The sequence below is a fragment of the Polyodon spathula genome, chromosome 13 (genome assembly GCF_017654505.1).
Source record: "Polyodon spathula isolate WHYD16114869_AA chromosome 13, ASM1765450v1, whole genome shotgun sequence".
Classification (NCBI taxonomy): domain Eukaryota; kingdom Metazoa; phylum Chordata; class Actinopteri; order Acipenseriformes; family Polyodontidae; genus Polyodon; species Polyodon spathula.
This window is the reverse complement of record NC_054546.1, coordinates 13,323,858-13,468,036: the sequence shown is the minus strand read 5'-3', so window position 1 is coordinate 13,468,036 and position 144,179 is coordinate 13,323,858. Positions and strand designations below refer to the sequence as shown.

Genomic DNA, 144,179 nt, shown 5'->3' with positions numbered 1-144,179 from the left:
TGCAAACCAAAAGTCGTACTATAGCTTAAACTCTAAATAAGTATAATGGAACTGGGACACTGCAATTTTAAAACAAATGGTATTTTAAAATGTAGTTTCCACTTAACATGGCCCCATTCAGCCATGTACTTTGCATGAATTAAAAAACAAACAAACATATACATTGTTTAATTTTCATCTAGTTTGTGCATTCCTTCTTAATATGACTTCTGGTGTTGCCTTTGACAACTTGGAGTTGGCAGTTTCAATTAGCCAATTGCCAGTATACTTTTTGTTTAATAAAAACACTGAAGCTTAATTCAGTATTTACACAAAATGTTTATTACATGGTACACTTTCCTTACACAAGTCTGCAATATTTTTTCCACCTCTCTTGTGGCACAGAACATATCGTATTAGCAACATTAAAGTATCTGGGAGATCATTGGGTTCATTTTGAAGTATAACAAATTTTAATAATCCAAAGTAGGCTATGTAAACATGCAGCAAGTTTTCTGTATTTTGGGGGTTTATTCTAGTCATTTGTGATTATTATTTGTTGGCACAGGATTTTACAGAACAGATAATACAGCAGAGATTTGCATAAACAGAAAAAAAAAAAAAATATTGAACCAGGATCACCAAGTACTTCCATCCTTCATCCATTCATACCAAGTACTATTTGAGGGATTCGTTTACAAGACAGCATGGCAGACATTAGTCACCCTGTTCCTGTAATAACCCAACTGCACAGTCCCTCAGTGTAACGTTAGAGTATATTCAAGAGGAAGCCACATTTCAAATCAATACAGTCTGCCTTATATACCTGGATTACATTCCGCTGAGTAATGCCCACTGGGAAACATTGCAGTGTAAGATGCCAGCATGTTTCCTTCCATTTAATTCCCAGATGCACCTTCCAGGTGTGCATAGTAATAATAAAAAAGAATAGACATGGGTCTATTGATCACGCACAGCAGTCTGTGCCCTTACTAGTCAGATGCTTAATTTGTCAATGCTGCTGATTCATACCTTGATTTAGTTTTTTTCATATATTGCATTTTTTTTTGGTCTGTTCACAAAGCTGTAACAGGATTATTTATGCTCTAGATGTCCAATTACTTGGGGGATCAAATACTGACTTTTAATTATTTTTTTTTGTATCTGTTCCCCAGTGCCTTAATTTAGGATGTGTACACAAAGACAGATTTCATTCTTTCAGCTCTTTCAATGAGAAACTACAGATTGTAAGGCCTTATGCAAGTAAACTGAAGTAGCTCCAGATACATGCAAATATTGAGCTAAATTGTACAACGTTCCACAGTATGTGTTTAGGTAACCACCTCTCTAAAGATGGCACTTGAAGATACTAAATGTGTCTCTGTAGCATCTTTCATCAAGGAGGCAGTGTGGTCCACTGGTTAAATTCCAGGGCTTGTAATCAGAAGGTCATCGGTTCAAATCCTATTGTTTGACCTTGAGCAAGTCATTTAACCTCCTGGTGCTCCATCCTATGAGTCAGATGTTAAATCAATGTCCTATTGTAAGTGACTCTGCATTTAATGCACAGTTCACAGCCTACCTCTCTAAAGTGCTTTGTGATGGTGGTCCACTATGAAAGGTGCAATTTAAAAATAACAACATTATTATCTGCACATGCAAGACTGCTTTGCCATTAATAATATGTTTTAAGGCATTGCATTTGGTAAAATAAAGTTGTAAAAATTTTAAAAATATACAAATAAGGGAAGAAAACTATTGAAAATGTGCCAGAGGAAGCACAGTTTCAGTAAGATTAACAGTGCCTGATCTTTTTTTAAAATTTAATTAAAATAGCATTCCTGACATTTATTCTAAAATATCTGAAAGGCTCCATGATAATTTGAGGGATCAAATACTGATCGTAGGCAACTGGTTAGCAGGAGCATGTGAAGAAGGCTCAGAAGCGATGACTCTGGAGAATAGACTTTGGTGCACATCCCTTCCCTAACCCCTCCACTTCTCTGAAGGAATTAGATTTATTGCACACTGAGAAATACAGAAATGTCAACGATTTGCTGCCAAATCAAATCTGTGCTGTTCTGGCTGCCCCATACCCAATACTAAACAGTTATGGCAGCTGTTTCAAATTATTTGCCCAATCCCTGTAGATAGTATGCATAATATTGTTTGTAGACAGGACAGAATATCCATTCACCTGCTTTTTCAATTTCTTGAATGGATTTGTCTCTAACCCCAGGCTCCTAGCCTTTTATGACACTGCATACATAGACAGGTTTCCAGATGTTCATTGCTAGCAGACTGGTCAGCTGAATGACTCAGTATAAAAAGCAGAGGACAGATAAAAATAACCTTACTTCACCTATCAGGACCCAGCTACTGAAAACAACGATCGTGGGTGTAAACTAGAGACACACACTTCACTCTTCAAGTTTCAAGTTGAAAACCTGGTAAGTCAGAGACATAATGATTTATTACTTAATGTTTCTCTTGAAGAGAAGCACAAATACAACTCACATGCACCGTTGTCTAACATAGAGAAAACATACAACAATGCATGGGAAATTCAAAGAAGCAGCCATTCTAATGCAGAATATCTCAAAGAATTTCCTTATAGCTAAATTTTAGCAAAAGAGACTAGACCCAGATTGCATACTATACTGCATTATTGTTTAACCAGAAGGAATTTGCTATGTCAAATGGGTAGGATCATTATCCCTGAAAAAGACCTCACACTCAAAATTCATTTTATTCTGTACAAAGTGCATAACAAGCACCTTATTTTTGCTGTAGATCCTTTTTTCACTTGCGTGAAACCCATTTATCCTGCCACTATACTGCGAGATTAGGAACCCACCTCACTCCACATACAATCCCCATATGCAGTACAAGAAGAAAATGTACATACAGTATATCTAATATGTACATCTTTTAATTCTGCTAACTTGAGCATACTTTTTTGTTTAGTCCAATACAGACAGCTAAGGAATACCATTTAGTGTAAAAGTAGATATCCAGAGACCATTCTGCAAAGAAGAAAGCCGCAGTAAACAACATTGTATTTTTCTACAACATGTAGAGAAATTGGTTGTGTTTGTGCAAGGATCTATGGTAACTGTAAATGCAAGAATAAAAAAAGAGAGATACAATAATTTACATGATTGCCAAGATTTTTGCAAAACAGTGTAATAAAGACGTATGAAGAAAAGCACTGTCAAACTGCAGTGGGCCACCACACTGGGAAGTTGGACAAGATGTAACATAATACTGAATGCTTTAATAAAAACAAGTGCTTTTTGTTCTTCATATTCTGACAATATTCTGATTTGCAATGCCAATGAAGTCATTCATAAATAAATGTTCATGTTTTCAAAAGAAACAAAAAAAGGTTGAACTCGGTCTACATACTTGACGTGGTTTGACAGCTCTTAAAAGCTACTCTTCTTTGCCTCAACATATTAGAACATTTGATTTGTTGATCTGTGTGTAAAGCAAAAATAAATCTGACCTTGCTACAGGCTTTGTATTTACCTTGGCCGCGCATAATCAACACATTTTCCGTTCTTGAAAACACAAATAGTGCGTTGCTGTTTTTAGTTTAACAATAGTGCGTTGCTAGTTGAAATAATCAAGACTGATTTCAGATGAAGTGTCTTCTATCAACATCTCCAACGGTTTTCAACAGTGTTGTGGTCATTTAAAGCCTCTTTCACCTCAAAGGAACAATAAAACTGTACACAAACCATATGACATCATCCTGAAATGTGTGTGTTTTAATTACAATGTGAGGGGATACAGAATTCCATACCTTCACAGCAGGTAATAACAAATAGATTACTAGCAGATGCAAACTGAATAATAATAATAATAAGAAGAATAAGAATAATAATAATAATAATCCTGAAAATCAAAATGCTGTATAAATCTTTGTTTAAACATCCCAAAATACCCAGTCCCCTAAAAATACATATTTTTAAATCCCCAAAATAACAGGAACAGAAAAAGCTTGGCCTCAGCTGTAAGGGTGATTCTTCAGAGATAATAGTCTTGCTGATCACAGTTTAGGAATGAAGATCCAACAGCAGGGCAAGGCGTACACAGTAATAACACTGCTGCATTGTAGTGTTTAAGTTGTTATTTATAGCTTTTTTGTATCTTTTCGTAAGATATACTGCCTGAACTACAATGGATTACAAACTTTACAAGCAGCTCCATTTCAAACAGTACGCTTCTGGCCAGGCTTACTGGTGCTAAAAATAAGAGACAGCAGGTGAAAAGCTTATTGACTCAAGTTATGGGGTATTTTATATAGATTGGCATAGTTATGCTCATTGCCCGAGATTCTCTGGGAATTATTGACAATGGGCGGTTAATGTCCGAAGTACTCTACATTTATATTAAGAAAATAACATCGCCCAAAATAAGTGGCTATTGACGTCGATGACAGGGCACTGTTGTCAGAGCCCAAGGCCAATGACAGCATTGGCCGATTTTCTGTCTTTGGTCGTCATACTGTGCATATAGATAGATAGATAGATAGATAGATAGATAGATAGATAGATAGATAGATAGATAGATAGATAGATAGATAGATAGTAGTGTGCATGGGGGAAAGCAGCAGGGCTGGTAGGTAACGTAATCACACACGAAGACATAAGCCCGATATTTGCTGCTTGCAACAGTGTTAGTGCGAGAGGTCTCGGGTTTGAGCCCGCCCTCCACACATTTGTTTACTCATCTTTGGAAATATATAGCAGTATATTTTATATAATTGTAGCTATAAAAATGTCCAACATTTTTGAAGTTGCAAGATAAAATCTGAATTAGTGTCTAACTGATTACTACTGCCATCTGTACAATCAAGGTTTTAGCTCAGGAAATATGGGATTGCATTTTGTCCTGCTTTCATGCAATGCTTCTACCGTAATGCTATCTTATTTTTGTAACTTCTGCTGTTGTCTAAATAAAATAATAAAGATGCCATCTTCATTGACACAACTTGTTTATACCATTCCTGGCAGGCACTCACGAATATCCATTCTATTAATTACACCTGAAAGGCTAGCAAGGTCATTTCAAATTGTACAGAAGAAGCATTAATATGAGTAATTGTTCCTTGAAACTAAAATAGAACTGCAGTACACATAGATCAATATGTAAAATAAAGCTGTTAAAACAAGGCAGACTATATACAATTTTGATCACTGCTGGAAAATGTTAGATGTGTTCATCGGTAAGTGGTAATCTACAAAAAAAAAAAGTTCTCTCACTGTCTCTCTCTCTCTAAATATATATATACACACACACACAGTGCACTCTGTTTATAAGAATCAGTGATATAAGAATAAACCGCAACTAACCATGCTAAAATACTCTGCTTGTAAGAATCAAACAATCCGCTTATAAGAATCATTTCAGGGCAAACTAACTACATGCAGTATGGTGTGTTCTCTCTCTCCAAAGATATGCAAAACGTTGGAAAATTAACAAGCAGAAGAACAAATCTGTATTGCAAAGCTCAATTATTTCTTCTTCTTCTTCTTCTTCTTCTTCTTCTTCTTCTTCTTCTTCTTCTTCTTCTTCTTCTTCTTCTTCATAATAATAATAATAATAATAATAATAAACAGTAAAGTCCACTAAAGACAACCTGTCAATATCAGAACACAAGCATGTATTAAGGTAGGCTAGCAGCACAATGAAAAAAATCAAACATGGTTTTATAATTAAGAAGAGCAATAAGTATCATCTTTAATCACACATACTATATTTATTATTCACCATCAAAATGTGTACATTGGTAAGCATGGACAATCGATGAAAAAATAACCAGCAACTAATCTTCATTGCAAAACAAATGCACAAAATACTGTGTGAAAAAAAAATGTAACCCTGTAAATATCAAAAAATAAAATCTTAGTGACTGAGATGAAAAAAAAAATAGATTTACCATATTTCCCACCAGCCCCGTTGCACATTAGAGACCGACGTAAATTACAGAACGGCAATTATTTCAAGTTATAAAATGGCTTGGATAAATTAAGTGCTGCAATTGGCTGAACAAGATCACATGACCGTGCGGTAATAATTGTCTTACCGCACAGCTATGACATCATAGACCAACTTACTTACCTGATCTATTAATATTACTATGCCTTAATAATAACCATTATCTAAACAGTGTTTCTGTAGGTAAAAATGTCAACTGCAACAACATTTAAACTACATAACAATATGGTTTTTTTTTTCCATCTCTGTCACTAAATTACAGGAAAAATTGGCAAATATACTGTGGTATTTATTTAGTCAGAGAAAAAAATAAAGAAAACTCAGAGGCAAGCAGGAGCAATAACACTATTCAAAATCCAGCAGAGAAATGACTGCCTAATTCTCAATCAGCATGTAATATACTGTATATGCAGCAGCTGCATCTACTTATTAAACTAAATAGTGCCTTATAAAACTGACTAGCGAGTATGCAATATTTAAACATGGCACAACAGATATATCTCTCCACTACCCTCCGATTTCAGAAACATATTTAAAACAAAATTAAAATCTCTGCTGCTCTCTGTTAATACAACCAGTGGACTTTTATACAAGGTCATGTTCAGCGTAGAATTCTATTGTGCTTGCTGCGGATGGGAAGGCCTGAAGCACTGTGCAAACTGACACAGAAGTCGTTTAGTCCACATATCATCTAATGCTGGTTTACAGTCTAGGGAAATTATGCCGGTTACTGGCATCGATGTGTAAAAACAGCCTCAGAAATTATTCGTCAGCTTCTCTTGAAGACCGCAAAGCCTGAATAGGACCATTTCTTACAAAAAAACAAAACAACAATAATAACAACAACAACAAAAACCACTCAGAAGCCCCTTCCTCGAGTGCCAGTGCAGTGTTTGGCTGTTCCATGAAATGTGGGAAATCAGTCTGCTTTCAATTCACAAATGTCATTTCATCTGGAAAAAGTTTACTATAAATTGCAATGTTCAATCTAATGTTTATGGCAAATAAAAAAAAAAGTACAAAATATATGTTACAATTAAACAGTCTTCAGTGACTATTTTTTCTCAGTGGAAGGATACATAATATATTTCTTATTTTTTCCCCTTAAAAAAGCCAGTTTGTGTAATTATTTAAACAAAAAATATATAGCCATTTTATAAGCAAAATAACCTACTCGACGGTGTGTGGTAAGACAGTTCTTACTGTACTTCCTGGATGGCCACAACGCACCCAGAGCGTGCAATAAGATTTGTCTTACAACACACCCTGTCGTGGGTTATTCCTTACTACAAGGTTCAAGTACAAATTTGTTTCTCCATTGTTATATATTTTTTTATACAGACATATAATTCAATTAATGTATTTTAAAATTATATGTTATGTAAATATTATAATTTAGATATTAAATATATAACACTTATATAAATATTTAGTAAGATACACATTAGCACAGTTAATTAAAATCTTACATAGAAATAATCTTATGGTTATAATTAGTTTGACTGAAACAATATTGAAACTGTTTTTTCCATATAACTGTTTTTTTTTTTTTTTTAATTCACAAATTAACTTTAAAAATATTTAAATCTCATAATTTAGAAGCATACTATAACCTAGAGTAAATAATTAGAATTTAGAATTGTTAATAATTGATATAAATGAAAATTGATTAGCAGATTAATAATTATTAATAAAGTCCCCACTTGGATAGTGCAAAAAGGCGTTCACACACTGCTGTGTGTGTTTGTGCAACATAAGTACACTATGCCAGTACATTGTAGGTAACTGGTATAAATAGTTATAATAATTAGGCTGCTAACTGTGCTTTCAATTTTCTATCAATATAAAACATCACCCGGTTCATAATTCTTTATATAAATACCCCCCACATTATAGTCTCCACTTAGTAGAGCCGATGGGTGTCAATGTTGCCCCAATTGTTTTTATTAACTTGGCTTGTGTTTTTCAGACACAATAACAGCGGATCAAACACATGAAAAACACAAGCCAGCCTTGGTTTTACAGTTGTGCCTATTTGCTTTATGCTGGGCAAGGTTGCTCCAATGGTTTCTTGAAACTTGTCTTGTGTTTTTGATATCTGCACTTTAAATGGCTGGGCACTTTTGATGGTGGTGAAGTTTCAAACAGCTACCATAGTCAGTATTAATATTGGAAATTCGACTCTTAGCAGGACAGAATGGATTCCGCTGCTGATAAAATTGTTAATTTAATAATGTCCAGATGTTATTAAAGCAACTGCAATGTAATATCATGACTCCCTCTGAGACATGGTATTTGTACATATCCGAGGGACCCCTGGAGCCAATTCAATGGGATATGACCTCATAGGGGCCACACCCATTCTATACAGTAATATGGTGGTATTTACTGTAGATACTTTTCACAAGACGATTATTGGAAGTCAGTTTACACTTATGGAACACAGATACAGTAAGTATGTCTGAGATCATTCTACATGTATTGTGTCAAATCGGCTTGCTTAAAGCATAGTAAGTTAAATGAATTCTATATTAAATAAATATTTAGTAATTAGATGGAAATATACAGACAAACACCTTTTTTTTTCCCCATACACATTATGGCACCACATATCTCCAATGCACAAACAAAGTAAATTAATGTGGTACTGGGGCAAAGTGGTTAACAGTGTGCAGGTGCAGGACTGCAGCAGTGATCAATGAAGAGGCAGACAATGATAATCTAGGTGCAGTGATATTATATTTGTAAATCCAATGGTCTGATGACACAAAACACAATAAATAATAATGATACAGCGGCGTGTATTGCTTCGTTGTAATCCACGAGTTGGTCCCGAAATAATAACAGTCACGATTTTTTTATAGCCACACTTAACACAAACACAATCACCAGTCCACAGTTTGTGTTCTAGTGCTCATGGTGCTAATACAGTTTATCATGAAGCAAAGTGCAGTGTTGTCCGGTTTAGTGCTGGCTTTTAGTGACAGCTCCGGATCGTGTTAACAATCTAATAAACAAGTATTCGTTAGACACAACAAACAAAACACTCACAATTACAATACAGGTTCTCCTTCCAGTTCACCTATTAAGCATAACAAGCAACATATCACTTCGCAACGCCCCCTTTTGTACCGTCAACCATGACCCCTTGGTTTAACTAGTTCAACCGCTCCTCCAATCAGCAGCTACCACGTCATTTTCCTTTCGGTTCAATGATTTAGTGTATCGTTGCTCTGCCCCTTTCTAGATGACCGACTTCCTTCTAATTAATTGTCTGGCCATCCAGTCCACAGCACTCTGTTCCCTTTACACAGCGCCCTCACAGGTCAGGAGAGAGATTCATCACCAAGAATCATTCTGTCTCTGTCACAGGTACATTTTTCAGAAGCAATGATTATAAACTGCTTTCAAGAAACTCATTAAGAATAGGAAAAAAAACAGAATGTGCAGGACCAATTCTACAGAGTTTACATGTTATGCATTAGCAATTTGAAACATAGGCACTACTTGAACTAAGGGCGTGGGAGGCAAAATGGATTTGCCATGACATTTTCTCACTGGACCAGTTTTATTTAGTAGGGATTATTTTTTTTATGGATATATGGTTACAAGATGCTGACTTATTAAATTACCTTCATGTCCCCTCCCTCTTCCACAAGTGGGGCTCTGGGGACTGGGGTATGCTATAATGTTGCAAGGAGGCCAAGCAGATGCATTCTCAGGATAAAGATGTTTGGGATAAAACATGCATAAGACGCACACACCTACACAACTATATGAGCAACGCCACAAAAATATGCAGCTATTTTATTATTAAAAAGAGTAAAGCAGATGCAGACACCGATTAAATAAAAAAAAAAAAAAACAAGCAAACAGATCAACTTCCCAGCCATCTTTATTGCCTGTCACACTTATTGGATTGACGCAACTCTGCAATCCGATATTAGAATTGTCCTCATCCCTCAAATGAAACCAGCTGGTTTGTCATAACACAAGAAAGATGGACAGCCCAAATAAAACTGAATGGCTGAGCCTATGACCTACCTGTTATAAAGATGGACTGGAGGTCTATCCACTGCATTGCCTTTCTGTGTATCATTTGAGAATTTCTTGCACAGGCACAATACTTCACCAAGTACAATGCTTAGAAATATATGTATCCTTCTCTGGTTGTGCTGTTCCTATAGAAGGGCATTTTTCTCTTCTCAGAAATGGCTGAATAAAACACCAATGTTTTTTTTTTTGTTGTTGTTATTTTTATTTTATATATTTGATTAAAAGTGATACAAATTTAATTTGAGTAAATACCCAATTTGAACTCATTTCCTGTAGAATTGTAAAGAAAGTACTCTTCTACTTCATTTTCAGTGCATAAACCTTTCCTGCAGTACGTATCGAAATGCCCACTGGATTTTATTCAACAACAAAATCAATTAACTTAAGTGAACCTAGTTTTAGTATTGCCAATCAAAACTGTGATCAATTCAACATGTTTCCTTCACTGTCAGCCAACTTTATTAACAACGGAGGCAGACAGTTTTAAGATTAGGTTAGTAGACTGCAACATAACTGTCTTCTAGGAAAGATCTGTTTATATATTCCAGAGAACAACTAAATCCATATCTGCAACCTCGACTTTGGAAATCCATTCATAAATCAATAAAGCGACTAGCATTCATAAACTGAAATTATAGTTCATTATCCCCAGTGATGGAACCTTCATGTATGTACTGTTTGTCACACTTTGGAGAAATTAACTTCACCTCACATTGTGATGATACTTGCTCAGGACATTATTTAGGACAAGTTGATGAAGATATAAATGACTTCATATACGTTTTATGACACTTGATTTAATATCTTGTAATTTATAAGGCTGTGGCTGGAGGTGTGTGGTACCAGCATACTTGTTCCTTGTGTGCAGACTTGGACTACTGTTGTAGATGCCAATATGTTAAAAAGTACAGACTTTACAGATAAAACCCATAGCATTCTTAAGTAATTAAATGATGATTTTATTGAATTAGTAAGTAAAACTTCATAATTATGTAAATAATGACTTTGCAGTGTTGCCATAGCACCGGTTGTGGCCTACATGCTGTTTCCAATCTATAGCACAATACACCAAAGGAGGTTATCCAGGATAAAATGGCTGTCCCTTGGAGAATAGAATTTGTGAATGTCAACTGGAAAATTAGCCAAACCATGAAATACATTTCTGTTTGCAGTTTGCACATAAAAGGATTTGAGCTTCAGGAGTGTAATGGGATACTGTTTATAAGGAGACTTTTAGCAACGTACAATAAAGGACTGAAAAAAAGACACAATAGCAACTTACTGAATTGTAAACAGAGCATGACACTCTTTCTAAAGTCATCTGTATTTGCCTGTGTTTTTGCTCACTTTTGTTTCCACTTCCTTTTCATTTCACCACCTTACAACATCTCCGAAACATTGTTTCACAAATTTATGGCTCTGCCTCGGTTTGAAATGCTAACAAATTCTTGAAGCTATCCATTCTCAAAATGGGTTTAGTATACTGTGTTAGATATCTTGATGCATTATCGTATTTTAGGAAAACAAATAACAATATACAGATTAGTAACCAATTCAATGTAGGGAATTGTGGCAGAGCACAGCTCTGCCCTTTAGAAATTGGCTTAATTAACGATCAATCAGCACCCAGCCACCTGACTTAAAAGGAGGCCTCTGATTCCTATTAAGAGGAGGGAGTTGAGGAAGCAGGTTGGTGTTTTGTTGTTTGTGATTTTTGAATTTTTTTGAATCAAATGAAGGCATCGCCCAGCCTGGGAACCTTAATTTTGTAAGTTTTGCTTTTTATCTTTCTTTTTGTGTTTAAATCCCTTTATTTTGGCCCTTGTGCCCTTTTATTTTTGTGTTTATTTATAAACAAAGTATTTTTTTGAACTGCAGTCTGTCTCTGGGCCTCTATCCACTTGCCAGCCTGCCACAGGGATATAAACCATTAAAACAGACCCCCAAATAAGTAATTGATTTAAACAATGCCTTTATGTCAGGGGTTCAATTCACTCAGACTAAAATTATTTCCTGGAATGAAAAACATGCAGAAAACAGAAACTGTGCTATCTATTCAGTATAAAGTACAAAAAAAAAAAAAGCAAACCACATTTTAACTATTTAAATAAAAGAAAATGCTTTGCGATACATACTAAAGCCAACAGGGGGTTATCGAAAAAAGCAGGCATCAAATTAGTCCAATGAAATAAGAGTTGATATTCTTTAACAGAACACTAGGTGGCAAGGGGTACTCGCACATGTAAAAGCAGATTCTCTGCAACAAGCTTCTCTATATTACCGATTCAGAACAGTATATTTGCTGACTTGAGAGGACTTGTCTTTAACTTTGTCTGTTTTATCTCATTATAGGACTCATTTTTGCAATTTGCTAAATGTTGTTATGTGACATACACATCATTTACCAACAGTGCACACAGTCCCATTTCAAATAAAAACCTTACTATAGCCACAGTCTCCTCAACCACATTTTATCTGAAATGGTTCACTTTTTAATCAAAGTAGCAAGAAACTCCAAATAAACTTGAGTGCAGCTAAAAATAGTGAGACAGATTTCCTCTAATATGCAATTGAAATGTTGCTGTCTATAGAAACGGAGACTAGCATGTTCATTTATTTTAAAACAATCATGTAAACCTCTGGATTAATGCCTTCTGCATACCGAGTAAACTTGCTAAATAATTAACATCAACATCTAAAGGCATTATTTTGTATGTTGGGTGGAGAATTTATACTGCTAATAAAATAGCAAGGAAAAATTGCTTTGTCATTAAGCATGCAAGGTACTGTCACAGAGATGGCTGAAGTGGGCGGCGTGAATGAAGTGAAGGAATGAAATACACAAAGACAGAACAGATGAATGTGAAATGATGATGGCGCTTGCTTGCGCCGGTTTATTGAAAATGAAAGTGTTTAAACAAACAGAAAACAGGACACGGCACTGGTAGCCAAAATAAAAAGACAAACAAAAACTGACTAATACTAAACAAAAATACGGTGAGCAGATACTTTACGTTATTATAATTATTTCCTCCGTCTCCAATCCTGTTCTCCACTCACTGAACACAAAACCCCGAGTGGGTGAAAGTGCAGCTGTACCAAGACTCGATTGCTAATCAATCGTTCAGTTGGAGTCTGGGTACAACTGCATGTGAATTAATAAAGTGCAATTCCCTGTGCTCACATTACTTTTAACTTGCACGTGAAGTGCTGTGCAATCCTCGTGCCTAAATACTAATATAGATTTTAAACACTCGTGTTACACAGACCCATTTATATCCCGTGTACCAGTGACTATACACCAACATTAATACACAACATAACAAAATATACACAGGGGCGGGCATTTCGTCACAGGTACATAGGCTGCCAGTCTAAACAACTAAATACATATAAACACAGAAAACAAGAATAGATAAACACTGAAAAATTGAAGACCTTATTATATTACCAAAAGACAGAGAACACCTATAAGAATATATGATGAAATGTTTGAGCACACCTGCAAAATATGACCACAAGATCTGCTACACATTGAGGCCCCAGTTTAAAACAGAAAAGCTTTTGATGTCAAAGAGCCTATCTAAGGGCCCCCGAGTGGCGCATCCAGTAAAGGCGCTCCACAGGGAATGCAGAATGTGCCCTATAGCCTGGAGCTTGCAAGTTCAAATCCAGGCTCTGTCACAGCCGACCATGACTGGGAATTCCTAGGGGGAGGTGCACAATTGGCCAAGGACTACGTCGGCAGGGGAATCCACTGCACATCATTGACCCCTATGGTCAATAGAGCAACTGTGGTTCTGCAGTGGAGCCACCAGATCTGTGTTATCCTCTGGCACTATAGGTCAGGTGGCATCACTGTGGATCTGCAATACAAAAAAAATGACAGAGTGGCAGAAGCACGCTTCGGAGGATGCATGATGCAGCCACCATTTTCGGAGTCGGCTGGGGGGTTGCAAGCGGTGGATACAGATAATAATAGGGCATACTAAATTGGGGAGAAAACCAGGGTAAACTAAATTTATATTTTTTAAAAAAAGACTCAAGCACACACCAGACAACAAATATTAGAACACGGAAACAGGGTGCATGAACAAACAAACAAACGTGGTTACTGTACCTTAAAATTGCTTTTGTAAAACGGCATGTGGCAGGCTGGCGAGTGGATAGAGGCCCAGAGACAGACTGCAGTTCAAAAAAATAACTTTTATTATAAATAGACACAAAATGAAAGGGCACAAGGGCCAAAACAAAGCAATTTAAACACAAAAAAGATAAAAAGCAAAACTTACAAAAATAACAGTTTCCAGGCTGGGCAATGCCTTCACTGGATTCAAACTTTCTAAACAACCAAAAAAACCCAACCTGCTTCCTCAGCTCCCTCTCTCCAAATGAGAAGCAGAGGCCTCCTTTTATATCAGGTGGCTGGGCGCTGATTGATCGTTAATCAACCTAATCAACTAATCAACCCCAGCCACCTGAACATAATAAACCCAGGCAGGTAGGGGAAGTTAACCCCATCCCTGCCAATTTAAAGGGCAGAGCTTTGCTCTGCCACACGGCATCATATAAAAAAAAGAATAATGCAAAACAATAAACAAAAACGCAATTGATACAGTTTCACATCAGGTCAATGTAACAGTATTTTTGGCACTGCGTTCACTGGGGTAAAGAAATAGTAACGTATTACATGCATTTAGTATAGTTCAGAGCAGGGGTTCTCAAATAGTAACATCTTATTTGCATTCACTATAGTTTAGAGCATTTAAGTTTAATCTTGTGATAACGAGTTTATCACAGGGATTTACACCCGACAGCAAATTTGAGAATGAAAAATGAATGCAGTACTACAAAGAACTTTAAGTCATTTAATTACATTTTCAAGTTGTTTGTTACTAGTTTTGTAAAATGGTAAGATTTCCATTACATGAGAGTAGATGTTAAAACTTCATGCTGATTTGAACTTGGCTCTCTCCAAGATAAGCACCAACTAAGACATAGCTTTACAGTAAACTAATGTGATCAATCTGCATCTCCATCCATTTGCATTTCTTTCCATCTGTTGATGTGGATATCCTTCTGCCTGGTGTTGATGGCTGAAGTGTAATGCTGGCTCCAGGGATCAGCTTATTTTGCCTCCCCAGCGCATCAGCACACACAACGGCTGCGATGCTGGCCATCTGGATTGAGCTAAGTAGGGTACATCTCTGGGGTCTTCAAGTGGGCACCTTCCATACTCTGTGTTTCGTTGACTAGCCAACGACACCTCAAGAGGGCTCAACAGTGATTCTGGTGTCCCAGCATCACTCCCCTCCATCCCCCACTCAGTTCAGCCCAGCTTACTTACCTGTACATCAGCGTTGCTTTCTTTCTATTGTACTTCCAGAATCTTTCCGTCTCAACCACAGCCAGATGCTGCTCCTTTCTGCTGCTTCAGATAAGCTCTTCTCTGTGCGACGCAACTCTTGACCCACAGAACCCTGAGAAACCGGGTTGTAGAGTGGGCCACAAATCCTCGACAACCCACTTCCACTGGGTAAACTCAGACTCAGCTAGTTGAGCATATCGAAGTTTCTTCCTCTCATACGCCTCATCCACAGCATCCTGCCATGGCACTGTTAACTCTACCAGATGAACAAGGCGTGCTGATCCAGACCACAAGACAATGTCTGGTCGAAGATAAGTGGTGGCAATCTCAGGTGGAAAAGTAACCCGTTGACCAACATCTGCCAGCATCTTCAAGTCTCTAGCAGCTTCAAGTTGTCCTGAGCGAGGCATGGTTTTAACACCTTTTTTTCGGTGGTTGCTTTCCGGGACAGAGGAATATTGTCTTTTGTTTGTAAATACATAACAAGAGGAAGGCTTTGCTTGTTGGCTGAAGTGGTACCATATGTTTAAGCATGGAACAATATTTTCACATTTCACGTTTTAATCTTCTATTACATCAAAATTGTTTTATTAGGCTGCATCAACCCAGATTTTTTTTAAATAACATTAATAGAGGAGTTTCATTAGTTTAATGTGTGTCAATCAGTATTGAATTGTCTCCCCCATTTTTTTCTAACAGGTAGAAAGATCCCTGTTGTCTCTACAAAATGTGTAATCTACCAATCAAACATCTGATTATTGCCAGTTGCTATGGAAGCCACCATGTAAATGCTGATTTTATTTGAAAGATCAAGACTTTTCAATTTTCCAAAAGATGTGATTTTATTTACGTATCCTGTTCTTACATATCACTGTCCACTGTAAATCACACATTAAAAACACCTAGAACTTAGTTATTTAAAACAAAAAAAAATCTACAGTGTTACCCAGAAATTGAGAATATTGTATTTATTTATTTATTGAATTATGTATTTAAGTATTATCATGAATACAACAATACTGTTTGCAGGTGGAGTGCTGAATGGAGCGGAGAGATAGAGCTCAAGTTAAAATTTAACTAGCTGGGGTTGCAAACCAACCTCTGGACACTGAACCTTTGGAGTCTGATATGAGAATTGCAGAATAACCAAAGTGACACGTCGCCAAGCCACTAATCAAGGCAGGACTCTTCCGGGTGGTGATCTCTGAAATTGCTCAGGTAACTCATTTTTGTATGGAATTTACATTTGCATCTTTTAAGAATTTGCCCTTGCATTGTTGCGTCTTGCATTGAATGGGATTATCTTTATGAATTTGGATTTTAATGTTAACAGATTGTTAGTTTTTGCTCCAGAAAGTGATGCCTTATTCACCAGTGGTTAGTGGGAAGCACTGTGGATTTTGACTAAGCTCTGACTTTTGGCCAGCACAAGATGAGCAACTATAACCAGTCATTTTGCTTGTACTGTATAATGTAGAACCTGTGCATTATTTTTTTCTTTTACCATTATCTGTCTTTTTAGTTACAGCATTACCAATTTTCAACCACTGTTGTTTTAAAGGAAGCACATCATTAGTTTATTCCTTTGCATCATTTGAATGGTAATGTACCATATAATGTATTCTGTTCACATATTTTTACAGGACTTGTAAACATCTACCTGTTAGAAACATTTTATTTAATGCCTGGTTATTAATTCTGGTCAGTGATTTTAATTGTTATTATAAAGCCTAAATGAAAGGTGTGATTAATTATTCATTCATGAAGTTGGTAACTTTTTGTGCTGTGTAAGACGTGTATGGAAATGTTTAAGGATTTAACCCAGATAGCTGGCCTATTTAAATTGGACAGCTTTGTTTAACAAAAAGGAAAAGGTACAAGGAATTTGACAAAGAACGTACTTATGATTGTTTGAATTTTGCATGGTTACTTACTTGCAGCATTAACTCATTAACTACAACACATCAACCAGGCATTTCACTTTTTTTTCATACAGATGAATGAGGTACAGTTTTTGTACATTTTCTGCCTCAGGGCTTTCTTCTTTTATTGTTAGAATGACAGCAAACAGTACTTCCTCAGTCATTTGGAACACATGTTGTAATGTTATGGTTAAATACAAAATAGACTCCTGCATGAAATCAAACCATTTGTCCCAGTTTTAGAAGGTGTTGATAACAGGAAAAAGTGTTCATCTGGGAGAAAAAACACATTCTGTGGGTTTTATTAAATCGACAAAAACTGCCTTCTAAAAAAAAGTCATGCAGCTCCCACAGTCAAAGTCAAAAGAACTACTTGCTGTTACATGCTTGTTGGAGTTTCATTGCAGAAGGATATGAAAGTACATCTTTTTTCTATAAACCTTTTTTTTTTTTTCCGGGGCGGGGGGGTGTTGATATGCTACCATTTTAGAAAAGTGGTTTTCATTAAAAGAGGTATTATGTAAGTTTCTTTGGGGTTTTTTTGTTTTTTTTACAGAAATATAATACAAAAATTAGGGAATGTTGTTAAACAAAATCATGCACAAAACCAGCTGTAACATTATAACTTTACCTCTGCAAATGGCTACTTATCCTTTCAAAGTGCATTATTGGAGCTACATATATTTTAAAACTGTCAAGTATTAAATATCAACTCTTTTTTTTGTTTATCTTATTTAAGCCCTTACTTGATATTCAGAGTTTCAGCTCTGGTCTCCCCTACAGTGATTGCTGGATATACACAAGCAGACTTGCACAATGGCCTTCATCACCATATGTGTTTAGCTTAAGTCAACAAGCCTCAAAAAGCAGGTATTGATCTACACAAGATAAGCCCCCATCTAGTTATCTTGTTTATGCAAAAGGTAACCAGGTATTTCCAGAGAGAACCTAAGTCAGGCAGTGTGGGCTTAATGGAGCTCAAACAGTAGCTTGCCAGTGGAAGCAGAAAAAAGGCACATACACACACACACAATATGGGATCTGATTTTATGATTTTAAAGAGAATTCTAAGCCCTCTCCCCCACCTTTTTCTTGAGACAAGTTGCATGACAGATACCCCCCCCCCCCGTCGTTCTGATGGAGGAAGAGACATAACGAGAGTCTGTACGGAAATGCACAATGACTTACTAAAAAATAAATACAAATAAATAGTACTCGGTGAATGTGTTTTCTTGTTTTTGGGGGGGGGGGGGGGGGGGGGGTAATCTAAAATAAACATAGTGGACATAATTTTCTTATTTACACTTAAAGGGGAAAAAGACTATTGTATTATGTCTTTGTTTGACATTAGGAAGAGCACTGACATTTGCCCTGTAAATGTCCAGGAGCAAATTAAATTCGTCCTTGCTAATGGAAACAAGGTGTGACAATGCTTTGCCATTACTTCACTTACAATCTAAACACACTGCCAGAAAATATAAAAATTTTAAACACAGCCAGGCCTCTATCACTCTTGGATCCTGGGCTGTGTAATAAAATAAATAATATGACAGGTATTTTAATAAATTATGTTGTTTTGGAATAAGCAGATTTGATTCTTAATCACAAATTACTGTTCCACTGGTCTTTTCAGAGCTATAAGATTAAGGGTCTCACCAAATCAGAATATAATGCTTTGCATTTGTACAGGCTTTGATATGTTAAACTACAGACACTTGACTTGCAATTGAGGTTCTTTGTGCAGAATCTAATTAATATCTTACGTGCCACACAGGATTAAAGACACATGAGAAGAAACCAGATGCATTTTAATGCTGACAATTTAAAATTATTAATTAGTATAATATACACAAGGACTGTAACAGAAGTCAATTATGATCAAAACATGGCACAGAATTAACTTAAAAACAACAAACCCTATTCATACTAAATCAGGTACTGGGGGTATTTTTGTTGAACTATAAGTATCTACCTATATATATATATTGCTATATATATATATATATATATATATATATATATATATATATATATATATATATATATATATATATAGTTTTAAATGACTGATTAGTAAAAACTTTAAGATTAGTAAAATGTAATTCTAACAGTCAAAGGCAAAATCCTTGGTTTTAGGATCCATTATCTGAAGGATGGAGCTCCAAAAGTGCTGCTAGAAACAAATTGATTTTTAGAGTTTTTCTTTCTCTCTCAAAAAGTAATAAAAAAAACAGTCACTGTCATTTTTATCTGCAAGTCAGTCATACATTTAGGTGTTAAGATCCAATAACCTTGATTTGTAGAAAGAAATACTACCACGAAGGCAGGATTTAGGATTTGGTCACGCTTCACCACTGCGTTAAGCTTTTTAAAAAAATTTTTTCGCATATATATATATATATATATATAATATATATAATATATATAATATATATATATCAACCAACCAAAGTGACTGGGACAAGTAGTGATTAGGAGTGAGAGGTTCAATGAAATCCATTAGTCTCAGGGTCAGATTAGTGTTAATCGGGATCTGTGAAACCAGTTGTAAATGTTAGGCAGCATTTCAGCTAACAGTTCACAGACATTTAAACAACTGAACCAATACATTATGAATGTAAGTCAGTGTTTTTTATCAAAACATTTAAGGACAGGTTCATAATTCAAAACACACATGTGTGACAGACAGACTGGAATCCTAATGTTATCAGCATATTTAAAAGATAAGGAGACACCAGACATGCTATATAAGAGTTAACCCTTTACCATGCCCCAGAAATAAGCTCATACCAACCTATCCTTCAACTAAAGCGATGGTAGATAGTATACAAATCTAAATGATTTGTCCCATTGGCAGTGATAAATTCCATTAACTTTTGGCTGGGAAGTGTAAATTTAGGAAGATAATATACAGGGAACACCAAGTATCCAACAGAGAATATTATCACTGCAACAAACTTTGATGTGAAAATATTATACTCCATTAGAAAACTGTGTGTTCTTCCCATGTCATTAATTTGTTTTGAACTTTGATTTCAGTGAGCACCCCTAATTAAGCTGATTTATTGCTGTTAATCACTCACAATGGAATCAAATCAAAAATCCGGGGATGGACTGACAGGCACACAGAAAGAAGCAGCCCTGCGTACATTGATCCAGCGTACAGGATATGGTTTGCTTCAGGTAGGATTCTGTATCTATAGCAGCAATTGCAGTTGAATATGACTACAACATTTCAGTTTTGCAGGTTATTTTCCATTTGTATGTATAGTCACACAAATTCACTTGGGTTTTAAAAGGTTGCTTACTTATCCCGGGGCAAAAAGTTTATCAAATAATTAAGTAAACTAGGGGAAAAATTCACAAAGCATTTTACTCCAACCATTCTTTAACACCTTTTACAAAAGTAGAAAGAAACAACATAAGAATATCCAACAGCCTGTGAAATTGAATTCTTCTCTCAAGTACTGTAGCTTCAATAGGGTTTTCTACTTTCAGAAAACATGGTGACAATGGACATTTACATTGGGAACATATCTTAACTAAACAGTACAATAATGCCCCTGGACCACATACTGCACAGGTTTTTTTTTTAGTTCCCCCAATTTAACCCTAGCATAGCACTTAGGACAGTAAACATGAGGGGCCCACCACATATTATTTTTCAGATAAGCTGTGTTCATCACTTAAACTTTAATACAGCCATGTATTCAACCAATAGCTTTGGCAATGGTAGCAACATATAACACAGCAGTGCATGGACAAGTTTAACATTTTGTAAGTTTATCAAATCTACGTTAATTACACCCTGTACAGCAAAGCCATTTTCATGTAAGCTGTATTAAAAATGCATAAGGTGTTGTGATATGCAACTAAAGTCTCTTTCTCAATTTCGTGCATTACAAACCTATAACATGTAACAAGATTAGTCTATGATGCCATCTAGTGCCAACAGTTAACATTTTCTAATTTAAAATAAAAAGACTTGGTTGTGCAAGACCACAAAAGTTGTTATTGTTGTATTTTACTCATAAGTGCTAGTTTAAAAAAAAACATTAGACTTATTTTTTCACTGTATTTTCGCTTTATGCTTATTCTTTATTAAATGATTTATATAAGACAAGGTGTTGTTGGTTTAGCACATTTTACTTCTAACCAGAAACATTAAAATCATCTTTCTAAGTATTTAATATGCAGAGAAATGTAAATATTCAGTGCAGACCTATCAGATTTTTACAGTCCCTAAAGGTTGACCCAATCAATGCTCTAGGTCTTTTTATAACAAGGTTTTGTTTTTGTCCAAAGCAGAAACTATCTGATAACAACCTGGTAACATTCTGACAGTTTTATAGCAAGAGTTTCATGGTTTGTATATGGTTTTACAATAGCAAGACACACACAACTGTTTTAAAATAACAGCTTCTTAAAAATAAAATAAATAAATAAATAAAATAAATTTAACAAATGCAACAGGTTATTATAAATGACTTGTCAATTAGTTATTTCATCTTTTTGTGGTCTTAACTACTAAGACTAGTTTCAAAAGTAATACCATCAACATCTACTTCATATTTACTTTCTTACTTGTTTAATATCCTATCATGTCATTCTAAAAAAAAGATTGCTTTGTCATTAGTCATCCTACCCATCATTCTCATGAAATCTGGAGTATTGTATTTATTTATTTTCTCTCAGTACAGTTTTCAAAACATTGACCCGAAACAGAAAATATTAAATATTTGTTGATTAACAAAATGTAGATGGTATAAATTCATTAAAATAACATTAGACACAAAATCATTATGGGTTTCAGTGGTAACCTGAGACAGTACTGGAATATGAAGGGTGTTATTAATGTACAATGTAATCTGAACATTGTTTCCTTGCAGCGTTTGAAACCTTGAACATGCTCCTATACTTTGCACTCAGCGTTGGCTTATAGTGCCATGTGTAATTCCTCAATTACAGCCTTTAATAGCCTTCAAAATCCAAGCAAACATAGTTATAAATACATTGGGCATATTACCATCACAGATTCCCATCAATGGATTTCTGACCCGTTTGTTTGGCTTTCTTTGTAGAGTAATTGTTTTTCCAGGGACATTGTAATTTTAATGAAACTGTTTGCTTTTATTAATTATAATGTCCCTTCATGTGTTCTTACTTTTTGTTTGTTTTTTATAGGAAAATGGGCAGAGGAAATATGGCGGTCCCCCACCACATTGGGAGGGTTCACCCCCTGAGAGAGGCAGCGAGATCTTCATTGGAAAGTTACCCCGGGACCTGTTTGAGGATGAGCTGGTACCACTCTGTGAAAAAGTAAGGACAGGAGGGAATGCTGTGCCTGCGTTTTAGGAATATGAAACTAAAGCCTTAGAAACATGTTACTATCAATCCATCCTTTAATTCTATCTACAGTACTTTTCTGAGTGAGAAAGAAAGGTAGTAACTAAATTTGTTACAGCACAGCATGCTTTAGAAGTAGTTGAAAAAACATAACATTACATTTTTCATATTAAAAATCTGTAAAAAAATGCAATATAACAATATGTTTGTTTTATAAATTCAGTTTTTTGTTTTTTTTCTACTTTACAGTTTGGGAAAATCTATGAAGTACGAATGATGATGGACTTTAATGGAAATAATCGGGGTTATGCCTTTGTAACTTTCAGTAATAAACAAGAAGCCAAAAATGCAATGAAACAGCTCAATAATTATGAAATAAGGTAAGCCTGCTTTCCCATTTGCCAGTTTTAAGACATACTCATAAATATCAGTACCTATGTTTCAAATTACATAAAACTTATATACAGTACAAGCAGTACTATCCATTGTTTGTAAAAAAAGCAATATTTGATGTATTTTCTTACATATGATTACATTGCAGCAAGCAAATAAAGTGCCTTTGTTATGCTCTCACATCGAGTTCAGAGTTTGTATTCCCAGCAACAACAAAAAAAAAAAAATCACTCACTATTGAGCGAGACCTTCAATGTGGCACTGTTATTCTTGGTGAATTTGAGTAGTTTTCTTGTGCTTTGATATGTATTTACCTGACACAGTGAGGGGTATTGTTCTTCAGGAGTGGACGTCTTTTGGGTGTCTGTGCGAGCGTTGACAACTGTCGTCTGTTTGTGGGGGGCATCCCTAAAACAAAGAAAAGAGATGAGATCTTAGCAGAGATGAGCAAAGTGACAGACGGGGTAGTCAACTGCATTGTATATCCCAGCGCAGCAGACAAAGCCAAAAACAGAGGCTTTGCTTTTGTGGAGTATGAGAGCCACCGAGCTGCTGCCATGGCCAGGAGGAAACTGATGCCAGGTAAGAACTTCAGAGTATTCTATTCTATTGACCTGCTGCTGTTAGTGTTTTACACCAACTGAATAGACTCCATCAAAGTTTAAACATTTACAGTTTCTTTATTCCATCTGGAATCTCTGAAGGGTACTTAGTTATATGGAGTTTCCTAGCACTGCTTAGTGGCCCATATAACAGTTGAAATTAATTTATAAAGATTCAAGAGAAGGGAGGGGCTCCCGAGGGGCACATCCAGTAAAAGCACTCTGCCTAGAGAGTAGGATGCGCCTTATAGCTTGGAGATCACCAGTTCAAAACCGATTGCTGACAGTACACGTTTCAAGGTGCTCGTCTTCGTCTCTCCCGAGTTGGTGTGGGGGTTGCAGGGGTGAACCAGGTTGAATAATTGGCCATTCCAAATTGGGAGAAAATCAGGGTAAAATAATTGGCAATTCCAAAAAAAAAAAAGATTATATGGAAGGGTTGGTATATATCCCTCAAAGATATTGACTCTGAATAATTTAATGCCTGCCTCCAAAGCATGTATTTACATGACAATGACATTCCTCACCTCCCTTTTGTTCGGTTCTTGGTCTTTTTTTTTTTATAAAAATGTAGTTATCTCAGTTTTTTTACCCCAGTTTTCTCCCCAATTTAGTGTGCCCAATTGTTATCTGTATCCTCGGCTCACCGCTCGCAACCCCCCTGCTGACTCGGGGAACGGAGGCTGGAGCACGTGTCCTCCGAAACGTGCTCCTACCAATCCGTCATTTTTCGCACTGCGGATCCACAGCGAGGTCACCAGACCTATAGTGCCGGAGGACAACACAGATCTGGCGGCCCCACTGCAGAACCACAGGCGCCCTATCGGTCACAGGGATTACAGGGGTCACTGATGCGCGGTGAGCCATGGATTCCCCTGCCGACCCAGTTCTTGTTTTTTTTTTAAATAGAGATGAAGCCACCAAATTCATCTAATTTGTAACCAGAGCCTGAGCAGAAGTATATCACAACCACTGCACACCATAGCTCTAATTTCTGATCAAAACTACAATAGGGAGGATACAACTGTGGGGCCATGCCATTGCAGTGGACTGGGCAGAGCCAGAGGTGGAAGTTGATGAAGATACGATGGCGACAGTTAAAATCCTGTATGTGCGGAACTTAATGTTGTCAACCACAGAGGAGACCATTGAGAATGAATTCAACAGCATCAAACCAGGTGACTAATCAGAAGACCATGGAATAAAAGGTCAAATCTACTGTACGGTGCAAAACTGACATTCTAAACTAAATAGTAATCTGGAGATTATGCCTATGTATGTGAAAAACATAGCTTCCTATCACACAAACATTACGACTCTAAATAAAGTGGCACCCAGGACGGTTTTTGAGACTTTTGTTGCTGCTACAGCTGAAATCTCTTTTTCAATATTTCCATTTAAAGACAATTTCGAGAGACACATTTTCAATTACTTCCCAAACCAGGATATTTCTTTGATAGCTGATAATGTCATTTTACAAACAAAACAACACATTAAAGTAAGACGAGTAAATAAACAGATCATTTTCCTTTTACCCATTCATCATTTTATTAAAAATGAATGTCTAAAAGCAATATCAATAAAGCAACAATATGAACACCCGTATTGTAATCTGTTTAGTCAAAGAGGCTGTGAATGGCAGATCATTTATTTCTCTTCATGATCACTTCTTTCATGGACTTACCAGCAAGCTGTAGCCCTTGTCATTTGAATGTTTCTACAGCAGTGTGATTTATGGCCCATTTACTGAGCTGTGGCAAACAGTCATCATCAAATTATTTACATATCAGTAAAGACCATGAGAGAGTCAGTGATTTGATTGAAAATATATATTTTTAGGAGCTGTTGAAAGAGTGAAGAAGATAAGAGACTACGCTTTTGTGCACTTCACCAACAGAGAAGACGCAGTAAATGCCATGAACACATTGAATGGAAAGGTAATACAAACCGATTAGAAACTAAGGCTTCCTGCAAAAGTGTCAGCTTCACTTTTCTCCTGTTTCTATTGTTGTGTTAGTCAAGTAACTACAGACGCTGTCAAAAAATTGCACCTACAGTGACCTAGGTACAGTATGTCAATAGAGCAGAGTGTAAAGGTATTCCTAAAAAAGTAAAACATTCAGAGTATACAAGTCATACAAACAATTACACACTGTTTTAAATGATTAGGTAACTTACTGTAGGGTTTGGTATTCAAACTGTATGTAGACAATTTACATGGTCCATTCCATCGAAATGTAATATTTGCAACATTGGATAAGTCATCAATATTACAATACCATAAAATCCAGTCCTTTTTAAATTCTGTGTGTTAAGACCAATTTCATGGTAAACACTGCTAAACTGAACACACATCCATCAGGCCAGTGACCCTTTCTGTTGTGTACTCCAATGACCCCACTGCAAAAGATAGTGCTTCTAACCCGATACCTTGCCACATATGCCACTGCTGGACTTTTTAAAGAGCAGTTTACAGCATGAAAGAAACTCCATTAATGATAAGAAAAATCGGAACAGACATTATTTTTATGTGATTTTTTTCACCTCTGAGGACCATATTTCGTCTGCCGTTTGTAATAAGATATGTTGCTTCCTAGGCCACTACTACAAGGGGAACACATGGTTCCAAAAATATAAACCACACAAGGAAAAAACTAAAGAATAATTCTCAGATGCTGTTGCAAGGATATGTTTTAATAGTCAAGTTTTCTTTTCTTTTAAAAGCTGGTGGATGGATCTCCAATTGAGGTGACATTGGCCAAGCCTGTAGACAAGGACAGCTATGTTCGATACACAAGGGGGGCAGGGGGCCGAGGGTCCATGCTGCAAGGAGAATATGCTTATACACTAGGGCAGGTGTATGAGCCTTCAGCTGCATACATGGGAGCGCCTTTCTTCTATGCACCCCATGCCTACACAGCCATCCCAAACCCAATACGATTCCTTCCCAACAAGGGACATGTCAGCACCCAGGGTATGATGCGCACCTCTTCCATCAGAGGTAACTGGAATTGTCTATATTCAAATATCTTGCCTCTCTAAACTGGTTCCTTTATAATGCAGTCCTGTATGTTTGGTGCAATTTATAAAAATTACATATTGTACTGACACAAGATATATTACAGGAGCTAGTTTGAACAGTGAAGTGGTAATAAATTTGATAAATTCTGTAAATATTTTATTTCTCAATCTGTCTATAAAAGCTATAAATTCACTGAATCACTAATCTTAATTTTAATGTTGTTTATTATGCATAACAGCAAGGCGGTAGAGTTTGAGTTTAAAGTATGTACAAATCATAATAATCTATACTTACAATTTATGTTTGCCACACTTGCATTGTCTATAAAGTGAAAGATGGGATTTTGACTTCTACCAAGTCCACAGATCTGAAAATTGCCCAAAGCTTTGAATGTCAGCTTTTAATAAAATGCATTGTCATTTGCACAATTCTCAGAGTAAATTATATAGTATAATTGCTGAAGCGATTATGCCAACCTTTTTGTTGCACTAATATGAAGGCTGCAGAAACAATAGAATGTTTTTGCCGATAAGCCCTATTTCAAACCTCAGTTATATAAATATACCATCAACACTGTTGTACTGCGCAAGAGTGGCTAACAGTCAGGTGAATGTGATGAATCCAGGTGATTTCTGGTGATATGATTCGATTCAATTCCTTCTTGCATTCCTAGAAATTTACATGACTGTACCTGTAGGGGCTGCGGGGGTTCGAGGGCTGGGTGGACGTGGGTACCTGGCCTACGCTGGCTTTGGCCGTGGTTTTGCGGGATACCAACTGAAGGCAGACAAGCGAGGGGAGGACAAGCTTTATGACCTCTTGCCCGGAATGGAGCTCACGCCTATGAATCCTATAACCCTAAAAGCTCAAGGAATCAAATATGCTCCTCAGGTACATGATTGATGGATCCTGGTAAGACACAAAAATACTTTGCTTTAGGGAATCAGAGCAGCTCTTGCCTTTTAAATCTGTAGGCTAGTCTCATTTGCAAAAAACAATCCAAAACAGCCCAACTTAAAATCCGGACAGACTGGATTTATGTCTTTAATGATTTTTTTTTTGGACATAGATTGTGCTTGCAAGTAAAAACAGAATAAATACATCCAACACTTAAACTCTGCTTACTTGGAAAGGTCAGCTAATTTGGGTGTAGCTATTTCTCTGCATGACACAAACCTGTACTGTGAAGAGAAAGAAGGGTGTAATTGAACTAATTTAAACAAATGTGTCTTAAGCCACACAATCTTTTTGTTGATGGTTACAAAAAAAGTACTGAAGTAAATATTGACAAATACTTTAATACATATTAATTTATTAGGCTTCTAGATCATTCGGCAGTTTGTGTTTCATATAGAAAAACAGCCAGTATATATGAAATTGCAAGAACAGGCAGATTAAAAGCAGTCAATATAATACATTTCAGAATATTAAATATACAATGATGCAGTATCCAAAGGAAAAAGATGCTTTGCAGAGTATGAATGAAATATTGTGAAAAAAAAAAACATTGTCCCTGCAGATATTGGAAGATATTTGCCAGAAGAATAACTGGGGGCAGCCAGTTTACCAGCTTCATTCTGCCATTGGGACCGACCAGAGACAGCTTTTCATATACAAAATCACCATCCCTGCTCTTGCGACCCAGCATCCCAACATGTAAGTCACAATCTTTACCATCTATATTTTTTCAATTGTGAGTTCTATTAACACAAAATATAACTAGACTACACGACATACCTTTATAAACTTATGTAAACTAATGAGTTACTTACCTAGTTTAGGCAGAGAACACAACAGTTCAATATAAAAAAGATACAAAGGTCATTCAAGAATAAATCATTAAAGTCAGTTGAAAGGTTGTCTTTTCAAAGTTACATGACGCTACGTGTGCACGCACAGTATTTACAAACTAACCCTTTTTTCCCAATGTAATCATTTGATAGAACTTCAACAACCTTTTGAAAAGCTTTTATTTAGAATGAACTTGAGAGTCTGTTTTCAAACTCTAAAACACCCAACCACAAAACCAACACAATAAATCAATCCTGCATCCTTTAACTGTCCAAAAGTTAAGACTGGTTAAGATTTAAAAATATATATGTATCGTACCAGTGAACATTTAACTCCCTTAATTGGGACCAGTGTTGCCTTTTAATAGTACAATGTCACAGTATTAAAATTAACATTACAATTCTACTCGTGCATCTCCAAAGTTCAGTTAAAAAATTACAGACCATTTTTATTTGCTGTCTTACATTGTACTATAAACATGCATTAAACAACGATCAGTAAAAACATTTTATCCGCTTGGATTACAGGGCTGATGGTGTATATGCCGCTTTCAACCAAATTCAGGATTAGATCAAGTTTTAATGCAGCAACTTCTCCACCACTTTCAGAGAATGAAAATCTAATGAAACTTTTATATCTTCACAACACCTCCTTGCAGACATCCCTTCACACCTGCAAAGCTCTGTGCTTCAGTGGATGAAGCAAAGACCTACGCTGCTGAGCATGTCCTGCAGATCCTGGGTCTGCAGACAGAGGGGGCTGAGCCCCCAGCGACTGCAGCATTCCCAGGTATGTGAAGGTCTGTAACCGAGAGCTGATCCCACCATGTTGTTGGTTAATGCAGTCTTTTTGCAGCAGAATAATTTGCAAAGCCATAAAGTAAAATTATCCGCCATATTCAACTATTGAATGTTAATATCAGTTCAATGTGCTTTCTCCATATGAAAAACCATAAGCTTGCCACACTTAAGTGACTTGTGTGTTGTTTCTGAAAATGTCTCCAAAAGATTAGCATTTTTTTATATGTGGATATTCTGGTTTTAATAAGTTTTGAGAATATTATCCTTATTACTCCCTCAAAAGAAAGGAAAAATAGGCTTGAAAGGAAAAAAAGATTTGTATGTTAAAGATACAGTTTCTCTGAAACCGGTTAGTAAGGCTCATACATTACTATGATGAATGTTAAAGGTAGCTGCAGAGTTATTACCTATTGCATGGAGAAATCTTTTCTCCATCATCTCTATGTTTGCCTCCTGTTGCAGCGTATGCAATAACGAATACAGCCACCAGTGTAGCAGCAGCCCAGCTGAAGCAAGCAGTCACTCTAGGACAAGACATGACGGCCTATGCAGCGTATGAGACATACCCCACTTTCGCCATGGCAACACAGGGAGACGGCTATGGAGTTTATTGAGACAGCTCCCAAAAGGACCATTGACTTAGTTCACATTCATGATCTGTGGGTTATTGATTATATACCTGAGCGCATGTCAGATTTGCATTTGGAGGAGTACAAGTACCACAGTTTGTTTTTGTGTGTGATTGCCAATTATTTTAAGATTTATATGAATATAATGTAAATCCTCAGTTAGACAAACATTTTAGCCTGTGTCTTCATTAATGTAATTTCAATAATATAAGTGTGATACTAGTCCTGATATGTCTTGACTTGTCTCAGGAATAAGTAAGCTTGTGTGTTTACAAAAACATTATTCAGCATTTCTCTTTCAAAACTGCTTTTTGAATTAAACATAGTGGTGTGCACAGTCAATACATATTTAAGGCACATTTGTACAAAACAGTCCGTACTTTTTATGTGCTCTCAACAATCTCATGTTGCACCCGTAACATTGATACTCAGGTCAGGCTTCACAAAGCCAGATTGACATAACTGTGTCAAACTGACTCACAGTTCTTTATCCCAACTTTGGATTGTGCATTAACCTAAATATAACTGCAGTTCAGCTTCCAAATAGACACTGCCTTCCATTTGCTGTTTTGGTTTTCTCCTTGGAATGCATGGGAAATCTGAATGCAAGACTGCAACAATGAGCTGAAAGTGACACAAACCAAAAAAAAGGCTTCCCCAACAAATGTATGTGTAGCAACACTAAACTATAAGAGAATGAGTTCAATTTAAATATATTTAAACGTATTTATAAATGGTATGTTTTCTTTTCATCATGTGCCATAAAAAAACAGTTTGTATTATCTTCTTGTTTCTGTTGCTTTAACAGACTTAGCGATAGAAAACAGAACAAGCAAATCAACTCTATGGCTTTACTGTTCAAAGTTTCTGTTAAAGCAGCATCCCATAATGATAGTGAATACTTTCTGTATCCCTCCTGTAGAATAATATTCATGTCATCTGTTCAGAGAAGTATATATCTTATTAAATGTACAGATTGTTTTAGTTTCTACAGGTAGAATCCCTTTACCAATAAAATATAAGCTTGTCAATATGTTTTTCTTAAATAAAAGTTCACATTGTATACGATATTGTTCAATGGGGCTAATTTATATCACTTGTTGTACGGAAACCAATGTAAAGATGCCCGTTTACATTATGCATGCCAAGGTGTATTTTGCTGAAGAGCATTTCAGAACATGTACAGTGGGAAGAGATGTGTGAAATAAGCACTTAACAGAGGTATAATAAATGAATGTCATGTCATTTAGAATATGCCAAAGCAACAGGTAACAGTATTAAAGTGTGCATAGAGCACTTAAAATAACTTATTTTTGTACCACAAGTGCAACATTGTTTGTATAGAAATCTGTTCTTTTTGAATACCTAAAATGTTTCATATCAATTAGATGGGGGAATAAAAAACAAAAAAAAAAAAAAAAAACAAATGGAAATCGCCAATCGGGGTAAACATTGGAGTAAATTGGACACAATAATTACAAATAACTGCAGGGGTACAGCAAATTGAGTACTGCTTTGATAAATGTGATGTGGACAGTAATTTGTCTCTTAAATTCCAAATAAAAAAGTCAAAAAAAGTCTGTTTTCTGTTGAATAAAAAGGCTTTCAGTTTTCATTAGATACAATGGAGTTGTTACTTGAACAAATGCAACCCACCCTTACAAATGATATAAACAATAACAGTTTCACATATTTTATATGCACAACATTTGTGTTACAATTAGAGCAGTTATTTACATTATCCACAAACAAGAAGCAACATGTGCCGTGTATGCCCACAACTCCAGATGTAGTTTAGCAATGCTGTAATATAAACATACAACTGACCAGCACAATCTATTCACACCTGTAGTGGAATACATTTCTTTTTTTTTTTTTAACTTTCATTTTTACTGCCTGGTATTGTTCAATCTCTTGTATCAAGCCTCGAAGTTTCTCAAGTATGAGTAATTCACTCATCCTTTGGTTGCTTTTGATTTATTCGAAACTCAATTGTTTGGTTTCGATTTGCACCTGTAACATCACCTGTAATTACTGATTTTGTTTAGTTTACCATTAGTTTTTTGTGTACATTTTAATGTTATGGCATTATTGTTTTTCTTAATGTTTGCGTAATAAAATAGGCTAGTTAACACATATAGATCAAGACATGACCTACCCAAAATGCTGTTAAAATTAAAGAAATATAATACATAAATAAATGCATAGGCCTACATATTTTTTTTAACTAAGTCTACGTTGAAAACAATCTACTTGTTGCATATATGATATTGGTATAACAAAACCACAAAACCTTTTGAAAAAATTGTGTTTTTTTAAATTATTATTTTATTTCTATAGTGCTTGAATGAAATCATTATAACCTACTGCAGCTACTGTAGTAAAAATTTTAATTATGTTTAGTTTTTTTTTTTTTTAAAGTTAAAATCCTAAAATTCTAGGTAATGCAAAACTTTTGTCCAGAGCTGTACATTCAGCTGGGATGCAGGGGTTTGCATTTTACCTTAGTTGAAGGCATTTCTATTACATTTCATTCCAGCAATCGACTAAAACACAATGTGATGCAATGTACAATCTAATACAGTGCTGTAGAAACTGTAGAAAAACAGGATCTGTGTTTTAAACCAATGATCTTTTTATAGTTTGTATTTCCAAATAGAACTGACAATATGCTTTGCAGGATTTTACTTATTACTGTGCCATTATGTGTATGAATCCACTTAGATACAAAATGCAATCAGAAAGCATTGAAGAATGAATTACAGCACATGAGGGTTGTAGTACAACTTCATCAATCAAAGTCACTGACATAGACTACTCTAGGGTTTCAGTTGTAGATCTCAATTGTTGTTCCTTGTAATGACCAAAATGTTGTATCCTGTATGTGCCATGATGAGCAGAGCTGGGTATATGCTACTCAACTGAGAAGCTGCTCAAAGAAGTCCCTTCAATCCATTGGAATCTGTGAAGAACGCACACAATGAAATTTTCAAATAACGGATTTGGCATACACATTCAAATCAGGGAAACAGCACACTAATGTATGGCTAGACAGCTTTTTGCCAAAATCGAGGATAGCTGTGAACCTAGAATATGCTCCAATTCAATTGAAAAATTAAATAGAGCTCACCACAGCTCAGTCGTGTCTTCAGTTAACAGCAGCATGATTGTGTAGTACTAAAATAAATGTATTAAATTCAATAACAAAATGTTTCGGTAGTACGTCTTTCTTCAATGAACATGTTAGTTGCTTTGATGGCCTTCTAGTGGGTTTGTGTACTTTCCAGCCAAATGTTTTTGAGTCGGAAAACCAGAAAACTACTCGTTTTTCATTTTCCAATTTCTGAGTTTAAAATACAAAAATGGATTCTTGATTCTGGATTCAGGCTCCCCCCCAAAAAAAATGTTCATGTTGTTTGTTTTTTTAAATTGAATAATCTGCAGAAAAATGAAATCAATCTCCAAGAGTCAGTGATAAAGTAGTCTTTATTCAAGCATATATCTGGAGAGATAACATTTCACAGGAAATCTGTTAATGCTTCTCTAACAGGTACACACTTAAGCAATGATAGATATACTAATGTATGGGAAGATGGGCAGACCTATTCAACCAATAAAAGTGTGCCAGCCCTCTTTAGTGATCTTATGGCAAGCTCTGTAAGATGCTAACGTTTCCTCTCTCCCTGCAGTTTGCAGCTCTTACAAAAGAAGTAACTGCCATACTGCGATACTGTAAATAGAATTCACCCCCACCCTTCAGCATATTCTGTTACAAAAGAACCCCCCCCCCCCCCCCCCCCCCCCCACTGCAGCATGGAAACACTCCACAATAGTTAATATCTTAAAAATTATTTAGCTCCTTCAAGACGTTTAAAAAAAAAAAAAAAAAAAAAGTCAGAAACGGCCGAATCTGTGACCTGCTGTTATGACGATGCAATTTGTAGTCATGTCTTTTAAGCACACATACAATGTGGCTATTTGGCCAGTAGGAGTCACTCATTGCAACGCCTTTTTTTTTTTTAATGGTCCATTTAGTTTTTGTATTATAGATTATTCTATTTTGAATACTTTGTTGCAAAAAGCAATATGAAAAATAGGAAAACAAGCCTGAATCAGTTTTTGTATTTTAAACTCAGAAATTGGAAAATGAAAAATGGGTCGATTTTGGTTTTTATGAAAACTTGAAATAGAAAAACAAGTCGTTTTCTGGATTTCCGATTTAGAATGCAAAAACGATTGGCCGGAATGTACACGGACCCTAGTGTATTTAAAATGTCTAACAGAACAATACATTTAAAGGCTGAGTTCGATAAAGCCAAGGTATATTAGGTGGGAAAAAATGACATTAGGTAGAGCTGAGTGAAATGTTTTTTTTCTTTAGAAGATCTGGAGAATTATATTTTACTAATTAGAATGATTTGGACCTCTATTTGATAGCAACTGTACCGTCAAAGTGTTTTGGGTTTTATTTTTTTTTGTGCTCTGTGAATTGAAAAGCAATAATATTACAACTGAAGAGCAAAAATTACTTATTAAAATGATTAATTAATTTTAGAATTATGAAAGAAATGGAAGGAGCCTCTTCAATTATGTTTGCAAAATAACATTCTTCTCTCAGAGGTGTAAGACTGTCTCTGCCAGCTTCACTTTCTAAAGCAGGGATGGTTTCATAACAAGCCTTGTTTGCTGAACTTAGTTGACTTGTGGTTGTCTGGTCTGGTGAGAGGTTCAGTATTTGTATTCTTCTTTGACCTTCAACCTAAAGTGCATAAATGGGAGTGGATGGTCATTGAACTGATTGAACACACAGTACCAGAGAGGGACCGCCATGCTCCATTGCCAAACTGTGAATCAGGAACAGATGAACTTCAAACCCATTCTACCTGTACTTGGATGAAACCCTTTACCCTGTACAAACACACTGGGTTCAGGGAAAGCTGTTTACAAATGTGTGAGCTTTCACCTGTTTGAGATTCCAGTGCTAGTAGCAAACTGAGCAGTTTGTTGTACAGAAAATCGGCTTAAGAGAAGCTGAAGATGTTCACCGTGTGACCCTGCAGTTAAAGGTTATGACATAGTGTATGTAAATATAGTTTCTTTACACTGTATGCTGTTTTATTTAAAACCAGTTGGTAATCAGCAAGTACTATATATATATATATATATAATATATATATATATTATATATCTATAATATTATCTATATATATATATATATATTGAGGAAGGGGGACGAATACAGAGGTCTCAGAAATATTTTTCCTTTAAAGTCTCACTGTCTCACTGAACCAACACATTTCAATTGAAAGCCGGTTAAATTTTTAATCACACAATTAGGTTGTGCTGTGTGTATAACCTCCAAAGTGCTTTCAATTAAAAACAAATTGTCACCTTTTAATCTGTAGACAGATGAGTTCCACGTGGCCAATGCAGATCCACATTTTAAACACATAAGCATAACAATATTGTGCAACACCTTCATGTAGGGTTTGAAAAAAAAAAAAAAAAATGGAACTGACATTTAATTTGAACACGGTGACACTTTTAAATGATGTCATTAGGTTCTGCAAAGTGCTTTCGATTCAAAGTGAATTATTGGCTTTTAACTGGTCATTTATCATCATATATGTTTTGCCTCATCTCAGTTTAAAACCTCAACATCAATAGATCAAAGAATTTTAACAAGAGGGTTTTGTTTTGTTTTTTTCCTCCACCCCACACACACAGCACAACCTAACTGTGCGATTTAAAAGTTTAACTGGCTTTCAATTGAAATGTGTAGGTTCAGTGAGACCTTAAAGAAAAATTATTTGCAACTACTGTATTTGTCCCATCCCATCCCATGACTGTAAAGGACTGTATAGAAAGCTCAGTGTTACATGTGTATGTGTTGTATCTATACAGCATACACTGTACTGTATTTAAACTAAATCTGTATAGTTATGTTGTAAATGTTTCTGTGGCAGGGTGCAAGCCCTGAATGTAAATAGCGTGTGTGTGGAGGAATGTAAGGCTGGCAGGGATGGGGTTAAATCTGTCCCTGCCAACAATAACAAGCATGGCCATTCCACAATTAGTGATAATTGGGAAATGGCCACATGTATAAACAGAGCCAGAAATTCTTTGTTTGCTGGAGTTATAGGGTGAGGGCGAGTGCTGAGATTTTGTACCGTATTGCAACTTTAGAGTGAAGGCAAATGCCAAGCTTGTATTTTGCTTTGGTTTTTTTAACCTTTTATTTTGGCCCTCGTGCCCTGTTTATTTGTTCCTGTTTGTTTTTGTTAAATAAAAGGGCACAACAGCGCTTTAAAACTGAAGCTTTCTGTCTCTGGGTCTAATTCCTGCCGGTAACCAGCCTGGGCCATGAGGCTACTCTGTCACAGTGCTATTTTGTGCTTTTTACCTAGTCTCCCACGATGCATCAGTATGTATTACATTTCAACTATTTGTCATGATTTCATACTTGCCTGAAACAAGAAAAAAAATGATGCTTCATCATAAAGCCACAGTGGCATATTCTGTTTTATTACATTGTTTAGAAATGTACTGGCTGTACTGAGATATTAACACAATACTAAGACTTCTCTTACCATGTCAGCAGAGTTTCTCGGGTTTCCACAAACGAAGTGGTTGAAGTGACAAACGTCACTTCAACCACTTCTCCCTAAAATGGGATAGAAACAAAATGTATATTTAATAGTTAAAAGTGTGACATATTTACTTAATTTAAGAAAGATGTTGATAAATATTATAAATTGCAGGTCTAGCTAAACTTGTTCTGAAGCTATGACTTTAGATAAATATGTTTTTCTTATGTAGAAAAGGCATCCGTGCCTTTAAAATCTGAAACGACCTTCACCTCACCTGTTTATATGATTGTAGTGTAAGGTATTCCGAGAGGTATCACTTCGGATCAGTGGAAGAATGTGGCCCTGGTAACACATGTGTGAATTTAATCCCTCTAAATAAAATTGCTGCATTATATTTTATTAGAAAGTGTAATCATGCTAAGATGATCAAAAGCAATTGTTCCCTCACCACAACTGTCCATCAGAACTGAATAGTCAGTGAGCATCCTCTGTTCACACCCAGGAGCCCCATAGTGACCCCTGGAAGGCAAAGGCCAACCTTTTGCCACTGAATAATTTGTTAAGGGTTTCAGTATTAAACCTCAAGTAGGTCACTCTTCAAATAGTACATTTACCTTGAACTGAGTATGTTGTGCTTTTTGGGGTGATGTGAACTGGGGAGCATTGCATTATCTGTAATGTTCTGGTGCTTACTGAGTCTGCAGTGTCTATACTGTCATTGTTTACCTCAGCTATCACTCTGGCCAGACCGCTGAACAGCTGTATATAAACTGATAGACTGTGGGGGCCGTAAATATTTGACGCAGCCTCATAGCGCTGGATCTGCAATAGAAAGATATGCTTGGTTACAATTCCCAGCTGAAGGGAAGTACAATAAGTCAGATGCCTATATTTAAAATAGTTTTTTTTAGTAACTGTAAACTGCCTTACTAACACAGTACAAAAAGATTGATCATTCTTTTGTTAGTAGTTTAACTATATTACACAATGTATTATGCTATAATAAAACCTAATACAGTATCATATTTAAAACTGTCTTTAATTTAACCCCACTTCAAAATTACGATCAAGTTGAAGGCATATGGTAAATAGTTTTAGATGGCTCTTAACATGGTAGTAAACAAGTTTCAGACTTAATAAACAAGCAAAAATGCTTCATTAATTTTATAATTGTTACAGAATCAAAAGCTATACAATATAATGTGTGAAAAACACTACAGGGATACCTTTATAATACAGTTGCCTTTAAGTTGTTAATTATTACAAGATCTGGTTACCTGGTACTCTTCATAGGTGGCGATGTAGTTTGTGTATATGTTGCACAGTCCAGCAATGACAACATCCACCTGTCCCAAACTCCCTTGAGATTCCAGTTCCTAGAAACAACGATACCAGTACAAATGTTTTTGGTAACATTCAAGGATATTCAGAGCTTTCATGTTCCAAACCTTGTACATGTAATACAGTTAAGGAGGCTAACCTTAGTATTGTGCAAGCTAATGCAGCCTTCTTAGGGAAATGGCCTATTAGAGGAACACAGCCTTACTTAAACAGACTGAATTAGCAAGCTTTCACAAACAAGAAGGTAAAAGCATTCATTCTGATGATCAGTCTAATGTCTGTTTAGCCAATGCCAGTTTCTTGTCTTTTTTGTGTCTATTCCTCTGCAAAGAAACACGCCACATTGGGTTTCATTTGAAGGAGAACCTAAAAGTGCACCCTGAATGCCATCCCAAAATCGATCCCAATTCTACAGACCCTATGGAAAACACAACACTAGAATCAGTGGACCCAAATACAAAGGATACACTGCTATTGCTTCTGCCACTACTGCTAACATGACTGATTCAATACTACAGTACAGAATACACAGTGCTGTTTTATCTGTCTATCAGACAATCTCCAATCGCTATTGCTAATAGATGATTAGTGCCGATATTACTCATTTGCATTGACATTTTTAACTTTTAGCCTACTTTTGTACCCTGGGTAAAATTCAAGCCGCTGACTCCATCTATAGTGACTGCAGCAAAGCTGTCTCCCAAAGCTGACTTGCAAGTTTTACCCTAAATTCAATGATAGTTATAAAAATGTCACTACTCAATGCCAAATAAGGTAAAGGAATCCATTAATATAACTGCAAACATTAGCTGGCCAAGCATTTCTTTCTGTCGTACCTCAAGAGCAAACGACATTTAAACTGCCATTTTCCACTTCCATTACTAATTTATGGCATTTGTATTATGTGGCAATGTGTCCTTTTGACTCTGCTAGCCCTATCGTCTCTCCCTGTCTACATATATATATATATATATATATATATATATATATATATATATATATATATATATATATATATATATATACACTGTACTGTAAGTATGATAATGCTGGAAGGATAAGGTGATATGACTGTACATTTTTAGCTTTCAAGTTTACTTCTACTGCTTCAAAAGGCAAACTGAGGACCTTGCCAGTATCTCACTGTCCAATTTCCATTTTTTTATACCAGATACTCTTTCTGCTGGTGGTCTTCCTCAGCCAACTGTAACTGGGAATCAGATAACTGAAGAAAATAACAATAAAATTTCCTTCAAATTAATCCACAAAACCAAGACAAGTTCATACTTTAATAGGTAAAGTATGATATTCATTAACTGTTAAACTTCGCTGGTGATTTTTTTTGTTAACAACGGTCTAGAAAAGAAAGTTCAGGGGAGCCTGTGGGGAATATTGTTATGCTAAAGTGATTAATTGTTTTTAAAGCTCTAAGTTTGTATTTCTCACAGCAGCCACTTACTTCCTCCTCTCTTCTTCTGGGTTGTTAAGGTAGGAATGTGGACTGTTCAAATTGCTGTTTTCCACTTCTTTATTAAGAAAGATTCTCCCAGCTTTCACGTTATGATGGGCAATGTCAATGCTCTTTGAATGACAAAATAATAAAGTTAGTTAACTGTTAGTAAAATGTATCCAGCTTTGCATTGGACATTCTTATTTCATTTATAAAATGTCTCAACATAATTTAGACTACAGGAAACATGTCTCAAGAATTAGGTAGCAAATACCATAACTGAAGATTTAGGGTTTTCTTGTTTGTGTCAACTGATTTTGAATTCCTCGTTTTTGCAGAAAATTTTGGTCTACAGTCCCACTCTTTACTCACCACATATAGTTGCATATATTTAAGTCAGGTATATGATACATCCAAATTCTCAAGCCAATGACTCCTGTAATACAGGATGCATTTTATTTTATTAACCAGCAAGCAAATGGTAGGTTTATAATCAGCTATAAAAGGTTTTATAGACAGGTTAAAACTAATGCTACTAATGTCCACTGATTTTATGTGGCCTCATCATACCCACAGTAAACCTAATCACTATTTCAATGCAATAAATGTATTCCTTGTTAAGAATCATCAGCACCTTGCCTATTATTAACATGTTTTAGGAACTTGTAAAGTGATTTACAGGTTCAGTTACTGTAGCCTGTTGCCATTACAATGCCATTTACAATGGCGTTGATGGATGGTTTGATGTAGCCTTTGCTGGTGATAATGAACAGGGTGTACTGAGAATAACCTCCCGCAGTGAGTGTGAGTGCTGCTCAGGACCATGTTTTCTTGTCTGTAGAGGTCCTTATATATAGTCTGCAGTTTTTTTAACATCTGAGATGTTATCAAACAAACATTGCTTTTTTTTTTGTAAGATTACTGTTTGTTATTTTGATTTTATTGTGTGATTTATTTTCTTATGTTTCGTAAAACATTCCAACCACATTAGTCACACTTGCTATAAACACAAGAACCCTCTTAGAATGAGACTTATAATAGGAAAGACATGAATAGTAAGAGAGAAGAAAATAACACAGCAGGTTGCATATTAACAGAACGGTTGTTTTTTTGCATATATTGTACCGTGCACGGGGGAAGGCAGCAGCAGGGCTGACAGGTGACAGGCTCTTTTGTACAGCAGTATCGGTGCTATGCCAATAAGAGGTCCCGGGTTCACGCCCGCCTTCCGCCTGTGTGTGGCGCCTGCCTGCGGGAATCGAGATTGCTACAACATATATATGAACTATCTAAAAAAACTACTGCCGTGTAACATAGAATATAGTATGTAACAAATGAAAATTGTGAATTTCTGAATCCTTTGTACCTCTAGCCTCAGTCTCTGTGAAACCATGCCTATGCCAACACTAACAAATATAACCCTCTCTGAGTTATTTGCCACTATGAAAGCTCAGCTATAGAAGAACGTGTGGATCCCTCCTGCTGTTATATTAATTAATATAGCAAACTCCATGTACAAGCATCCTAGGGAGCTTAAATCATTTTTTGTTTTTCATTTTATCCGTATCGTCATAATAAGATAAAACTAATGGACTTTCCTGAGTTTATATTTGATCGTATTTTAGCATTGAAAGCAATACAAACTGTACACCAGGAATGTGCTACTGGATTTGGGCTAGATTTTTTGTTTTGTATCTCTTGGTTCGCATTGGTCACGCACACTCACCAGTGGAACCTCTAGAACAGGCCCAGTGCAGTCTGCTCAACTCACACCAATCAGGGAAGAGGCATCAGATGGCTTCTCACTAGGCTTGGGGCGTATGGACGCACAATTTATCAGTTTTGTAAATTGTTGTAACCATGGTTCACCGATAATTGATTAGACAATTCTATTGCACTAATTGTTTGAAGGTCAAAAAAGCAAAACAGAAAGCTTGGATATATAGTCAAAGGTGTAGAGTACAAATCCAAAGAGATTATGAGGAGGTTGTAGAATGCACTGGTGAGACTGCATGTTAAGAGTACTGTGTTCCACTCTCTTTACCACAGTGTCAAAGAGACAATGTAGCTCTGGAGAGAGTCCTAAGAGCAACCAGACTAATCCCGGGATAGTCTAAAAGAACAGAATCTATTTAACCTATAACAAAGAAAAATTAGGGCAGACATGATTGAAGTGTTTGAAATCTTAAAAGGACTTGACATAGTTAACCAGAACCAGGGAGGTACACAAACCAGGACCAAATGACTCAGTTAGAAATGAAGTGGAGATAGGACAGAAGGAAGAGACACTTCTTCACAGAGAGTGATGAGGGTGTGGAAGGGGTTACCTAGTCAGAATCACTTGGACCCAACTTGACAAAGTTCTCAGATCAATCAGATACTAGGAACCAAGCAAGCTTAGATGTGGCGAATAGCCTCATCTCATTCGTACATTTTATCATGTTCTGATGTTTAACAATCTCAACAGATGTTAAATATGTAATTATGGAGACATTTTTTGTTCATTGTAGAGATCAGATTTGTGTTACATCTAATCAACAACTCATATCATCTTTGAATATTGACATGCAATGTTGTCTCAAGGGGTAAAGTGTTGGATATCTGACAAAATCATGAAATCACATTCCCAATTCCAAATTAATGGGGTATATTTTTTATTATCTAAACAGCGCAGTATACATCCCAAAACCTTTGACCCACAAGACTCTTTTTTTTTTTTTTTTTTTTTGTCAACATTGTAAGGTCAACTTCAATATTTAGGCTGCTCCTGAATTGTCTTCTAAGTCCCAAACATACAGTATCAATTCATGTTGTAAATGTGCTGTTAACTTGGATGCAACAGTAAAACAGAACCATTTGCATTAAAGAAGTAACCATCTAGAATGGTTTAAATGTTCAATAAAGTGTTATCCAGTTAAATAAAAACACTAAACTTGTACACACTTGCAAGACATATGTACTGTAACTTAATTTTGTGTGGTTGTGATACAAATAAAATATCACCAGAGGGCAGTAGAGCATACCAAATTTTGAATTGCTGTTACATGTATTATTATCACTGGGATACAAGGAGTATGTTACTTTGCAAACCATTATTTTAAATTGGTTTTACTATGCATAATATGCTAAAATAAACACAACATTATCTAGTCAATAGTATTTCAGGAATATGTACAAAAAGTCCAAAGGATCCCTATGTACATTTCCCCCAACATCCATATGTCACATATACTGTACTGCATATAGCAAACCAATAGTCCAATTGTGAAAAAAAAAATTAAGATTAACACAATTAATAGAATCCATCATGATCACAGTACATACAGAGATGTATTCTATCTGCAAACACTCTTTCTGTAGGTCATTTTAGTTTTGTATACACAGTATCTAGAGACCGGCTTCCCTATTTGTGACAAAAACGTAATAAGGGCAATCTTAAATTATTGTGCATTATAACCGGGGGACAAGTGCAGTGTGTCTTTTTCGCCTTCAAATTCTAATCAAATTTTGATGAAACATGCTAAGGACATATTCAGATGTGGACCACTTAATGTGGAAACAGCCTTTGGTGTACAGTTCAGAGGAATTAGAAAGCCTGTTGGTCACATTGCAAGACTGCTTGGTGAAACTGGTTCTCAAAAATGGAACTCTTTAGCAAAATGGTGCCTATAGTAATGTAATAAAACCCTATACATCAGCTACTGGGTTCCTTTATGATTAGTGGCAGTCTTAGAATATTTCTAGCCATTATTTGATATCAGCACCCTTTTAGTTTATTTAAAAAAAAAAAAAAAAAAAAAATTGTTTTGGAAAAAAAATAAAGATTTTCTTTTTTTTTTTTGTAAAAGTATTTTAATATCCATCCCTCGCCATGGATGTTTTACAATACAAATATCACTTGGTGTATACACACACACACACACACAAAAAAGAAAATCTTGAAAAAAGGACTTCTCTGTCACAGAAAATACAGAATAATCATATATACTTTATCATTAAAAAACTAATTTGTTTTGGGTATTGGAAATAATGGATAGAACTCCCCCATAATACTAACCTACATGCACCATTTGAACAAATATATTACATTCCCTAAAGAAATGAAATATTACTGCCCTCAACTATAACATGGGCAACTGAAAATCAGTTGAGAAATCGTCATTTGGAAATTTGTTAAAAGTGACGACTGTAGCTCCATTGTAGTTTTAGTTTCTGTTCTATTTATATTTTAAAAAATTGTATCTGTACATACAGCTATGACAAGCTCAATGATTGTGAACATTTTTTTTTTTCTTTGACTATCAACCGGTTAACAATTTGGTTTTAGCAACAAACAATGTCTTTTGTAAAGGTAAACACAATTGTTAAATAAGTTTTAGAATAAATAATTGTTTGAGCTTGCACCTTTAAAAATATTTATGTAAATGCCAGCCAAAATAAAAGCCAGGTGTTCATAAAACAAAAAAATGACATTTTAAAAGAAAATGCAAAACTATACATAGATATAGTGTGTCAAACTGATTGGCAAGACACTTCACTGTAGTATGACTTGCACTGCAATACCATGAATAATACAGTAGGTGGCACTACTGGTTTTCTTTTTTTTTTTTTTCCAGACAATGGAATGTACTGAAAAAATACATAATACAAATGGGCAGACAGAAGATTAGTTTACTGGCCTACTGCTTCAATTGGAGTTACCTTTCCTGAAGCATTATAGAGGTCTACAGTGCTGCAAAAGTGAACTGCTGGTGCTTTATTAGGTTGTCACAGCGGTTGAGGGAATGATGGAAAAGGGACCTGGGAGAGGTAGGGACATTTGACAGCAACAGTGCAGCCAAACACCAACACAACACGGTATCAAATCTTAAAAATGACCTTGCACATCAGTTAAGAATGCTGTAATCTATTGATCTGAGCCAATATATTGGGTCAGTAGTGTTGTATCTTTAGATTACAAGACACTATCATTAAAATTGGAGTTTTAAGGACAAGGTCAACAACACTGTGCAATTCCCAGTCTCCAACTGCAACACAGTAAAAAAAAAAAAAAAAAAAAAAAAAAAAAAAAAAAAACCAACAACGATGCAACAAATGACTGGAGCTTCAGCGATATAGTTTAACACATTATCGGATATTAGCAGACTGCAATCATGGCTACTAGGTGATAGAGATATAAATATTTTAGGAAGACAAATTATTCAAGGCTAAAATAAGTACATTCACTATGTTTAAATATACTGGGGCTGTAATATTTTACCAACAAAGCAACCGTTAAATAAAAATGAGGCCATTGTGTACATCTTAACAGATCTTTGTACTGTTCAAGCCCAAATAATTCCATACCTCAAAATGTACACACACACACACACACATATATATATATATATATATATATATATATATATATATATATTATATATATATATATATATATATATATATATATAATACATTAAATGAGACCACCGACAGACTGTACAATCAATACAAGAAAGGCACTAGAAAACAGAACATATGAACCCCCGTTTGCTTTCTTTCCAAAATGTAAAAATCTAAAAGTCCATTTGATTTTCTTTACACATCAGTCATCATTTGTTTGAAAAATAAACATGTAAAATACGTTAGAAAAATCACTTTTTACAAAAAAGGTTGATTGTTTAAAATAAAAAAAAAAAAAACTTTCCACAACAAAAATTTCAAGCCTGCCACATTGACAACACAGAATTTCAAAATACACTGTGATCTTATAGGGCAACACATTCTTGTACATAGTATAGACCTTGCTTGGAAAAGGCTTACAACCAATCACTGGGAGCCTTGTATGAAAAGCATTATATAGTAGGAAAGAAACCACATTTTTATCCAGATAAGATTAATGAGACTAAATTAGTCGCTTAATAAAATCAGGATTTAAAACTTGACAGATTTACAAAGAAGCATGGTTTTGGCTAATGGCAAAACAGAAAATTGATCAACACAAATGACTGCACAATGCATGTTCTAAATGTTTGTCCAAAAACTAAATCCTTTGGAAATAAAAATCACAGTGCTGACCAGTTTTACTGGAACAAGTCAAAAATGAACATTACACTAAGGACTAGCAAGGAATTCACTGTGGCATCTTCTCGTGGCGAGATCGTAGCACTTCAGGCGGTCTTTCCATATCATCCCCAATACCGCTGTGACTTCAGAGCCAACTGGGCAGTCCTTCAGTCCTCTTGCCATCGTTATGTGTCCAGCCGAGTATATTTCACGTTTCTACTGAATGGGGTCGCTCGCCATGGAAAGGGCAGCTGATAGTTGCGAGGTACAATCCCACTGACATTCTGTTCCAAGTACTGGAAAGCACTGTACCACCAGACCCGGGAAAAAAAGTTTGTATTGGTGGCTTCCTTTAGTATCTATAATGAAGAAAAAGTGGGAGAAGCAGATTTTAAATTTACTCAATTATAACTGTATTAAAAAATAATAATAATAATAATAAAAATGGCTCTCTCTAGACAATACGTGTATTTAATACTTGTAAAACATGCCTTACTATGCAGAAAGCATTTTAAAAAGTGCAAACCACTTTACATGGCATTTTAACCGTTTGTAAAGATTATGTTTGTAAAATATAATTTACTGTCCAGTCCACGTCAGATCTAAATCTGCTTGTTTTGGATTTTTAGAGAATGAGGTGTCAAGGGATGCTACCACTTGCCATGGACAGTGAATCACAAAACAGGAGGTTTCATTCTTAAGCACTTACTTGCTGATTGGCCATGGTGTGGTACCACCAAAAAAGTCGAGTAGTGATGTAGTATGCCACCACCACATCCACAGTGTAATGGTCGTGGGCTAGCAGAATACAGAAGATCCCAACAACACTGAGAAACCGGCAGATCCAATGATACCACCAGAACCGCCTGGGAGAATCTGAGAAGGGAAGTCACAGGAAAAAAAGGTTTACAAACATCTCCACCCATCAAGAAAGTGAAGCAGCAGTGTTAATTACACAATAAGCTCGAAAGATTTACTTCTATACTGATAATTGCCTTAACCAATTGAGACAGCTAATGCATGTAATTGATAAGTATAACTTTAAAAAAAAAATAATAATAATTTTAAAAAAGTTTGATAGATTGTAATGAGTTAACAAGTTCTTCATGTGTGTCCAATTACTGCTCTGATACGCTTACACATGAAATTTCAGTTGTATTTTCTATTAACCTATTTAACAAGTTAACATTAACTTATTCAAACCGTTATTGATGCAGAATTTAGATCTATATAACTAATGATACTTATAGGGCACACTAAATGATAGCCAATGGCAGTGATTTCACTAGTATTAAACATGATACTGAACCATCTGCACCTTTTCTTCCTACTTTGTGTGCAGCCTGGACAAGAGCTCATATTAAAAGAGGGGCTTTTGAATGTAAGGTTAATTGCTTCAATGCAGGATAATTGGTTCATAAAAAAAACAGTGGCTACCCCAAGATTTATTGTTTTCAAGCAAAAACATTTAAATAGAAAACAGAATGAAGCATGAAAGCAGCTGTAGCTATATTGTGGTCAATGTGTTACTAATGCCCTAAAAATAAAAAAATAAAAAAACAACAAAACAGTTTGCCCTTCACTATCTGTGACAGCCTAGACCAGGGCTACTTAAACTCGGTCCTGGGGACCCCCTGTGGCTGCTGCTTTTCGTTCCGAGCTTTTCGAGCTTTTCGAGCTCTCAATTACTTAACTAGACCCTTAATTGAACTTATAATTTGCTTAATTAGACCTTTTGACTTGTTTTCAGCTCTTGAGCAATTGCATATTTCAAGTTAGCTACAACATCTGATAAGTAACTTGAACTGCAACTGTTTAAGTGTTGGAAACAAGTAGAGGGGTCTAATTAAGCAAATTATCAGTTCAACTAAGGGTCTAGTTAAGTAATTGAGAGCTCGGTTGGAACGAAAACCAGCAGCCACAGGGGGTCCCCAGGATCAAGTTTGAGAAGCCCTGGCCTACACCTTTCCCAAGATTCTTTGTTGCTACTTCATAATGTCGTAGATACAGTAATACTTACACTCTTTAATAAATAGGTAGGTGAGTGTTAAAATGACTGTATGCCCACTATACAGGTAATCCCCACACATGGTGTGTGACCCTGTGATAGAAAGCCCACCACCTGCAATCATTTTTATTATTCTCCTCATCTGAGCTTCCCAGTCTCCAAGCAGCTGAAAAAGAGAGCGATAGAAATTGTGAATTTAAATTACAATAATTTGATAGAAAACATATCTAAAGTACAGGAAGTAAAAGGTGTGATCTGTAATGATCAAATTCAGTAAACTGGATAAGATATAAAAACAGTGTGTTTAAAAGTTCTTATAAAAAATGTTCATGCCAAGTTCCATTAAATTACATGGATCCGTTCCAAACACATAACCCAAAGACAGAGAAACTAGGAATAACCAAGGCACCATGACCTCGATTCTAACATTCTCAAATACTAGTGTTGATAAGTTGTATCACAACTAACAACAGATTGGTATGTACAAGCCCCTCAACTATGCTCATTTTGTCTGGAAGCAATAGCAAAACATTAATTCCAGGAAGTGTGTGTACATTAACTATTGACTGAACCAACCAACTGAACTTCAGATATTTTAAAAGGGCAGCTTGGCACACCTTCGTTGCGTTACATTGTAGTGTGCACCGCATTGAGAACGTTCCGCTGTCCTGGGAGATGTGTGTGATTTTGTAGACTGGCAGCCTGTACAGCATATTATGATATAACACTGCCCAACTAACTGCTGTTATGAGTAGGTTTCCTTTGGCCAGTTTGTAATACTTGAGGATTTCCTTTCATTTAGCAATAGTACACTACCGTCCCAGCACCGAGATGCCAACTTCTGAAAGGAGAAAATAGTAGCATGTACCTAGCACAGCGAGGTGGAAATTTTGCTGCTAGCCCTAGAAATTAAAAGGTTCTTAGGCTCTGGCAATTTTGTTAATTGTAAACACACTGCATTTAGAAATTAAATAAATAAATAAATGCTTCATCAATGGTTTTTTTTTATTTTTTCAATATGGTATGTGAAGTCATGGGGATGAAAATTCAACTATAAAGAAAAATGCTCGTTTTACATAACATTTGGTGGGGTTTCTACAGGACAGCAAACAGAAACTGTAGGTTGTACATACCTTGTAAAAAAATAACATTTGCAGTTCAAAAAGACTCTGTGTGCATCTGTTGCTTCTGCTTTGGTACAGTTTACAGTTATTTTACATTTTGGCTTGTTTAGTTTGTTTGTTTGCATATTATTCTGATACAGCACGTTTTACATCTGATGCCTTTCCGGAGCGCCGATCATCCCGAAGTACATATTTGTAGCAGAAAATGGATTACAGCAAGAGTTGGGGATGCCGTTTCCACATTTTTCCAGAACTGGTAAACGTCGCATTTCATTTCACCGACAAGTTCGTGAGATACTTCGCTTGATTTGGGTCAAAGACCCGACAGACATTGAAGAAATGCAGCTGCAGGTTGACAAAACTGGCCAGTAGATTTGCACCTGCATGTATGTTTAAATCAATTGACAAAGCTGAAAAAAATTGAAAGTGTGAACGGCTACATAGCAAAGCAAGGCAACCGAGCTAGTTCAACATCATTAGCTAAACCGTGAAAAAAACATGTTTTATTTTATTTATTTATTTATTTTTTTTTGGTCTAGATGAAATTTCAAATTGTGCTGATCAACTTCAATGTTCTCTACTAAAAGCAAGCAAGATAAGGATAGCAAGGCAATGTTTGCGCAGCTGTTTCTAAAGGACCCATAAACTGGTTACTTAGCAACCCAGCTCAGAGCTTTTAGTATGTCAGTCAGTTAAAATGCCACAATAAACATAGTAAATACAGTATTATTTAAGAACCATGAATTCATAAAAACACACATATGGTATTGAACTAATATTTCATATATGTTCAGGGAGTATCCATCATTTATTTACTTAATAAAAATTGTAGTATTGTACCCCTTCACCGTAGCAACATAACAGAATCTCCAAACTAGTAGCTGCTATAGCCAAATTATAGCAGTTGCAATCTCTGCCAGCCCCATCCCCTGATGCAATACATCTATCATCAACAAGACGACTCATAAAGGGCCCACTTCAGGCAGGGACTACTCTGTTCCTGTTTTACAGAAAGCTACTACAAAAATGTGCAAGACAAGCCTCTCCCCATGCCTTCAGTACAACATTTAATGAGCCAACATCATGAACGGCAGGTCACCGAGACATGCTGTACATCCACACCTCAAAATTCCCCTTGCATTACCCAGCCTACAAAAAGAAACTATACAACTTTTGTCCACATCCACTTTGTATTAATTTAGCTGTAAATGATTTCCCTGTATTCTTAATAAATAAATAAATACATACATGACATGTCCTCAAATCAATGGATTTTCTCTATATTGAAAACCCTTGTGTAGTGTAGATGTCAAGACTTTATTTAATCACATTGCTGGTAAAAGTTTTCTGCAGGGTTGTGTTGAATCACAGCCCTGTAGTCATATATAAAGACACATTATGGAATTCTGGAAAACTGAAACATTTTCTCATGACTAGGTGACTCCATAGTGACACTCATGCCTATTTTTAGGTTTTCCTCATGATCCTGAAATGCTCCTTATCTCTCTAGGGATATGCCATAGACCATTTACAGGGCTTAAAATAGGAACACAAATAATAATAATAATTTTTTGGGAGAAGAGAGGATAGGTTGACCGTCTGGACCAACTGCAAACAAGTTTATTTATTTGAAGCAGAAAGGTGACTCACAGCCCAGCAATTAAAGATACAGTGTCCAATATGGTTTAAAAAAAGTTTATACATTTATCAGATTAGCCAATTTTTTTTTTCTCTTCTACTAGAAGGGAAAGTAAAAACACCATTTAGGGGGAAAAAATAAGTTGACATACAAAAACATGGGCATTTCTTCAGCACATGTTTGCTGCAAGACTGCTTTCATGAAAAACAATCCAAAGGATTTTAAAAAGCATACTGTAATTACTCAATACGCTAATATTATTCACAGTGACTTAAAGAAATTAAATGAAATAAAATGAACAGTAATTCTAAGGGAAATTTGCCTATATATGTGTGTGTCTCCTGACATGACCCTAAGCATCCTTTCAATATACTTGGTGACCTCATTTACCCAGGTGTTTCAATTTTTTTGTCCACTACCAGTAGCTGCCCTTATAGCTATATATCTATCTAAAATATATGTTTTGGGGTAGTAACAGGTGGCAAAAAGAGTATTTTTCTATATTTGTTATTATTTTGTTTTGTTTGTTTTTGTTTTGTTTCTTTTCAATTCTCCTTCAAACAATAACAACATCATTGCAAGTGTTCTCTACATGTCACTGGACTTTGTTGTTTCACCTGCGTCCATCACACACCTGTTTCTACTGCCTCTGATTTCATCTTCCCTGCCAGTGTGAGCAGCAGTCGTGTAAGGACATTGGGAAAGGACACTGGCTGTTCTGGTGCGTGTGTTATGTTGTTTTATGTTATTTTATTAGTAAGTTAGTTGTGTATTTAAAAAAATTGTAATTATTAATTTGCTTGTACATGTCTGCTATGTCTTTTCATCTGTCATTTCTCTCTTTTTCTTGTTCTAGTATTTTTCAATTTAAGACCCTTGGTCTTGTCTATCACTCTATACAACATAATGCCCCTTCCTATCAAGCGCCAATCCCTTGTGTCTCCTTATATTCCCTCTTTTTGGCTGACTTGTTATGCCTTCTCTTCACTCTCCTTCCTCCCATGCTCGCTCCTTCTCTTCCCTTGTCCCCCTGTGGTGGAACCAGCTACCGGTTTACCTCAAGTCTTTTGCTGCTTTCTGCTGTCTTCTCAAAACCCACTTATTCAACCTTATGTGTGTACATTTCTATATCTTTTTGTATTTTCCTATACATTTATGGTTTATATATTGTATATATGTGTTTGTTTTTGTGTAGTTATTGCATTATATATATATATATATATATATATATATATATATATATATATATATATATATATATATATATATACATATATATATATATATATATATATATATATATATATATATATATATACATATATATATATATATATATATATATATATATGAGAGAGAGAGAGAGAGGAAGGACACATATATAGGCAAATTTCCCTTTGAATTACTGTTCATTTTATTTCATTCTGCATGATACAACATCACACACAGAAAAAAAAAAAACTAAAAAGAGGCATAGGTGGAGAATAAAAGTCCAAGCAACTTAGCTGGTGGAGAATAGGGGGCCAATGCAATGTTCCATCTGTGTCGGTTGGTAATGGAATGTTCTGCCTGTTACAGCGTCCAACAAATAAAAAAAAAAAAAACGACAGCAGATATATCGGATCTCTCGGTATACAACATCATTAATATATGTGATATTGCTGCAGACCCACATTATTTATTTCAAAAGTTTAATATTCTGAGTAAACTTTTCCGGTGTCATACGGGTATGAGTATGATAAAGAACAGCTACATAATTAGTGGGACATAATAGAAGAATTCTCCATTATGAATGGGCCCCTTTATCATTTTCTCCACCTATGCCAAAACAAGGCCTTAATATCGTACTGTTACTACACACACGTATTGCATAATAATACAAAGCGGTTTTTATTTAGCTGACAAGTTGTTCAGTTCTAGCAGGCACCAATAACAAAAAGCACACGTCACTTCTCTAGTAACAAGCCTCCTATGTTGGGAATGGGTTTGTTCAATGCAGCGGGTTTGTGCATTTGAGAAAGGAGAGGAAGACTTATTATGACACATTCATAAGTGAAATGGAATTAATGCCTGGGCCGCAGATAGACGATAAACAGACTGCATGCGGCTTGCGGGTTCATGACTTAGCCCATATATCGATACTGGCTTAAATATACTACATTGTTAATTTGGCTCTTACCTTTGGAGAACACTTGAAGTGCACCCCAGGCACAGGTAGAGTTGTTATATACATTGTGATACACCTGTACAGGTAGAGCGTGCCAACAATAAAGAAGAATCGTCGACCAACAATGGATCTAAAAGGGTGAAAGAGGGAAAAAAAGATGGTAAAAACATGTATAGCAAGGCAGTGCACCTTAAAAAAAAAAAAAAAAAAAAAAAAAAAAAAAAAGATTAGACAAGTGCAATTTTCAAACATCTGCCTACTCCTGGTAAATATGCTGTTGTTCATCTTCTCTTCTCCAGGGCAGTGCATCCCAAGAATGAGAACATGTTTGGGATTTTCTCAACATGTTCATACATAACTGCACTACACTAGACTGGCCTATTCATTCAAACTAAAAACAGTGGAACTTTTATCTGACTAAATAAAATTTACCTAGGACTGACAATAGCAATACAAACACAAACCAAAAAAAAAAAATATATATATATATATATATATATATATATATATATATAAAAATTGACATTTCACAACATTTTACTGTCATTAACACTGATTTGTATTACTGTAAAATACATTTTATAGGTCGCACTGGCGTAAAAGTCGCTCCCCCTTTCTGAGACTTCAATATTAGGAAAACACCTTTTTTGCTAATAAAATACTTTTTTTTTTTTTTTTTTTTTTTACAATTGATGTTTTTCCAACATGTGCAACACCGATAAATAAATATAGATATACAGGTTTAGTTTCTAAATAATCATTGATTGCAACAAATAATTTTAGGGTTTTTTGTTTAAAAACTGCTAGAAATGTTTGTCAAAATTTTTACCAGAATGTAAAATCAAGTATCCCACATCACATCTGTATTAACCTATCGGTATTATATTATATCTTCACAAGTACCCATACAAGTTCAAGGACATATCTTTGTTTTACTAAACATTTCTTTCCAAAACCATATCAAGTTTCTGCTGCACTGGCTTTTACAAATTCGTTTGAAGCTTCAGCAATTAAAAAAGCAAAAACAATTAAACTAAATAGTGTACATTCTAATAACTTGCAAACAAAACATTTTAGTATTACATACAGTGCAGTACAATTGTATCCAATTTCCAGCTGTACAAATACATTTATTTTGTTTTGCTAATCAGAAACACGCAGTCATTCAAAGTACTCTATTCAGACAAAAACTTTTCTACATCGGCCCATGATCACCTTCCTCATCTATCAGCTCATTTTTCGTTCGCCATTTTAAGTTTGTCTTTGTTTAGTCTCTAGTCACATACTGTTTTCTCAGTATTACGATAAACATGTATTTCGGCAATTTCAAACCTGTTCAGCAGAATTTTAGTTTCTACTCAGCTTTCTAACCAATAGCTGTTTGTTATGGATCCCAGAGGCGGGTTCAGTTTGAATGCAGACAAATCAATGGCTCAGGAGGGTGGGGATAAGGAAATTCATAGACTGACAGTTATTGTGTTAATAGTGAAGCAGTATAGCTGTGACGTTTTTGGAGAGGAGGTCAGTCAAGAGTCAGAAAGCTTGTGTTTAACATTCACAATAACTAGGGGTGTATTAGACGCTCCCCCCTTTTAAGGGCCCCGCAAAAAAGCCTAGAAAATCGACTTATACAACAGTTTTTACGGTATTATTCAACCTTTCCAAACAAAACATTTGCGTTCAGTTTATAGCGTTTACAATTGTACTATTAATGAAATCCATTCAATGTAGCTTTACAGTGATCAATATTACAGTGTCAACACGCTCAATACTGGTTGATTCCATAAATAAACAAATACATGGGACACAAGCAACTCCATACTAAATACATGAATACTATAGTTTTCTGGTTGCCATCCTCTGATACTTACTTGTATTTTAACAGAGTCCACTGAATGAGCCAGAGTGCCACAAGAATCATGCCATTAATCTCGCATATAGAAAAAGCCCACTCCACCCGGTCAAAAATGTCAAAGAACTTGTCGGGCAATGGAGGGGTTTCCTCCTTAGGAGGCACTCGCTCGTGGACCACAGAGATCATGACCGTTGTGAAGACAAAACAGAAAAGTGCATAGATGAAGGCCAGGGCCGTCTTGCCCCACTCCATGGGGAAGTGTGATTTCTCAGGCATTGGCATGTGGATCTGTACCATCTCATTGCGGAAGCCGTTGGGCATGCCATTGCGTTTGGCTTTACTGCCGACGTCCCCATCGTTGCCCTTGATCAGGTGCCCATTGGCGTGCCCATTCTTGTGGGCTTCAATGTGGTGCTCAATGTTGAGGGTCTCTATCTTGTTGAGCAGTTGCTGCCCATTGTCTGAGGAGACCAGAGACAGAGGGGGCTTCTTGAAGTCAGCCTCGGTCAGCTGCAGCAAGTCCTCGCCGTTCAGACGCTGGAAGGAATCTGTGTATTCTGGCATGCCTTCCTCTGCCAGCCAGTTGGACACCTCTTCTGAAGACCAGTAAACTACCTTCTTCATTTCAATCCCAAAGCAGGATTAAAAGACGGGGCAAAGCTAACTGAAGCAAGTGGATGCGGAACTCACTCGGTCTATGGAACAGAAAGTCCTTCCCAGCGTTTGTTCATGTGGTTTCATGGACATTGGGTTGAAAATGCTGGAGGATCCAGTATGATACAACCAATTGGGAAAACTGACTTTGATTGAGGGACAGCTATCCACACAAATCTTGGGTTGTAGCAGCCGAATTTATTTTACTGCTGTGGTGCCTTTTTCCTGTTAGAGAGAGAGAGGAAAAAAAAAAAGTTCCGGTCAGTGATTCTAATCACAAATCTTCAAAACCATCTAGGTTATATAAAAATGAATAAGAAATCAACTGGTTATTGTAGAGTCATACTGATCAATGTTACTTAATATGGCAGTTCATTTTCACATTCACATAATTCAGAAAAAACCACACTTGGATCATTCAGATTATTAGGAATCCAAATGTAAACCACTAGGAAACAAAAGCCCCAAAATAGCATTAGACCATAATTTTCAGCCAAAAAAAAAAAAAAAGAAAATCACACTTTGGTTACGAGGGCAACCTACTCAAGCAGAAGCAGAAACAGAAACTAAATCAACAACAAAAAAATTAAAAAAGGACTCAGGTGCTTCACATGCTCACATCAAACAACATAGTTCCTCCCTAGAGGGGGTCCCTACTACACAACAGCTCCAGATAATTAAAATACAGTGGCTGTCTAATTATTACAACTGCAACCAGTATCTATGGCTTGTGTCTGTACTGAGTGCTGTGAGCTAGCTGCAACTACAAGGAGGAAATCAGAATGGCATTATTGTTGCCAATTTCTTAAGCAACTACAGAAATTATTCACAAAACACATGAAACACAACAAATAAAAAATCTAGCCAACTCCATTGCCCAATGTTGAATTGTTACACTAAAAGATCACATTAAACCCTACAGTCAGGTTTATGAATCAAACTTCTGCAGTGATTCAGGCTATAAGAGACAGTGCTTTCAGCACCTGTCAAAATGCGTCCATGCCTAGTCAATGTAAACTGTTTGAAAATGACAGATCTACTACTACTACTAAGCTTGTAATGACAAACCTTCAATTGTCCACCACAGAGACAGCAGTGTGTTTTTCAAGAGCAAAACAAAATGTAGCCTAAAGGAAATCTGTTTTATTTTATTATTTTCTTAGAGTGCAGATACAGAGGCTGGGCACAGTTTGATGGAAGTCAGAATCATAATGGTGCTTTGAAACTGGGCAGTAGTCAGAGAAGGGTAAATTATGTTTTCATTATCTGACAGAAATGCCAGTCCAGAGGGTAGAAAATAGAACTGCTGCCCACTTGCACATCAAGTTTTGAATTAATGCTTAAAGAAAAATATTTTACAGCACGATATATTATTGAGAGAAACGGTAGTTCCTCGCGCCAAGTTAATCAGCGAGAACTGCTACAGACTCTCTATACAGCAAGGATAGTTTACGTGTTTTCAGGGTATTGGCGCAGCAAAAGTAAATCAGCCAAAAGCACCATTTCATTTTTAATGTGTAGCTCCCAACACTCTTAGGTGAAATGTAGAAACAAGTCAATACCTGTCATACAGTAAGAAAAATAAGTGACCAAAGTCTCCTTTTTCTCCTGTCTTTTGTAGATTTTTGCAGACCCCAGGCACTTTTATCCACACATATGTATATATTACAGGACATCCTAGTTTAAATGACAATTAACTTGTTTTGACAACCTGGGAATATAGTAGGGAACATTTATTTTTACATCAATATCATTTATATTAAATGATTTACTTCTGTTTTAAAATGGAAAGCGAGTCAAAGGTTAACTGCATAACTTTGTTGTTTTAATTGACCATGATTATTTCGGTGACGCTACAATGAGGGAAACTACAATGCTTACATATATGTTTGCTTGGCTGTGGAAGTTGGCGGGTGGCGATATAATGGGTAAAAATACCTGGAGGGTGGCGTTATAAAGGGGGGTGTTATAACGCGGGACAACTGTAACAATAATGTGCTATACTGCATGCTACGGAGAATCAGACTCTCACACTGGACTTCAACATGTCTTTCATTCAATGACACAACAGCATTTTTTGTATTGAGCCAAACTCCCATTGGAGAGACAGTTCTGCCACATGTCTGCAAGAGAGCAATAACATTTCTACACACATGCCTGATCAACAATAAACTGTACAGCTCAGGCTACTGAAGACCAACTACTGTACAGACTTGTTCTTTCTACTGTACCCACCTCCAGGCCAGCTGACAATGTTTTGTAATTAAGATCTACTATATGTAACACGTGCAGTATACAAAGTCAGGGACGATTATTGAATTATGTAAACAGGCTGAACCTAAAACATACTGATTTCACAAATAAATACTGCCTTGGACCAAGCAGTAAGTATGACCTAATTCTTAACATACTGACGCTCACAAAAACCTATTCAAAATGCCAACTAAATAGATCATCCCAGGATATATGATTTAACTAGATGTATACACTTGAAATGTAATCTGGAATTTAAGTAGCGATAACCATTTCGTCAGGCAAATGTCTAATTTCATACTTTTCTTTGGCAAATAATTATATTAAATCACAAATTACATCATTAGGCTTGTAGAAACTACTCGAAAACCAACTCCATCAACCACGTCAGTGGTCTCTTCTGCAAGAATGAGCGTGTAATACCTGCCATGGAAAATCACAGCTCATCAGAAATTCAAAGCAGCAAGCCCAGGAGACTGTACTACTGATTACGCTCTTAAGTTAGATGATCCCTGAACTGCTCAGATGGAAATGACACCAAACCTAATTGTACAATGACTTAAAGCAGAGAAATGTAAATTATTTAATACATAATATTACTGTGTCTTATTTTATGTATCGTTCCTTTAAAAAGAGCGCAGAAGAGACTCTTCTCTTAGCATTTTGTTAAGGCGCAGAAACACAAATGTTTTTAATAGTATTCACAATTGTAAGAAATGTTTAATATGAACTTCATGTTTGCTGTTAGGACATTATTTTGGGGTAACACAGCTTCTAATTAGCTTATTAACTTACAACTTCCTATATAAGTACTGCCTTTCTGACATAAGGTTGCAGCCATAGCTGCATATATCACGTTTTTTAACTGGTAACAAGCCAATGTACTTTTTGTAACTTAGCCTTTTGTACATTTAACATGTTTTGGTCAGATGACAATAAAAGAAATGAATTATGATTTGCAATAAATACACCCAATGTTTAATTTTACAAAAAAAATGTAATATACAACAGATGTGGCATTCTTACACCATATTTTACATTACCTATGTGTTGACTATTTCCTTACCACACCAAAGCATAAACAAGTCAAAACATGACAAATACGTTGATTTTCTTAATAGCCTTCTTGTGTGTCCTATACTATGATATACTGGAGTTCGTATATGCTTGTGAAGTCTAAGAGGAAAACATTGATTGAAAACACTTGTTGTCCCATAATTAGTGCACTGGTCAGCCCATGCTCCCAAAAATACCGTAGTCTCTTGATTTAGGTATAGTACAGTACTGACGTATATGTTCTATTCCACTGTTAACATACATGTCATCGGCATCCCAGGGTGATGTTACTGTATCATAATCATCAAAATAACAACTGTAAAGTTTAAAACAAACAGACAGCATCAGTGCCCATCACACAATCCAGGCACTTGACTAGAAATAAAATAAAGAAATAAAACTTACCTCAAACAATAATAAAACCTTTTTCAGATTAAAATTACCGTTTCATTTCAGAAAATGCCTTGTTGTTGAGTGGTGCATATTTACCCTCCATGGTTACTTTCTGCAAAATCTGAGTAACGCTGGGGGGCTGGCACTACTCTGAAGGTAGAAAGTAGCCTATGACCTGGAAGATGTAAATTTCACTTCAGGTCAATACTGTATGAGTGGAAATGGGAGTGCCGGGGAGCTATGTGCGTTAAATTAGTTTGCAGGGTGTGACGCACCCTTGTTTAATCCAAAGTATAACACTGAATTGCATGGTCTTGCAGTGTCAGGTTGTCCCCACCTGGCAGAACAATGTGGTTTCTAAAGTGGGACGTGTGTACCATTTACCAATCTGTTTAAAATGGTATTAAATCAAAGTAAGTATTAACACACAAGACAGAACGTTGGAACAAAAGTCTAATCCGACACCGGTGTTGCCACGGCCATAAGAATTCAAATTCAAGTAAGTATAACTGGTGTTTTTGTCTATTAAACAATGTACTTTTGCATTTTGACCGTAGTGGGGTTTTTACTTTAAGATCTTAAAATACCCACATCGTCTACAATAAATTGAAAACAAGGCTGTATATAGATATGCAGATGTTTAACCTAAAAAAAAAAAAAACTGCATTCTGTTGAAGTATAATAAACTAGCTAGTATGGCTATCAATATAGTAGATTGTAAAGCCACCACGGGCAGTCGGGACAGCATTGATTCAACATGACAGTCTCCTAAGGATTTGAAATGGTTCTGGAGGGAAACGTTACCATTTTTAAATGTCTGCCTTTCATCTCTTCGCTGTAAAAATCAGGTTGGAAATCAGAAGGCTACTGTCAACCAAGTTAAAAATCATACATATAAAATAATGGTGGTGGTGGTGGGGTGGGGCATACAGCCTTTTTACTTTCTTTTGTATGTTAAACTGTAAATTAAGGCTGGCGTGGTGCCTAATTTTTCACTATCAATATATCATTCTCCAAAAAAGCCAATGCATCGATTCATCGACATTATGAAAGCTTAAAAAAACCTGCTGTAGTTACATATGGAGCTGTGATGGATTACTGTGTAACATTGCTAGTAAAACTTTAAAAACTCATACCCAGATTACATTGATTACATCAGTTTATGCATATACAGTAGTAATATATGTATGTATGTATGTGTGTATATATATATATATATTATTTGTGTTGATTTGTACCTGTTGGGGGTCAAAGTAAAACATAAATAAATAAAATAAAAAGTTGTTTAAATCCATAGCTAGTCAGAGTAACAACCAATCAAGAGAAAAACTATGCAGGGCATTTCGTTAAAACGCAAAATAACAGCATGGCGTTTCTAAAAACGCAGATGTAAAAGACAGCATTCCCCCTTTTCATCCCTATCCAATAACTGTGTTTATATTACAAAGTAGTTTTATGCTATGCAACATGTAAAAATACTTTCACTGCTCCCTGCATCCTTCTTCCTCTAGCCACAATCATCTTACCTTTCGCAATATGTGCGCTATTCTGGTACGTTTCCATCTATACTGGATCTTTAGTGCCTCGACTCTCTGTCGAGACAAGGACATTCTCCTCTTCCCCCTGTGGGTTTGCATCCGCATCCAGGCCACCGCCGCGGCTCTCCAGTGAGTAGGGGGCTAACACTTCATATTTTCCAAGTCTCTGGGATCATCCGACCACCTTTCAGTCACCAAGGTTCCCAATCACGAGACAAACTTGCTTTCCTATCCACTTTTAACCCTTTAAGTAAATAGCACTCATTGAACCTGCTATAAATCACACTCTATAAAAATCACTCACCAATACTCCATGAAGTGGTCAAGCAACTTAGTTGTGTTACCAGAGTATCCCAAACAATACTTTCAATACGATAGTCAAACGATACAATGCTTCACCTCAGCCTTACTGTAAATGCAACTTTGCTTCTTTTATCCAGCTGTTACACCTCAGTTTAGTTTGATTGAAGATGGCAGCTCTTAACCCAGCTGTGCATGTGCTGTAATTCCAAAAATTAACTCTTTCAGCATCATTCTCTATGTTTAACTTACATGTGTAGTTTTGAAAAACACACACACACACACGTCATTTTCACATGTACTAATTCATATATGAATGGTACCATACTAGCTTAAAAATAGCTCTGTTTGCAGGCATACATTTCATGTAGTTAGTTACACTTACTGTACGCTTCCCACAAAGAGTTAAATGCTGCCCTGACTCCTAATGTTCTGCAGCTAATGATATGCCTGGACCACAACTGTATTCCTGATGTGCAAATGAATTTAATTTGGACTACCTGAAAATAAGCACAGCAAACAGCAGCTTTCTTTAACTTGGTATGGTGCCAGACATAGTTAAAATGAACACAACAGGTAAGATTAATGGAATTAATTCAATGTCCTACAGTTAGCAGGAACCAATAACAAATCACTAAGGAACATATTTGTGTTAAAAAAACACAATTGCTGGTCAATTGAATTGCAAACTGATCCCAGTAAAAACAGTGTGCACAAACTAAGTGAAAAGGTGAACACTGAAAGGACACAAAGGCATGTGTCAAGCTGTTGTTCCGACTGAGTAACAGGGTGTGCAATGTCAACAACTCATGCAGGGAAACAGGAAAGCAGCGTTCTCTATTCTTCTGCAAAAATGAACCAGTTAACTGAACTCCAAATTGTTGCTATATATACTAATATTAGAAGAAAAAAAATACATTAGAAATGGGGGACCACACCATAAAATAGTAGTAGTTTTTTACTACCCCCCCCCCCCCCCCCAAAAGAAAAAGGGCATATCTGATAGCCCCATGCACCACAGAGATAACATGGACATAAACAAAGGAGATAGCTGCTTCTACATTCAGCGCTCAAAGAATATCACAAACATTTGCAGAACTTTTTGAGATGTTATAGTAATAAAATAATAACTTGGATCACTTACTGAGGAGTTTGGTGATAAAACGAGTGATCAGGAGAGGATTTATCAGTATGAGCGTCTATAAAGAGGTATGTGGAAAATACAGCGAACAAGGGGTGGGGCTTGGCAGGAGTTACAGTACTGAGTGTCCTTTTGTGATTCAGTGCCTTTTAAACCTGTTTTACTCAGAAAAATTCTTTTAAACAGAGCGTGTAAAATAAACAATGCATGAAAATAAACTGGACCTGACACGCCTACAGGCACTAAATAAAGGGTTAGGAATAAGGGTTAAGAGATATGAGAACTTAGTGGTACCAGATGTACTGCATGATCAACATGAGTAAAGAAATATGCATTTACCAAGGCTGAACTTTATGATCAAGCACATGTAAACCCAATTATACTGAGAGGGATTCAGAGGCCTAGGCCTCAGGCACAGCTGAAGAACTACACCCACCACAGCTGTGTATGTGGCGGATTGCCCAATCAATAGTTTACACATTTCTAAGCTGCAGTTAAAAATAACGGTCTGGTTTGGAGAGGGGCTGGGCATGCCTAGAAATCAACTGTCAATGAGCGCATGACAATAGTTTTAATAGATAAGCTGGCGTGTTGGTTGGTTGTCCCAATTAGAAAACTGCCAAAGTCTGCAGGGTAAGGTGGGAAGAAAGAAAAATACTATGGTTACTGTAGTTCAATCAACTTGGACCCACTGTAGCAAACACAAGAGCTGGCAATTAAGAATTATTAAAAATCAGGAATATGGGTGTTGGGGAGTCCCAGTCTGCGCACAAAATCATGCATTGGCCTGCTTAAAGTGTAAACTGTGTCTCCGAGGAGTAATATATCTTCACTGTAGGAGCAGTCTGTGAGTGTCCATTTGGCAAAAAGTGCCAAGCAACTACTGTACCGTCTTTCGATATATATTTTTTGTCACCATGTGTTTTTAGAGACTACGCAGTTCACAATGAGTAGATGTAAGGGTCAATAATTATTACATTTATAATTACATAGTGATAACTAGTTTCCATACGCACACCATACCTGCTTTAAGGTGCTGCTGTACGCGCATGCACACACACGATGCACGTTACACACACACTTATATTCAAACATTTTAAATAAAATCAAGTGTAAACCACACTTTGAGGGTCTAGTTAATTAAACCGTCTCCAATTACAAAATTGCAGACAGAAACCCTAATCATTCATCTGGAGATGCAAGAGAGGCACTTCTGAAAACAGAGACCCAGTATTAACTCCTAACAACATCCCTGAAGAAATCACGGTTGCTTTGACTGGAGTTTAAGTAAATAATACTGTCAATGTCTGGGGCAGAACCTGGGTTACCAAGAGGCTCCAGAATTTACAGACACTTTAAGCAAGGTTCAGGTTCTTTTAACTCGCCTCTCTAACAGCAAATTAATTGATTTTATTGAGCATGTAACGCGAGCGTGAGCTGTCGCTAAAGGAATGTAATTGTTTTGCTAACAATTACTAAAAGCACACACCTGTGGGGGGGGGGGGGGGGGGGGGGGGGGGGGGGGGGGGGGGGGGGTGACTTCCTTCCATCAATCAGACCTATACAGCATTCTGATCTGCTGTATTTGTGTGATTGGGGCGGGACTGTGCAAAGGAGAAATAAGTATTACATTAATATAAACTTAACCTCAAGGTTATAAAGACAGAACTGCACTAATTTGATACGTATTGTTTACCATATAACATTTCAAGCAGTACGATTTTAATACATGTTATGATGCTCTCCGGATAGAATTGCCACCGCAATTAAACACATTTATTGAAGCCTTGCAAGCAATTAACACCCACTTTACTTGGTGATTTAACATCAATTCATTTGTGGTTTAGTGCCTTAGTGTCCATAGATTCTGGAGCCAGTTGGCAGCCCTGGGCAGAATACAGGAGAATTAACTTTTACAATGAGGAGCAGCTGGATTCTTTGAAGTGAAATACAGCTCATACATGTGTTGTTTAGGTGATGTTCCAATCTCTTATAGGCTCCTTGTGGATTTATAGTCTTTGAACTTTTTTTTTTGTACCCAGACAGTTACATTTAAGAGTCTTGGACAGTATAACAAGCGTTAGGTTCTCTAATCATTTAAGATGATTAAACTGTGCTTCCTGGGGTACATGTGAGAAAATACTGAATCCTAACGCTTTCCATACTTCATGTGACACAGCATTATTGTCATACAGCCCCAACTGATCTTAAATTATGAAGAAATGTGATTTATAATTGGTATTTTAAAAAATTTCTGGTTATACTATTTAAGATTTGTATTTTAATTTACAGTGTAACCATATCATCCTTTACAGTTTTGCAAACTTCACCAATAGCAAACATTACAATAGCTGTAAATGTTAAAAAATAAAAGGCATTCAGTTTGCATATTGATCTGCAAGAGGAATATTGCTATCAGTAGGTGCTTTGTTAAATTCCTTTAGATTATGATACATGTCCTGAAGTACTTAAATCAAGCCATACCCCATTGCACATGCCGCCTCTTGTTTAAAATCAATGTTTTACTGTAACTAGTAAGCAACAAGACTAACACTTGACAACTTGTAACTCAAAAAGAATGTCTTGATAAATACTGTAAAACACCTAACCACCATGTTTTTATATTCTTTCTTCTAGTTTTGTACATTAAGCAGTTCTTTGTTTTTAGCTTTTGAATAATGTACTAAATAAAATAAATCTTGAGGATGGGTAGGAGCCCCACGTAGCTACAGGTGAATGGTATAGGCCTAATATAGCATTTTAATAAACACACCTTTCCCCACTTTGACATGATGCATTTCACACAGCTAAACTACCCCTTCTTCAGTCCCCTGTCTTTCCTATCTAGTTTTCTTGAAAAACAACAAGACTACAAAAGCCACACGCTCCCCTGCATCCTGAGCCTGATTAGTATCTTCTTACAAGTGCGATGTGTGAAATGTAAGACCATTTCCATTTCTATTCTGTGCCTACAGGCAGCTGCTCACCTCATCACCACACATACAACAGGACTTGAATTTCATTTTCATGTGCTGCGGTTATTTCCCCCCTATGCTGTAGCCAATGAGGGGGATTCCAAAATTCTAGGGGGGGAATGGAAAAAGAAAAGGCACGTCTGCATATAAAAAAACTATATAATTTTACACCCTATTTCCAACTCTTTGTCACCGTTTTCATTTATGTATGTTTAACTGCTGGATAGTTTGTATTGCATGCACGTAACATATCAAATGAAAGGCATCACAATTGAATTTTATATTATGTAAATTGCAACAGGATCAGGCATACTATACGTGGCAGAGATAAGAATGTGGAAGATGACCATGTTTGGTCACTGCTATATACAGTGCCTGTAGAAAGTCTACACCCCCTTAAACTTTTTTTCACATTTTGTTGTCAGTGCTTCAGAGTTTCATGCATTTAAATGAGGATTTTTCCCCACTTATCTACACACAATACTCCGCACTGTTAAGAGGGAAAAAGGTTTTATTGAGAAAAAAAAATTACATATTAAATACAAAACTGAAAGATCATAATTGGATAAGTTTCCACCCCCCTGAGTTAATACTTGGTGGAAGCACCTTTGGCAGCAATTACAACTGTGAGTCTGTTGAGATATGTCTTTACCAACTTTGCACACCTAGATTCGCACTATTTGACCATTCTTCTTTACAAAACGGTTCAAGCTCTGTCAAGATATAGCGAGGAGGTGGATTTCACAGCATATAGCTGTGTGCTGGCAACCAAATAAACCAAACTAAAACAACGAGCACAGATTTTTAAAGCAGCAATCTAACTTTCTAGCCACCAATTATAGCACTATATGAGCTTTTGTCACCTTATGTTCCTGAAAATGACCTTCAAAATACTAGAGTAAAAAATACAAAAAGACCACGAGGAGGATATTGTCAACCACAATGGCAAATCATTTTAAAACAGTATCAAAATTGTGGAAGAGAGAAATCTGTTACTGGCTTCACTAGTGATATCTTCATTCACGTTTTACTGCATTTCTTCCCTTGTTACAAAAACATTTCCTGTTTGCAATGCATCACAACACACACCAACAGCTCACTTCTAACCCCTCAAGCAAGACTTAGGCCTTGGCATAAGGACTCTATTGAACATCTGCCACTTACTGTATGATTGTACGTTTGTTTCAAATGCAATTGTAAATGTCATTAGTAATTAGTCTGTCAGTCTAAAGGCAGGGGTGCCCAAAGTTTACAGAGCAGAAGGCCGCATAGCAAGGCTACTGTGGGACCATGGGCCGCAATGTGACCAAATTGCATGGACTGAAAATTTGAAGTCCTTTTTTCAAGTGCACTTATTTGCATACCTGTCAATATTGAGTTTTCAAAATAAGGGAGCTTGTGTAAACTGAAATCTTAGTGGCCTGAATTGATGGTGTGTTTAAGGCTTGTACAATCAAAATTGAAATGCAGAAGAAAAGTCTCATCTACAGTAAAATATCATTCTGAGTCATACAGTGTGCTTGGTCACTGTTGGTTTTTTCTTTTTTTTTTTTTCCTTCTGTCAATGTGTCAATTCCTTGTGCCAACACTGCACAATATAACTATAAAAGATGTAAAATGCCACAGGGGGGCAGTGTCTTGTGTTATGATATAATAATATATTTAGACAATGCTGTTAATAATGTAGCCAGAAATTTGACCCTTCCCCTGGTCCCCCAACCCTCCCTCCTGAGCTGTGCGATAAAGCAAGTAACGGTCAGAAAGCGGTTTTATAATTATTCAATGCAGTGATCTTTTTATGTTTGACTTTTAATACAAGGACTTTTTATAAAGGCATCTCTTTATGATGATTTTCTATTGTGAGTTTTATATTTAAAATGACTTAACGCTAATTAGGTGACCTCCCTTGCAACTGTGATCACTATAGATTTTATTAACAATCAGTACTGTATCTCATGCAATCAGTGCTGTATCTCATGACCACTGAATGTGATGCCTACAATATCAACACTGATGCTGACCAGAATCAGCTTGAAACAGAGAGTCTTGCCACCATAACCACACCGACGAGGGCAGCAGAACCCCAACAACAGAATATGTGTGAAATATCTTCTATATACTAAAGTTTTTGTTTAAATGGGCTGTCTCTCACAAAATTGTTTAATTTCCTTTACATGTGTTCTGCATATAAAATGTATATATGTATATATAATGTGTTCAACTGTACCCAAAACTTACTTGCTGGTATGTTTCAAAACTTCCCTGTATGAAAGGAGGTCAAAATTTGAGCATACCCTCCACCACAACTCAAAACACTTTGCAGGCCCATGTTGAAGTGCAATCCTGGTTACCATGGTAGCCTATGATATAGTGGTAGGTGGTCAAGGCTGGTCAGCAGCAGAAATAGCAAATGCTAAACACAGAACTTCAGTTTAAAGTGCCTTGGCACCCTTTTAGTCAACAAATAACAAATGAAAGGTTTAAACAAAACTCTTACATCAAACAAACTATCACAAATCAACTCCCAAGCTACAGCTATCCAGGTGCAGGGTAAAAGGGGAGTGACCACAGGTAATTGACTTCAATCGTTCAATATTCACCTTGCCACATTCCACACTTTTCTATTAAATAAAACAATCAAACAGTGTCATGTGGCTGTCCAAGGGTGGCCATATTGGTTTTAGCCACCAAACTCTCGCACATACAACCGTGCACCAATATGCAAAGCCTATACTCTATCACACAACCCTGCACCAGTGCTAGGCAAGAGTTTCAAATTCTATACTTTGTAACGCATCAGCTGTGCAGATTCCTTCCTGTCATTCTACAGCCACCCAAAGCTTTAAAAAAAAAAAAAAAAAAAAGAATGAGACCAGAACTCTCTCTCTCACTCTCTCTCTCTGAGAGAGAGCTTAACAGTATCTACCCCATTTTTATCCACAAACAAATAAGACCTCCCACTGTAAATTCCTTTAGACTACTGTTTGCCAGTTAATACTACTCACCACAGGGACCTCTTCCTGTAATTGCTGTTGTTCTGATAAGATAAGTACAGAACTTAACTGTAGCTAAAAGCTTCTGAAGAAACTACAAAACATCATGAACATAAAGTTTCAAGATGAGCTGAAAGTCTCAACAATTCACATTTCCCTCCGAAGAGTTACTAATATAACCACAGCAATACCAAATAGCAACACATCACTAAACCTGATGTTTACCTAACATTACAGTAGTTACTAATGACCTCAGTTCTGTACTTTGTCACCACAATTAAACTAACTGTTTAAAAAGAGCCTTTTAATTACATGCAAGTACAGGTGGGTCATAGTAGAAATTCAGGATCTCACCAAAAACAAATCTAGGCTTTATTCCACTACTCTTTTAAAAATACACAAAATCAAATGACACCTTACAGTAAATAAGTTACACTAAAGCTGTTGGCCATCACACCACACAAACACTTTAAAGGCAAAATGCCAGATTTATGTTAAGGTTTAAACAGAAGAGAGCATATCTTGCACAAACACTATGGTTAAAACATAAAAAAATATGAGTGGAAGAGAAGAACAGGAGAAATGCAGCTTTGGTGATGCATGCATGCGAGAAGACAGTATGTGAACAAATATATTTAGAAGGTTTTTACTTTTTTAAATGATCAAACTAAAATGTGCACACCCTCCTTGACATACAGTATTGACAATTGAAAGTTAGGGAACATGACAAAAGCCTTACCTTGACTTTTCTTCAAAAGCAGTCCTTCTCATAATAATTGAAGTCTCGGTCCTAAGGGATGAGTATAGTGAGAAAAAATTACAAAAGAAATACACTCATTGCTATTTAGTAAGTATAGAAATGAGAAATGCTGCTATTGTAAGTATAGAAATGAGAAATGTCTTTACCTGTACAATATAATATTCACAGCAGCACTTAAATATTCCCCTTGCCTCCTTAAGAAAGCACCTTACATGTCTATGTCAATCTATACTTGAAAAATAAACCAGCAGCTAGTCCCTTTTATCACTTCTCATGAGACTAAAGTGCTTATGAGTACACATTTAGAAACTGTTGGTGTGAATGCATTTAACCTGAGAAAAAAACAGTAGCAACAGAAACAAAAGCCAAACAAAAAATAAACAAGGACCAGACACCATACACAACAGATAGATAGATCAGCATAACATTTACCCTCTGAACCAGAAACTGCTTTGTCAATTTACGATTGGTACATTGCTATAAATCTATAATACGTTATAGGCAAATCCAGTTATAATGACCAGTTACGGTGCAACTTTTTGTGTCAATGTAATTAAAGAATTTATTTTTATTTTTTTTAACAAAAACATTTGTGTGTCTGAAAATTGTTAACAAAATAAATGTCTGGCTTCTTCTAAAGAAGATATCACATTTAAAAGAGTACAGCTGATCCTGGCTCAACTTTACCATAAGGAGGGTTAACTGTACACATTACCTTTATATAACTGGAGGTGGATACAACTTAACTGCATCCTATTATCATACACAAATCCAGTTAAACCATACCATGAAGAGGATCACTGTTCCAGTGACTATTCCAATAGAGTAGGAAACCTCTCTCGCTGAACTCACAACTCAGACAAAGAGTCTGGGTTAGTCCACTTAAGCAGAGAGGTTTCATGCAAATAAGAGGCGAGGGAGGGGGGAGTTAATGAGTAACAGGTACTTCAGGTCTAACTTGCTATACTACTGACAATTTTTTGATATAGGTTTCTCACAGGCAAGTCAGCATTCTAACATTAGTCTGTGAATAAATCTTCTCACCTCTGCAAATAGTAAATTAGCATTGTGGTTTTCTGTTGCTAAGTCTCACCACATTAAAATGGCAATAACCAAAATGTTCGATATTTCCCTGCGACACATTAGCATAACACATTTGCAAGACCCCTTCGGAAATGGGCTGGTTATTGGCCAATCCTCATTCAAGGAATAACCACAGTGAGTTATTGTTGGAATACTCAAATTAAAATGTATTACTTTAATTTTTTTTAATTTTACCCCCTCGGCCCATTCACTTCTACTTGTGCCAATATTCCGGCACAGACAGTCGCCATCATCTATATCTTAATATAGTGTATCGTATTATAAAACTAACAAAATGAAAATGGATATAAATCTCTGATTTTGTGGTGCCCTCTCCTGTTTCTCTTCCAGGACTGGGATTCTAAGGGCCCTATGAAATCAGTTTTATTATTTTGAATTCACTGATATATTTTTTCCTGATTTCAGATTTTTCGGTTTTAAAAATCTGTAAGTTGTTAGCTAGTTGTTTTGTTTTTTTTTCTTTCTTTTCAACACAAGCTGAGCTATAGCATTTTAAAATAGATTTAATGTTTTCATTACTAATTAATGACAATGTGAATAAAAGTCTAAATATTTTGATTTATTCTAATTTAATTTAAAAAAAGGCACTTAATATCTTCCTGAGAACTTTGGAGAAAAAATGCAGCAAGTAGACACTACATTCTACAGTAGTCATTACAGTACTGTCTGCTCAGAATAGCTTACAGGTGGTAGTCGTTCCTCCTCCCAAGAGAGAACTGTAGCTAGCAAGTGAAGTGGCACGAGAGAGAGAGCTGTTTTACAGGTAAAATAACAGTCGTGTATGCTGGGTGAGAGGTACAAAATTAGTTTTTCATGTGCTCCCATGACGTGTGTTTCTTGAACCCTCTTGTCATACAAACACTGTGCTATTTCAATGTCAATTTTAAATATATACATATATAATTTTGTTTATTTAAACTGATTTTGTGGTAAATGTCCTCGGGTGCCAAATTCCATCTGAATCCCACGATTCCGTCTGTGTTCTCCGCAACACGGATTTCATAGCGCCACAGATTTAGGTCACAGTGACTGAAGGCTTCTCAGCTTACAGGAGAATAAAGAACAATGAAAGGAGAGCGTGGGAATGGAAAGCTGAGGCAGCATATTCATCTCCCCAGGGCGTTCAAGTGCTCAGGTAAGACAGTGACGCTGTGCCATACTCAAGACTTGGAGAGAAGCTAAAGCATCAGTCTGCAAACCTCAACAGTACAAAGCAGCACAACAGCAAATACTCAGATCTAACATCTCAGATCATAATTCTTTTTTTTTCTCCAAAAAGGCACACATGCTTGTTCTACAGCTAATTCTTAAAGCAAAAGTTCTGCAAAGTCACTGTTTTGAATGGACATCAAAAGTGTTAAAAGAATCTGGGGTAACGGCTATTCAAGAACAGGTACACACTCAACACTTCTTACATTCTTAGCATGTTTGACAATTAAATTCATACACTTTCACTGGCTCCTTCTCTTTTAGGCTTATATAGTTCCATTTTTTCAAAACCCAAACTACATTAAGTGGCCAACTATGAACTCAGGTTAGAAGAGCTAAGAAGATAAACCCAGTCAGTGTTGCTAGGGAGGTGTATGTCATTTCCCATGTAACTGCACAAATCTAATGTTCAAGACAAGCCCTGACTTTGTGACGTGACAGTGGACCTCTTTCACATATAACCTACATTACAAAAGGAAATATAAGCCTAAAAAAGCATAATGTATAAAAAAGAAGTCAAGAGTAAAGACTGAAACAAGATTTACAAGTTAGAAACTACTGCAGTTCCATAGAATTGATACTCAAGATGTCTCTTCTCACAGTTTCAGTTTGAGTTCAAAGCAGGAAGCTCATGGAGCAAACAATGTGACCATAAACTGTTGCAGACAGAAAATTTTAAAAGGAGTAAACAAAGGCAAGATAGAATGATCACAGCTGTCCGATAAAAAGCAAACTAGCCAAAAGTCAGTTAAGACAAGAGAGCCGAAGCTGTCTTATTTAAGGGCGAGCTATACAGTTGTAATTTCAAAAGGTGTGGTAAACTTTTTTGTACCACAGAAACCATGGATAACTATAGTTGAATCTTGATGTGCATTTTCTGCCTTTTTGCTTACAGTAAAGCCAAGAGTGGCCTGCAGATGAGATTTTTATTTATTTACTTATTTATATTTTCGAACCGTTGATAAACCCTCCACATTCTCGCATTCATTCCAGTCAAATGAAGCTATTTATACAAAATGCCTGCAGTTCATTCTCACCTCCCACAAATCTGAAGAATGCACTGACACACCACATCTAAGAATATCTCAATTTTCACTGCATTATGTTACAAGGGCCTCTGACCCATGTTTATACCTCCAGGTCTCTCTAAAGTAATACCAAAAAGTCACTTCAGGTGAAATTTCTATTTTTGTGGATTATCATCATGATTTCCAGGACACATTTTTTTTTTGCCAGGATGATACACAGTGCTCATAGAAGCTGGCCATCCAACTGGTGTGAAAACTGCTAACAGGCAGGACCCTGCTGGAAAAGCTAGGCCATATTGCATGAATCACTTTCTTCCATTATACAGTACCCAAAAAATAGTAAGACCGTGTTGCTGGTGTTGCTGTGGCAACCAGGAATTACATTCATAAGGGTTCTCCAACTAGGAATGGAAAAGACAAATACAGGCAAGAAGCCTTACTGCAAATTAATGAAGGAAGAAAACAATGATCCACCCCGTGTGCAGTACAGCAATCTCCGCCATCTAAACAAAAACCTTAGCAGCCACAAGTTTTAATACTTGTTTGTTCCGTATGGTATAGCAGAGACCATTGAATGTGGCAGGTTCTCACTGGTTTGTTCTGTACACACCAGGATCATGTTTACAGTCACTGATTTCAAAGAAAGCTGACTGTGCTGAGATTAAAACAGCCTTCCCGTGAACAAGGCACTACATATGCCCTAGAAGCAAACTGGCTTGTTCCACAAGGATATGATCTTTTCAGAAAGCATGAGCAGCAAAACTTGTTTTGGGCTAATGCCTAACCAGCTTGAGGCTAACAGGATTTTCTTTGATTATGACCATTTTATGTAATGAATAAAAAAGTTTTTTTTGCATGGGCCTCACTGTAGCAATTAATGCAAATATCACCCTGTAGAACATACAAACAGAAAGAAAATCAGTAATAAAGGTTATTTATGATTCAAGCTACATGACGTTTTGTCAGATACACATTAAAAAAACAACAAAAAAACCCTAATAAATAATAAACAAAGCATAAATAGATACTTACTATTTTGTTGTCCTCCTTACTAAATGATCTAGAACCATTATACAAGTAGTTTTGAAATGTACATAAAATATAAGACTTGTTACAATTTAGTCTAGATGCTCATTTCATCTAAACTATGATTTATTCTCCTTTTCTGCCCCTTTTAATCCAAGTTGATCTGCAATACTACAGATACTGAGGTGCGTTGTACAGTTCGTGCCACTTCTGACTCAAATGCAGAATGAACAGTCGATATGGAATGTTCACATGCACTGGCTGATTTTTGTGGGTTGGGCTGCGATTTAACAGGAAGGCCCCTCCCATTGCTTTTCTGTCCTTCACTTTCCTTTTACACCTGGCTGGTCTCAGTCAGCTTAGCATGATGTTAGTTAAAGTCACTAAAGGTGGGTTTACTTCTATCATTAAGTGCTCAAAGCACACAATTACATCCAATTTTTATGCAGTACAATTAATACCTTTTGTACACTTCAATTGTACTTCAGTTCTCAATAGATGATAACAGCAAGCATGCCTTTCTCCAATGGAATTTGCCTGTGAGTTTTAAGTTTCCTGTGTCTTATTACAGAAATACGCCAACTTTTATAATTCAGCCAGGATCAGGCTGCATTAAAACAAATACTTTCCCTCAAAATAAGATGGGAACAAACCAAGAATAAATAAATAAATAAAAATCTCCACAAGGACTATGCTGCTATCAATGATTTAGAGAGGACCAAACCAGCCAGAATAATAGCAACTGTTGCTGGGCTGTGCATCAGTTGAAAAACCAGACATTGCAAAATATGCCATAAAGTAGTTCCTACAGATATGAAACCTTATGCCTACTGTGTTATTTGCCAGAAACTGCATGTTTTTGTAGCAAAAGCAATGGGAAGTGTTGTCCTTGTCCTGCATTGGATGTCCTTTGTCCTTTTATACACAATAACCAAAGGGCCTGAATTCCTTTTGAAATCAAAACTACCATCACTGATTCGCTTTTACTGTGATATAGAAATAAAATCAGAAGGTCAACATCTTTGTGTGATACAGAAGATGGTGCTGGAGGGGGAAGGAATCAACGGGTGAGTAAAATATATTACAGCCTTGGAATCATGAGTACTTCTGATAAATACATACTTAACCATTGCATTTAAACTGCAACATTGAATATTTAATGCATTCTAAAAAGCTCAGTTGATTTGGAGGCTCGCTCAACTCAGTATTGTTGACCATGTGTTTTACTGTAATTCCACAGAAAAAAAAAAAAAAAAAAAAAAAAAGTTACTTTAAGTTAACAATGAACTTCAATAAGAAAATGCTGAATTTCTTGTAGCAGTACTGGCAAATTCTGAAGAGGCTACAATAATGAAGCTCAGATTACCTGTACTTTGAAAATATGCATGTTTTCAAAATTCAAATCTTTTTTACAATACATTGTAGTATTTATATTACACTTCTGCTTACATGTACATTGTCAAATAGTGTACTGCTAGGAATAATAACCATAGCATAATTCTCTCAAAGGCTTCATCTCTGAGTGCTTAAGAAAATGATCCATTATGCAGTTTTGCTAGGGGCAAACAGAGGAACATCTGGGGGTGATAAATAATGTAGGAAGCAATGTGCTTTGTTCACAGCAATTTGTCACTTTTAGACACTGTTAAATCCACCTCCAGTCAGGTGAGATTGCAAGACAGCATATTTGACAAAACTCTTGCTATTTTGAGCTTGATTCTTCTGGTCACACTGATTTGTCACCTAGTGCTGTCTTTCTAATTAGCTTCCGAGACAGACACACTAAACTGGGGGGAAATGCACAGCGAAATCCAGGAACAATGTCTGCCATTTATCTGTGGCGGCTGCAAGAATGGAAAACACATTCTTGTTTTTACAAAGATTCAGCTTGTCACAACAGTAGCTCTGCTAATGTTCACCACCCGTCAAGCTCACTACTCTAGTCGACAGCCCATGCTTTCAGACAAAATGTTCCCTTGTGTATGCTGGATGTTTCTGTGTTTCCAGAAACAAGAAAACATTATTCCCCGAAGTAGACCAGGGTTTCACTTTGAGAAACATTTTGCCTATAGCCAATCAGGAAAGACTTAGTGCCCCCCCCAAAAAAAAAGTTGCCAAATGTACAGGCAACTATATCTTGCCTGAAACATCCTTTATTTCTTGTCATTTCCTTGTTAGAGTATTGTGTCGTTCTCCAAAACAAACCTGTTTGGCAGATCCTACAGGCTGACTGCATAGCATTCTTATGCATCACCAACATTCTCTGAATCTTTCAAATATTTATTTTCATTTGCAGTACCATGGGTCTCTTTTCAATTTGTAATATTATTACATATAGTGTAAACAAGCTTCACTCACTCGGGTTCGTTGCCCCTTTAAAAACCAGACCCGACACAAAGAACTGCAGTTTTAGCGCTTACACACTTTTAATAATACAAAATAAACAAAAACAAAATAAACACCTAGCTCCTTCAGAGCACTACCTTCACAGGCAGGATCACCCTGACTAACACACCAGACAGCTAAGCTGTTTACTGGTAGACAAACAGGTTAATACACCGTACTCACTTGTGACTGCTTCAGAAACAGGGCACACACCTTCCTGCTTCCTTCTCCTAAGCAGTCCTGAGCAGACTGCCTGCACCCTTTTTAAACCCTGCACCTGGCACTAATTTGCAATAACCACCAGGTGTGGGTGATAATGAACTAATAAAACAATTAACAAAACAATTAAATTAACCAAAATGTGCATACGCACATTTTCTTTTTTTTCCTGCTCACAATATATATAATTTAGAATTATATAATTTCATCGAGGGTTTCTGTGACATCATAAATTACGAGACCGAAGGTTTAAAGTATTCTCAGTTTATTAAAAACAATTCGGGATTCAAAGTACTTGTAGAACAAACAGGTTATAATACACCGTATGACTGCTTCAGCAAACAGGGCCACACACCTTCCTGCAAAATTTCTAAAGATTGTCTGTATCTGTCAGCAGTATGAGCAGAGGCCTTACACCAGTTAGCTAAGTATACTGCGTCTGGCACTAATTTGCAATAACCACAGTGATGATCATTTAAGTGGGTTTAAACCCGTCCGCTTTAAATGAGCACCAATAAATTACCAGACCGAAGGTTTTGTATTAACCGTCAGCATTATTCAAGTTTCTATTTTCTTTTTTTTCCTGCTCACAATATATATAATTTAGAATTATATAATTTCATCGAGGGTTTCTGTGACATCATAAATTACGAGACCGAAGGTTTAAAGTATTCTCAGTTTATTGTACCACATATTCTCTTAGATTCTTGTCTCTTCTATATGACATCAAGGGGGGAGTCTTGAAAATAGGCACTGTAGATGGGTCTTGTAAAATTTTAAAGTTGTCTGTATCTTTCTGTTGGTAGGGTGGTAAGTGAGGACCAGAGGGATTCTATCATCTGTGTGTTGTACACTGTTATTATATAAAGTATTTTTTCTATTTATATTTGAAATGCAGGATTTAGCTTTAGTGATGATCTTGTCTGGCAAAGAAATCCTGATCGCAGCTGCAAATACGTCCGAGTCTTAACAGTTGTGAACAGGGAATCTAATCACGGCAAGCCTTAGGTGGTGAGGAGTCATACTGCAGATATGAATGTGAATCAGTTGACTTGTAGTAGACAGTGGTGTTAATGGTGGAATTCAAAACAGTGATGGAAATGTTTAAGAAAGATATACTATTGCCCGTTTCTGATGTTCAGTGTGAAATCAGTACTCAGTTTTTTTTTTTTTTTTATATAAACAGTATGAAAAGCAAACCAATGCTTTGTAAACCAGTGCTGAATCACAACTGCTGAAAACACAAACAGGGTGGGGTTCCCTTGCTTGATTTAAAAGACATGCCCAAAAGCAATGTAGAGTAATGTGAAGCACTCAAACGGAGAGCAGGTTACAGAATGGTGATAGTTTAAACCAACACCAACAACTTTCACTTGTCTCCATTACAGTTGTTATCTGTTTTGTTTTTCTTTATAAAAGACGATAGAAGGACAGCAACATTATTAAAAATGAAACTATGTAACTTCATAGTTTCGGTGTCTTGTCAGGAAAAGGTTGTATGCACAATTATACAGGGGCATTCCCAAGTTTGGGCACAGTAAACTGGTGTGTAGTGTTGATGGGATTTTTTTTTTCTTACATGGGTCCCACTGTCTATTGCACTAATTTTTGCCATTATGCCATTTTTAATGGAGCTCTTTTGAGCCCTGCTGTGTTGAAAGAGTTCAAAACACCTGGTTTCATAAACCCCAAGATTAGTGCTAAATCAGGTTTGTGAAACCAGCCAAATACATTAAAATGAATGCATATAAAAAATGTAAAGCTTTTGCTGCCCCCATGTTAAAAGAGGACCGTATTAAAACAAAATTGGACTCCCCTCTGTGAGCATGTGTAGAAGTAACTGAGTTGAACCATTTTTTAAATCTGAGAACAGTGAAAAATAAATCCAGAAAAAGTAGAACCCCAAATTTACAAGCTGTCTACGCTAAAGATCACACAAGTCCTGCAAATACATTTTTTCTGTATATTTAACAACATTTTTAATATATGCCTTATTTTCTTGCAAATGAAAAAAAGAATTAAACCAGAGGCATTTTGCCTGATTCATTTACCACTGCTTGGTTCCAACTTCTGACTAGATTATAAAAAGGTCAGTTGCATACTATTTTCACTGCACTGTATTATTTTGTTGTTGCTACAGTTGCAGCAGGTAACAGACATTTCCACCTCAGCTATTCAAACACAGCCCTGAGAACAAACCAGTGCAGATTGTTTGAATTACCACACTTAAGTGGATTATCAGAGAAAAAAGTAGGTTTATTTTTCATTTGTTTACATTAGGTGTTTTTCTATACTAATAACTATTTGCAAGAAATAGCTTTCATATGATGGCTACACATTAAGACGTAGAAATGGAGCTGGTGAACATTCCAAAGATATCGTCAATGTACCCAAGATATAGTTTAGGTGTGTTTCCATTGTATTGTTGTAAAAATGTGTTTTCAACTGATCCCACAAAAAGACAAGCATATATATGATGGTCCCATTTTAGTTCCCATGCTAACACCCCTTACTTGAGTGTAAAAATCACCATCAAAAGGAAAAACAATTCAATGTGAGCACAAGTTCAGTTGGTCTCAGACGGATATCTGCTTGAGGTTCTTTCACTATCCGTTCCTCAAGAAAGTGTTTTATTGCAATTAACCCTTTATTATTTGGTATAACAGTGTAGAGACTTTTAATGTCCATTATAAAAAGAATAATATTATCACAAGGGTGCTGTTCTTTGAAATTATCCACTTGTTTTAGAAAATATGTAGAGTCTTTAACATAGGAAGGCAGTGATTCAATAAGGGGTTTGATAATTTCATCAAGAAATTTGGAGATCAGTTCTGTGGGACAGGAACAGGCTGATACAATTGGGCGGCCTGGAGTGTTTGGTTTGTGGATTTTTGGAAGTAAGTAAAAATGACTGCAATAGGGTTAGGGTTAGGGCTAGGGTTGGGTTATATTTATATATACAACGCATTCAGAGTGGATAAGAGGCAGGGCTGATGTGTACACAATCAGCAGCCACTTTGCTACAATGAGGAATTAGGATCAGTTTCTGCGAAGCGGGCATGTAGACGCAGACGTTAGAAAAAATGTTGCATATATTTGAGGGTTGTGAATTCGTCAGCTACTTTTTTGGGGACAAAACTGATTGTTCAGCACTGGTGAGTGGCAAGTTTTCTGGAATAGTAACTACTTTCTTTAGTTGTGTTCTAATTGTGATGTTCAGATCAGAGTTAGAAAGTGTATGCTGCTTTACATTTTTCAGTGCAGACCATTTCTTACTTTCGGCAATCTTCATAAAATCATAAATATCAGCATCCAGTTCATGAATAAGGCAATGTGAACTGTAATACAGGTTGACATAAGAGAATTTTTTTAAGAAATTCTGAAGTCGGTCAATTCTTGATTTAGTTTTAGTACTTTTTCTTGCTGGCATTTTACTGTTTTCAAAATTTGCTTACTACATTTTAAAATTGTAAATTGCACCGACCTGTAATATCTTCTGTTAATCATGGTTGGGGTTGAAATTGGTTCTGAAACCTCTTGGAATAATGTTTTCCTTCAAACACCTTCTGGTGAAATTAATGCTGTTGGTTAATCTCATTTTGGTCCAGGCAGATTTTGCAAGCCTGATGGCAAAAATGGTTGCTCCAGGATCCAGATTATTACCAAATTGGGTTATTTTCTTGCAACAATGAGATGTTACTTTTCTTACAGTAGTCGCTTTTACGCCAAGCAATCCAGAGCAGAGGTGGGCGGGCTACCGATCCCTGAGAACAGAGATCAGCCCTGCCTCTTAAAGTTCGGCCTCTTTGCACAGCCCAGACACGAACTGGCACCGTCCAATCTGATGACTCATCCTGTGTCCCAGCAGTGCTTTAACTGGATGAGCCACTCGTGGACCCCCCAACACGTTATTATTTCTAACACAGTATAGGATAATAAGGTACATTTAGATTAAAATGGCAAACCTATTATTGTTAGAAATATTAGATTAAGGTTTCAGGTGACTAAACAGTCCTTCAAGGTTCATTCCTACACAGTATCAAGACATATGAAACCCCTCAATTAAATCATCTTTGTAACATACTCCAAAGACACTAGTAATGCACTGCAAGTACAGAACTGTACTGTACCTGATTTCTTCAACTCTAATCACAACTATTACATATTATTAACTTTATTTGATAGAATAAATCCTGATCTTTCAAAATACTGGTTTTAGATCCAAGTATACATTAATTTATTCTGAATTACATAAAGGTTAATGTGACCCAACTTTAAATATCAAGGCTGTAATTTTAAATATGAACATACAGTCCATACTGTATGCACAAACGGTCTCCTTTACAGTTTTTGTTACAGCTTCTCACATTTGTATATCCCTAAAAGTTTTTCATATGCTGAAACAGGGTTGTATATATTAACAAGTGCCATGTGTAGTCCTGAATAAATAAAACACTTAAATTATGGAATAGCCTGTTACAATGAATGGCCATCACTGCCTCATCATATATGCATTTTGATGGATAAGTTTGAAGGTCAGCGCACAAAACATTCATGATTTATTGCACAGTTCTTTCAGTACTCAGTTTTTTTTTTTTTTTTATATAAACAGTATGAAAAGCAAACCAATGCTTTGTAAACCAGTGCTGAATCACAACTGCTGAAAACACAAACAGGGTGGGGTTCCCTTGCTTGATTTAAAAGACATGCCCAAAAGCAATGTAGAGTAATGTGAAGCACTCAAACGGAGAGCAGGTTACAGAATGGTGATAGTTTAAACCAACACCAACAACTTTCACTTGTCTCCATTACAGTTGTTATCTGTTTTGTTTTTCTTTATAAAAGACGATAGAAGGACAGCAACATTATTAAAAATGAAACTATGTAACTTCATAGTTTCGGTGTCTTGTCAGGAAAAGGTTGTATGCACAATTATACAGGGGCATTCCCAAGTTTGGGCACAGTAAACTGGTGTGTAGTGTTGATGGGATTTTTTTTTTCTTACATGGGTCCCACTGTCTATTGCACTAATTTTTGCCATTATGCCATTTTTAATGGAGCTCTTTTGAGCCCTGCTGTGTTGAAAGAGTTCAAAACACCTGGTTTCATAAACCCCAAGATTAGTGCTAAATCAGGTTTGTGAAACCAGCCAAATACATTAAAATGAATGCATATAAAAAATGTAAAGCTTTTGCTGCCCCCATGTTAAAAGAGGACCGTATTAAAACAAAATTGGACTCCCCTCTGTGAGCATGTGTAGAAGTAACTGAGTTGAACCATTTTTTAAATCTGAGAACAGTGAAAAATAAATCCAGAAAAAGTAGAACCCCAAATTTACAAGCTGTCTACGCTAAAGATCACACAAGTCCTGCAAATACATTTTTTCTGTATATTTAACAACATTTTTAATATATGCCTTATTTTCTTGCAAATGAAAAAAAGAATTAAACCAGAGGCATTTTGCCTGATTCATTTACCACTGCTTGGTTCCAACTTCTGACTAGATTATAAAAAGGTCAGTTGCATACTATTTTCACTGCACTGTATTATTTTGTTGTTGCTACAGTTGCAGCAGGTAACAGACATTTCCACCTCAGCTATTCAAACACAGCCCTGAGAACAAACCAGTGCAGATTGTTTGAATTACCACACTTAAGTGGATTATCAGAGAAAAAAGTAGGTTTATTTTTCATTTGTTTACATTAGGTGTTTTTCTATACTAATAACTATTTGCAAGAAATAGCTTTCATATGATGGCTACACATTAAGACGTAGAAATGCAGTAGTACTTAGAAGTACCATAATACTAAAAATTGCTATTAAGATGCTATTAAGACTTAATTGTCATTACTAAGTAGGTAAGGACATGTAGTAATATATCTGTACTAAACACTACCCCTGTAAATTACACTTGGAAATCGAACTGTAAAGTGGACATAGTGGAACAACCTACCTGTTAATCCAATACATTGAGTTCTGTAAGGTTACTAGAATAGAAAATGTGGTATCTTTAACAGATGCAATTTTGTACATTTTAATGGTTACTCAATTCCATTCCATCTTTTACTTTTAACAACAATTCCATCGATACAGAATGACACATTCTCATTCACAAGGTCTGAAATAAAAAAGAAGCTATGAAAGCAATGAAAACTATTGAGAAAAATGGAGATGTGTGTGATGCAGTATTTAACAGCAAAGCTGAAAGTGATTACTGAAGTAATAAAACAGCTGTCACAGCCAACTGCAGTAGATTGTTTATTAATTCATAAACTAAACTGATCCTATTGTGTAAAGGCTATATTGATTTAATTTAAAAAAAATAAATAAAAAAAAAAACACTGCATTTTGACACAAATCGTTTCTGTTAATTAAACTAGAATTATTTCAAAGCAGGAAATAAAATTTAAACTCAATGGGCAAAACCAACCCAACCATCTGTATTTTGCACTTGTAGAAATTTTACGAAGAGACAACAAACGCAACCTGCAATGCTGAAGTATCAAGAAGTACCTTGTTAGCAAATTAAAACTCTTAATGTAGGTTAAAAGGGTGCGTCTCCACTTTCTTGGGGATTAACTGCAGGTGTAATCTGAGACCGTGCAAAGTCTGAAACTTTATTAAGGTCACACATGAAAAAACAAAGAAAGGGCACAAACTATTTTCTCCCCCTGTACATAAAATAACACATAGAAATATGAATATATACACATTTCATATTTATATATACATAGGTTAAATGTATTCTCTTTGGTTAAACAGTGCTTTGAGAAAATAAACTAATAAACCTTCTCTAAAGCAGGAGAAAGACAACAACTGGCTATGTTTAATCCCCCCTGCTTAATTTGGGAATCAGTATCTAGTAATGTTTACACAAGCTCACCTTTACAGTTTAATGATTTAAATACATGTGTACACTTAGGCTTTTTGTGCAATGCTACAGCTAACCAGACATGTATTGTAATGAAATAACCTCTGAAATATTTAACTGAAAATTCTTATAAAGAAATATTAAAAGAAACTTAAAACTACATAAATGTTTCTACTAAAAGTCTTCAAAAACAAAGACAGTTTAGAAGACAATGAAGAAAAACATTTGTCATTGAATTTAATAAGTCTGTTTTAGAATTTCAAAATTGCGTACTATGTAATGTTCAGCAGTTATGGGTGTATCAATTACGTATTTTATTTATATTTACAGTTAGAACATAAGAACATAAGTAAGGTTACAAACGAGAGGAGGCCATTTGGCCCATCTTGCTCATTTGGTTGTTAGTAGCTTATTGATCCCAGAATCTCATCAAGCAGCTTCTTAAAGGATCCCAGGGTGTCAGCTTAAACAACATTACTGGGGAGTTGGTTCCAGACTCCCACAATTCTCTGTATATTAAAAAAAGCGCCTCCTATTTTCTGTTCTGAATCTCTAGTTGTGACCCCTGGTCTCGTTTCTTTTTTCAGGTCAAAAAAGTCCCCTGGGTTGACACTGTCAATACCTTTTAGAATTTCGAATGCTTGAAGCAGATCGCCGCATAGTCTTCTTTGTTCAAGACTGAATAGATTCAATTCTTTTAGGCTGTCTGCATATGACATGCCTTTTAAACCCGGAATAATTCTGGTCACTCTTCTTTGCACTCTTTCTAGAGCAACAATATCCTTTTTGTAGGGAGGTGACAAAACTGAACACAATATTCTAATGCATTGTAAAGTTTTAACATTACTTCCTTTGATTTAAATTCAACACTTTTTACTATATATCCAAGCATTTTGTTGGCCTTTTTATAGCTTCACCACATTGTTTAGATGAAGACATTTCTGAGTCAACACAAACTCCTAGATCTTTTTCATAGATTCCCTCTTCAATTTCAGTAACTCCCATGGTATGTATAAGAGACATTTTTATTGCCTGTGTGCAGCACATTATACTTTTCTATTATAAATGTAATTTGCCATGTGTCTGCTCAGTTCTGAATGCTGTTTAGATCATTTTGAATGACCTTTGCTGCTGCAAAAGTGTTTGCCACTCCTCCTATTTTTGTGTCATCTGCAAATTTAACAAGTTTGCTTACTATACAAGAATCTAAGTCATTAATGAAGATTAGGAAGAGCAGAGGTCCTAATACTGATCCCTGTGTTACTCCACTGGTTACCTCGCTCAATATTGAGGTTGCTCCTCTAATCAGTACTTTCTGTTTTCCACATGTTAACCACTCCCTAATCCATGTGCATGCATTTCCTTGAATCCGTACTGCATTCAGTTTGAGAATTAATCTTTTATGCAGGACTGTAAAAAGCTTTCTGGAAACCTAAATAAACCATGTCATATGCTTCAGTTAGTTAGATACGATCTCCCTTTTTCTCTGCATGCCAAATCAGTCTGTTTTTATTGTGCAGTTACACAGCGCTTCCTCCAGTTTTACCTGACAGAAATGCAGCCAAGGGACAGTAATGTAACAGTTAATCATTAAAAATGTTAATACTGTGATATATTTTTTTTAATCTGTCATCTTCAGTTGTTCTTGTGCATTTTCATTTGCAAGTGACCTGTGACATTAGGGCCTGATTGAGCACTGTAGCCTGCAATTTTGAAAACTGACTCTGGGTACCGTTTTAATTCTCGAAACGTATTTATTTTTAATCTTTTGCTAAATTACATTACTTTTACATTGTACACAGTTCTGTGCATGGGTAACATTTTGATTTCATTTTGCTGTTGGGTCATTAACAGGGAATTTTACATACTGCTACAATATGTAACAAATTTAAAAGTATATACTATATTACAGTCCACGTGTCAATTCTTTTGGCAAGTGATATTTTCAGAATCATATCGTTCTGAATTAAAACACTTCTGTTGAAAATATAGTACTATGCCTAAAAACTAATATAGTACATCTAAAATGGAACCCTACTTATTTTAAAACACAGTCCTTTCAGATATGAATTTTTGATTTTGTACCTTTTTTGTGTTCCCTAAAAAAAAAGACAAGAGTTGGAACGGGCCAAAATGAAATAATCAGATATGCGTCACACACGTTTAACCGTCACTGAAGTCAAAATTTTATAAGGTCAGATATGTGAGTGCTGACAGTATACAACCTTTTTAGATTTGCATCAGACGAAACATCTCAATGAACTCATAATTTTGCTGCCACATCCACCTGAGACTTAAGCTATCCCGCTCTGTCTGTTGTAAAACCCCTTGATAGATTTGAAAAGCTGTAAACAAGTATATCAAATCCCAGTTGCCTGAAAAGAACAATCATTCTCCCTGTTCAGTAGGCAGTGTTTTCTCTTCATTCCAATTCAAGGGGGTAGAGTTTGGCCTACCAGGTGTGGTTGATAGGCTATTTACAATGCAATACACAACACAATATATATTATTTTCACAAAGCACTGAACACTTAAGAATAAGCCAAATTAAAAAAAAAAAAAAAAAAACGTTTTTAAACCTACTTTTAAAACTCGAAAGCAATTTTTAAACTCACACAGAATTAATTACCAGTACCTTCATCACCACCTGGTGCCAGGATGTTAAACAGCAAATCAATGACTGTAACTCTTGATGTAGTCATTTTTTTTGTCTCTTAAGGTAGGGCTAAGAAAAGACTTTAATTTATTTAATTAATTTTTTTAAAATGTCTAAAGTAAATTACCAACAATTCATTAAAACAGGTTCATTTTATATTTTATTTTTAAAAACTGTTATGATGGTGTTTTACCTGGTTATAGTGCAGTTTGGGGCCTGTTTTTTTCCCCCAGGTCTCATACTGTTTAGATCCATGACCCTCTTATAAGAAGGGGACTTTATCCATTTTTATTATTAAAAAAAAAAAAAAGGTTTTAAACATCGAGTAGACCAGAATTTCAAAGACATCTCCACCCATAGTTTGAGAGCCCCTGGTCATGACAATGTGTAAAATTTAAGGCAGATTAGCATTCTCTTAACATCGTGTTGCTTATCTTGAGAATCCTTTGCGGGCATATTACACAGATGTACAGAAAATAGTTATCATTACAGAGGGCAGAGAACATTGCAAACCTAAAATACAGATGTCTTTAAGTGAAAATGGGAAGGTAGGAACTTGAGCTATTTGATTTACTTGTATTACATTTCGTCTCAAGAAATTAGATCAAATTATTCCAGTGCCTGCATGTACAATCAGCCATGTATACGGGTATTTGATGCCAAACCCAAAGGCCCTCCAACACCTGGAGATTTCCACTATGTTTCTTTTCTGACAAATTGCATTAAGTGGGACTCCATCACACAGAGCATATTCTCCTTCATTAATTCCTACTATATGTTTTCTGATCCTTCTAGTGTATATTTGTGCACTGTACAGGAAATACTTCTGAGAGACTATTTATTTTTCTTAGCAGACACCATTGGACTCATTTAATACATCCAATTGGCTGGAGGAAGAAAGAAAAAAAAATGTTATGGAGCAATTAGGTTTAGCACCAACATGCATATTTCCTGACTACTACAGTCACTGCAGTTCATTATCCATATATTCAGGATAAAATGGAATTGGAACAATTTTACCTAATGGTAATGTTCGGAATGCTAAGAGCTTAAATCCCATCAAGCAGGTTGAAAACTATTTCAGCCAAAATTAAGTTATTATAAACCATTAGTTCATGCTGCAAGCTACTCATCATATCTGAGATCCTGTCAAAATTTCTGATCTGCAGTATGAAATAAAATGAACAGTAAGTCTAAGTTAAATTGCCTATGTATACTGCAGTTAAGGCATGCGCAGTTAGATTGTAAAAATGGGGAGCCAACTCCAGGACCGCAATATATCCGAATCAGCAGTATAACGAGGGTCGATGAAATGAAGGGTGGGTGTAAATGTATATCTGGAGATGAAGATTTGTGAATCAAACTCAAGCATTATTGGCCTTTTTCACTATTTTCAAGGCACGTACAGTACATAATGTACATCAAGAGATTAAGAAAGTTGTATTGTAAACAAAATGTTAAAAACGCCACTCTAATTCCAAACCCACTTGCTGACTTTGAAAGAAATGTATTTTTGCTTTTGTCTTATGAGATGTTTGCCCAACTTGTTGTATTTTATTTGCTATTTATCACCTTATATTCTACTATGACACATCAGATTACAGTTAAAACAGTGATATAAGATCATCAGAATTAAACAATATGCCATTGAACTAAATAACAAACACAGGTGCATGCCATTTATTTTACCAGCCTTCAAACATAATATAAAGTTGGCACAGTGTACTGTACACGATTTCAGCAATTACGAATGCTGACATAACGTCAAGCACTGATACTCTGATAACACACAAAAAAGACACCAGATAAAAGCAGGGCGGAAGCCAGAGGCACAACAGCAGCATTGGAGATAATTCACCACTGTGGTTCATCATTAACATGTCTCCCATGCTCCGATTTGATCCACAAGCACTGTATTATGAACATTTGCCTAAACCATTAAAACAGGTATCAGAAAAATATTTTGACAAAACAATCAACAGTATATAAACGTATTCAATTAAGCCAAATATATACAGCTACAAATAGTGTGAGAAGACAAAATTACGCTATTTAGATTAACCAAGGTCAGGAAATTAAAGTTGTATAAAAAATGTACATACTCCTGGCTTTTTCCAATTAATATACAGAAATAAGGTGCGACTCAGCACATGTTCTCAAAGTCAAATCTCTCTCAAACCTTTAGTTTATGACTTCAGCCTGACCTTGTCTACACACAATACTCCAACAGCATGTTATGTTTTTTTTATTTTATTTTTTTTACGTCACAAAATCATTGCATTTAGTTTTATCTGCCTTCGTGCCTTAATTCAACCAAAAGAAAACAAGGATTATTTTAGCACAGGTCTGCTTGGGTCACCAGATCAGCCACAATGGATTGTGCCTGAAATCCATCATTGGGTTCATGAAAGAAATTATATTTTTACATTTCATATTAACAACACTGAACACATTATCATTTCCCTCCTGATCAGGGAGTGACGTCAGCAGTTAGCGCAGCGTTATTTAGTTTGATTTAGGCCCTTGTTACCTCTGGCAGTCTGGGGGAGGAGTACAATTATGTGGTGGCAGCAATCTTTCATCAGCGCAGCACAAACCACACTGCCAGCCCTTCCAAGCAAGACTGTCTTTTGTCTTCCCAATTTGTCATTTGTAGGAGAAACCCCTAAGGACAGCATTACATCAACCAGATGAGCCCAAAAATAAAATGTGTACACCTGGCTTTTGCCTATTTGTTTGCTCAACAAGTATCTACAGTATGATGAAAAATACTGTTAATCATTTTCTACCTTTTAAACCATCTACCTAGACACACAAAGTAACTGGATTATAGCAAAGATTGTTCAAATTTACATTGCAAAATATTATTTTGGGCAGGGTTCGTGAACCCTTAGGGATTTTTGCTGGCTGCTGCTATGGAAGGTCACAAATGTATTTGCATTTGACAGTTTTCTAAGTGGATGGTAGCAGAGGAAATACAAAGGATTAAGAAAGCCCTGGCCATGATGACGGAAAAGATACATATCTTGGCATGGCCCATTGGGATCTTTCCCTGAGCCATATCAAAAAGCACGTTCAAGAATATTCTCAGCTTCAAAGTAGCGATGCTGCAGAAGCCATCTCTCTCTGGGACCTGAGACTGAGCATCAAATGATAAAAATGCTAAATATTACATTAGAAACTAGACATGTACTCCATCTTCGCAGGCAAAGATTGAATAACTAAGTTATTTAAGTGAATAACTATTTCATCACTGTAAAATGACAAGAGGTGCACCAAATGAACAAGCATGTCAGGATCATACAGCACAAAGAGTGTGTAAGTAGCACCTTATAAGTGGATCCTTAATATTTGACCATTCTCCGAACGGCCAGACAGGGGGTATTCATTTCTAAATCACGCACAGTACTAATTACACTTAGATGTACTAATATGGGCCAGTCGCAGCACAAACATACTGCAATTTGCATTTGCCTTGTGATGATTTGCAAACTATAAATCTTCTTGTATGTACCAAGAGAAAACATGCTAATGAAGAGAGCTGAAATATACTAATTTAAAATAGCTGTTGCATCCCCTTAGCGAAATCTCTAGCATTGCGAGAGTCGTGTGACATTTTTTCTAATAAATAATGAAAGGCAGTTTAATCCCATTAGATTCACAGTGGGGGGCCCACCTTCACCTCAAATTAAAAAAAAAACATCTTTCTATCAAAAAGCTTTTCTAGCCCCTCACTAAACCGGACATGTTTGTTCGACAAAAGGAAGCGACGGGTTTAAAAAAAAAAAAAAAAAAAAAAAAAAAAAAAAAAATCACACATACACATTTATAGTGCTCAATGTATTTTAAATGTATGAATCATTATTAGCTTTTGCATCAAGAGCCTTAACAGACACTGAGACTCGATATGCTCAGATTGAGAAGGAACTTCTCGTCCTCATCTTTGCATGTCACAAATTCCACGACTTCATCTACGGCCGCACTGTGACTGTTGAAACAGATCACCAGCCGCTGATCACAATTCTTAGAAAACCACCCCACTGCTTCACCACGTCTGCAAAGAATAATGCTCAAATTTCAATGCTACAACCTTGATGTTATTTACAAATGCGGCAAGGAGCTGTATGTCGTTGATGCTCCCTCAAGGGATCATTTGTCTAACACTGAGTGTGCTGAACAGGAAGATGAGTATGATATCATGACAATCCAAGTGCTGTTATCAAGGAGAATTGATGAGCTAAAAAATGCATTCTACGTCTACCTGCAAAAATATTACACTCAGCAGCTACATCAAGGGCACCCAGGTGTTGAAGCAACAAAACGCAGGGCAAAAGAAACCATGTACTGGCCCTCAATTTATGGAGACATAGAGTGAGAGGTTTCCAGATATGCACCCTGCAACGCCCTCAAGCCTCACCAGATGAAGGAACCTATGCAACTACATGAGATTCCTGGTCTGCCATGGTCACTCACAGCTGCAGACATATTTGAATGGAATGGAAAACAGCACTTGGTTCTAGTCAATTAATTCTCGGGATGGTATGAAATTGACTACTTATCAGACATAAAAACTACAACAGTGATCAGGAAACTTAAGAGGCATTTCGCTGTGCATGGGATTCCGCAACAGCTGAAGACAGACAATGCTAGGCAGTCTACGAACAGAGAATTCAGGGAATATGCGCACACGTGGGACTTTGAACATGTCACAAGTAGTGACTCTGTACCTGCAATCAAATGGTCTGGCAGAGCGGGCAGTGCGCGCTGCTAAAGCTCCTTGAAAAATGCTTACATGACGGATCAGACGTGATTCCTGTGACCAAAAACCTGCTGTGACCAAAACTGGAAACCCACATGAAAGAGGCTCTTGTAAAGAAGAGACAGAGAGGTAAACAATACTACGACCGCAATGCCCATTGAAACCAGGCCATGCGATCAGAATGCAAACAGCACAAGGTTAGTACCAACTAGCTGCTGTGCACAGCAGAGCACCACACCCAACACCTACACCAGACTGAACACACTTTAAATAAATTGCCCCTCATACCATTAGAATTAAGATATGTTTTGCTACTATGCTTGTGGCATTGCCAATGCTATTACAGGCACCTTCATGTACGTTATTCAGTTTTATTCTCCCTCATTTCAAAATCTACTCTCAATTCTGTTAAAAAATATTTTAATTAAAATGATCTTCCAAGGGTGGATGGTTTTGGGGTGCTGTTCAGCATAGTTTTTTGCAGTTATAGTGTGTGTGTATGACTCATCAAGTCGTGTTTAAGCAGCAGCTGTTAATGGGTGCTGCTGGATCAAAATAAACTAAAGCAAGTTGACATGCCTGTATCACTCAGGGGAAAACAGTTTTGTGTTTCTGTGGTGATGTCTTTCCATGGTCGAATTCTGTACATTTGAAAAGACATAAAAGTGCAGTATCGCTGCCTGGTAGTGTGCTTCAGAAATGTTCTCTCAGAGCACTATTTCCATTTGCTCCCGAGTAATCAAAGAGGAATTTCAGATTCTCATATATTCCGCTCATGAAAGACAGTGGAAATGTTTCTATATTCAGCCTTGGGTAATCACAGCCACGCACCCTAATTAGAACAACTTTCCAAGAAACGAAACATGCCGCATTAACAATGTTTGTAAAAACAGCAACAGTTGTTGTCCTGCAACTGATACTATAAGTCCTACTTTTAGAATTCCTGTATTTTTCATGCAGTGAATAGATAACATAAATATAGAAAGTAAAACTAAAGAAATTAAATCACTTATGTTTGGGTGGGCGTGTCTCTAAACAGTTCAGCATTTTCTCAGCTCAATAAACACATGGCAGTCCACACAGACCACTGTAACAAGGCAAGTTCTATAGCCTAACATTTGGTGACCTATATTTTAATGTTTATCTCTAAAAAGACTGCACCAGATATACCTCAAGGGAGGTTCCACATTATATATATTATATATATATATACACACACACACACACACACACACACACACACACACACAGTTGTAGTCAAAAGTTTACATACCCCAGGAAATTTATAATTTCTAGAAATTTCTCCAAAACAAACAATTTTGGAAATAAATTTTTTGTAGCAAAAGTTTTTCTTTTGTGGACGAGGAAAAAAAAAAAAAAGTACAAGAAATAGATGTCTACAATTACTTATTTCAGCAATTAATTTCGCAAAACTCAAAAAATGCTAATTCAAAAGTATTCATACCCTTTGATGCTTTGATATTATTGTCTACAAGGTGCTAGAAATTTCAATATAATTATGCAGAACCTAATTCTAGAAATTCCAGCATAGGATGATTGCTGTCATTACCAATAAGTTAGTATGGGAAAAAGTAAAGCGCTATCAGAAGATTTTAGGTAGAAAATTATTATTTGTCATTGTGGCAGGCAAAAGCGTTGCGGTGACGTCAGATCAGAAGGAAGCACACACAAAAACAAAGGTACGGTGCAATGGCTCTTGCGTCGTTTATTTTTAACACAAAAATAAATCAAATATTTAAACAAAAATAAACACTTGCTCACCGATTTTAAATAAAATAAATCACGAACACAAAACAAAAGAATAAACTCCAGGTCAGGCTGGGCAAATCGCCTTTCACTTTTGTTTTCAAATCACCACTCGCTCTCCCGTTCTCCAATTCTCCAACACCCACCCAGAGTGCAGAGAGCTGCAGGCTTTTATGCAGGTGACCATCTCCCAATTAGCAATTAGCAAAGTTAATCACTTTATTAATTCGGGAGATGGTGACCTTCTGCATTAGTTTTATAATGTGGTTGGGGCTTCCCATCCACGCTGCAAAACAATAACAAAACTAAACACAGCTACGCTGTCACACAATAAATAATAAATAAACAAAACACACGGCGGTTTGCCGTCATCTATATAAATAATAAACAAACAGACACTAAACACATTAGAGGGGCGGATGGGAAACCTTGTTCTAAAATAAACAATACTGTACTGGGCTGGTCGCCCTGTTACAGTCATAAAGATGGAGAAGGATACAATAAGATTCCAAAGCATCCGAGTATCCCAATTCCAACAATTGTTTCTATTATCAAGAAGTACAATACTCATGGCTAGGTCTGGGACTTGGTCACGGTGGTTGTGGGTGTCACGGATCCCATGACTTTCGCTAGTGTTCACGATTTTTGCTGTTGTGCGTGACTTGCAAGAATGTCAGTAAACTGTGTTCCATCTGTATATGATTTTATTGGAAAGAGTTTATCTTATTAACATTAAATTTTGCATAAAAAAAAAAAAAACTAGCTCCGACACCGTACTTTGCTCAGGAGCTGTTGCAGCCCTTGACGCTGACAAATATAAGGACATTTTCTCTCTACCACAATGTTCTTAGGGAAAACCGGCATTCCATTAAGCCAAGAAACCTCTCAACGTACAATATGCGGACCAGAATAAACTATGAAAAGAGAAATAGAAAAAGCAATGAATTTGTACCACAACAGATGAAATCGGTGAACAGAGAGTGAGATAGAGAGAGATAGACGGCAAGGCTTCTTTTTATAATTGAATTTCTGCTGTCCTGTATTTTTTTTTTTTTTTGGAGAAGAAACAAAATTCAGAATCAAACTAAGCTCTTCGATTAAATACTTCTTGAAAATTATGCTCACAGTTCATTAATTCAGTGTGTGTCTGTATGTGTGTGTGTGTGTGCTACTATACTAACTGCCAGCATTTGCAGCAGGACATACATTGAAGAGTTTTCTATTTAATTTAAATTATTGTTCCATGCATTGTTTAATTGTTGTACGGTTGCACTTAATTTAATTTACATATCTCGTCAGCCCCACCCTCTTTTTGTTATCGTTATATGTGTATTTCTCACCCCCAAAGTGTGTTACGCTTCCCGTCTGCTTTCAGTTCTACGTCAGATGCATGTTCACCATTTAGGCCTTGCAAAACAAATAGAATGTGTAACCCATACTGATCCTGGGCATCAATCGACTCGTCAGTGACCACTGACAAGCAACCAGACTGTTTTATCAATTCCATAAACTCTTGCTTGTGAAACTCAGCAACTTTAGGTAAGTTTTCATGTCTCAGCTGATGAAGGAATCACTGAGCCATTTGCTACACTCAGTATGAAGAATTAACATAACTTCTGGTTGTCCAATTTTTCAAGAGATATTCAAAACTGTATGTGTTTCAAGCTTCACGGTTTTCAGTGAACTTTTGAAACACAGAAGCCACTGTTTTTTGTTTCTTTGCAAGTAAAGCTTGTAGTGGTACTGCTCTGGATTTCTGCCTTTCTCTTTAGGTGAATACTTGAATCTAATGCTTGTCAACAGACGATTTTCAGTAGTGATCTACTGTAACGCCGGAGGACGTACAGAAGAGCTTCCCTCCATCGCTGTGTAAAACAACTGCTGGATACTGCTTCATGTGATCTGCTGCTCATAGTTTTACTCTTTTTAGAGACATCTGTTTTCTTGTTTACAGTGTATAGCACTAAAATTTCTGGCCTAGATTGCATATAGTCATGTGACAATCGCTGCACAGCACTATGTGCATGGTGAATAGTACACGCAGGTACACAGCAGAGCTCTACAGTTTTATTAATGTGATTTGTTTTGGTATATGAAATACAAAAATAACAATTATGAAAATGTATTTTTATTTCTTAAGAATATTGAAAATAAAAATCCCAGCATTGGGCTAAGTTCACGGTTTCTGTGCAGTCTCATTTGGTAATGATTACAGGGCCTTAATCATTACCAAATGAGAATGTGAATAAAGTGGCCAAACACTAAGAACTGATCACCAACAGCCTAGTTAAGGTATATTTTTCTACCTTCAACCTAAACAACCTGTCCATGAACCTTTTACATCAAAATTAAAGAAGAACAAAAGTTAGCTGGTGGTAACAGATGACCTAGGTGTTTACTTTGATGGGAATGTTGACCCTTTTGAAAACTAACAATTTATGTTCGGTTATCGAGCTAATGATACAGCCACAAGAACCCGCTGGCAGGATGCACTGAATTAACATGGCCAACAGTTTTGGTTTTTCAGGTTTTTTCGAAATGAGAGAACACAACATTCACACTGGTGGCTTACAGAGATCATGAATGGATTCGGTGCAGAGTTGTGACCCAGGACTGTCTCAGAATCTAAAGTAATTAATCAGTGCCTGAGAGGTGCACTGTGGGAGCTGATAAAAGGGTTGGGAGACGTTCAAGTTAATAAACTGCTCTAACAGTTAAGCTCAGGGCCATGTTGGAGATCCTATAACCTTCCTAATGTGTATAGCTAGGCTGTGGATGTAGTACAACAGAACTCTGACCAGAATGTACCTCTAGCAACTCTGCTACCCACCCCTAAAGCATTAGTGTAAAATTGCATGATTTAAAGTACTATCTATGCCTATTCTATCAAGACCGCCAATGAGATTAAAGACACAATATTTAAAAAAAAATAGGCCTATCCATCACTGTGCAAGGCAAATGGCCACAGTTCAACAGCCATGAAAGCCTCGGAGAACAGTGAAAAAACAATTATGAGATATTAGCAGTAGAACGTGCAGCAACAACACACATAGCGCATACTAGACGGATATTAATTCACCAGTGCAAGCTTTATCCTATGAATTTATATCAAACAAAAAAGGATCCATTTATCAGAATAAACCTTCCTTCATACAATGCTAATATGTATTCCTGTCCTATCGCCACCCACACAATGACCTTCATTTCTAAACTACTTTAAAACCCATTATTTCAACCAAAACAAAAAGACATGTGTTTACACTGGATGGATTATAGTACTTGACTTGACAATACACACTGACACAAAGCTACTGGTTGTTCACAACTAAATAAATGCCTTTATTGTTAATTGGGGGGGGTCACCTTTAATATTTCAAAGTTCATTGTTGGAAGGGACGTATTTGTTAGCATGTACCTTCAAAATTAATCGGTTACCTGGAAATATGAACACTGCGGTTCATTTTCTATTTCACAGATAAAGTATGCAAGGGTCTCTTAATTAGTCTCTGATGAGAACACAGTCTTTTAGCTAACTGGAATCAAACACCTGCAGCCCTCACACCAACCTGTATCCAGATCATGCGATTAAGTATGTCAGGTGGGGATATACACTTGGATGCTGTCAAAAAACAGAGATTAATTCTGTAAATGGAAAACAGAAATCATGCATTTGCATTGCTATTTTTAGCGTGGTTAATGGCTTTGCTCATGTATATATACTGTATATATTTGTTGCAACAGGACATACAGTTAGACATTTTCTAAACGACTAACCATTTTCTAACCATTTATTTTTTGTTTTTAAATAAACAATTACACATGCCCTTCACCGCCTCACTCCACCTACTATGTGTGTTATTGTTACATATGTGTGTGCTAATAAAGATTTCTGATTTCCAACTGGCTGCAAACCATGTCATATGGCGGTTTGTTTACTACATGCAATTACCGTTCTGTGGAGCCTACTTCATCAGAAAGGGATCACCTTTCAACATTATGTTTCTGATACTGTATGATGACATTTTACATGAGATTACATTTGCAACAGAGGGTTATAATTCACAGTAACAACCTTAAATTTAAACCACATACTCTGCAGCACAGGCACTCCACCTTTGTACTAGAATAAGACATATACAGTACTTAGAACCACAAAGTCACCTTACCACATACAGGGGCTACAGGATGACCTGTACAAAATAAACAGTTTAAAAGGCCTCTTAAAAGCAATTCCTACTTCTAAAGCTTAAACAGTTTACAACAGCACAGGTCTCATACTTTCATATCAATTATGTTTTGTCTGTGGGTAATCTCTACCTAAAAATAGTTTACTCAGTGATACTGTGGTCTGCGGGAAGAGGTGAGGCATGTGTGTATGTGAGTGTGTGGTAGGACTGTCGCACTTCACTTCACTTTCCACCCCCACACCCCCGATGTTATCGTTGGTTTAAGGAAAAGCTGTTGTTCATCCCTTTGAACACACGATACTACACTTGAATAAAGAGGTTGCGTTTTTCAGAGTTTACGCAACTCTAACTCCTGTGAAAGGAAACAAAAACAAAAAATGCTCAGGAAATGTTTATGTAAATGTACTCAAGACATTGTTAGGAGGGTGGTCAATGCTATCACAGCAAATGTAAGCATGTACAGCAGTATCAAATAAAATCAACTTATAACTTAAATAAGATTCAAATTACAGCTGAAGTTTGTGGAATCATTTCTTAACTGGTCATTAACAAATACATGACATGTATCTGCTAGATAACATAATGTACAGTAATGTGCTAATAGTGTACATTCTATGCAGTAAACAGATCTAGCATTTTGCTCTACTGAGAGTGATAAATACATTTTGTTTTAATCTTATCTCCCTCTCCCAGTGCAGCTGAATTCTCTTCCAAACTGTACAAATGCAAAATGATGTTTCTTCAGTGCACAGGATCCACAAATGTTTTATTCCGCAGTAATTCACTACTGTTAAACACAGCTCCAAACTGTCTTAACACCAGCCCCCTTTGTACTTAGTAAATGACACACAAGGGAATTGGGAATAAATGGTGTTGTTTGGTGCTAGGTTTTCTGTCTCACTCATCCACAGCCAAAGTCGGCTGGCACCAGTCCTTCACAAGACACATTTGTCTCTCGCTGGATAGTTTTTGGATTATATAAGGATGTAACAAAACAGCATACAGACAGAAATTTAAAAAGACGAGCACGTCTGTTTTTCCATTTAAATTAGTTACAATACAATGGACTCTTTGTAATTACTCTCACACGTTACCTAAGACTGAGATTTTAAAAAAAGAAGAATTATTTTTAAAAAAGGCCAATGAAGGCTTTAAAATCTCAACTCTTTTTATGTTAATGCTGTCTTTTTGGTTCAGCATGTGCAGACATTTAAAAAACAACACAACAGATAAACCTCTTGTAGCTTGGATATTTGAGTGAGTCTGAACAACACATGATGAGATTAGGTACCAGGCACATTTGAAATATTCACAGTACAGTATACGGTATAACACCTACGGCAGCTCTTTGAGGCAATCGAAAAAAGAAAAACAACCTTTGATAGATAAATGATGTCAAGAAAACAGAAGTAATCACTCCTGAAATATAACTAGCCATTGTAGTACACCTCCACTATAACCCTAGAAAATGTAAGGCATGCTTGGAACAAAGGTGCAAGACTGAGCTGCAGCATGATTGCATTGGTCCAATCGGATGGGATAACATGAAAGAACACATTCTGAATTTGGAAGCACAAACTGACTCACCGAAAAGAAAGCCCATTTCTCATGACAAAAACTGTACAGCATCAGCTGTGGCCTCAGCTCTTTGTACAATGAGGGTCAAAAACTGATATGCCTTAACAGGGCACACTGCCAGTTTATGACATGTTTCTAAATCTAAATGTCTAAATCTTTTTGGATTTCCAGGGTAGCTGAGAGTAGATCGGCCTCTGACACTACAAATACATTCCAATGTGTACATTTTAACTAGCTATGTACCCACTTGCATGTATTCCCACGGATTGCAACTTTAGGACGAGTCTCATGTGGCACTTTGTCAAAGGTTTTTTGGAATTCCAAGTATATGTGTCAAGGAGCTCCCTTTTTTTAATCCATGTTGACTGTCTCCTTTGATGCTGTTGCTATGTACATATAGATCAATCTAGGCTATACTATTATAGGCAATACATGGATCTGCATACAGTATTTGTTCTGTGGTTTGCATTCACCCACCCCTGAAGCAATATGTTTAAAAAATTTAAAAAAACATTAGAAAAACAAAGAATTACAAAATTCTTACAGACGTGAGATGTGCTTTGCACTTTAGCGCTGCAAGTTTCTGTAAATGACAGACAAAGGAGGGCTTCTTTAAAAGGGAAACACAGTCACAGTGGAATTTGCTTTAATAAATACATTTTAGAATTAAAACATATAATGTAGGGTCTATTTAATTGATCAAAAACAGCAATGCACCTAAATACTGCCACCATTAAAATATTAAGCTGGGACCAAACCTGTCATTTTACTTCCTTTTTAAAGTACACTAAAGCCCCATTAGAGATGCTGGCTTGGTCAATATACCTTTCTTTTGATGATTTTCTCCACCATAAAAAAAAAAAAAAAAAAAACTATACTTCTTCTCTCCACACAAATAATGGCATCTTAAAAGACTTCAGCTAAAGCAATTTTGCAACATTATTGTTTCTTTAAAAAGCTGCTTAAGCTAACGTTGTTTTTACTTACAAATGCCACCTTTTAAACTATGCACTAACTTGCACCAAATATATAATTCACTTAACCCCTTTCACACTGGGACGCCTACCCGAGTCACAATCACACGTAGTGTGAAACTATGTACCTGCATCGTACCCGGGTTTACCCGGGTCCCAGCAACCCACTTCAGGATGTGGGTCGACACGCTTTGACCCGGGTTGTGAGAGACAAAATGCATGACGGCCGTTCATGAGCCAACGCAATAACAGCCAAGTGTGAAGGTTTAATTTCCATAAGGAACATTTCTGTTAAATTCTGTTAAGCCATATTTGTGTTGATTGAGATACAGCATGAGCCAGACTGCACCAGGGATGTAGAAATATTTGCTCTAATCAACATTTGGGCCAACGCTTCAATCCAGAGAAGTGTCAGTAACAAGCTGCTTCCGGGGCATTGATACGCGCATTGTGCACTTGCACCTGTCACCCAGGTCAACCCTGCTTTATCAAAAGCAGTGTGAAATCGCATACCTAGTCGCATGACACCAGGTTCTGACCCAGGTAGAACAAACCAGTGTGAACGGGGCTTAAGTTTGTTTTCAGAAATGTTGGATTCTCAGAAATTTAAGGAACATTAAAAGGAAACCTAGAATTCCTTGTAATGGAGATCACAGCTGAGGTGTGTAGTGGGTTCCCCTCCAGCAGCCAATAAAGTTGTTGCACGTTCTTAAACGTCTGACTGTGGAGCTAGCTCTGTAGTTGAATGGCAAGATGTGTCTGGACTGAATGTGTTATTTTTTCATGGTGCATGACCGTGCACAGCTGCAGATAGACTTCCTTTCCTTTCCTCCTGGTCAACTCAACCCCTCATCAGCACCCCATCCTTCTACAAATATCTGCCTGCCTGAACCGATTAATAAACCACTTCAAAAACAAATGACCTCCTCATCGGATTTTTCAATTTGGTACAAATCATGGGTTGTGATACCTCCGCAAGTCAAACACTATCCTTAACGCTAACCCCACGGCTTTGCTTATTGCTTGCTTTAGTACATGTTTTGAGCACCTGCAGGGTTCTCTCCAGGTATTCTGTACATCCGGGAGGCAGAACATTATGGCCGGGAGCACTTTTAATTGAAAAATAAACTTGCCTTACCTTAAATATGTAATACGAATAATAATTTGAATAATGTGTTGTCTTCCGTTGACTATATCTGGTTGCGCTTTTTTATGTTCTATATTCTTTTTCATGACTGTTTTTTATTATGGTAAATTACTGTGCTTATTTAGGCACTCTGCGATTTGACTGGGGAAAGATAACTCAGGTTTATTGGCGTAAATAAAAATAAAAAAACAGTAACCTTTTCACTTCCTTTAAAGCTTAATAATTCAGCTTACTGCTTCATTTAAATGGTTTTCTTTATGTTAAGTTCTCAGGGCATTTTGTTAATGCACGTCTATTTTTGTTTTTCGCTGTTCTACATTTTTTGAATAGAACTGTTCAGTGCAACCTTTTTTTTTTTTTAACACAACAGTACTCACACATGTTTGGTCACCATCATAACTGTTGCTTGAAACCAGATTGTAATCAGGAAACCTTTGCACTTAAGCATTTGTATGTCAGCTGACAAGCACCAGGCCTTTCTTCTTAAAGACATACAGCCTCTATACATGAACCCTTAATATCTCTCACAAGCAGCTAGGTACATATTTTAATGATATCACAACAAAAGGAATACAGTTTTTTTTTTTTTTGGTGCATATGTATAGCTATTATGTACTACATCACCTTGCAGTACAATAATACGACAAAAATGGACTGAATGACAATACCCAAACATAACCTTAATCATTTTAATAAAGTAGCCAGCGCAAATATAGTATTAGACAGTGGACTGCGCCGTTCACCGGCTTATTTTGAAAATCCTGCATTTACTGTCATTATTTTTGCCGAAACTAATCGCTTCTTTTCTTAGCAGTCATATTAACATTATAGTACAACTGATAAAGTTGTGTACAGTCAGCACTTGGACATCCATTACCCAGACACACATCAGTCGCGTATTACCGCCCTTGTATTAAGAATAAAATCAATCCATTACCTGTTTTCTGATACAAAGCCCATCTCTTCAGTGATACAATGTACTTGTTTATCTGTCACAGGCGGCGATTTTTGTCTTTATTGTGCAGTTGCACAGCACTTCCTCCAGTTTCACATGACGACTATGCAGCAAAAAACAGTGAACGAGAGAAGCTATGGTCATTGTAAAATAAGTTTTAGATACTGTGATGCATTTGTTTTTCAATCTGTGATCTTTAGTTGCTTTTGTGCATTTTCATTTGCAAGTAAACTGTGACATTATGGCCTTATCAAACACTATATTCTGTAATTTTGAATTCTGACTTTGAATATTTTTAATTCTGGAAATATTGCTTTTTACGTTTTACGCAGTTCTGTGCACGGGTAACATTTTGATTTAATTTTGCTGTTGGGTCATTAATGGCGAATTTTACATACTGCTACAATATGTACCGTATTTAAAAGTTTGTACTGTATTACTGTGTCATCTCTTTCGGCAAGTGATATTTTCATATTGTTCTGAATTAAAATACTTCAGTTGAAAATACAGTACTGTGCCTACAAAACCAACTACAGTACATCTAAATGGAAGCCTATTTATTTTAAAACACAGTCCTTGCAGCTATGTATTTTTGACATTGTATTTTTTTTGTGTTCCCTGAAAAAACGGACAAGGGGTGGAATGGGCCAAAATGAAAATCAGACATGCGTCACACGTGTTTAACCATCACTGAAGTCAAAATTTTATAGGGTCGGACATGTGAGTTATGACTGTGTCGCATGGTATAGGCGCTGTTTGAGATAAACCAAAGACACAGTATCAGGGATGGAAATAAGGCTCTTATTTTGCAGAGAGGTTTGATTAATTCCTGGTTTTATTAAGACACACCTGAGCTTGTTAAACTATACAGTCGCTCTACAAGATTGTATTAAAACCTAGAATGGGTGAAAATGCTATGCAACAGAGGCTGTATTTCCATCCCTAAAGTATTATTACTAGTAAATGTAAGAATGGTAATGAGGTACACTATATGCTTTCAGAGAAAGAATGCAATTTTAAAATCAGCAGTGGGTCTTTATTCAAACTATAGTTCAACCCACAAGTTTAAGATTAAGAAGGACTAAATAGGCTGTTGAGTATGCTAATAACACTCTCATGCTTGAGTACATAATTAAGCAGAAGTAGCTGTGATTGTTCACCTCTGTAGCCCCTTGGCTTTTCAAAATTTGAATTAAATTCTGTAGTACAAAAAAAAAAAAAAAAAAAAAAAAAAAAGATGTCCATAATCAGATACAACATGCTTACCATGTTCTACAGTTACAATATTTGCAGTGATTCTGAACTCAACTTACAGAGAATTTGTTGGATACATCTGTTGATACAAATGATCCACTTTGTACAGATAGGTAGACTTGTTTTCTGGTAAAATAATTATTTTTGACCACCGTGTTATCTTGTTCATATTACAGCAAACCAGAGGTGTGTGACACAGTAAGTAAACTAGGTGACTGTGTTTGGATCCCATGTGCTTTCTAAAAAAGAATGGATGAAAACTACTGCTACACAATGAATTGCCTATGATGAACTTACACATTAAAAAAACAACCTGTGCATGCTGGATTAATCTAATGATGCTTTCCCCGAGATTTGATAAATTAACAATTCTAGCATTTTGGTTGTCTACAGTTATCAGTTTGAGAATGGTGGCTCAAAATTGAAGAGGTTTCATTCAAAGCAGTCATTCCAAATCCAGATATGCAAATACATTCAGGATGGTAGGTCAGTCTTAAAATAACTAGTCCCTGCAGCTTTTATTAATTTGCAAAAGAGTTTGCATTACTTTAACTAGAACAGTGTGTTCATAGACACAGCTACTGTACATAGAAGGGTATTGCAAAAATAGCCTGCTATTCATCTGGTAAACTCTATTAGAATGTTTGCTAAAATAAACAGCATCGGAATTTCTGAGATTTCTATTGACATCACAGAGTTTGTGCAGAATGTCATTCCTTTTCATTAGATTAGACCCCAGAGTCACCTGAATTTAGGTTTGTGACTTATGAATTTAGGCTCTGCTTCAAAGCCATGAAGAAGTGGGGGGTGAAGGACCTCCCACCATGGCCACCCCCATGGACCACTTGCTTCCCCTCTTCCGGGACTTTGAGATTAAGGGGTGAGGTGGCCTTTGGGGTCAAGTGTGGATTGCACAAAGGGGGGATATGTGACAGGCTGAGGAGCCCTGCACATGAAAAGGGGGCTGGGCAAAGCCCTGTCATAAATGTATTTGTTTAATTTGTTTTGTTATTTAAAAACAAAGGTATTTGTTTATTTTTAGAACGGGGTACCACTCCACCCCTGTGCAATTTATTATTTTGTATTTGTTTTGTTGTTGTATTATTATTATTATTATTATTATTATTATTATTATTATTATTATTATTATTATTATTTTGCATTATGATTTATTGGTTATTGGTTTATTAATCAATTGGTTATTGTTTTATTAAATATGATGTCGAGAAGCCATAGTTTTTGTTTGGTAGTGTGGATGGGAAGCCCCACCCACAATTTAAAACCTTGTGCAGAAGGTGGCCATCTCCCTATTAATTCAATGTTTAATTTACTGCTAATCGGGAGATGGTCACCTGCATATAAGCCTGCAGCTCTCTGCAGTCTGGACAGGTGTCAGGAAGTGGAGAAAGAGAACTTAGGCGGCAAGAGAGAAATCAAATTAACAATAAATCTAGGAACAGTGAAGGCGATTTGCCCAGCCAGACCCAGATTACTTATTTTCTTATTGTGTTTGTGTATTTGTTTTTGTTTAAATATTTATTTTATTTTTGTTCTTTAAATAAACAAACAGCAACGCAAGCGTCTTTTGCCCTGCAGTTACCCATTTATGTTTGTTCCTGCTTCTGGCCTGACGTCACAACATCGGCTACCCTGTCACACTCCAGCCTAACCTAGAAAATTATTATAGCACCAGAAGACACTTGTACTGTAATTGAGTTCTTCAGCAGAAACCAGGGAGCAATATAAAAATCTATTTTTAAAAAGGCAATGAAAAAAAGTTTATATTTTTGCAGCCCAATGCAGCTAAATGTTTACATTTTAATCACATGCTGATGTGATGCTGGGTTGTCTGTGCCTATCTGTATGCATACAGTACTGTATTTAGCGTCAGTCTTTCTGAATATTGGTAGTTTGCTAAATAACATGCAAGCTAAAATGAGACTGTGCATGAGTTTCCAATTAGCCAGAATCCAACCCATATCAAGTGACTACAGAATCTGCACCCTGGAAAAAATCCATAACACCATTAAAAGTAATGCCCTGAAAGAAGATTCACAGATAATACTGTAGAAGCCTGAAAATGGAGGCTCCCTCTCTTCTGAAGAGTTTGCAGGCTGGTTTTCAATAGTATCATTTTTATTTTTCTAATGCCACTTTCATGTTCTACATCTAAAACACAGTACTCAGAAAAAACTCATGACAACATTCTCACAATATGAGAAACAAACATGTTAACTGTTTGAACTATGCTTAACAAAAGAGCAAAAACCAAATGCAATTACCAAATTAACAATCAATTGAATCTCATTATCGAACAAGTACACTATGTAACGCAATTTTTGTTCCTGGGTAGTAAGTTATTTCCTAATTGCTTATGCCTCAAAAGTATAGAAAACAGCTATTATTCCCCACAAACTTTGCTTTTGTGACCAGGACAGTGATATTTTGAAATGTACCTATTTCCAATGAGAAAACGGGCGAATTTGTGTCTTTTTGTTCACATAAAGTCAGAAAAAAACAACATATGAATCCAAATTAACATGTATTTATACTAAAGTAATACAAAAATGACTACAAAAGATTTAGAAGTGAGTAGTTTTTCGAGATTTACGATTATACTGTAAATCACTTTCATGAATCAGCCCCCAAATGTAGTCTCCCATCATGTTCTCGTTATACTGTCCTTGGTAGCGACGTTCAAAGTCCAGTATATCCTGGTGGAAGCGCTCGCCTTGCTCCTCCGAGTACGCTCCCATGTTCTCCTTGGAGGGACATCCTACAGCCCATTGTGCCGTAGTTCTTCACCACAGTCTCAACCAGCTCCACATAGTTTTCGGCCCTGTGATTGCCCAGGAAGCCCCAAACCACTGCGACAAAGATGTTCCAAGCTGCTTTCTCCTTACTAGTGAGCTTCTTGGAGAATTCACTGCACGCCAGGATTATCTATGGTCCGACAAAGACACCGGCTTTGACCTTTGCCTCAGACAGCTTAGGGAAGAAGTCTTGAAGGTACTTGAAGGCTGCCTACTCCTTATCTAGAGCTATGACAAACTGTTTCATAAGGCCCAATTTGATGTGCAGTGGTGGCATCAGCACATTGCGTGGGTCCACCAGTGGTTCCCACTTGACGTTGTTCTTCCCCACAGAGAACTCGGTCCGCTGTGGCCAGTCCCGCCTGTGGTAGTGCACCTTGGTGTCCCTGCTGTCCCAAAGGCAAAGATAGCAGGGAAACTTGGTAAAACCGGCTTGGAGAACCATCAGGAATGCCACCATTGCAGCCTCTTGATGCCATCTCAGAAAAATGCAGATATGTATCCACTTAGGCAGCTGGAACTAAACTGAACTGGTGGGCTTACGGCCCCTGTATTTATACTACTATTTATATTACTGGAAAGTTCTAGAAGTTACTCCAAGTTTACTCAGCACTGAATCTATCTGGAATGTTCTGGAAAATTGGTAAATTTCAAAATCTCACTGTCCTGGTCACAAAAGCAAAGTTTGTGGGAAATAATAGCCATTTTCTATACTTTTGAGGAATTAAGCAATTAGGAAATAACACTTACTACCCAGGAACCAAAAAAAAAGTGCTGAATCAGTAAGAAAATAACCCACAGTGTTAAGTTTCAAATGTGTAATATTATAATTAAGTAACTGTTGAAATGATTGTTGCGTAGCAAAATTATTTAACTTTTTTTTTTTGGTGCAAGTTAACTTTTCTGTTGAATTGTCCCGACTGGGCTTCTAACAACAAGGAACTCTTTTTAATTATAATATACCAATAGCTGTAGCTCTCCTGAGGGAGGGATTTGGCTTCTAATTAAAAATAAATACCTAAGATTTTAACATTTGGCTTTAATGTTTCTTTGATGGTTATGAAACACTTACTGAACATTTTAATCTCCCGAGTGAGCTACTGTAGATAGAAATCTTGCACATCTTTCAAAAACAAGAACAAAATAAAATGTCTTTATTTCTAGTGTCATGATTTGCAGCTGAATCCCCCAGGAGGGGAAGTCAGTGTTTTGTAGCAGGACAGGAATTAAATACAGGATAAACAATGATGAATCTTTAAAAGATAAATTCACTGTTTTGAGTGCCATAAAGCACAAGACATTGGATTCATTTCTTACTGACTCAACACTTTGAAATGTTTATGCCACTTAAAACATTTTTTCCTAATTTCCTAAAATGATACTTGTTCGATAATGAGATTCGATTGATTGTAAGCTTGTTTGAACAATGGTTAAACGAAAGAAATGAAAAAAGCCACATGAAATGTGAAGTGCTAAGCTGTAATTGCAAGCCCTTTTCTAAGCGTTAAGTTTGAAATGTGTATCAGTATAATTAACTAATTGTTGAAATGATTGTTGAACAACAAAATTATATTCACTTTTCTGTTGAATTGTTCTGACTGCGTTTTTTTTCACTGACAAATCACCAGGTTTTTTGTGGATTCGTTAAAACAACAATATATCTGCTCCGCACTTCAAAGCCACTTTTAGTTCTAAGATTCATAGAACTAATCAATGAAAAGATCAAAGGGTGACGTCACAGAAATGTTTTCATTTACACTTAGTATGTAACATGATGAACTGGAATTCCATATTGTACCAGGCTAGAAAACTGCACTGTACTGTGTAATAGCTAGTCACACCTTCAGGTGCTAGTGCTAGTACTGACACAAAACATTCAACCTAAACTGATGCAAGTTTTTAAGTTAAAAAAGTTAAATTATTGAAATTATTTTTTTTTGTACAACTACTTTTAAGTCACACTTAATGCAAAGTAACTTTCTTTAAGGTCCTAGCCTTCATACAGAGGCACTTCAGGACCTGTTTATATACCTGCCTCCTTGATCACAAGATTATTGCCAAGTGTAATTCAGCTTAGCTCTAATTCCCGGGCCCAATACATTTTGGGAAATGTTCCAATTTAAACCTTAAGGCCTACACTGTCACAATGTTTATAAGTGTTCGGTGGCTATCTCCAATCAAGTTGAGAATGTATTTGTCGCGTACTCTTTGCTGTGTCTGTCAACAGAAAATATGCACTCAACTTGATTAGAGGTAGCCACTGAACGTTTAAAAACATATAAGTCACTCAATCAAAATAAACAGATGAAAAGCTAATATTAACGTATTCAATCTGTTCACGTAGATTCTGTTAAGGTTTGAACACACTGTACCAGAATACAGCTGCAGTTTAATTTATAGGTATTATGTTGCTGCTATTATTTGGGCCTTGAACTAGTGAGATTATTGTTTATAGCATATACATCACAGTGTGACTTTGCTCCTTGCTTTATTGTGTTATCCAAGGTCAATGTACAACCCACAGACATCATCCTGGCTCAAGTGATATTGTAAAATACACAGCGGCAGTACATGCAGTATTTTGAAAACAAACTTTTAAAATTTAATGACAAACTATTTGACTCAAATTATTTCTCAAAGTCTCTTCGTTCTTCTTGAACTCATGTGGGCCGAAAGAAGTTATTCAACCTCTTTGGTAAATGGCTTCAATTCATTAATTTGTTGTTGTTAAGGGCATCAAAACGGTTATTTTTACTACCTGATACACTTTCTCATCATGAATTCACAGCGCTTCTTTTGTATGCACACAACATCAAGAGTGAAATAAATGTGGAAAAAACGACAACATTTTAAAAGGGTGAATAGTTATAATATTCACAATCATGACCAAGTACAGTTTTAGACCTGGCTATCTTGTTTTCACAAGGATGTTTGTGAGGTAGCTATTTAGTCAAGTTCTTAGAAGCTAAAATGATACCATTTAGTTCAAAACTTTTTACAATTCTGTTTAACAATCACTAATGGTCCTCAGTACAATACGTAGTTTGTAGTTGAATTAATATTATTTTTACTACTAATCACGAATGAGTGTATATTTTCAGGGAATCAAAAAAAAACAAATCTTCAAAAATTGGGGAAATGTACAGTACTGTAAATTGGAATAGATTCCTACAGTAAAATACCACCACCTTGTTGCTCTTTGTGACCAGATGTTGATACTGCCTGCTCTGGCAGTACAGGCTGGATTGAGGAATCTGGTACAGTACTTGTGTGTCGCTTCTTATGTAAGGCTTTTTAGGGCCTGCAACAGATTGCAATAAATGTACTACAGGGCAAAAAATAAACTTAACCCAAAATGCATACTTAACCGTATCGTGCAGTTTTAAAATCTCAACACCACTACTGTTAATAAACCACTTTTTAACGTGTGGAAACTGTTGCTTTTCGTGAGAAGGAAAAGGCCAGATTGAACGCAATGACAGAAATACAGTATCTATGTCCAGTCATGTCAAATCAAGTTTTCATTTATTACGTACTTGTTAATTATTTTTAAAAATGTTTTAGCGCTCACTTCCATCGCAACACAAATACACGTTGTGTGACTGTTTTGGCAATTACCCGTTTACCTACCTGTAAAGGAAACACGTTCGGATCATTACCTACCGTTATTAATATTAACGCACTTTGTGTGAAACTGGTTTTATCACCCATTTACTACTTGTTAACATGTAAACAATATATTGTAATCCGGTTAATGTAAAAAATAAATGTCTTAACAAATCAAACTATAACATTAGGCTTCGCTAACACATACATTGTGCAACGTTCAAAAAAAAATAAATAAATAAAAACTGTCACTAAAAACACCAAAACGTGCTTGCAATAAAATCCAAGACACTTCTACAGCATTAGTACAGTAAGTTATCTTCAGTAAACGGTGGATTTGTGTATTCTTTCCCTGTCTAGTCAGTAACCACCATAAACAATTGTACAAAAATAAATAAATAAACAATACTTCACAATATCTATTTAGAACTAAAAATAAAAGCTAAATCTCATAAAATTCTGTATGACAGTTGTTGTTAGCCTTTATGTTCCAAAGTAAACATAAGATCTGAACAGTGTAACGGTGTACTCACAGGTATAGTCAGTAAGTATGGTGAGATTATCTTTACTCACCTAACCTACTTCTATTACATAACATGTCCACAGCAAACGCAATCGACTACGACTGCAACGCCTTCTTGTTTGTCTCCCTTATGTCAGCCCACCAGGCAACCTGGACATTCACGGAATTATGTTTACTCCCAGTTTGGTGTCCACCATATTAATGTATATCAGTAATACTCCCTTCGGCACAGTAGACACAGGCGGATTCATTTGAGAAAAACGCTCTAGCACACTGAGCTAGGGATTCACTCCGAGCCCCACAATACACAGCGAACCTTACGCAGACACGAAAGAGGAGGGGGCAGATTCTGTAACACAACGCACACTTATTTTACGTAATTTATGAGCGAGGCTATGTTGGTGCAATTGATACATACTAGTCAACACTGTGTAATGGCACGATTGAGAATGTTTTGGGGTGGTGCGTGAACTTTTTAAACAGTACTGCAGTTCTTTAAGGAGCAAGTGCTGGAGTTATTTAAAGAATCTGCAAAAAGGGGTGTGTCGCATGCCTAAACGTTGATGGGTTAACCGCTGGATGTTTTACGCATTATTTGGCATGTTGGTATCTTGAGAAAGTGTCATGAAAGTTTTAATTCCTACAGGTGCTTCCTGTAAAATATGCAAAAACAGAAGACAAGTGTTACACCGGTAGGATTTTTCATGGCTATGGCTGGTTTTGCAGCTGCCAGTAGTACAAAACAACATATTACTGTAAATATCCACTTCCCTTTCTAAACTTTAAAATAAAATAGAAATCTATATATTTCTTCGGTCCTGATTTGTGGGGTTTCTTACTGGCAGTAGAGTTTGTACTGGTATTGAGAACCCCCAAAAGGCAGGTGCCAGTAGATTGTTTTACTGGTTCTAGTCACTCAGAAAATACAAATGTTAAATAATTCCTTTTTTAATTTTGTGTTTCTGTTGAAGGTGGTATTAATAACCTCGTACTGTTGAAAGTGGGCAATGTGTTTTTTGAGAAATTACATAAAGGCATCAACTATTAAATAGTGCATTAAAACATACTGTATGTTTTATTGTAAATGTGAAGGTGTTTTTGATTGTAATAAGCTGCAGCGTTACTGACGTCAGATCACAAGATCAGTATGTTATTAAAGTGGTGACAGCCACTGCTGGACTGATGTCACCCCAATATGACACTTTGCGGTAAACCAGACCACAGCAATTAGTGATGAGGATTTGTTTGTGTTTTTTTTGTGTGTTTTGTTTTGTGCGTGTGTGTGTGTGTGTGTGTGTGTGTGTGTGTGTGTGTGTGTGTGTGTGTTAAAAGAAGCTGTTGAAGAACACATTTTACCTTTCTCTAACAGTTTAATCAGATATGTTTTTTTATTATTATTTTAAAAGAATTCTGTGCTGTATTATGTATGAAAATGTTCCTATACAAATGTAGTAGATATTGTAACGCATAAGAAAACAGTTTACAGTACATTTTATGAGGGGTAAGAAAATATTTTACGCCTTGGTAATTTATACTGATAATGACTCTTTTGTGATCGAGGAATGTCATATTCTGTGGTTATTTTTCCTTGTTGCTACAGTGCCAACTTTATCTTTAACAGCTTTGTTTGTTAAGTGTATTATAGATTCTGAGGTTCTTTTTTACAGCTGTGAGGGGAAGGAAACAATCAACAATCATCTCTGACTTCCATACACCACTAAGAGGCAAGTGCTGTGTATGCAACAGTTCCACCCTTGTTTGTTGAAAATGCACTTGTCTGTTTCTCTAGCTGTGCATTTGCATTTGTATTAAAAGCCAGGACTGCAAATTTCTTGCTGTCATAGCTCTAAGTATTGGACTGTGTTTTCACACAACCACTCTGTATTCAAAACTATAGGTGGTGGACAAAAAAATGGAAACGTCAATGTAAAGTCACTTAATAGGGCATTGGACGTATCACGTATGTGCCGTGGCTACCAGCCTGTGGAATTCTGCAGGAGGGATGTGGCACCATTCTTCCACGAGAAAGTCAATCTACTCAAGCCTGGTTGATGGAGGTGGAAAACTGTCTCAGGTGTTGTTTCAGAATATCTCATAAATGCTCTATTGGGTTCAGATCTGGTGACTGAGAAGGCCATGGATAACAGTGTCATGCTCATCAAACCATTGGGCGACCACACGTGCTGTGTGGATGGGGGCATTGTCATCCTGGAAGACACAACCTCCCCCCCCCCCCCCCCCCCACCCCCCCGGCAGGAAAGAAATGCTGTAACATGGGGCGAAGATGATCACTCAGTACCATTAAGCAGTGAGTAGCATTGACCTTGCCTTCTAAGGGAATGAGTGCACCCAAACCATGCCAGATAAATGCACCCCACAACATTATGGAACCACCAGAACCCTTCACTATTAGAACCAAGCACTCAAGGTTGTAGCGTTCTTTAGGTTGGCGCCACTCATGCTCTTGTCCATTTCTCGAGAACATGGTGAAGGATGATTCATCTGACCATATCACATTTCTCCACTGCTTGGTAGTCCATTGCCTGTGCTCTTTGCACCACTGGACTCGCAAACGTGCATTGCCAGGTGTGATGAGCGGTTTGTGCACTGCAACCCGACTATGGTATCCCGCTCTGTGGAGTTCTCGGCACACCGTTTTTGATGAAACTGGCTGCTCGCGCCCCAGGTTGAAATTTGCAGTCAATTGATCTGCAGTTGCATGCCTGTTTTGCCTTACACTTCAAATTAATGCATGGATATCACAATCCTGGAGTATGTGCTTCCTCCCATTGTTGTACTTTGCTGATGATGTCTTTCCATCAGGAGTTCCATGCCAACATGTTATTTGCTTAATTAACGTATGAGCCACACCTGTGTGGAAGCCCTTGCTTTCAATATACTTGGTGTCCCTCATTTACCCAGGTGTTTTCATTGTTTTTGTCCACTACCTGTATGTACAGTGTACTGCAGTGCAGACTAGTGGCCAGCAAGTAAATTAGCACTGTGGTTGCATGTAACAATAATCTTAAACACCTGCAAAACAAAAAAGAAAATTTCAATGTGTTAGTAGAACATTCTTGTAGTTTTATATTGTGTAACTGCACTATAGGAGATGTGAACTTAAGCTCCTGGTGCACATCAGTCTACATCAGAGTACAACCACACAATATGGAGCAAATAGTAGTTCCTTTTTGCGAAAGGCCCAAAAAGCCGGGGTTGCTCAGATAAGAACTGCACCAAGAAGGGAAGCATTTGTGATGACTTGCAGTTCCTTGCTGGTATTCACTTTTTCTTGGTGTTATAGTATGGTCACAGAGTTCATTAGGTCAATGGTTTTAAACTGAATTTCTCAGACTGTGTGAAAAATGAACAACCAAACAAACTTATTTTTTGTGTCATCCTTTTTTGGTGACATTTGCACTTGCTATAATCAGACACTGCTCCCCGGTTCCAGGTTCAATCCCAGCCACTGTCTCACTGTGTGTGACCCTGAGCAAGTCACTTAACCTCCTTGTGCTACGTCCTTCGGATAGACGTAAAACCAAGGTCCTATTGAAAGTCGCTTTGGATAAAAGCGTCTGCTAAATGACTAAATAATAATACTGGTTTTATAATGGAAATCCTTGATCTATTTTCTGTCCAAAAAAAAAAATCACATGTTATTGTCTATGTGATACTGTAGTGTCTTTTTCTTATTTGGAATTCTTACTGGCAAAACATAGAATGTAACAAAAACTCATGGTACATGCTCATATACATTAACCTCTGTTTTAGCAATATGTAAAATACTCAGCAACTACCACAAAAATATTTTAACACAAAGAAAAAAAATGTTTATGATATATATTGAAACCTCTACTGATGTTTATGAATAAGGGCCTCAAGAGTTCATTTAAGTGCTCTTGTGTGTCTGTGAGTCTTTATTGCTGTTTTTTTTTTCTCAATGTGAGAATATGCTATTAAAAGCTACTCTCTTCTCTCATAAGGTTTGGTCGATTTTGGCAGAGGGTGCAGGAATCAATAATGTCATTTTACATTGAAGTCTATTTTAATTAACGTTTACTCCATTAATCCCTCATACTGTATCTGCTTATTAATAAATACAGTAAACAATATAGTAGAAATTGGCTTTCAAAAAAGTAAGTTTATAAATTAAAATCTCCAAGTTGTAAGGAGAATGCCTCAAAAGATGATGTAAAGTATTGTAATATGGCTCGTGTAATCGCAATATAACACTTCAAGATGTCCTGTAGGTGAATTGCCTGTTGGGTGGTTGGGGCACTGCCGAAACAGTGCAGCTAGCAGTGCACCATTTTACTATAACACACCTTGACAAACTGGACTGTAAACAAGGTCTTCTTCAAGTCATTTATTTCAGTGTAAAATTAAACGACAGCGACAAACATTTCTGTTTCAATGCACAGAGTATATATTATTAAAGCACCCCCCCTGTAGGTCATCAATTGATGTAACAGAACGACACATTTCTAGAACATGCGCACAAACTGCTTGCAGATCAGTGAGCGAGATGGGTAGCGAAGTTTGCTGTGAAGGCAGGAAACAGTCATCATCATCACTAAACAGAAATAAACAGCAGACTCTGAGAGGACGCAGGCAGATGTTGCAGTTGTATCTTTACAACGAATCAGATTTGTTTTATTGACAACACCGAAGAAGGACTTTTTCCCCTCTGGTTACTTGAGCTAAGCACAACATTATGGCAGTCGTACTAAACCGACACGTCGTGCTTCTTACTTTTGCTTTTACTCGTTTCTTTTCAGCCGGAGACATTGTTGCAAACCGGGACCATCACGCTGGAGATATCCCGGCAATTGCCAAATATTTCGGGACCAAGACCAGATACGAAGAGGTCAACCCACACCTTTTGAACGACATACTTTTCGTCAACAAAACTTCCTTGCAGCTTCAACAGGACTGCACTCCGGTGCACATCAGCGCCGTCATCAGGCATGGCACAAGATACCCGACCGCCAAAAACGTTAAGAAGATGAAAGTCATTTACAAGATGGCTACAAAAACAAAACCCAGGGGTCCGGGCTTGGTGGATGATATAAGCAACTGGGGTATGTGGTATAACGACACGATGGATGGGCAGTTAGTGAAGAAGGGCAGAGACGACCACAGCAATCTGGCCTTTCGATTGGCAACTGCGTACCCTTCACTGTTCACTGAGGACAGTTTCAGGGACTACCGCATGAAGTTCATCACGAGTTCCAAGCACAGGTGTGTGGACAGTACCCGCTCATTCATCGAGGGGCTGGTGAAGAAGTATTGGAAAATGCAGGACTGGAGAAAGGGTAATGACAGCTAAGTATTATTTGTGTCTAGTTTTCAGAAGTTACATTTAAAGAACCTTCTTAGGGTCATGTGACTTTTTACATTATTATATTATCACCCCAGTATTGGAACTGCTTCAACACTGCAGATCTGTATGTCGAGAAAAAGTAACTCCACTCAAAACTGCTTGCCGCTGTGAGGTAATTCCACTGAAATCAGCAGTAAACTAATGTAACATCATTTTTGCATTAGTATAAGTCACTGAAACTATTGAATTACCAGATATCTAACTGGAAAAGACCAATCACAAACAAGAGATATATTAAATATTTGTATTTTCGGGTACCAAGATGCTTAGTGATCCCCGGACCCGTCTGTGAACCACAGTCCTAATGTAGTTATACAGTTTCTTGGTGCAGAAAGAGTTAATGAAACATAACCTTGCATGCACACTAAGATTATCTTTTACAAGAACTAGCCATTGCCCAATTTACTCCATTCCGTGAACCAGATTGCAACAGGGATAAATAAACATTTTCTCTAATCAATATGTGATCAGGGTTCAATCCAGTGAAGCTTGCATGGAAGCATCTGTAACAAGCTGCTTCTGTGGCATTGGTAAGTAAATAGTTTACTTGTGTCTGTCACCCAGGTCAACCCTGCTTTATGAAAAGCAATGTGAAATCGCTTACCCCTGGTAAGTTCTGACCCTGGTTGATCATGCCAGTTCGAAAGAGGTTTATTTAGTTTGATCTCTGGCCAAGAGTAGGGCAACAACACATGAATGGCTTCAAATGACAGAGGCCCTTTTCATAAAACTCTGTTAATAAGTTATTTAAAGCCCATGTTCTAAAGTCTATACTTTTGATGCATTAAATAAAATTTAGGATTCATTAAACTCTCCTACAGTTATATGTTGTTATGGGACAGAAGTTTGTCGACTTGGTGTGTTAGCTCTAGATTGGACAGTTGATTCAGTAGCTTCAGTACAGATATAGGCCACAACAATAGAAGCATTTGTCCTAATGCTGTTAGTAGTGTTTGGCCACCACACACTATGTGCTGATACTGTGGAAATTCAGTAACCTATTGTCTTTTAAAGAAAAGTGGAGCTATCTGTTTCATTTCAAGCCAGTTGAACACAGTGTGCTGCTCTTATCTAGTTAATGTACAGCAAGTTTTTATCTTTTTTAAAAAGATATTGCTGCAAGCATTTAAAGTATCCTTTGCTGTTGTAGATGTGCTTTACCAACATGAAGTCAATGATGAACTGATGAGGTTCTTTGACAAATGCGAGAGGTTTGTCGTTCACGTGGAAGAGAACAAGACTGCTTTGCAGCAGGTGGATCTGTTCAAGACTAAACCAGAGATGCAGGGGGTGCTGGACAAAGTGGCCAGTCTACTGGAGGTAGCAGCCAGTGACATCACAGTAGGTAAGCCATGGAAACATAGATTGCGTTTTAGTTTCCCTCAGACTAGATGCACAGGCAGCAACAAGAATGACAACTTGCTAAACCCCTCTGCTCCAGCGACTTAATATTAATATTTGCCCTTGCAGAAAAGATCAATGTGATAAATACCACTTTAGCTAGGTTTAGTAGGTATTTGTTAGTATTTTATTGATCAATACATACCCTTCAAACCTGTAATTTGTACTTTTTCTTCCAATACTTTTGATACTTTGAAGTACAGACCTTAATACATTTGTGTTATCAGACACAATCAAATTTTCAGAGATTAAATTCTGCTAACATAATAAATTGCACTAATGTATGTGATTTAAATTAAAATGTACAATATAATCATTCATTACTGTACAGGCAATAGCTAAGGTGCCAGTATTTGGGTTACTGAGAACTTTAGATAAGTGTAACGTAGACCTGCAGGCATCAGACCCATACTTTTATAGATGTAAATAATGAAAACCATACTGGCAAACCTGCACACTTCAAGACTCATAACTACACCTGCTATTACACTATCTTTACCCATGGGGTGGAATTACTTTTTTTTTTCCCAAGATGGCCAACATATAACCCTGATCAGATTTTCTGTATTAATGTTGTCATGTTGTTGTTTGGTTATTCCACTAGGTGGCGCTATTTGTTCATTGTTTCATTTTAAAGTAAATGAAAACTTATTTCGAAAAAAAAGTCTAAGCAAATGAAAAAATAGCAGTTGATATGTACTATGTGCAACCTTGAAGTGTTGCTTGTTGCATGTCATTTGTGTATTTGTCAAGATGGGCTAGTCCCCAACTTTATCAACACGCAGATAGATAAAGCTTAGCCTCAGGTAATAACCGCGCTGTAAAAACGGGGTGATCCCTGTAAGGAGAAACTGATACATTTTTAGTAAATAGCAAGTGTACAATTAGTGCTCTTCAAAACAAAACGTCACATTGATTCACCAACGCGTTAGACCAGATGGTAAGGTTATAGTTTATAACAGTTTCTTTTCTGCTTTGTTTCTGCAGATTTGGTTGAAGCTGCCTTTTACATGTGTTCTTATGACCTTTCAATTAGAAATCTGAACTCGCCGTGGTGTCAACTTTTTGACCAGGAAGATGCTAAGGTGAGGAAAAATGATCATGCCTGCAGCAGGGTAATAACCATCGACCTCTCATCATTGAACTCCGCTGCTTGCTCTTTAAGGCTTAGATGGCAACCTATTATCTATAACATGGGAAAGTAACCTATAGCACTGTAGCAGGAGAAATAGGCGTCCCCTGAGTGAAATCTGGACTTACGCTCTTCAGGTTGGTAGTTTTGATTTATGTTGCCAAAACTATTGGAAAGACCATTTACATAGAGGAATACTGTATAGGATATACATTTTCTTTTTCTATTCACAGACTGCTTTAAGGATTCTGGTTAATTAAATTAAATTTTTAGTTCACAAAATCTTTTTGAATTGTTTAAGATCATGTTAAAGTCATACATTTTTTTAAGAACATGAATTCTTTGTTTAATTTAAGAGAATGTTTATAAACACTCTTTTTATATACATATATACACACACACACACACACACAGGTAGTGGACAAAAAATGAAAACACCAATGTAAAGTCACTTAATAGGGCGTTGGGCTACCACATGCGGCCAGTACAGCCTGTATGTGCAGTGGCATAGAGTCTACCAGCCACTGGAATTCTGCAGAAGGATGCGGCACCATTCCTCCACGAGAGAGACAATCAACTCACGCCTGGTTGTAGGAGGTGGAATACGCTGACACAGGCTTCGTTCCAGAATATCCCATAAATGCTCAATTCGGTTCAGATCTTGTGACTGAGAAGGCCATGACATATGGATAATATCAGTGTCATGCTCATCAAACCATTGGGCAACCACACATGCTCTGTGGAGGGGGCATTGTCATCCTGTCATTCTGGAAGACCAGGTGTCAGAATTGCCAGGTGTGATGAGCGGTTTGTGCGTGAACCGTTTTTGACGAAACTGGTTACTTGTTCCCCAGGTTGAAATTTGCAGTCAATTGATCTGCAGTTGCTTGCATGTTTTGCCTTGCACTTTGATTTAATGCACGGATATCACAATCATGGAGTATGCGCTTCCACCCATGTTGCCCTTTGCTGATGATGCCTTTCCATCAGAGTTCCATGCCGACATCACCTTAGACACCATTGCTCGTGAAACATCAGCAAGTTGAGCTGCCTTGGTCGCTGCCAAACACGCCCCAACAATCACTCCTCTTTCAAAGTCACTGAGGTCCCCTCTTGCAGCCATGCTAGCCGTAATTATAGGCAACCAGGCCTGTCCAGCATTTATACATGACCCTAAGCATGCTGGTATGTTATTTGCTTAATTAACGCATGAGCCACACCTGTGTGGAAGCTCTTGCTTTCAATATACTTGGTGTCCCGTTAGTTTTGAAAAGGGATATGTAAAGCATGCTAAAGATCTATGCACAAACAGCAGCAAATAATCTGGTAATAAACTGGAAAGTATTTAGATGATTATAAAGTGTAAAGACTTTCTTCAGTGGACTGTGCTGGTCATAATTTATTTACCATATATTTAATGACTGACAAGAATATACCTTACGTTTATTTTTTTTATTTTTTTTAATGACCAGGTTCTCGAATATGCCAATGACCTCAAGCAGTACTGGAAGAGAGGCTACGGGCATGAGATCAACAGTAAATCAAGCTGCACTCTCTTTCACGACCTCTTCAGACGCTTGGACAAGGCTGTTGAAGAGAGTGAGAGGCAAGTGGTATTCTGTTTATTAACCAACACGTAATGTTACCAGGAATATATTAAGGAGCAAATCAATCGCATGCAACTCAAAATACAGTAAACATATAACATAATGGAACCTTTCATTACTCTTTATGGGCTATCATTTTTAAAGTTAAAAAGTAGTTTTCTCCAATTCTGTACCCTCCACTCACTCAAACAGTGTTCTGAATTACGGGGGGGTGGGGGGGTGGGGGGGGGGGGGGGGGGGGGGGGGCGACGGGCGACGCGACATATTTGCCCCAGGCAGCAGTGAGGAATATAAAAGACAGCACAACAAAGTGCAGTCGTATTTCACAATGAATGTGTAAAAGTAGGTAAAAATGAGGGATATTTCAACATTTTATCGAAAAATCCGTTTTAGATCGGAAAATGTCCCTTTTTGTTGCACTGATTTTAAACCTTGGTAAACTTAAGCATATTCCTTTGCATGTTTATGTGTCCAGAACCAAGAACACAGAAAACTATGTCTGTGATCTGCAAAGCGTTTTCAACATGTGCATTACCTGCGATATTGGAAAGTGATGGTTTCTGATGTAGGCAAACACACACTAAACAACTGTTATTCCAGACAGGCTAAATGTGTTATTAGTTCCCTTTCTTAATGAATGGTAGCGTGATGTCTAGTAAGCTCTAGATAGACCTTGCTTTATTGTCTGAAGCAGCAGTCGTTGCCTGCTTGACAATTGTCCGTGTTGACTCTCAGATGTTGATTTGAAGCTAGGTTTAAGATTCCTGCTTAGAAGGCATTTACCAAAGGATAATGACCTCTGTACTCGTAAACTGATTCACTGATATAATCTGTCAGCTTTTTAATCTCCTCTAGCACCTAAAGTAAAGGAAAAGCCTCCTTTGTGGATGTATTCAATTGATGTACTTTAATCTTTGTCATGAAGATACACTCCAAGGAGAAATTCACTAAAATTCTATTTTAGTCACTGGAAAACATTTTAAAGAAATGTCTTATTGCTGTGGTTGTTGTGGTTCATTTGGATTGACACAGAGGTTAGTGACTTCTCAGTATTGACAGTAGAAAGCAGTGACAGGACAATATTCATTATACTTGAGCAATAATTCCCATCACAAAGAAAATTTATAGACTTCACAAACAGTTTGCTGGCAAATGTGAATTTTATTTATTTTCTAATATGTGTAAGAAATCAACCAATCACAGTTATGGATCTGTCAAATGCCTGCACATCCAGTGCATAGAACTATCCTGCACAATTCAAAAGTTAAAAAAAAAAAAAAAAAAAAAAGAAAAAAAAAAAAAGAAGTGTTTAAATCTTAATTATTGTAATTTATATTTATTTAAAATGTTTGTAAGGTGCAGAGTTTTAGCTGCCAGAACTGCTCAGCTTCTGTTTGCAGTTGTCTTGCCAAACTGCATGAGGTAACATCTTATAAAAGGGACACCTGTTGCACATTAGCTCATTGTATGACGTTAATCTTAAGGAAAAAAAACAAAACAGAATTGATTGGCAGCTTTTCTTGTTTTGTTTGGTAACAGTAAAATCTCTGACATGCCTGCAATGAACATAAAGTAAATATTAAAAGTACAGGTACACCTCATCCTTCAAACATTTGTAATAATGCATGTTCCTCTTTCAAGTCTTTCACCGTTGTAAAACTGTGCTGCACCCTAAATACAACAATGACAAATATGCAGTCCATAGACAAGATTGTAAAGGGTGGTAAGATTATGATAACGTTTCAGTGTGCCTAAAATATTATATAAGTAGTTTTTTGGAAACGTGTGCCTCTCATGTGTATGTTGTCCATTTTAGGACATCCTCAGACCTCATCCCTCCTCGAGTCATTCGTCAGACATCAGATCGTCGCCCTTCCTCGAGTCAATCCTCCACTCTCCTTGAGTCGGTCGTCAGGCATCAGTCCGGGTTTTTTTTTCCGGGGGGAGAGGGGTTGGACAGAGTCGTCTGAATCGCCCAATCAAATTTTGGTTCTTCCAATCTGATGACACAGATGTCAGTGTAGCTGTTGATTGGTGCATGTGTTTTTTTCCTTTATTTAGCATTTCGTATGTATAAGAGTTTTATATAAAAAAATACTTTAAAAGTTATGATGTGCAATTTCATTATTTGAATTCGTTTGGTTTTAAGTTAAGGCAAATCTCAGCATACGTAACTGTTTTTTTGTTTCTTTTTAAACAGTTTTGATGTATATTTAAGTAAATTTTGTTATGTGAAGCGTTTTCTTTGTGAAAAGTGCTATATAAAAATAAATTGATTGATTGATAACCCCTGTTAATCATTTTTTGATTTAATAAAACAAAACAATTTCCCCTTACTTTGATAGGGTGAAGTGTCCCCTATTATTATTAAACTGCACTAGTTTTGTCCTGGGGAATAATTTCTGAAAGTCGGGTTTTTCAGTTACATAACAAAATTTAATTAAATGAAAAATACATCAAAACTTACAAATTATCTGATGCTGTATGCTGAGAAGATTTGCCTTACAGTTTAAATCCAAACGAATTCAAATAATGAAATTGCACATCGTAACTTTTAAAGTGTTTTTATGCATTTAATAAGTATGCTTACAGTATACATATTAAGTGCTAAATAAATGTAAAAACGCATGCACCAATCAGCAGCTGCACTGACATCTGCGTCATCCAATGGAAGCACCGAAAGTTGTTTTGATCTTGTTTGAATGTGTGATTCAGATGACTCTGTCCAACCCCTCACTCTCCCCCCAAAAAAAAAAAAAAAAAAACCTTGATGCCTGATGCCTCACCACTGACTCAAGGAGGAGTGCGGTCTGAGGTCTGAGGTCTAATGCTTGACTCGAGGAGGTGTGACTTCTGAGGATGTCCTAAAATGGACACTGTACATATGGCTGACAAATTTTCAAAATGTAAAAAACTGCAATTGAACCTCCCCTGGCAAACTTGTCCGATCAGATCAGTACTGACCTGCCTGGTGGCCTGCCTCTACAGTATATAGAGAGTTGTAGTTCATTATGGAATCTACTGGGTTTGACAGCACTCCAGGTGTTCACCAACCTTTGTACCAAATAACAAAATGAGAAACTGAAATAAAAATCACAGGTGCTTTTTGGCAATTAGTGATGTGCTATCGTTACTAATTAAACAGCAGTGGAACTGACTGCCCCACTTACTTAAAATAGCCCCCTGAGGGAAGAACTATAGTTTCCCACTAGGGCCTTTAGTTTCCTGCTATGAGCCGATCCATATTTGTTTTATGAATCAGTTAAGTAAATTACAATAATTAATAAAGCTTTAGTTTTAAATAGTACATTACCGTTATTTTTAAACATTGCGGTGTAATTTATTTATTTTTATTTTTTGATCGGGCCACTGTCACATACCTGACAACACAAGACAGCTGACCTGCATTTCCAACATCGGTTGTTTCATTACCATTATATTTCCTGCTCTTCTTGCTTAACATGCTTTTGTAGTCAGAAATCAGAGAAAGTAATTCCACATAATTACCTCTATTAGAGGAATTGATGTTTTCATCATGCCCTCTGAAAGCCAGTTCTTTGCTTGCCAAGGTAAACAACAGAATCATTCAAGCACTTGAGAAACTCATGATTTTTTCTTGCTTGCGCATTGTGATGTATTGCATCTCTACGCTTCTACTCATCCAGTTGAACATCAATTCGGGTTTTTCCAAAGGTTTTGAGTGTTACAGTGGCTCGCAAGTGACTTTGGGAACGCTTGTGTTTTTGTGCTGACTTCGACAGACATTCTGGATTGCTGTAGCCAGTGCTGTTTCATATCACATTTTAAAGACAGTTTCAGCAGTATAATTTTTTTCATTGACAGCTGCCACTAAGCCACAGATACCTTTTAATAATTTTAATTTTGGAAGTGCCAGTATATCCCTTCCCTTCCTGTATCAATTCTGGCATTTGTGGTGTATGTTTCTCTTTTATAATCATTTTTTTCTGTTTAAGTTCTTCTTGAAAATTAGGGACAGACTTTGGAGATGTTACAAAGATGGTAGAAGGAAGATTTGACCACGGAGGAGATGGGCATCAAATGAGATGTTGCTGTCAAGAAGTACACCAGGGCTTCGTACTGTGGGGGAAGGCAGCAGCAGACAGCTTCCGAGGTTCAGGGAGGCTATATTGAGATTCTTAAGTGGAGTTTTAGTTCCTACTAGAAGGAGTTCAGATTTGTTAGTGTTCAGTTGAAGGAAATTGGCAGACATCCAGGTCTCGATGTCTTGAATGCAAGCAGAGAGCCGGATCATTGCAGAGGGGCTAGCAGGGTCGAGTTTTAAGTAGAGCATGAGGTTGTGTTGGCGGATGAGGTGACCCAAGGGAAGCATGTAGATATTGAACAGAAGGGGCCCAAGAGCAAAAAATATATATATATACCTGCACAATTAAATTGTAAAAAGAATGAATCTGCTACCGGTCCAATTAATCTGTTAATTGGTCCAGCCCTAATTTATTTACATCATCGGGTTGGATTTGTTTTGGATTTCTAAGGACTTCTCTCTCTCGTTTTTTATATCTATCTATCTATCTATCTATCTATATATATATACATACACACAGACACACACGTTAATTTGCCGTAATTTTCACCAGTCAACAACACCCATTGCAATTTCTGAAATCTTGTGCTATTTTATTCCTAGTAACTACCGTTTCAGCATTGAAAAGATCTCTGTTTAAATATAAACCCATTGTTTAGAAAGACACTCAGTAGGCCTATTAGTGCACTACAGATTTGCATTATTGTTGGGTAATTTACAAGTACATTGCGGGTTTACAATAAGACAAGCAAAAACAAACAAACAAAAAATCTACAGGTTGTTTTCATTTGCTCAAATAAATTACTAAAACTGAGAACTAGAACACAGAAGTTAAATTGCACACAACTGTACTAGTACTTAATGCGTTTTGGAGCAGCATCGCGAATATAGCATATATATATAATATATATATATATATATATATATATATATATATATGTGCGTCATTTTGGGGGCCTCATACTTTACTGGGTTAGAATGACTCTACTGGGGTGAAAGTTGGTAGGCAGAAGTACGTCAGTGAGTTGCCCTCAGATAACGCGGTGCTTCCGCATATGATTCGCAGTGCTTGTACGCAAGATAGCGGAAATTTTGTTTTCTGAGAAGGCAAAATTACTGTACAAACAAATACATCCAGAAAGGTGAGGCAGATTTCAGAGCAAGTACAGGCAATTTTACTAGGAACATTTTAGTTTTAAACAAAGCACAGGTATAATAAATAGGATGTGACCTCAATGATTTCTTGTACCAAGAGCTGAAAGATCAATAGCATTGCCTCAATGTCTACTAGAAACATAAAGAGACCGCAGTATATAGGGAGCTTTAGGTGGGTCTTTGTAGGTTGGTCTCTTGTTTGAGGTAAATATAATTAGCCTTGGAAGCGATGGTCTGTTGCTTCAGAGTTTTTATTTAGGTTTTAAGTGTTCAAGCTGCACATCTACATTGACCAGGATTAGCAGCAGTCCTCAACTTCCCAGTTAAATTACATTGTAAAAGTGGCTGTCAGGTTGTGTTTGAATAAACATTAGCTTTCCGGATAATCATTAAATTGTTCACAACGGTGATGGACATCTACTGATCTTTGACTAGGTTAGAGCAACAGGTGGAATATGCTGGCTTTGGTGTCACAATAAAGGCATTCCCATGTTAAGAAATAAGTTAAGAGAATGACTTCCGGACTCAAATGCTGTATATGTTTGTCATATAGAGTTAGACCAATTCATTATTGGCCTGTAGAACAGCAGTTAGATAGCCTACCTTGTAACAAGCATATATTATTATATGTGTATTAGTGTATGCACTGGACTGGAAAATCTGAAATACCTGTCTTAAAACTGAATAAGGATGAGGGGCCACAATGTGCTACCAGGACTGCAGTCTGCAAGATGTTTAAGTTGGTCTAAAAGTCTGTTCTGCATAATGACCCAATGACTCTTTATCTTTGAGACTCTTCTTTGTCATCAGTTGTGCCATCTTTGACACAGCACATGCCAGCCGATTACCCTTTATCAAAGTCTGTCTGCTTGCTTTGTCCATTGTGCCTGAATCTTGTGTGCTACTGGGGAAGGCCACTATTATACCCAGAGTGGGACATAATTATGTACCCCTTCACTATAGAAGAGAGTAATACCTCAGTGTTCCGTATGAGTTTGATACAACTGTAAAGAAATTAAAAAGTGCCATTACTGTCATGTAAGAACAGCAGACAAATTGGTACATACTGGGAGGCCACCGTTTATTACAGAGCAGGTGTCAGCTGTACCACCCATTCACAGTATACAGTGCCTTTTTTTTTTTTTTTTACATGGCAAGCTGTGAGAATTCAGCATGTCTCATCCTACTCATACTTGCTTTCAAGTTTAATTGACTCTCTTGAATTGTTTCAGAGGCAGTTGTCATAAAAAAAAAAAAAAAAAAAAAACTTGAGATTATATATTTTTTTCTTTCAAACTAGTAATCTGGCCTCCCAAAATACTGCACTAATCAACCTTTAAGAGCCAAGAGTGCAATTAGAGAGTGAAACATCACCAATAGTGCTAATAAAAAAGAGGAACCAACAGGAGTGATTTTTACCTACATGAGTTGTCAGAAAACTGCTAAGTGTGTGGTGAAAAGAAGACTCACTGTGTCCCAAGAACATTGAGTAACATAACACAGGATTTAGCAAACCTGAGATGGTGAATTGTGTAAATCCTCAATATGTGTCAAGCTACGGAAATTGTTGTGCAGTTTTCTAAACTATAAAGATGCAGGGCTATGATAATGCTTTGGTATTACCCAAGGGCAAAAGCTGTCTTCATGTCCGGAGGGTTACTTGAACAGGGGTCACCTGCAGTGTTTACAAAAAACACATTACTTTACCTTTGCTGTGTCCTGTGTTGTCCATATTGCAGCTATTTGTCAATTTCATTCAGGAATGTTTGCCGGGAGAAAGAGAGATTTTGTTTTCTAAACATCGCAGTATATCCCTCCTGCAACAATGCTGGTGCTCTGATTGAAATGAGTGGTGTGATGTGAGAACAGAAAACCAGCATTGTTGCAGGAGGGACCATGATCTGGATACACTGCGATCTTCACAAGATATTTTTTTCCTCCTGGTGAATGTTCCCGAATAATGTTGAGAGATGTGTCGCCCATGATGTGTGATTAAAAAATTAAAAAGACTTGACAATATGTTTAAAAATATAACACTGCAATACAAACAATACAGGACACAGCAAAGGTAACTTTGTGCATTTAAATAAGGGTATATATGTTACGGGCAAACCCCCGAATGTGGGCAGTTCACGAATTGCCCGGTCATAGTCCGAAATGAATCACAAAAGATCTTTCATTCTAGGTTTTGCCAGTGCAGATCTAGGAGTGCCCGCAATTGCCTGGTCAAAGTCCAAATTAATCTCAATCTTTCATTTGATGTTTTCAGGAGATGGAGACAGAGCTAAAATGATCACTTAAGTTAAAGAGCTTGTTTGACCCGCCTACCTGAGTAGCATCATTCACTCACTCACTCACTCACTCACTCACTCACTCACTCATCCATAAAAACTACACAGAAAGTCCAGTTTAAGAAAATAGGCATATATTTAAAAAATGTATTTTTATTGATGACATGACTATATATATAATATTTAATTATGTAAGACAAATTTATTTAAAACAAATTTTTAAAATCTATATATGTATTGCGTACTTAAGTTACGGGTGGGTGAGGGGGGCATCCAAAGGTTAGGCAGGTCTGCCTGTCACTCAGAACAGGAATGAAAGAACCGAGGGAAGGTCTGCCTGTCACCCAGACAGCATTTACATGGGCAAATCATGACAGTTTTCCTCACTGTGTTTTTGCCGTACTTTTCAGGAAATACATTGTTGTGGTGTTCTTATTTAGGAAAACAAGTCGGCCGTTCCATTGCAGATTACTCTATTCATACTAATTTAGGGGACATTTAAATGTCTGTGTCTGCCTAGTAATTAGGAAGAGAATAACTCTGAATATTGTGTATGCGTTGCCATGAAGATTTAAAAAAAAATAACGAGAAAAGAATTAAGTTCTTGTCGCGTACATTCCGAATTATAACGCATTACTTGTTTGTGTCTCGTTACCTTTCCAACACACGCACACTAAGTACAAGTTTTACTACTTAAAAAATAGGTATGCGTAACATCTAAAGGTTTTATTTAATTAAAGTAGTCTATAAATGTATGTGGAAAATGTGGGAACACGTGGGGTTACACTACAATACAATAAAAAAAAACAGTATGGTCCTGTGGCGAAATGCCCACCCCTATGTGTATTTTGTGTTGTGTGTTAATGTTGGTGTATAGTCATTGGTACATTGGATATAAACGGGTCTGTGTAACACAAGTTTTTAATATGTATATGTGTATTTAGACACGAGGATTGCACAGCACTTCATGTGCAAGTTTTAAAACGTAGTATGTGAGCACGGGGAATTGCACTTTATTAATTCACGTGCAGTTGTACCGCAACTCCAATTGAACGATTGATTAGCAATCGAGTCTTGGTACAGCTGCATAAAAGCTGCATGTTTTCACCCACTCGGGGTTGTGTGTTCAGTGAATGGAGAACGGGATTGGAGACGGAGGTAATAATAAGAATAAGAATAATAGTAATAATCGTTAAATCAGCTCACCGTGTTTGTCTGTATAGTCTGTTTTGTTTTTCTCTTTTGTTTTGGCAAATGTGTCGTGTCCTGTGTTTTTTTGTTTGTTACAACCTTTTTATTTTCGGTTCTGTTAATACATTAAATGCTGAGCGAAACCATTCACTCAGCTCCACCAAACTCCACCTCTCGTTGTTTATTTCCTGTTTCTGGTCTGACGTCACCCACTCCGGCCGTCTTTGTGACAGGCCCTTAGGCCTATATGACTATAAGATTGAGAACGGGGATATGTAAAAATACACACAAGGTTCCTGAGCAGCTTCATGCATGGTAATTCTATAGGTGGAGTACCAGACTGATGTTCCTGTACACATCTGCCAGTCCCTATAGCCTGCCTCTGCAGGAGAAGCCAGTGACTGCTGGTCTGCAGCTGTGGTAGAAGTGCCAGGCCCCGAATCTGCTTAACACACACGCACACACACACACACACACACACACACATTATAATGAAAAGCGGATGTCTTGTAATAGTATAAACATTCAAACAAAAGTCTTTATTTAAAGCGATATGGTACATTTATGTTGTTTGGTAACTATATCCATTACTTATTGCACAATATGCCAACTGTTGCTAACAATTCATTCTAGTTCTGTGCGGTGGAAGAAGAGGTGGAGCTTTGTTGTTCCTGGGACATCTTAAAAGAATTATAAAAAGAAAATACAACTACAGTGCAGTCCGTTTATAAGAATCACTGATATAAGATTCAACCGCATATAGTTAACAAAACCACTGGGACCAAATCGTTCCTATACCAACCGATGTAAAATAATGTGCTTGTAAGAATCAAGCAATCCGCTTATAAGAATCATTTCGGGGCAAACTGACTACATGCAATACGGTACGTGATCAAGTGCAATGACATGTACAGCCAATAAAAGCGTTTTTTTTTTCTAATTTTAATTTCTCGCGTGATTAGGCACGTACGGAGTGTGGATAGTGCAATGATGCAGGAAACACTGTGCAGGTATTTTTTTTTTGTTCTCTGTTAGTGAAAATGTGTTTCAATAAAGCGAATAAATGTTCATTGACTACATACATGAGTACAGCAGTTTTGTTGTTTGATATGCATGTAGACAGCATGGTGAGGAGGAGGGGATTGCAGCGATTTGCATCTCACTTTTGATGAAAAACAAATTTGCATCGCAACAGAAAATAAGTAAGCAATAGGTGTTTAAAAGCAGTGGTAGTTCTGACAATAAAATGCTCTACTGTAATGTCATTTTAATTCAACGGCCATTATACGTAACACCGCACGGCATTTAAACTAGGCACCCTAACAAGACGATCGCTTCTCAAGTATACTGTAGTAAAATAGGATTCTGCAGCCTTGAGTAAACATCATTGTGATCATATAACAAGCTGCTTGCCCATGAGGACCTGATTTGATGTATTATCCTCAGTAATTGAGCACATTTAAAACATCTGTATTTAAACTGCTGATGGCACGCTTTTGCGAATTGTAGTGGCCGAGGACAGTGTAAATTATCAGGCTGGAGTCTTGATTTACAGTGTTAAACCGGTGTTGGTTTTATTTCTCTTACTCTGCGATGGTGAAACAACCGCTAATAAAATAAACAAAATAAAGCTAGCTCTCAGCTGGAGCACTTACTAACAGTACTTCGTGTGGAACAAACACTAGATCTCTTTCTCAAGTTTTGGTTTCTTTTTTGTTACTTTTGCTTCCTTACGCCTCTATACCCCTATCACAAAACTAAGGCAAAAACATTTCTATCGAGGTGTCACTAACTTTAACAAGCAGTTAACCAATTGACTATTATCCATAATTCGTTAAGGAAAGCAGCTGTGGATTTTTGTGGGCGTACATACATGCGGGAACTCGACATCTAGTGGTCAACCCATTACACTGCAGCCAGGGAACAGGCTCTTATCATTATCATACTAAGTTTGATTCTGCACCACAGTAATCATGTTGGTCTGCTAATAATAGTAATAATATGAGGCTAAAAGTTTGCTTAGTTGTGCTTCACAATATGCATTTATACAAACATTAATAACAGGCTATACGAGAGGTTTACATTTGCAGTGTCTTTTGCATTATTTCTTGTCTCTGTGGTTTGGTATGGCTTTGCTGAGGAATAACCTGAGATTCCACCAGTTAAACAAAATCTTGACGGCTGAAATCTCCTGAGACATGAGCATGATTCCTGCTCTGGTTTACATTGTTTTTTATAGCTGTTTTTGTCGTGAGAAAGCGATTGACCCTGCCCTTAAAGTTGCGTTGACCAAAGGGCTTTCTTTTGTTGTTTCACAATGTATTCACGTTACAATGTCACACAGTCATGACTGTAGAGTTGATTTTACCTGCATGTAAACCAAGCCTCAGAACAGGAATGAATGAAGAGAGGGAAGGTCTGTCACTCAGAACAGAAATTAAATAACAGAGGGAGTGATTCGAACTATGCCTGAAAAACAGTGGCAAGGCCGCAGTTTGCCTGATCAAAGCTCGAAAATAAGTTATTTGCATTTTTATTTCGAGCTTTGCCCAAAGTCAGCGTGCAATTTGCAAATCACCCAGGCAATCCACTAATTGCCCACCAAATAATTTAACTGTGATGGTGGTTTTGTCAGTTCAGTGTTTTACAATACAGAATTCATCTTTAGAAATGAGCAAAAAATAAATAGAATTTTGCTGTAGCTGTCTTGTTTACTGTTGTTTTTTGACACCTCCAAATCAATAGCCAACAAGTTAACAATTGCTATTGTACAAGGTTTCAACATCATCACTAACTATATCCAAAAATAACTTTCTAAGGAAAAAAAAAAAAAAAAAAAAAAAACTTCTTGCAATGTGTCTCTAGAAGAACCAGGGATGTGCTTAATTTTTTCTCCTGTGTACATTTTGTCTTGATTAACTATTTCAGTTGACTACTGAGGTGTTATCTAGATCAGGGGTTCCCAAACTTTTTTACCCAAGGCCCACCTGTTCAGCTGCAGTAGGCACTGTGGCCCACTATTAGCACTCCTTGGGAAAATGTCAAATTAAAAATATTTTATATTTTTAAACCTGTAATAAATCTAAACTGGCCATTATTAATTTGAATAAATATTGTGGAAGGTGGAAATCACATAGAATATGCACTGAGTGAAAATTAAAAAAAAAAAATGAAACACTGTAAGTAAAATAAATTGCAAAAACTAAACAGATGTTTTTTATCAAACCTTTAAATTAGGCACCTTTGTGTAATTGAAAATGTTAGAAATGTAGTTATTTTTCTTGGTCATCAAACAACAAAGAAGTGCATGACTTATTATTCACATTCGTGAATACTTGAACAGGGAATCACTTTGAGTAAAACCAGTAAGTACAATGTGCACAAAAACATAACTTAAATCCTAATTTCTGAACACTAACTAAAACTTACAACCCTTACCTCTCATGCTGAACTGTCATGCAGAAAAAAAGGTGAATGCGCACAATAGGGAAACGAGCGCTTTGCAGAAGTTACTTTTTTCGCCGCTACTCTGTGCGACCAAATACAACTTGCAAAATGACATTCAGTTGGCTTGCAACACACACACCTCCTCAACCCCACCCCCCACCTCCCCAAGAAAAAAAATCGGAGCGCAGCTGCGCCATTTAATGAAAATAAATCCATCTGCAGCTAAATTTGAATCGCCAAAAAGCATTTTTTTATTATTATTATTTTCCAACAAAACATATACTAGCGTTATTTTAAGATGACTGTGAACGAGCCAGTAATTAAAAATAAATAAATAAATAATAGCAGTATATCCAAACATTTTAATAAATCAATTGACGGTATGTAACAAGAAGTAACTTGATTTAGTTACTATTGAAACATATATCAAAGTACTCAGTATTTTAAATGTTAATAGCTAATTATTCACAGAAAAGTATTCATCATAGACATCAAATTAATTTTTAAATGAATGCTATCAAGTACAAAGGTATGAAAATGTTCCTGCAAAAGAAAAAACATTCCAGCACATCAAAACTGAGCTCACGGTACAAATGCATTCAAACTGCCTTTTTTGTTCTTTTATACTTTGCAAAACGTATTCTTTGGTAGCTGATTCAACATATTGTAATTTTATAAAATACTGGACACGCTGTTTTACATCTGCCAGCAGAGCGATCACATGATCTTAACACTGCCCTATTGTCCGAACTCTTGCTTTACATCTTGCCTACAGGTAGGAAATCTGTTAGCTCTGATTTGTGAATTTTTGCTTTGATTGACAATCCGCCAAGACTCCTTTGCTGCAATTTATTTATCTACAGTTACAGCTGCCGCCAGTAAACTTTTCACTATTAATAGAAAAAATACATAATGTCATTGCTCCCGTGGCCCACCGGGACTGTGTCTGTGGACCACAGTTTGGGAACCCCTAATCCTAGGTCATATAAATAGACTATGTTTTCTGTGTCTATTTCACAGGTCTGGTATGGTCTCCGAGCCCGCAGCTTTCCAGATTGGCCACGCTGAGACTTTCCTCCCACTGCTGTCCCTCATGGGCTTCTTCAAGGACGAGACACCACTGACTGCCGACAACTTTGCCCAGCAGGGGGAGCGTGTGTTCCGAACAGGCCACATTGTGCCCTACGCCTCCAACCTGGTTTTCATTCTTCACCGATGTGAGGGGAGCCACCGGCTTCAGCTCTTGCTCAACGAGAAACCCCTGTCCTTCCCCCACATGGATGATCCAGCCCCGGAGTATCAGCATGTGAAGAATCTTTACAGCAACTTGCTCAAGGGGTGCGACTTCAAGAAAGAATGCAAACTTCCCAGCGCCAATGGAACTGTTCACCCAATAATCCATGAGCTGTGATCGATCAAACCCCCCAGCTTCATAAATGGGAACCGGGTCATATTGGGGTGTACATGCTCTTGTCAAATAAATTAGCAACTTCACAGTTTTTCAGCTCAGAGAAAAAGCTGTGTGCCATTTTGATACAAGCATGAGACTGTGTTTCATTGTCTGACATGTAGACCATTTATCTAAGATTCCTGGGGAACAAGCTTTCAACTATGTGCTGTAGTCACTAGACATGGTTGACAGGATACAGGTTTGAAAGGAGCAATATGAAGCAAGCTGACTCCACTGCCTTTATCTCTGTATCTGAATGTGAAATGAAAAGTTTATTGTTTTGGTGCACATAAAAAGTGCTGAAGTTGCTAATCATTTTCACAAGAGCAAGTGTTAGCGTTATCAATTTGTTTTGCAATTTCAGAGTTCTTAAATCTCTAAGTTACATTGCTTTCAATGGCTGCTATTTCACTTTTAGAAATATCACCCAAAACAAAGTCTGTGGTTTTATTTTTTTAACCTCCAAATTCTAGTTTACCACTAATTCCAAAGCCTAAATATACCTAACATATTTTTTTTTCAGAAATGTATTTTATAGTTTTTATGCTGCTATGGGCATTCATATCTTGTTTATCAGTTATTATTCATTGGGTTTGAGAACTAAAGCAGGTTTAGCTGGTTGTGGTCTGAACTTTTGCTCATATTTCACATATTTACAAATCTTTTCCTGTATACAGTAGCTTTTAAATCATTCCGAAATGTTACAGGTGTTGGATGCATCTGATATGTACAGAAATATGTAACCAGACACCTAGACTGCACAAGACATGAAGACTCAAACCCAAACCCAAACCCCGAAGACTTGAATAAGAGCCACATTGACAGGGCAAAACTTCTGGACCATTATCTAGCAGCATTCCTATACCAAGCTAAATAATGGTGGGGCCTTATTATTTGAAGGTGAGATTTGCTATCTGATCATTTTCAGTAAAATAGGAGATATTACCTCTCTTGTTAACATTTAGTGTGGTGACTATGTAAGCTGATTATAGACAAAAGCTAGTAAGAAACAAAAAACAGCATTTAAAATAAAATCCTAGGTAGTTATCAAGATTTTCAGCAGAGGGTTAAGTGTTTTAGGGTTAGGGTTATAGCCTTACTGTAATTAACCAGCAGGACCCCTTGGCCACTGCCATCTAGTATTGCGGTGGATTCTTATTGTTAAGGGAGATACAGATGTCTTTTTTTTTTTTCTTGAGCTTAGGCCATCAAAAATAGGAATTCAGCAATTTGATGTGAAACTCCAGTTATATTGCTTGCTAATGTAAATCAGGGGGTGGGGGGAAGCATCTATATTCACAAACTCATAAGTTATATAAAACCTGTCTTGTGGGATTTAAAAAAAATGCATACTGCTGTTTGCTAAGCATAATTTGAACCAAGGAATCCTTAGAAAAGTTTACCACTGTATTTTTGCAGTTTTACCAGGCTTTTCCCATGGTTATACTAATCATTTACCCTGGTTTTTTGTGTTTATTAATACATTTTTCCATACCTTCCTACAATGGTTTACCATGCTTTCACTATGCTTTATTACACTGTGCTATGTTTTTACTATAGGAAACTTTCATAAGGGAATGTATGTAACTTTGGACTTTTTAAGATAACCCAAAATAAAACATCAGCAGCCTAGAACAATTTCATGAATTTATCAGTCTATATTTAATCAATCAAAACAGACTGAAATAAATCTTTAAGCATGCAAAGGACTAATTGTGTGCCAATATGTTTGATAATGTAGCACCAATGATGAAGATGCTTTTGAAACAGTGTTGTGAATTAGTTATGCCATTGCCTAATGAAGAGTGGCCACTGTTTAATACATTACAATGATGAAGAATGCCCACACTGCGATTTAATCTTTACAAATGGAGTTGTGCCTGTAGTATTATGTACATATATTCATTTGTGTGCATAATATATATATATATATATATATATATATATATATATATATATATATATATATATATATATATATATATATATATATATATATATATATATATATATATATATATATATATATATATAAGTATATCGTATATATACTAAATTACAGCGTCTCACTTGTTAAAATACAAGTGTTTTCCTAACAGAATATATATGTAAAGTAATCATTATGTTGAAGGTTTGATTGATAAAGGTTAAGATTTCTTCACACAAACTGAAATAATTTCAGTATTTGCTAATCTATATTTTTGCGCAACTATGCTTTGGATTTGTCAATTGTTCCACCCATTGAAAACAGGATATTGCAATGTAATCTTTTCCCGAAATTAGACGAGAATATTTAGTAAATTACTTAATACGTTTTGTTGTTTTTTTTGCTGTTGATTGTTTAAACAATTAATGAAACCACAATGCTAAAATAAATATTACATTTGTTTGTCTCTTGTTAAATTGCACATACTGTAGTTTTAATTAAAACCTTTACAATGTCTCATCATTTTGAGTCCATTAAGTTAAACATTTGCTGAAAGTGCTAAATGCACAGAGTGACGCTACACATGTACGCTCACAAAAGTGTTATTATGTTTTAAAGGTACAATGTAACTGCTTGTGTGCTACAATAGTTGTTGTATAACCTCAACCTGTTAATGCATTTAAGTTGATTTAAGGTCACAGCACCTACCCTTTTATAATGAAACCTTTAATTTCTTATTTTAACTTTAACTTTTATGTACACTACACAAAGAAGCAAATCTGGTCCTCGGGTTCAAATTGTTGTTTTCTAGTACCATTCAAAACCTGTACTGTTTTAATTCTTTCACAAAGTAATATGGTATTTCTGTTCTTATACCCCGCCCGTTACCAGGGGCCTCATTTATCAAACTTGGCGTAAGTTTGATTCTAATTTTGAGCGCATGCTTAAACCCATAAGTTTGAGTACGCAAGACAAAAATGGGATTTATCGAATTGACGTACGCCACACCTACGCACGGTTTCGTTGATTAGTCGCACTCATCCTATAAATGTACGCACGTGCGCGCACTTCAATTCCCCGCCCTCAATTAGCCTTACATGTTGCTTAAATAGCAGCATATTTCAAAGTGACAATGAACATTCTAAAAGAGAAAGAAGAAGAAAATGTTCTAAAGCAGCAATGGCAGGTGCACAGCTATGAAAAACCAAGAAACACAATTTTACAGAGAGTGAGATTGAGGTTCTGTTAAGTGAGTTGGAGGCTAAAAAGTCATCCCTTTTCGGCAGCTTAAGTAGTGGCCTGTCATAAACAAAAATATGTAGCTTGGCAGGAGGTCACCTCTCCTATAAACTCTGTGAGTTGTGAGAGCCGGACCATGACCGAAGTAAAAAACAAATAGTCCGACATGAAGGTTGAGGGGAAAAAGGCGCATTGTGGCTACAAAAACTAGTGTGCGAACTACAGGAATCAAGTCATTAAATGTGTTCATCATGTTATTCTTTGGATGTGCATCCTCGTAATTATATTAACCATATGATATTATCACAGTCTGGTTATCCACTTGTGCTGATGCATTTATTGTGATGATGCATATATTTATTCGAACATTAACAGCAATAAAACAATAGCCCTTGAATAACTGTTGTACAAACCCCCAATATCTTATTTTACTTAACAAAACATGTTTCAAGCGTGCAATATCACCTTTCAGCCAGTGGAAGTAGTGTACCGATGATCAGAAATTTGCGTAGAGGTACGTACTTTTCCACGTCAAGTTAAAATTTGATAAACCGCAAAGTTTGCATGGAATCGAGCATCCGCACAACTTACTCACAGATCTGTGCGTAAGCACGGTTGATAAATGAGGCCCCAGGCCACTTTTTCAACAAAGATACAAATCTATGAAATATTTATACAGAATGTAAACATTTAAAGGAACACTGTGTACCCTCAGATTTTTCATGTAAGAACACTTTCATCAAAACACAAGAGGTGTAATTAATCTCATTATTTGTTCGTGTTTCTGCACTTGTGGATATTTGAGCAGTATAAAAACGACCACTATAGTGGTGTGCATCAGTGACTATTTACTGCTCCCTTATAGATATTGCTCGACACTCACTGTTTCAAGGGGAAAGGAATTACTGTTGTACACCATTTGTGAGCTCTTTGCAGTCACTTTTATACTGGCCTCCCTCAAGCTGGCTCAGACAGTCTCAAAGGTCCAACATGCCTGTATATTTATTGAACATGAGTGCAGACCACATAACATGGGATAACAAACAGATCAAAATAAAACTATGCAAATTAAGAGGGTATAAAGTATTCCTTTATTTCTACTATAATACAAGGTTAGTTGGTCCCACAATGTTTGATTTAATGAAAATTTAATGATGCCCCTTTGAGACAATGCTTTTTCATTGTACACCTTCATGCTAGTCCATATTTGTATAATATATGTATGAACACTTGAAGAGATAATGGCCTGATGAGAAAGATCTCTGCATCATTCCTATGACTGGAGGGGTCAGTTGTTGTCAATTTGTTGAGATCAATGGCAACCATCTTCATTAAAGTCTGTTTTTTGACAACAGTCTGCAGTACAAGGTCACTGTATAGTTTTGTTGAGCGATTGACGGAGGAGGAGTGCTTTGAACAACGTGCAGAGAAACGTCGTCTTCAGAAATGGGTACGCTAAGATAATAGAACCAGAATGTGTGAACAGTATGGACTAAAAAACTCATTAATTCGTATCAAACGCGACCTTGGACTGCATTCTATGATGATCCAAGAAGCTTGAAAAGTTTAAATAGTTCCTAATTTAGAACTCATCTACTGGAAGTTATATACAAAGCTCTAATCAAAAACAAACACAAAATATGCATACATGGGTTGAACGTGTAACTTTTTTTTTTTGTTCTGACTATGCACAGAATATTAAATTAGCAATGATCATATAACAGCACCTAATGAATACAGTATGTAGCACAATCTTAGTTTCAATAAATGCAGTTTAATCACAACGCACTGTCTAGCTATATTAAAGATGTACACGTTTACTTCATATATTATTTATTATTGATTATTGTTTTGATGTTTGAGGACACAGGAAGCCCTCACCGACGTCTAGTTGTCTGTCTTTCTTTTCTCCAGTAGAATTCCGCGATTCCCCTCCCAGTAATGACGTATCAGCTGATGCTTTATACAGTTTCTTCAGATTACTGGTCTTCGGAGGAGAAGAGGCTGGACAGGGGGAAATGCTACGTGTCTAGGCTCCTTTTAAACCCCCTCTTCTCAGCAACTGATCAAACTGAAATCAGTGTAAACATTCTGATCAGCCGTCAGGAGGCGAGGGATCCACACAGCGCCAGTAACACAGCATAAATCCACCATGTCAGGAAACAAGAACCAACGGACGGTAAGAGACTGTTCTAAGACTTTGGGACAGTTAGAAACAGTTTGGGGACCCCTGCCTCGTTCAAGTTCAAACTGTTACGTTTGTGAAAAGTTTAATAGACTGCAATGAATTGAAATCGCACGATAGTGACCGGAAAACAGCTGTATATATAGACTTATGTACAGAGTATTTTATTTACTTCAGTGTGTATGTTCCAATCCAGACAGAATTTATTTATTTATTTATTTATTTATTTATTTATTTTATATAATTGCCAGATTGCTGAATGTCTGCATACTTGGCACATATTAGCAATGTGAGTCTTTATTATTAAGTATGGTCTTACCTGAAATATTTCATTGATTGTATGTATTTTATTAGATTTTTTTTATTGTGCAGGAAGGATATATGTAATTATTAACATATACTATATTTAATGTAGCAGAGTCACAATCAAAATAGACCAAGGTCTGTATCAGCTGGGATACACGTGTTGTATACGTTTGATTAAAGAGCATTTTGATTCTGCTTTTTGTGTGACTGCCTATGTCATAGTAGGTGTAAAAACCATTTTAATGGCAAAAAAAAAAAGAAAAAAGAAAAAATTCTAACATTTTAATGTGTGGCAAGTGTCTAGAAAAGTTGTGAAGCACAGAAAAATACATTGATGTAAGCATTGTAGAAGCTGCAAAAAACAAATTTACCGTGCTAATTGTTTTTCTCAGGGGATCCTCTCAGCCTCTTGACCTACTTTGACGTTGGTCATTTCTGTGCAGTATTAGATTATATTAACCCAGAAAACAAGAACTTATTGGGGGAAGAACATATGTGAGATATTAGAGAAATCCTACAGCGCTAAACAAACTTGAGGATCCCAGATGTCTCACACTCTTCACCAACTAGACACACACACACACACACACACACACACACACACACACACACACAAAATGCTTTGCACTGTGATCTACACAGCACTTAGCTGTTCACTATGTAAATACCTTCCTTTGATTTTAGGTAGAGTTTGGCCGCTGGTATTATTTTTTTCATGGACTAAATGTTCCTTTTCATAATAGTTCATTATGAGAGTACTTGCGTGTGTATCGCTGGAGTTTATTATGCAAATGTGATTGTATGACAGCACAGCAGTGTGTATTCATATAGCACAGCAGGTCTGACTGACTTCAGTGAATGGAACCACTATCCCCAGCGCACCTCTGTATTTCTTATTTTGTATTCATTGGATAGCGCCAGTGGTTAGTTCTGAACAGTTTAATTCCTTGGAGCCTGCATTTTTGGCAATGAAAAACAAGACCCAGTTAGAGACAATTAATGGGGGTTTATTCAGGGCATAGGCTTAATAGTCACCTGGATTACCATTCATTCCTTAAAAGACTGTAGTCGTTGTATTATAAACACAGACATTCATGATTTAAGGTGAAAGTCCATAACAGTTTTTTATCAGTACTACGTGTTAGGTAAAATTGACGTTGTTTAGATTCGACCCAGTATAGTACTTACTGTTTATCTGGTTTGTATTAACTAGGTGTATTCAGAATTTTGTGTATTCCCTGGTTCAACAGGCTATTCCATTATAATACTGCAGTGAATGTCTGAATCAAAAATAACTATTGCTTGTCTTTTTTTTTGGTTATTATTATTATTATTATTATTATTATTATTATTATTATTATTATTATTATTATTATTAACTTATTAAGCCATCAGGAAAGATTAACAATTGATGCTCTCTCCCTCACTGTACACATCAAATTGTCATAAATTGTAACAAAATGAATATATTTGCAACCAAAGCTTCTAACTTTTACCTTTTTGTTGTAGTTTGGGTAAAATCTAGGATTTGTAGGTCGGCCAGGGTGTCCTCGGCTCACCGCGCACCAGCAAGCCCTGTAGTCTGGCCGGCAACCTGCGGCTTGTCTTTAAGCTGTAGTGTGAAAAAGAAGCGTTTGGCTGGCGGCACACGCTTCGGAGGACAGCGTGTGTTCGTCTTCGCAGCATCCGATAATTGTGAGAGAAAAAAAATAAATAATAATAATCACTTACACACTGTCGGAATTGTGAATTCTGTTTGCATGACAGGGTGTTTACATTTTACTGCCAGGATGCAGCACTAGACTTGGTAATTAGTTTTTGTGTTATTTGTAGTTTTATTTACTTTTTAAAAATAATTGTCAATTTAAGAAAATTAAAATCGCAGCATTTAACTGAAATAACAGTTGGTAAGGGCGAACTTTGGAGGTGACAGAAAGAGAAAGCAACATACAGTATTCTGGACAGAAGCTCGGTTTTCAGTTTATTGGAACACTGTTTATTTGGTTTCCTGTCACTGTCGTCTTCACCAGCCTCACACTCGCCACCTTTGCTGCAGAAGACTGTAGCAGCAGGACTGTTCTAAGGGAGGACTGTGGAATTAAAGACATACGAGTTTGCCCAAGCAAAAGTTAAGGTTAATGTGAACTTTCAACCCCAGGAAATGTATAGTTGGTTTCAGGTGTCTGTGTGGTGTTGGATGTGATGTCTTCTACAGACACATGTTAAGTAAATCATTGGAGCAGGCTTTTACTACATTCTGCTTTTTACCTTTTTTCACATCCATTTAAATTGATGTTTGAATTTTATTAAAAATCATACAGTGTCTGACTACTAGGTACTACCTGCATGGGCTGCCACCAGAAAATGTTACTCTTGTTAACTTTAATATATACTATGACTAGATTTCCAAACAAATATTAACTATACAAACAAACACACAGACATGCACATACAGTGATAAAGTGTACAATACTGTATTTACTAACAAAAATAAAAACGAATACAGGTGTTTTCTAACTGAACAAAAACATATTTTAAACAGTGCTTTTTATCTAAACATTCAACTGGAACAGCAATTTATTTCAACAAGTTTGTACTTGAATTGGAAAACAAAAATATCCCAGTGTCTTTCATGGTGAAATTTAAGTTAATTAAAAATAAAAATTCTCTAGTTGCAAAACAGGCAGACCTACTTATTTGGAGTGCTTGAATTAGGACAATTTGCATAAGAAATTTAAGATTCAGCTTAAATCTTCAGTAGTTCTGCAAAATCTGTCTGGACAATACTATACTACCAAAACTAGAAATATAAGAATTTGTATTCTGCACCAGTAGTAGAAAATTTGGAGTCAGTCAATGAGTTGCTCACTCTGATGGTATAGCTATAATCTGGACATTTGACCTGCTACACAGGAAGTTATTAGATACCAGGTTGATTATTAATATTATTTAATCTAAAGCATTATATGTGAAAATTAATTACGTGACCCACTTGTCTGGTACAAAGTACCTGCCTAAGCCACCTCATCCTAAATGAAATTCCACTGGACTTGGGTATAATATTCCGTTCATACCAACTTGCAGGTTGTCAGGCCTAAGGCCTAATATAATATTATTGGTACCACAGTGAACCACCTTCAACACTACTTGTAGTAAAATGCTCCAAACATTGATGGTTTCATGTATCCCTTGTCTAAGCAAACGGCAGCTAAAAAAGGACTCCTTTTTCTAAGCGTAGTATAGATCCCTGAGTTGTAATGCTGGATATGTTTGTACCAGTCTAGAGAAATCCATATGGCAACACAGTCCAGTGTTGCCGTATGAATGGACTTGTTTGCTTGCTGGATGATCCTGCATATTGGCTGTCTTCTGCAGTGTCAGTTCGAAATGTGATGTGTTGATGTTAAGGAGTGTATTAAATGTTTTCTGTAGTGTAGCCAGGTGCAATGACACTGAATCACATCACTGTAATTATGAATCTCTCTGTTTGATGTCTTTTAAAAGCTGCAGTGTCCCACAATCCTGTTCAATAGTAAAATGTACAACCCATGACCACCATAGGAAATGAGTAAAACATCAGTGGTAGAGAGCTGGTTTAGACTGACAGAGAGCAGCGTTTATGGCGGACTGATCTTTTAGACAGAACTGGTCACAATGAAGTTTACTGCTCTTCCATTCGTCTAGAGATGTTGACGTTTTGCACACTCTACTTTATCAAACCATCTTATGGATAGTCTACTTTTAGACACCTGTGGGAATTGAAACCTCCATACTCATTCATGTTGGATCAAATCCAGGCCTGCAGTGGTGAATGGCCGAAAAGGCTAGTGAATCGGCCAACTGAGCAGCGAAGGTGTTTTTAAAGCACTGTGGTGAAGCACAGTACCTTGAAGTCACCCACTGTAATCTTTCACACAATTCTGTGAGTTGAAACAACATAAAAATTATACCGCAGTTGTATAAAGTTTCTCTGATGCTCCCGCCAAACTGAGTCATGGCCCTGTCTTTATGGAAGTCCTCATCGGTGAATCCCACCTGCTTCTGGAAGCTGATAGGAAACTCAGTTCAGCAGGCCACACACTCAGTGTTTGTTTGGCCAGTGATGGAGCACAGGGCTGACCTCTGGAGACCTTTGTAAGATAGCAAAGAGGAAACCAGAACTATAGCTTTACACTGTATCTGTTTATTGGAACACCCATGACCATGAGCATTACCTACTACAGCAGAACCCCTTACAGCGCAATCTTGTATCTTGAATTCAAGGCCAGATCATTATTCCTACTATTGCTATAATTATTTATGACATCTATTAACTAACTTTAGGGCCTATGTAGAGATTTATTAATGGGTCTTACCTTTTACTCCTGAACTTAGACTGCAGTTGCGAGGTTACCTGTTCAAGGTTATATTGTGAAACTGGTCTTTTAGGGTATAGCTTACTCCTGTTGAAAGTTTGATGACGCATCTCTGTCAGTATGATAATCTGCAATTTAGCTGAAATCGATAGCAGTGTAACACATTAATCAGAAAGTCTACTTTCACCCATAGACTAACTAATAAATTAATGCTGAATATGTTTGTACCAGTCTAGAGAAATCCATATGGCAACACAGTCCAGTGTTGCCATATGAATGGACTTGTTTGCTTGCTGGATGATCCTGCATATTGGCTGTCTTCTGCAGTGTCAGTTCGAAATGTGATGTGTTGATGTTAGGGAGTGTATTAAATGTTTTTTGTAATGTAGCCAGGTGCAATGACACTCAAATCACATCGCTGTAATTATGAATCTCTCTGTCTGATGTCTTTTAAAAGCTGCAGTGTCCCACAATCCTGTTCAATAGTAAAATATACAACCCATGACCACCATAGGAAATGAGTAAAACATTAGTGGTAGAGAGCTGGTTTAGACTGACAGAGAGCAGCGTTTATGGCGGACTGATCTTTTAGACAGAACTGGTCACAATGAAGTTTACTGCTCTTCCATTCTTCTAGAGATGTTGACGTTTTGCACACTCTACTTTATCAAACCATCTTATGGATAGTCTACTTTTAGGCACCTGTGGGAATTGAAACCTCCATACTCATTCATGTTGGATCAAATCCAGGCCTGCAGTGGTGAATGGCCGAAAAGGCTAGTGAATCGGCCAACTGAGCAGCGAAGGTGTTTTTAAAGCACTGTGGTGAAGCACAGTACCTTGAAGTCACCCACTGTAATCTTTCACACAATTCTGTGAGTTGAAACAACATAAAAAGTATACCGCAGTTGTATAAAGTTTCTCTGATGCTCCCGCCAAACTGAGTCATGGCCCTGTCTTTATGGAAGTCCTCATCGGTGAATCCCACCTGCTTCTGGAAGCTGATAGGAAACTCAGTTCAGCAGGCCACACACTCAGTGTTTGTTTGGCCAGTGATGGAGCACAGGGCTGACCTCTGGAGACCTTTGTAAGATAGCAAAGAGGAAACCAGAACTATAGCTTTACACTGTATCTGTTTATTGGAACACCCATGACCATGAGCATTACCTACTACAGCAGAACCCCTTACAGCGCAATCTTGTATCTTGAATTCAAGGCCAGATCATTATTCCTACTATTGCTATAATTATTTATGACATCTATTAACTAACTTTAGGGCCTATGTAGAGATTTATTAATGGGTCTTACCTTTTACTCCTGAACTTAGACTGCAGTTGCGAGGTTACCTGTTCAAGGTTATATTGTGAAACTGGTCTTTTAGGGTATAGCTTACTCCTGTTGAAAGTTTGATGACGCATCTCTGTCAGTATGATAATCTGCAATTTAGCTGAAATCGATAGCAGTGTAACACATTAATCAGAAAGTCTACTTTCACCCATAGACTAACTAATAAATTAATGCTGAATATGTTTGTACCAGTCTAGAGAAATCCATATGGCAACACAGTCCAGTGTTGCCATATGAATGGACTTGTTTGCTTGCTGGATGATCCTGCATATTGGCTGTCTTCTGCAGTGTCAGTTCGAAATGTGATGTGTTGATGTTAGGGAGTGTATTAAATGTTTTTTGTAATGTAGCCAGGTGCAATGACACTCAAATCACATCGCTGTAATTATGAATCTCTCTGTCTGATGTCTTTTAAAAGCTGCAGTGTCCCACAATCCTGTTCAATAGTAAAATATACAACCCATGACCACCATAGGAAATGAGTAAAACATTAGTGGTAGAGAGCTGGTTTAGACTGACAGAGAGCAGCGTTTATGGCGGACTGATCTTTTAGACAGAACTGGTCACAATGAAGTTTACTGCTCTTCCATTCTTCTAGAGATGTTGACGTTTTGCACACTCTACTTTATCAAACCATCTTATGGATAGTCTACTTTTAGGCACCTGTGGGAATTGAAACCTCCATACTCATTCATGTTGGATCAAATCCAGGCCTGCAGTGGTGAATGGCCGAAAAGGCTAGTGAATCGGCCAACTGAGCAGCGAAGGTGTTTTTAAAGCACTGTGGTGAAGCACAGTACCTTGAAGTCACCCACTGTAATCTTTCACACAATTCTGTGAGTTGAAACAACATAAAAAGTATACCGCAGTTGTATAAAGTTTCTCTGATGCTCCCGCCAAACTGAGTCATGGCCCTGTCTTTATGGAAGTCCTCATCGGTGAATCCCACCTGCTTCTGGAAGCTGATAGGAAACTCAGTTCAGCAGGCCACACACTCAGTGTTTGTTTGGCCAGTGATGGAGCACAGGGCTGACCTCTGGAGACCTTTGTAAGATAGCAAAGAGGAAACCAGAACTATAGCTTTCACACTGTATCTGTTTATTGGAACACCCATGACCATGAGCATTACCTACTACAGCAGAACCCCTTACAGTGCAATCCTGTATCTTGAATTCAATGCAAGGTCATTACTCCTACTAACGCTATAATTATTTATGACATCTATTAACTAACTTTAGGGCCTATGTAGAGATTTATTAATGGGTCTTACCTTTTACTCCTGAACTTAGACTGCAGTTGCGAGGTTACCTGTTCAAGGTTATATTGTGAAACTGGTCTTTTAGGGTATAGCTTACTCTTGTTGAAAGTTTGATGACGCATCTCTGTCAGTATGATAATCTGCAATTTAGCTGAAATCGATAGCAATGTAACACATTAATCA

At 36.7% G+C, this 144,179-nt stretch overlaps 3 protein-coding genes across 7 annotated transcripts; 2 read left to right on the top strand and 1 right to left on the bottom strand.

Moving 5' to 3' along the window:
• The first annotated feature begins 16,548 nt into the window (after positions 1-16,548).
• Positions 16,549-31,766, top strand: LOC121325263 (APOBEC1 complementation factor-like). Of its 3 annotated transcripts, none has more exons than XM_041267670.1 (12): positions 16,549-16,627; positions 20,371-20,514; positions 22,516-22,650; positions 22,927-23,057; positions 23,414-23,652; positions 24,686-24,850; positions 25,512-25,609; positions 26,397-26,673; positions 27,392-27,585; positions 28,214-28,350; positions 29,144-29,274; positions 29,748-31,766. In XM_041267670.1, the coding sequence occupies exons 2-12, from the start codon at positions 20,416-20,418 to the stop codon at positions 29,897-29,899; spliced, it is 1,758 nt and encodes a 585-aa protein (XP_041123604.1). In that variant the 5' UTR covers positions 16,549-16,627; positions 20,371-20,415; the 3' UTR covers positions 29,900-31,766. The 3 variants fall into 3 exon arrangements, with proteins under 3 accessions (XP_041123604.1, XP_041123603.1, XP_041123606.1); XM_041267669.1 differs by having other exon boundaries at positions 27,368-27,585; XM_041267672.1 differs by lacking the exons at positions 29,144-29,274; positions 29,748-31,766 and adding an exon at positions 29,013-29,103 and having other exon boundaries at positions 27,368-27,585.
• Positions 31,767-41,932: 10,166 nt separating this feature from the next.
• On the bottom strand, positions 41,933-108,555 carry LOC121325582 (phosphatidylcholine:ceramide cholinephosphotransferase 1-like). 3 transcript variants are annotated; one of them, XM_041268328.1, is made up of 7 exons: positions 108,267-108,555; positions 68,176-68,226; positions 54,150-55,012; positions 52,291-52,408; positions 47,361-47,514; positions 46,050-46,216; positions 41,933-45,699 (listed from the first exon to the last, which is right to left on the bottom strand). In XM_041268328.1, exons 3-7 carry the CDS (start codon positions 54,755-54,757, stop codon positions 45,526-45,528), a joined length of 1,221 nt encoding a protein of 406 aa, XP_041124262.1. In that variant the 5' UTR covers positions 54,758-55,012; positions 68,176-68,226; positions 108,267-108,555; the 3' UTR covers positions 41,933-45,525. The 3 variants fall into 3 exon arrangements, with proteins under 3 accessions (XP_041124262.1, XP_041124261.1, XP_041124260.1); XM_041268327.1 differs by having other exon boundaries at positions 108,307-108,555; XM_041268326.1 differs by lacking the exon at positions 108,267-108,555 and adding an exon at positions 72,570-72,794.
• A 4,211-nt stretch (positions 108,556-112,766) lies between these two features.
• minpp1b (multiple inositol-polyphosphate phosphatase 1b) lies at positions 112,767-131,826 on the top strand. The gene is made up of 5 exons (XM_041268548.1): positions 112,767-113,574; positions 114,793-114,987; positions 116,031-116,128; positions 117,648-117,781; positions 130,950-131,826. The coding sequence occupies exons 1-5, from the start codon at positions 112,974-112,976 to the stop codon at positions 131,338-131,340; spliced, it is 1,419 nt and encodes a 472-aa protein (XP_041124482.1). The 5' UTR covers positions 112,767-112,973; the 3' UTR covers positions 131,341-131,826.
• The last annotated feature ends 12,353 nt before the right edge of the window (positions 131,827-144,179 follow it).

Coding starts and splice junctions, on each gene's coding strand:
- LOC121325263 (XM_041267669.1), top strand. CDS start 20,416: ATGGAATCAAATCAAAAATCCGGGGATGGACTGACAGGCACACAGAAA. Junction 23,653..24,685: donor CAGGAGGAAACTGATGCCAG/GTAAGAACTTCA, acceptor AAACTACAATAG/GGAGGATACAACTGTGGGGC. Junction 28,351..29,143: donor GCGACCCAGCATCCCAACAT/GTAAGTCACAAT, acceptor ACCTCCTTGCAG/ACATCCCTTCACACCTGCAA.
- LOC121325582 (XM_041268328.1), bottom strand. CDS start 54,757: ATGAAGAAGGTAGTTTACTGGTCTTCAGAAGAGGTGTCCAACTGGCTG. Junction 46,217..47,360: donor CTACCTATTTATTAAAGAGT/GTAAGTATTACT, acceptor TTCCCTTCTCAG/ATTCTCCCAGGCGGTTCTGG. Junction 45,700..46,049: donor ACACCATGGCCAATCAGCAA/GTAAGTGCTTAA, acceptor TCTTCATTATAG/ATACTAAAGGAAGCCACCAA.
- minpp1b (XM_041268548.1), top strand. CDS start 112,974: ATGGCAGTCGTACTAAACCGACACGTCGTGCTTCTTACTTTTGCTTTT. Junction 113,575..114,792: donor AATGCAGGACTGGAGAAAGG/GTAATGACAGCT, acceptor TTGCTGTTGTAG/ATGTGCTTTACCAACATGAA. Junction 117,782..130,949: donor GCTGTTGAAGAGAGTGAGAG/GCAAGTGGTATT, acceptor TCTATTTCACAG/GTCTGGTATGGTCTCCGAGC.